The sequence below is a fragment of the Rhipicephalus sanguineus genome, chromosome 11 (genome assembly GCF_013339695.2).
Source record: "Rhipicephalus sanguineus isolate Rsan-2018 chromosome 11, BIME_Rsan_1.4, whole genome shotgun sequence".
In the NCBI taxonomy this organism is placed as follows: Eukaryota; Metazoa; Arthropoda; class Arachnida; order Ixodida; family Ixodidae; genus Rhipicephalus; species Rhipicephalus sanguineus.
Window position 1 is genome coordinate 116,149,832 of NC_051186.1, and position 144,179 is coordinate 116,294,010.

Below are 144,179 nucleotides of genomic sequence, written 5' to 3' on the forward strand. Positions count from 1 at the left end.
TGCAAATACTATAGGTAGCGGAAAAACTGCCTCTGTGGAATTAGTTCGGTGGTTGTCCTACGGTGGTATTAGTACGGTGGTTGTCACCAAGCTACTATCACTCGACCTTGGTAGCGTGTTTTGCGTACTTTTGCAGTTCTTAATGCATCTGATGGCATCAGCTTTATGTGGCGTTCATTCTTAACTCGATAAAACTATCAACATGCCTTTCCTAGTTTAAGGAATAAGGAATTACAGGAATGGAATTGAACTGCCCGGCCATTTCCGGAGTGGGAATGGGCCAAGTTTTTTTCATTCTGAGGAATTGAAAGTAATGGAACTGCGGCAAGTCCTAATTACCCAAATTGGAACTGGAGTGGTATGGAGGCTCCCATTCCGCAACACTGCTTCCCACCCACTGCAAAGTGCTCAGCCATAATTCCTCATCATCATCAGCCACAGCACAAAGTGCACTGCTTTACAGATGCGTAGCGGGTACCACGTTGCTCAAAAAAGTGACGAAAAATTGCACAGTGTGAACTTCGCTACTTGAGAAAAATTACGATGATTTATGGCGTAGTGGGTACCTTGCATGTGTACTTGTATTAGCAGCCCCAAGAGAATCTACAACGGGCTCTACAAAGTCCGCTCTTCCAGCTTTCGCTGTGAATGTGCTGCGTGTTCCACGCAGGTTTATCAGAACAGCGGTCTCGGACATCAGAGAGTACACTCATTGACGTGCTGCTTCTGAGATCGTGCTCACTCCATTGACACAAAGCATTGAGCCCACTAAAAAAATCGTGTTTGTCGTTTGAGAAAATAAATACTATGACTTTGAAATTAATACTGCTTTGTGCAAGTTGGAAGGAATTCGTGGTAGAGTGGCTTCCGCTCCTCTGAAGAACGTGTTTTACCCTTGTCCCACTTTCCAAAGAGGAGGGCAAGCAACTACAACACAAATCGAATGTTTTTTTTATGATTACCTTAACTTCAAGTTTTTGCGTAAAAAAACCGTTACGAACCGTTACAGAACATTTTTTTTCGTTCCGGAACAGAAACGGAACGGAACTTTTTACGGTGGAACGAAACTAAAACCGAAACGAAAAACATTTCGTTCCGACACTCTGAGTACCACATACAGAAAGGACAGCGGGAAAACTTGACAAAATCTGAGAAAACGAGTATGAATAACCTGGCATCTAGGACTGACATAACAATAAAACCCGCTGACAAAGGAGGGGCAATTGTAGTCTTGAATACAGCCGACTACTTACAAGAAGCATACCGCCAACTAAATGACTCAAACTTTTACGAACGCCTCCGAGGAGAACCGACAGACGAATATGCGCGTATCGTAGCAACAGAACTGAAGAAACTGTTGGAGGCAGGAAGAATAACACGCAGTGAGCACAAAATAATGCGACCAGCACACCCTCGTCCAGGTCGCTTCTACATACTCCCAAAAATTCATAAACCCGGCAACCCAGGTCGACCAATCATATCAGGCATAGGTACAGCAACCGAACCCATATCGGGGTACGTGGACAAATTAATAAGCCACATTCCTTGCACTCTCGCGTCGTATGTAAAGGACACCACACATTTTCTTCGAGATATTGCAGATCTGTGCGTACCGAAAGATTCGTTCTTAGTTACCCTTGATGTGTCCTCGTTGTATACAAATATCCCTCACGATGATAGTATAGCGGCAATAAATAGCTTGTACACACACCATAGACAACCTGACACCCCAGATTCCCCTGCTATCGCCATTTTGACGAGGATGGTCTTGGAATTGAACTCATTTGAACTCAACCAGGAGTACTTTCGACAAATTAGCGGAACCGCTATGGGTAATAAACTGGCACTAAATTATGCTAACATTTTAATGGGAGAGCTAGAATCTGGATTTCTGTCCCAGATCTCCTTGAAACCACTGCTATACAGAAGATACATAGACGACATTTTTCTCATTTGGACCCACGGCGAGGACGAACTGCTAAGCTTTATTGACACTTACAATGCTGTGCATCCAAACATACACTTCACACACACCTATCCGCAAATTTTCCTGACGTCGCCATAACGAAAGATGACAAACTTTCCACAACCCTCTACCGCAAACCAACGGATCGACAACAATACCTCCATTACCAAAGAGACCGCCCGCGCCACTGTAAAAATTACACATCGTCTCCCATTACGGGCAACCATGGTGTTACGCGAAAGCAATGCGGGGGGTACGCATCGAGTTTACGCTGCTCTTATATGACTTATGAGACGGTGGTTGTCGAGGCGTTTGAATTACCGGTTGCCGACGCCGACGTTTATGTTTTGCTGCCCGAGCCTTCCTCTGCTCAGCGGCGTTGGCGCTTCCGCTGCATCTAGCGCCGACGTTGATATTCTTGATGGCGTTTCGGACACCGTTGCACAAATAGAGAATGACGGAAGCACAGCGAACGCGCGCTTTCGCAGCCTCGCAGCTTCGAGACTGACTTGCTGGAGTTACCGTATATGTTCAGCTTCGCGAGCGCGCGCCGAGCGCACAGCTGTAGCGGAAAGAGAGAAACGGAGCTTAGAATAAGAGAGAGCTGAGCTAGTTGGTAAGTATGCATTCTAAACCAGGCCTGCGCTGAAACCGCAGCACAGTCACAGCGAAAGCTGGAAGAGCGGCGTTTCTATAGCCCGTTGTAAGCTCTCTTGGGGCTACCATACAAGTAGACTAGAAAGGTACCCACTACGCCATAAATCACAATTTTTGTGAAGTTGGGAAGCACCTACTCAGCCATTATTCGTCATTCTGCGGAGAAGCGAGGCACCAGCTACACATCTGTAAGGCATCATGTGCACTTTGTTGACGCGACGACTGATGACGATGGAGAATTATGCCTCAGCCTTTTGTAATGGGTTGGAAGCTTTAAACGGCCCACCAGTTATATAATTTGCATTGGGTGACGCCCGCTCGCTATTTCCCTCTCCCGTCATGAAGTATAACATACGTTGACGTGGGAGAGAGGCGGGGGGGGGGGGGGCGAAGAACTTTACGGAGACCCGGAGGAAATGGATCATGCGCTCATAAGCTTCCTTGGCAACCAATCCAAGTGCACTTGCGAGGAACCCACTACGCTATAAAGCATTGTAATTTTACGGGGACCCCGAGGAAACGGATCTGCGCTTATAGGCTTCCTTGGCAACCAATACAAGTGCACTTGCGAGGAACCCACTACGCTCTAAATCATTCTAATTTTTGAGAAGTAGCGCAGCAGCCATTGTGCCATTTTTCGTCATTCTACGGATATCCGTGGTACCTGCTAAACGCATGTAAGGCACTATGCGCACTTTGTTGATGCTGTGCCTGATGACGACGAAGAATTATGGCAGAGATCTTTGTAATGGGTTGGAAGCATTTCACAACCTAATCGTTGCGCAATTCGCATTGTGTGACGCCTGGTTACAGAATTCGCGTTGTGCGACCCTTGGTGCTTGTTTTACTCTTCTACCACGCTATATTGGATATGCTAATGTGGTTCCTTCCCGACATGAAGCCTGTATAGGACCTTTTTGCAAAGTAGTTTCAAGCACCGGCATGGCTCAGAGGTTGAATACTGGGCTCCCACGCAGAGGGCCCAGGTTCGAAACTCGTTCCATCCTGGATTTTTTTTCTTATTTCGTTTTTTTTTCTTATTTCGATCGATACTGGTATCGGACACCGGAGGCGGCGGCGGCGGCAGCGGCGGCGGTGGCGGCGGACAACTACGGCGCCAAAAATGGCCGGTGAAATGATCTCATAACAGCTTTCGCTGTAAAACAACATTCCATACAGCCAGGGCCACCGTTTTAAGCGAATTTGCTCAAGAGACGCCGATTTTTACACGAGCTCACAGAGGCTAAAACTTATGCGGGATAAACAGAAATACCATCCACATGTAATCAACGACGCTGTTGAAAAAGCTAGAAAACTGAAGCGTGATGACCTTCTTATGAAGCGGCCACCACAACACAATCTCCAACAGACAAGCCTGTGTTTAACTTACAGCACGAACTTCCCCAATGTACACAGAATCCTTAAACGACATTACAACATACTGGAACAAAGTGTACGTCTGTAACGCGCATTTCCATCCGCCCCTGGTGTCGTTTACCGACGATCGCGCAACCTCAAAGACGCACTTGTAAACTCCCAAATCAATACTTCAACTCCTAATAATTCGTGCCGACCATGTCTAAAGCCTCGGTGTCTTGTATGTAAGGCAATGCGAGAGACAAGCAAGGTAACCACCACCCAATCTAAGTTTTCCATTAACATACGAGGAAATCTCACATCCGATTTCTCTAATATGGTATATCTACTAGAATGCAACGTGTACAGCATGCAATACATCGGAAAAACAGAAACAGCATTTAGGAATCGCTTTATTAATCACAGAGCCCACGCAAAATCAGCCCCAAATCCACCTCTATCGAAACATCCTAACCTTCCCGGCCATTCATTCGACAAATTATCAGTTGCACTCTTAGAAACAGGATTTAAATCAAACCGAGAATGTGAACAACGCGAGTCATATCTCATACATCGGTTTAACACCCTCGAAAAAGGCATGAATTCGAACCCGGGTACACTTGCAACAATTAAAGCACTGTAAAGTAATAATAAACAGAGCAATTGAAGAGTTCGCGGCACTGTAACTAAGACGGTGACTGGACAGTTAGAAATATATTTAATATCTTTTATTGTCACTACTCTCTCTGAGGTACTAATGTCATCTATTTCCATCTCTATCTAACTAACCGACCAATGATTTTAAACTTGACATGTCTAACAGCCACCGCGTACCCAACCAAGAGCCCCCTAACGCAGAATTCCTGAACGAACAGGTAATTACACTAAACGCCGGTTTGCTTCTCCTTGCGGCAATGCGCAGTGTCCCCCTCTAAGCGAGACGTCGCTGTAGTAATGAGGTATATCTAAACTTAAAGAACCTTTTCTTCCCGCGCCACCCCGCCGGAGCTGCGGGGCTGTCCTGTTGAGGAACAATATGCGAAGGGAGGGAACTAAAAAAGAAACATTGACGACGATACTTGCACGGCGCATGTGGCCCCTGGAAATTCCTCCGGCTCATGCTTTCGTTTTTACTGCCCCTCCCCTTATTTTCTCTATGTATGTCTTTCTTGCATCCTTTCTCGTTTTTTGTACAAGACTGTATAAATATGAGCGCAAGCAACATGTATATTCATTCCTGATGAAGGCCATGCTCTGGCCAAAACTGTCGCAATTACTCACGGAGGATCCACTTCACTATATGTGTATATATATATATATATATATATATATATATATATATATATATATATATATATATATATTATAAAGACGTTTATTAGCGGGCACTCGGCGACGATAAACGACTGCGACAGTCAAGGCGGGGTGCCGACTCTGAGCGCGAACGGCACAGAACTGTCCTTCTTCGCAACAAGAACGACAGGAGACGCCCAGGGGCTGTTAGAGGGTCGAATAACATCACGTCGAAGCATGTCGTCGACTTGCTCGGTGATTACACGGCGTTCGGCGGGAGATACGCGATATGGACGTTGCCGCAGTGGCAGGTGGTCGCCAGTGTCGATGCCATGCGTAACGGCCGACGTGCGGCCGAGAGAAGTTTGAGCGACATCGAAAGAAGGGCGAAATTCTTCCAACAGGTCCAAAAGCTGGGAACGCTGGACCTGCGTAAGGTTGTCAGCTATGGGGGAACCAAATACGTCAGCGTGTGATGAACCAGACATCGAAACAGCACTGAGCGTACTCGAACTTCGGCCGTGCGAATCATCGGGCTCGTCCATAACTTGTGCGTCTTCGAGGGGTTCTACGCTGCCCAGACATTCCCCTCGCACCAACGTAACACTGTACGGGGAGGGGTTGATTACAAAAATAGAGGTGCTGCCCTGGGTGACTTGAACGGTCGCGAAAGGCACCAGCAAGCCTTTCCTCGTGCAAACACGGTCATATGGCGAGATGAGTGCAACGGTGTCGGATAGGCTGGCGCAGTAGACTGACACCGCCGTTGACGAGTTTGCAGGCACTTTTATGTCGTCTTTGACGAGTACCTTGCTCGCAGCCGATGGACTGTCTGCCGGCGTCAAATTAGAGAATGGTGAGAGCTCTATTCCGGCGGGTGTGCAATGAATTACGGCGTCGTGGCGGGAGAGAAAATCCCATCCGAGGATGACGTCGTGAGAGCATGCAGGAATTACGATCAATTCGACGGCGCACATAGCGTCCTTAATCATGACGTGGGCTGTGCATACCGCTGTAGGGTGAATGCTTTGGGCGCTGGCTGTACGGAGGGAGAGCCCGGAAAATGGCGTCGTCACTTTTCGCAGTATTCGGCTAAGCTTTGCGTCCATAACGGATACGGCGTCTCCAGTGTCGATAAGGGCAGATGCACGAACACCGTCCACAAACACGTCTATCACGTTCGATGGGCTTCGCTGAGGGCTTTCGCAGTTCGACAGCATCGCAGCCCTTGCCTCGTGGACTGCGACGACTAGTTTTCCTGGTCTCGTGGGACCAGACGTGGCCACATGGGTGACAGCGAGCGGCGTCGTGGTGACGGTGAACGGCGGGTAGATGGAGCGGGGCGAGACGTCGGCGACAGAGGCGTAGGTGTGTCGTAATATGGGCGGTTCGCCGGGCTGGTGGCAGGCGACGCAACTCTAGGCGGCTGCACGCTATTGCAATAGCGCGCCACGTGGCCGGCGTAACCGCATGCGAAGCATATGGGGCGGTTGTCAGGTGTGCGCCATCGGTTCGCCGGGGCAGGGCCCGCCCATGGTGCAGGGCGGGATTGACGGGGCGGCAAATGATAGGACTGGACGGTGGGCTGCAGTCGTGGCCTGTGCGTGACGTCGGCGCAGGTTACCGGTACATCCGCTTCGAAAGAATGAGGTCGAGCGGAGGCTTCGGCGTAAATGTGTGGGGCAGCCGTTGGGATTGCTGGGGGCGTTCTTGCGACCACTTGGGCGTAACTCAAGGGTGCAGGAGCCGTATCGTACTGGTGGTACTCGGGCATGACCTCTGCGATTTCTTGCTCAATTGCTCGACTGAGCGGAGGCACAAGTGTGGTCGACGGCTGTTGAACGTACTGCGGGCGAGCAAAGTCCAGCAGAGAGAATTGGCGCGCGATTTCCTCGCGCACGAATGTCTTCATCTCTGCGAGCAACGCGGAGTGGTCGGATATGGTCGACAAGCCAGCGAGCTCGGCGTCGCGCGATGGAGAGCGACGCGTCATCGATCGCTGCCGGCGCAGCTCCTCATAGCTTTGGCAGAGCGTTATGAGCTCAGCCACTGTGCTGGGGTTCTTGGCGAGCAGCGTGGTGAAGGCGTCGTCGTCGATGCCTTTCATGATGTGCCGGATGCCACCATTTCCGACGCCACCATGTCCGAATCATGAGATTCGGACATGGTGGCGTCGGCTTTCTTACAGAAATCGAGGACGTCTTCAATGTAACTGGTGAATGATTCACCGGCCTGCTGAGCGCGTTCACGTAAGCGCTGTTCGGCTTGCAGCTTACGCACGGCAGGGCGGCCAAACACATTGATAATGGCGGTCTTGAAGTCGCACCACGTTGTAAAATCTGATGCGTGGTTGTTGTACCACAAGCCCGCCACACCCGCGACGTAGAAAACGAGGTTAGTCAGTTTTCCTGCCTCGTCCCATTTATTGGGGACACTCACGCGCTCGTAAATCGCGAGCCAGTCCTCCACGTCGGTGCCATCTGCGCCAGTGAAGACCGGACGGTCACGGATACGAGGCACACCTGGGCATGAGGTCGGTGTAGGCGGGGCCGTTTGCTGGGAGGCGTCTTGAGGCATCGTAGGCGGCAGGATACGGGGTCGAAGAGCCAGGGGCATCGAATGAGGGCCGAAGTTGTTGTGAAAGCCCAGCACCCTTCACCAAATTATAAAGACGTTTATTAGCGGGCACTCGGCGACGATAAACGACTGCGACAGTCAAGGCGGGGTGCCGACTCTGAGCGCGAGGAGCGTGCTGTCCGAGAAGAGCGGAAGAGGACGACCCACTAGTAAGCGCTCGAGAGGGCGACCCATTACAGGCTTCCAACGCTTCGCTACAATATATATATATATATATATATATATATATATATATATATATATATATATATATATATATATATATATATATATATACCAAAACAACAAAGGGTTTCTAGGTCCGGTGAAATACTAACAGAAACAGCAAACAGACGCGCGTGCGAAGCAATTTTTTATTTACGTTTCGCTCCGTGTCCGAGCTTCATCAGAATGAAATGTGTAGCAACAGTGCATGGTAATATACATTCCCATATCAAGCGGGGTGAAGTTATGTTGACACAAAATGATGTACAAACGTGTAGTGATAGAAAAAATGCTGCATCAGCAGCTCTAGACAATCGCTGATACATAGGCTGGCGACAATGAAAATTATACACATATGGAAATGTACAAGTAAGTAAGGAAAAAAAAAAACGCAAAGCCGATAGGGAGATAAGGTAAAAGCAATAAGAAAAAAAAAGAAAAAAAAGAAAGAAAAAGAGAAAAACGAAATATTCACAGCTCAATCTGTTGTGCAAGCTGTGAATATTTCGTTTTTTTCTTTTATTGCGACAGCAATTATATGGGCAGTCTCGGCTGGATTTTGCCGTCGCCGTCGCCGTCGCCGCCGTCATGCACCGTATATGTATAAGTATGTATATATATAAAAAAGCCCCAAAGAAAAATAATTCAGAAAAATGCTTCCGAAGCGCGGAATCGAACCATGGACCTCTTGCTCCGCAGCGAGTGGCGCTAGCCACTACGCCACGAAACGCAGATGCTTCAGGTACCTAACGGCGAGCGTTATATCACACCCTTTGCCGCTGGACGGACTCAGAGACGCTAGGCGCTTATAAGCGTTTCTTCATTACCAGCGAGGTGGCGCTACGAGCGCGACGGACGGATCTAAAAGGCGTCGGCGAGCTCGCTCGCTTCTTCTTATACTTGCGCAAGGAGAACCTTGCCCTCCCGCTGTCTGCTCGCGCGGTTTTCTTGTGCTGAGGGGAAGAGGGATGTTTCACGCTTTCACCGTGATGTCCGCGCTCATGTTACGGAGCGTACGAAAGCCACTCGAGCTCAAGGGACGCCGCTAAACGAACAAACAGAAGATGAGCGCGAACTATCAAGTGTCACAGCTCGACACTTGAAGCACGCTAGTTTCCTTCGCTGCTTCGGCCGCCTTTGCGACAGGAGCGCTGTTCAAACTGAGAGTATCCATTGGCGAGCGTCACTTCATATAGCATTAGTTTCTTGCTATCGCATTCATTGCTTCGGCCTTGCGGCGAAACTGTGACTTTTTTTTCTTTTTTTTTTCTTATTCCTTTTACCTTATCTCCCTATCGGCTTTGCGTTTCTTTTTTTCCTTACTTACTTGTACATTTCCATATGTGTATAATTTTCATTGTCGCCAGCCTATGTATCAGCGATTGTCTAGAGCTGCTGATGCAGCATTTTTTCTATCACTACACGTTTGTACATCATTTTGTGTCAACATATCTTCACCCCGCTTGATATGGGAATGTATATTACCATGCACTGTTGCTACACATTTCATTCTGATGAAGCTCGGACCCCGAGCGAAACGTAAATAAAAAAAAAATCACAGCATATCCACGGGGTGAATGATGATGAGTGGGGCGAAGCTACGGAGGGAATCATCTGTAAACCGTGAAACTCTTCCGTGAAATGCGCCCAGTACATAATATAAAGAGTGTGAAATATCGTGTATATATTAAACATCAAACTTTTATTGTACTGTTGGTTTACGTGGTCCCTTCATTATCACTTGTGATCGGTGAAATGCAAGGAAGAAGTCCGCTCCCGAGCGAAAGAGCGCCAAGAGCGACCGCATTCCCCGCTCGCCCTCTGCGAATTAAAGGCAAGGCTAGAGGAAGACAGGACGCGCGTTCCACGACGCGAGGTCGGTAGCATGCCCAACGAAAGCCAACGGAACGCGATCGTGCAAGTGCTCCGGCTTCGTATCGCCTCATGGTTCCATTTAGCGTCCCAAAACCAAACATATTGCTCAAGGTGTGCCTTGCGTTTTTCGTAGAAATAATTTCTTTATCATGTACATTAAGACGAAAAGTTGAAAGCTCACTAGAGTGTATCGCCCGCAAAGTATGTCTTTTAGTGTGATTTAACTCTCGTACGGCAGTTTCCTCGCGCCGTTGCCGGTCCACCTCGCCCGTTGACGATCGGGCGAGGTGGCTACATATAACTACTACTACTACACTTTAAGAAAAACTTCTGGCGTTCTTTCGTTCTGCTTTTACAAAACATCTGGCGTCTTTCGTTGGTTTATTTCATCAATCAACGGCGTTTTGAACAAAATTTTATTGTTTAATCACGCACAGGAGAAATCTCACCAGGCACTACCTTGGAGGTAAACAATGGCTGCTAATGGCAATGAGAGACAGAAGAAGTCGGCTTTTAGCTAACACTTACACTTCTACTTCTACTAACGTTTCCTACTGGAACATGCCAATGGCTGCTAATGGGGAATGAGAGACAGAAGAATTCGGCTTTTAGTTAACGCGCACGCTGCGAATTTTTTATTGTTCAACAACGCACAGGAGAAATCTCCCACCGGCACCACCTTGGGGGTCAAAGCGTAAGACTTGTTACTCACTACTACGACCACGACGACTACGAGGGACGAACGGGTGCCGCCTTAAGGAGCTTCGCCCCTAAAATTGCTTCGCACGCGCGTCTGTTTGCTGTTTCTGTGAGTATTTCACCGGACCTAGAAACCCTTTGTTGTTCTGGTATATATATATATATATATATATATATATATATATATATATATATATATATATATATATATATATATATATATATATATATACTGCATAACACGTTTCCTGAGAAGAAGAAAGTATTTGTTTTGGCGGCCGCCGTGGTGGTTTTTGGTGGTCACAGTGCCAAGCCTCTAGCCAGAAAGGCGCGAGTTCTAGGCCGATCGCAGCTAACGCATTTCGAAAAAGGCGATACGCTAGAGGCCTGTGTTTTGTGCGATGTCAGTTTGTACTAGGAAACGTGGCCCGAGTTACCCCGAGCCACCCTCTACGTTGTTGGACCCGAAGAACCAACCAACCATTTGTTTTGTACCGCCGGTTGAGCGCGTTCACCAGGTTTACATAACGAAATGTGCTATCAGAGTGTAGAGGAAGGGGACGAGAGCTAGGCTGAACTTTCTGGCGACTGGCTCGCCGAACGGATTTTTGCTCTGAGCTAAGCTCTGCATTCATTCCCTATTCTGTAAATAAACGCGTTCCATCGTCACAATAATGGTGGAGATGCAGGGTACCGCGAAGCGAGACCGGTGTCAACCGTCTGCTAACGCCGGAACCGAAGGTAGAGCGCGTTCACCAGGTTTACATAACGAAATGTGCTATCAGAGTGTAGAGGAAGGGGATGAGAGCTAGGCTGAACTTTCTGGCGACTGGCTCGTCGAACGGATTTTCGCTCTGAGCTAAGCTCTGCATTCATTCCCTATTCTGTAAATAAATGCGTTCCATCGTCACAATAATGGTGGAGATGCAGGGTACCGCGAAGCGAGACCGGTGTCAACCGTCTGCTAACGCCGGAACCGAAGGTAGAGCGCGTTCACCAGGTTTGCATAACGAATTGTGCTATCAGAGTGTAGAGGAATGGGACGAGAGCTAGGCTGAACTTTCTGGCGACTGGCTCGCCGAACGGATTTTCGCTCTGAGCTAAGCTCTGCATTCATTCCCTATTCTGTAAATAAATGCGTTCCATCGTCACAATAATGGTGGAGATGCAGGGTACCGCGAAGCGAGACCGGTGTCAACCGTCTGCTAACGCCGGAACCGAAGGTAGAGCGCGTTCACCAGGTGAACATAACGAAATGTGCTATCAGAGTGTAGAGGAAGGGGATGAGAGCTAGGCTGAACTTTCTGGCGACTGGCTCGCCGAACGGATTTTCGCTCTGAGCTAAGCTCTGCATTCATTCCCTATTCTGTAAATAAATGCGTTCCATCGTCACAATAATGGTGGAGATGCAGGGTACCGCGAAGCGAGACCGGTGTCAACCGTCTGCTAACGCCGGAACCGAAGGTAGAGCGCGTTCACCAGGTTTGCATAACGAAATGTGCTATCAGAGTGCAGAGGAATGGGACGAGAGCTAGGCTGAACTTTCTCGCGACTGGCTCGCCGAACGGATTTTCGCTCTGAGCTAAGCTCTGCATTCATTCCCTATTCTGTAAATAAATGCGTTCCATCGTCACAATAATGGTGGAGATGCAGGGTACCGCGAAGCGAGACCGGTGTCAACCGTCTGCTAACGCCTGAACCGAAGGTAGAGCGCGTTCACCAGGTTTGCATAACGAAATGTGCTATCAGAGTGTAGAGGAATGGGACGAGAGCTAGGCTGAACTTTCTGGCGACTGGCTCGCCGAACGGATTTTCGCTCTGAGCTAAGCTCTGCATTCATTCCCTATTCTGTAAATAAATGCGTTCCATCGTCACAATAATGGTGGAGATGCAGGGTACCGCGAAGCGAGACCGCTGTCAACCGTCTGCTAACGCCGGAACCGAAGGTAGAGCGCGTTCACCAGGTTTACATAACGAAATGTGCTATCAGAGTGTAGAGGAAGGGGATGAGAGCTAGGCTGAACTCTCTGGCGACTGGCTCGCCGAATGGATTTTCGCTCTTAGCTAAGCTCTGCATTCATTCCCTATTCTGTAAATAAATGCGTTCCATCGTCACAATAATGGTGGAGATGCAGGGTACCGCGAAGCGAGACCGGTGTCAACCGTCTGCTAACGCCGGAACCGAAGGTAGAGCGCGTTCACCAGGTTTGCATAACGAAATGTGCTATCAGAGTGTAGAGGAATGGGACGAGAGCTAGGCTGAACTTTCTGGCGACTGGCTCGCCCAACGGATTTTCGCTCTGAGCTAAGCTCTGCATTCATTCCCTATTCTGTAAATAAATGCGTTCCATCGTCACAATAATGGTGGAGATGCAGGGTACCGCGAAGCGAGACCGCTGTCAACCGTCTGCTAACGCCGGAACCGAAGGTAGAGCGCGTTCACCAGGTTTACATAACGAAATGTGCTATCAGAGTGTAGAGGAAGGGGATGAGAGCTAGGCTGAACTTTCTGGCGACTGGCTCGCCGAACGGATTTTCGCTCTTAGCTAAGCTCTGCATTCATTCCCTATTCTGTCAATAAATGCGTTCCATCGTCACAATAATGGTGGAGATGCAGGGTACCGCGAAGCGAGACCGGTGTCAACCGTCTGCTAACGCCGGAACCGAAGGTAGAGCGCGTTCACCAGGTTTGCATAACGAAATGTGCGATCAGAGTGTAGAGGAATGGGACGAGAGCTAGGCTGAACTTTCTGGCGACTGGCTCGCCGAACGGATTTTCGCTCTGAGCTAAGCTCTGCATTCATTCCCTATTCTGTAAATAAATGCGTTCCATCGTCACAATAATGGTGGAGATGCAGGGTACCGCGAAGCGAGACCGGTGTCAACCGTCTCCTAACGCCGGAACCGTAACAGTTCGAGCTTTGCCGCAGCCGTGGACTAGCAGGCTTCCACCACTACCTCAACAATTGAGCTTGGACGGATACATCCATCAGCCGTCCACGAGGGCGTCGCCTTACCACTAGAGGAAGCCGCGCACTTTCACGGGGATCACCTTAAGGTTTTGCATGCATGGGTGTTTAGACCAGTCTGTAAGACCGGTCTAAACACTGTAGTGGTCCCTTTTAGTGTGGGTCCCTTAGTCCGAGTCACAGCGCCAGCTAGAAAATTTATCGTGTTTGATACGTTTATTTATATATACAGTAAAGCACATCAGCCTCAGCTGCGATCATGCCAGGCTCGTATTTCAGTAGTATTCGGTGGACAGACAGAAACAAAGTGAGGGAAATGCGGCAACGTAGGTGCTTTGCTAAGCATAAGAAACTGTTTACCACAGCAGGACGAAGCTACTGAGACACAGGAACGTATATTCGCAAAACGCACATTCAGTGTAACACAAAAACTAAATTGCAGACGAACAATATGACCATATCTCGCTGATTACGCGCGAATGTGACGCATATGCCTGTACGCTAGAACAATCGATGCACAGATTTCAATTGCGTACGCATTGTTCAGGAGCAAAGAACACCTGCAGCTCATTCACTATACTCCTCATATATTTTAGGTATTGTCATTTCGTTGCCTGCGAAAATATTGTCACGTGGTCGTGAAGTCGACGAAGGCAGCAGTCAGCACGTCAGAGATGAAAGTCTTTATTTGGCCGAACTTGTGGCCGGGAAACTGAACGCCAAACTACAGCAATACACTGATAGCGGCGGACAGAGCGTCGACCGTCGATCAACTGACAAGCGGTCAAGTGCGTCGGCTTTTATACAGGCGCCATCGAACTGTCCAGCGATATCGCTGGTGGCGGCGTTATCTCTCGATAAAGCTGGAACATTCGCGTGCGGCGCGAAATCTTAACACAACGATCTACTACAATCGAGAAGATTCTCGAACACTGCTGCGCAGACAGCCTCGAGCGTTGATAACCGTCCTTGCTGGTCAAACCCAAAAAACATCAAAATAAAATCAGAAGTGGGCGTGGCAATATACGTGTAGGTACTTTTTATGTGAAGGATTTCTTAAAGAACCACAAGCACTTCTATCTATCTATCTATCTATCTATCTATCTATCTATCTATCTATCTATCTATCTATCTATCTATCTATCTATCTATCTATCTATCTATGGAGGTAGAAATGTTTGAGCCCGTGTACTTATATTTGTATGCACGTAAAGAACCCCAGGTGGCCGACATTTCCGGCGCCCTCCACTACGGCGCCTCTCATAATCATATCGTGGTTTTGGCACGTTAAATCACAGATTAAAAAAAAATCTGCCATCTATCTATCTTGCCTCCTACATCCTGGAGCTCTCGTGGACATCTTAAATTGGTAGATAGCGAAATTGGTGTTGGAGGACATGATTTTAGGATGAACACGATTCGCGCGTTCCGACATGAATAACATGGCTTTCCCGTCGCGTACGCCACCACAGGTGATGGCACCACAGGTGATTCGCAGTCAATATCGATCCACACTTTTGAAATATCAACGCGAAAGCGTGTAGTGGCTTGTGTCGGGGAGAATGCGGTGCAGGCATTGGCAGCGTTCTCTATGGTTGAAAAATCTAGATGGAAGCAAGGAATGAATATCACGCATCCAGCCGCGATCGAACACGTGTAGTGCATGACACTCAAGCATTCTACGACAGGGCCGCACCAGTTCTTCAGGCCCTAGAGTACACTTGGTTCTGATATTAGATGCGTAAGCATCATATGCTCGGGGCAGTGTCCGTTCTACGATGTCCGCACCCATACTACCCAGGCACCAACTCTCCCCCCCCTCTCCTAGCGTGAGCACGAGGAGGTTGGAGAAGGTGGTGTAAGCGCTGCCTCCACTTCGTTTCTCCTCTCCCGTTTCTCTCTCTGCGCCACGGCTGTGCACTCGTATATAATGCGGTGTGCTCACTCCCGTTCCACAGTCCTTCGCAACGGCGCTATGGACGCTCGCGAAGCTGAACGTAAACGGCAACGCCGGCAAGCGTTGCATTCTCCTGCGCAACGGCGCTGTGGACGCTCGCGAAGCTGAACGCAAAGGGCAGCACCGGCAAGCGACTCTCCAAGCTGCGAGACTGCGAAAGCACGCGTTTGCTGTGTTTCCGTCATTCTCTATCTGTGCAACGGTGTGCGAAACACCATGAACAACGTGAAAGTCAGCGCTACTTGCAGCGGCAGCGCCACCTTCGATGAGCAGAGGAAGGCTCGGAAACCCGAACGTCAACGTCAGCATCGGCAAGCGGTATTTCAAACGCGTCGACAATCACCGTGCCATAAGTCATATAAGAGAAACGGAATTTCCATGCGCACCTCCCGCGATGCTTTCGCATCCCACCATGGTTGCCCGTAGGGGGAGATGATGCGTAATTTTATTGTTGCACGGAAAGCTCCCGCGCTTACCGGCAGTGGTGGAGCATAGAGATCAGCCAACCACAATTAACCGAATTACTCAGCAGAATATCTCGGCAGCGGAGACTCTCCGCTCCTACAAAACAAATGATATAGGGAACAGGCATCAAATCTCATGTTACTGCAGACGGGCATGTATCGCAGCCCGGCACCATTACATCATCCAGACACTAATCTCACTATACCTTGCAGGCACTGCTCTGGCGTTGCTTCTCGTTACGAGGCACACACAAAATCAACCAGGACAAGTGGTTATATGCTATCACGAGGCGCGGTGCTGGAACTCCACTTTGGACTGTCCAGAGGGCACACGATATAGCGTTGAGGCTTGGCATGACTCTCCCAACGCGCGAGCGGGGCGCCACGCGCTGAGTCACATGTCTCAGTATTTTTCAATAAAGTTTTGCGTTCAGCCGTCCTTCCGCTCTAACTTGAGTGACAGATGTTACGTAGGACCTTGAGCTACCCTTTACAGGTCAGTGTCGTAGTGCTTGGCATGGTCACGATATGGGCACAGCTACCCTATTTGCACCAATTCCTCAATCCACTGCGCAACCCTCGCGGCTAAACAGAAAAAGAAAACGGCATAAGTCTCCTACTCGCGTTGACGGCTTCGCATGCGATTCCCACAACACCTGGTATCTGCCAGATGTTTACATTACACAGCGGTGTGTGTTCAGGGTAGTTATCATGATTTAGGTTCGGGCAATGTCACTCCCATTATATATTTTTCTTTGAGAAATCGCTCAAGTTTATACCGTTGTCTGCAGAAAGACTACATTCTTTTTCGTTCAGTTCACGCCGTACATGCTCCGAATGCAACTATATGAGGCAAAAATATTTAATTACAGTTTCCGCCACTTACCTTTCAAGAGCAAGGGCAGTGAAAATCACTTTCTATCAAACTTTACATTCCTGCTCTTCTGAAGGCCGTTCGGCGGTGGCCGTGTGGTAATAAGCGGAGAAACGTGCGCAAAGAGATACGGTTAACCATCCCATTTACCATATCGAGTACACGACATGTAAGGCCTGTTCTAAATTCGGCCGCCTTATTCTGGTACATACTCATGATTAAATAGTTTAAACAGTGTTTGAAAGAAATGGCTGCAGTTACTTCGGCTTACTCACACATTTCTTCGGGGATGCGGGGCTGAAGAGTCTACTTCTGAACAGCTCGACTAATTTTGATGGCACATTCTGAATTTCAGCGGCCTAGCGCGAATACAAAATAAACCTACAGCTGTTCTAACGGTCAATCATGCATGCAAACTTAGGAAATCAATTATTAAAAATAATGAAAATGTACCAAATAATTACTATTAAACGCCTTCTAGATGGTTTGTAGTGCAGAATAAAGCCAGTACTGTTTTTATGGCGTTTCTCTAAATGTGTCATCACTCCTAAACCGAATATCAGTTTTTCCTTGACACCGCATGTCAGACATCAGATTTTTTTGTGTTAGAGTATATTAGGGAATCTGAAAAGTACCTCGTATTGTTCATTTACCGGCAATGGTAGTCTAGTGCTCAGGGCGCTCGAGTGCTGACTCTCAGGTCACGGGATCGAGTCCCGATCGTGGCGGCCGCATTTTCGATGGAGGCGAAAATGCTAGAGGCCCGTTTCCGTAGATTTGGGTGCACGTTGAAGAAGACCAGGTGGTAACAATTTTCAGAGTCTCCACTACGGCGTCTGTCATAATCATATCGTGATTTTGGGACATTAAACCCTGTAAATTGTTATTATATTGCTCAATTCAAAATTTCAGTCTAGAAACAAACTTGTAAGCAGCTATTGGTGAAGTAATTTTGAATTGATAGTTTTCCTAACAGGCTCGTTCTCTCCGAAAGTGGAAACTCAGAGAGAGAAATGAACTTTATTTTTGACCAGGCTCTTGGTACTTGAGCCCTAAGGTGGGTGGCCTCCTCAGTCCAGGTAGCCATGGCTCGCTGCCGCCGCCCGAGCCCTGTTCACCAATCGTAGCTGGTTGTCAGGGTCTTGCGTCACCAGCAGAGCCTCCCACTGGTCTTCTAATTCTTTCTCTGTGTCTGCTCCTTCCTCTGCGTTTCCGCTTGGGGGTGATGACGGTGGTACGTCTGGATTGTTCGAGCAGTCCAGCACCATGTGGCGCAGGGTGTTGCGCGTGTCCGGTGGGCAAAACTTGCAGTCCCGCCTGTAAGTCCCTGGATACATTGCGTGCATCAATGTTCCGTGCGGGTAAGTTCCGGCCTGGAGTCTTCTCCAGGTTACCGCTTGCTCTCTACTCAGACTCTTGTGTGCCGGTGGGTACCGCTTCCTCTGCTTCCTGTAATGCGCCAAAATGTCTGAATACTTCTTCGGTATGCGTTCATCCTCGTTGTGACAGCCATCGGTACGTGTTCTCTGCGTGTCGGAGATGGCTCGGCGTGCATGATCTCGAGCCGCAGCGTGCGCCGCCTGGTTCCCCGCGAGAGACTCGTGTCCCGGTGTCCAGAGGATGGTGGTTTCTTCCACCTTCGTGCTCTTTAATACATGGAGTGCTGCCTTTCCGATCCTTCCGTTCATGTACCTTCTGCACGCTTCTTGCGAATCCGTGATCACGGTAGCCCGCGTCTTCTTGCATGTAGCGATGGCTAGGGCTATGCCCAACTCTTCCGCTGTGCTTGCATCCTTGGCACGTATGGATGTTGCTGTCAGTTCTTGACCGTTTTCGTCGACCACGCTGATTGCAAAACGGTCATTTGTAATGTAAGCCGCTGCGTCCGTGTACCTCACGTCTTCTTCATTGCTGTTGGTGCGTTTTAGTGTTTCCTTTAGCAGTTGTATTCTAGCGTGTCTTCTTCCCTTGTCGTACTCAGGGTGCATGTTTCTTGGTATATTGCTTATGTGTAGGTTGTTTCTGATCTCGTGCGGGATACGCTGAGGAACGTGCATGCCATCTTCGACTTGATAACCTAGATCTTGAAGTAGGGCTCTACCCGTATTCGTCAGCTTCAATCTCTCCAGCTGGTTGACATTGTGCGCTTCCACGAGCTCTTCCCATGTGTTGTGCACTCCCATTTTAAGCAGCTTTTCCGTGGATGTGGAGGGCGACAGGCCCATGGCAATCTTGTGGGCTTTTCTGATTAGAGTGTTTATTTTAATCCGTTGACTGTTCTTCATGTCTACGTATGGGGTCCCGTACGTGATAATGCTTGTGATCAGCGCTTGTATAATTTTCGTGCAATCTTCTTCTTTGAGTCCGTGACTTTTGCTAGTCACTCTTTTGATCAGATGGCTAACTTGTAGCACGGTTTTCTGAACCCTTTCCAACTCTGCTCCCCCGGCCCCATCCTTTTGAATCAGGAGTCCCAGGATACGAAGCGTTGAAACCTGAGGAATTATGACGCCTCCTACCTTCACTTCCGGGTCTCGTGTCTGCTGCGGTTGTCGGCCTCTTGAGCGCTTTCTTAGCAGAAAAGTCTGGAAACTCAGAAATGAGCTTAAATTTTTAACAGCATGCTATTTATTTCTACAGTGAGAAAAGTTGATCAGAGTGGTAGAAAGCGATAGGAAGAAACCGTAGGTATACCGTACATTCATTGCGTATCTCACAGGCTAAAGCAAGTAGGAAGTATATATGGCGTTAATGTTGTTTTCACGGTTGCCAATAAGCTAGGTAAGATTCGTGCCGCTGTGCAGAGGAAGAATGAGCGAGTAAAAGACAAGAAGCGGACCGATATTTGTTTCGTAAAACGAACCAACTAATTCACTGATTGCCGTACGAGTGTGGTGTATAAGGTCCCTTTCAGCTGCGGCCGCTTCTACGTACGACAGACGGGCCGATGCATTCACCAGAGATTGTTGGAACATAACAAATCGCAAACAGGCGGCTCACCTTCTAATCTATCTTTACATTGTCGAGATTGTAAGTGCACGCCAAAATTTGATGAATGCGCAGTGTTGTACCGGCATAGAAATGAAGAAACACGCCTGATGGTTGAAGCATGACATATCGAGAATAGTGGTAGCGCGTGCGTGAGCCAACCGTCGATTAACTTACATAAAGATGAAATCAAATGCCTCAAAAGTTATCTTCCACGTAGACCGCCACGCGTGCCGGATTGATAAGTTCGCCCGTTGCATGGGCATGCGCAGATAAGTTTTCGTACCTTCTTTCTTTTCCGCCGTTGTGCGTCTCTTCAGTTGATAATAGTCGGCGTTTGCGGTGTCCTGACTTCTTTCTTGTGTCCGTGTTTGCACGCCCTGTCTTTTTAGAATGAATACGTACCAACTAGCTGAGCTCTCTGTTATAATAAAATTAATATTACTCTTCGGCACGACGCTGTTTTGTGACAATTGCGTCCAATTGTCTTCAATTTTTTGCAGCTTTCGAGCAGTGAATGTAGCTGAAAAATGTATTGACCAGGAAAAGGACCACCCGCTGATCGCTGTGTACTCGCAGACCGAATGGCACAAGCCGAGTTTAATAGAAATACAGCAGGTGTCACTCAGAATTGGCACGAAACGAGCGGTGGATGGTCATGTGATATGATTGTGCCATTTCCAAATTCGCTTTCGGTTTGCTAGCAACACTGATGTCGCCACGGCTAAAGACGAACCTTTTTAAGTTATTCTTTTGTCCTCTGGTATACTCTCGACAAAAGGCCTTCCGTGACATAAAGGCGCGAAAAACAAACTTTCTCACATTGGCATTCATTTCACGTTGGTTTTTTTGCCCTCTTTGCAGCAGCGTCAGAAAAGGGCGTTTCAGAGACGGTTTGGACAGCAAATGCGCACCACCGTCTCGTGAAACGAATTTGTTCTATTCTTATTCTGCTCCACAGAAAACAACCAAACTTACTGAGCATGTTCTTTAATGAAGCAGCAATGCAAAACAACTCAAGCTTGAAGAAGCAACTTTTTTTGTTCGAAAATCCCGTTTTTAGCCCAGCATTCGTCTTAAGATTTTTAAAGGCAGTGTTGCTCACTATTGCTCAACAAAATGAATTATTGAGTCGCAAGATGTCCTATTGTTTGTTAAATATAAACGAGAATAACTAATGCACTGTTGTATGCAGCGGCAGAATGCGCAGACATTCTTTTCCTTGCAGGTCTGGCAATGAAGGCAGACCACAAGCTTCGCAAGCTGAAGCTTTTCTACAAGTGCTTCGTCCATGCAGAACGATTATTTGATATGAAAGGCAGATATGCTAGAACATTATTGTTCGCACATTTCTCCAAGGCAGCAATGAAACTGCATCGTCTTTCCTTTAAGGTTATGTGCACTGTATTACTGTTGGCAGGTATTTTATGTGTACCACCGATTCGTACAGCCCCCAAAAAGGCAAGTTGACGCAATCTCTATATAAGAAGCTAACTGTTGTCTCTAGATCATATTCTCTGCGGATTGTCATTCAACTGCGAAGACAGTGAAGAACTGCAGCCAACTTAGTTATTGTCGAGGTTCAATTCTCAGATATCACAGTATTTGGACAGTTTTTGCAGCAAGAAGAGAGCATCACTTGACGCGTTAGAATTGTGCCAATGAACCATGTGTAACTACTTGCGAACGATAAAGGATGCTCTGAGAAATTGATCTGGCTCTAATTTTTTCATACGGTCATCTCAAATATTCCGCAGCTTCCGCGGTCTGAGTAACAAAAAAATGTAATATTAATATAATAATATCTGGGGTTTAACGTCCCAAAACCACGATATAATTATGAGAGATACCGTAGTGGAGGGTTCCGGAAATTTCGGCCGCCTGGGGTTCTTTAACGTACACTTAAATCTAAGTACACGGGCCTCAAACATTTTCGCCTCCATCGAAAATGCAGCCGCCGCGAACAAGAAAAATGTACGGTTTTCCAACACAATCACTGTTGCAACCCAATACTGGCCTGAATTTCTTTGTCAGGCGATATTGGTACACGCACGCACAGGCAGCAGTACTAGTGATGTTGAATAACCAGTTATTTTAACACACTTAGTGAACTTGCATGAACCCTGGCCATATAGATACTCTCCGCGTGTTTTGCCATTGCCATCGCTGTCGTATCGTATGAAGCCCAAATCGTTCTATGTGCGATTGAAAATTCGTGTTGTATCAATGGTGAACATCTTCGTTATTGAGTGTATTAGCCTAATATAAATACGTCCTTAATATTCATGAAAAAGAAAGTTGTTATATAAATTTATTCTCAATGGTATTATGTCACGTTTCAAAGATTCATACTCATATCAAATGAGACAGATGCAATACAAAACGAGAAATGTATGGCATCCTATAGGGTCAGAAGAAATCGGAGGCGCTAACAACAATATCATTTCTCACTAAAATCGCCATAAGACAACTGCAACGATAAGTTGCACGTGGTTCTTAAGCACATAAAAAAGCGGGAATAAAATAAATTGCTTTCGTCACATTTTATCCCCTCGTAGTAAATTCTCCGACTTTCACTTGCTTTGTTTGTTTCCTTGTTGTTCTTTTTTTAATGGTTTTGTAAGTGTCTTGACGTTGAGATATATTTTCTTACGCTTCTTCTTTGGTGCACCCGTGTGGCAGGGCCCCAAGTACGCATGCCTATTTTACAGCGAAAGCTCTTATGAGATCACTTTAGCGGCCGTTTTTATCCGGCCGTAGTTATCCGCCGCCGCCGCCGCCGCCGCCGCCGCCGGTGTCCGTAACCACTATCGCTCGAAATAAAAAAAAAACGAAATAAGAAAAAAATTCCAGGATGGAACGAGGTTCGAGCCTGGGCCCTCTGCGTGGGAGCCCAGTATTCAACCTCTGAGTCATGCTCTGGACCCCAATAAAGTTTGCATCATCATCATCATCATCATCATGCCGGCGCTTTACACTGCTTTGCAAAAAGCACCCTATACAGGCTTCATGTCAGGAAAGGAACACATTAATATGCAATATAGCGTGGTAGAAGAGTAAAATAAGGACCAAGCAGCGCACAACGCGAATTCTGTAACCGGGCGTCACACAATGCGAATTGCGCAACGAGTAGGTTGTTGAATGCTTCCAACCCATTACAAAGCGCTCCACCATAAATCTTCATCGTCATCGGGCACATCATCAACAAAGTGCACATAATGCTTTACATGCGTTTAGCAGGTACCACGGCTGTCCGCAGAATGACGAAAAATGGCATAGTGCCCTGCTTCCCATACTTCTCAAAAATTAAAATGATTTATAGCGTAGTGGGTTCCTCGCAAGTGCACTTGTATTGGTTGCCAGGGAAGCCCATACGCGCATGATTCATTTCATCGGGGTCTCAATAAATTATTCGCCCCCCCCCTCCCTCCCACGTCAACGTATGTTATACAGCATGGCGGGAGAGGGAAATAGCGACCGGGCTTCACCCAGTGTAAATTACATAACTGGTGGCCGTTTAAAGCTTCCAACCCATTACAAAGGTTTGAGCCATACTTCTTCACCGTCATCAGTCGTCGCTTCCACAAAGTGCACATAATGCCTTACAGACGTGTAGCTGGTGCCTGGCTTCTCCGCAGAATGACGAATATTGGCTTAGTAGGTGCTTCCCAATTTCACAAAAATTGTAATTTATGGCGTAGTAGCTACCTTGTAATTGTACTTGTATTAGTAGCCCTAAGATAGCTTACAACAGGATCTAGAAACGCTGCTCTTCCAGGTTTCGCTGAGACTGTGCTGCGGTTTGAGCGCAGGGCTGGCATTTTTTTTTCTTTGCCAGCTCGAGCAGGCTTACTAGATATTATAGCGAAAACTTTTATGCGGTCATTTCAACGGCCGTTTTTGGCGCCGTAGTTGTCCGCCGCCCCCGCCGCCGCCGCCGGTGTCCGTGACCACTATCACGCGAAATAAGAAAAGAAAACGGAATAAGAAACAAATTTTCAGGATGGCACGGGGTTCGAACCTGAGCCCTCTGTGTGGGCGCCCAGTGTTCCACTTCAGAGCCATGCCAGTGCTTTTTTTTTCTTGCTTGAAACTGCCTTGAAAACAGACGCTATACAGGCTTCATGTCGGGAAGGAACCACATTAACATATGTAATTTATTGTGGTAGAAGAGCCAAATAACAACCACGCATCACACAACGCGAATTCTGTAACCAAGCGTCACACAATGCGCACTGCGCGACGAGTGGGCTGTCGGATGCTTCCAACACATTACAAAGGGATGTGCAATAATTTTTCATCGTCATCAGGCACATCAACAACGTGCACATAATGCCTTAGATGTTTTTAGCGGGTACCACGGCTCTCCGTTGAATGACGAAAAATGGCATAGTGGCTGCTTTCCTACTTCACAGACATTATGATGATTTATTGCGTAGTGGGTTCCTCGCAAGTGCACTTGTATTGGTTGCCAAGGAAGCCCATAAGCTCATAAACCATTTCCTCTGGGTCTCAATAAAGTTCTTCCCCCCCCTCTCTCTCTCTCTCTCTCCCTCTTTATCACGTCGACGTATGTTATGCTGCATGGTGGGAGAGAGAAATAGCGACCGGGCGTCACACAATGCGAACTACGTAACTGGTGAGCCGTTTAAAGTTTCCAACCCATTACAAAAGGCTGAGCCACTATTCTTCATCGTCATCAGTCGTCACGTCAGCGAATTGCACATAATGTCTTACAGATGTGTAGCTGGAACCTCGCTTCTGCGCAGAATGACGAATAATGACGTTGTGGGAGCGTCCAAACGTCACAAATATTGTGCTTTATGGAGTAGTGGGTACCTTGCCAGTGTACTTGTATTAGTAGCCACAGGAAAGTTTACAACGGGCTCTAGAAATGCCGCTCTTCCAGCTTTCGTTGTGACTGTGCTGCGCTTTCCGTGCACGCCTGGCATTTTTTTATCAACATATCTTCTTGGCAATAAAAATGCTGCAGAGCCTGAATACTACTCCCGTTTCGCCGTTCGGCGTGTGGTGCATGAATTCGAAACTTCTTAAATAGCATAGCCACGTGTATGCCAATGTATTGTTAGGGCACATATTAGAAGGTACTCAGCGATAATGCGTAATGACCACAGTCAGGGCCAGGCCGAACTCTCAGCGCGAGCGGCGTCCTTCCAAGAGAAACCAAAGAGGACAACCCACTAGAAGGCGCTGCGCAAACCATTGTTAAGTTCGAAGGCTTCGCTACAGTTACCCCGGGTACGAAAAGGGAGCGTCCCAGTGACCTAACAGCTTGTCACTATGAGCGGGTCATAGTATGCCTTGAGGCGCTTTACGTTCACAATGTCGCGCCCTCGACGGAGCATGTCTGCAGATGGTTCGATGGGTTCGATCAGGAAATTGAGCGGGTACGTGCGCTTGGTGACACGGTAGGGGCATTCGATATTTCGGCAGCAGTTTTGAAGAGAGGCCACTTGCAGTGGCAGGAACCAAGAGCCATACTCCAGGGAGGAACGTGGGCTCAGAAGTGGTGGTGCCATCACGAATGCTATCTGTAGCTCTTGGTCATGCGTCGTAAAGATCTCGGCAAGCTCGCGACACTCTTGAGCAAGCCTGGCTGTGTCAGACATAGGCACACATTCAGATGGATCCGGCATGCATGGAAGTATCGTGTCAATGGTGTGCGACGGGTGCTTTCCGTACAGTAAGAAGGGTGAAGAACCAATAGTGCTCTGAGGGGCGGTGTTATAAGCGTAGGTGACGAGGGGCAGAATGGCATCCTAATTGGTGTAATGGGCGGCGACGTACATTGAGAGCATGTCACCGAGAGTGCGGTTAAAGCGTTCGGTTAAGCCATTCGTCTGCGGGTGGTAAGCAGTAGTTTTGCGGTGAACTGAATGGCACTCTTTGAGAATGGCTTCCACGACCTCCGACAAGAAAACACGGCCTCGATCGCTGAGCAGCTCTTGGGGTGGACCATCATGCAGTATGAATCGGTGTAGTAGGAAGGAGGCAACATCGCGCGCTGTAGCCGCTGGGAGGGCGGTGGTTTTGGCTTATCGCGTTAGATGGTCAGCAGCGACGATGACCCAGCGGTTACCAGCCGAAGTCAGTCAGAGGAAGTGGTCCATACAAATCGATGCCCATGCGCCCAAACGGATGGTTAGGGCAAGGTGATGGTTGTAGACCTGCTGGCGACACGTGCGTTGCAGGTTTTCGGCGTTGGCAATCGAGACAGGAGCGAACAAACTTCTGCATGTAGCGGTACATCCCTCGCCAGAAGTATCGTTGTGGAATGCGGTAGTAAGTTTTTGGATACCCCAGAGTGCGCGAATTGCTGATCAGAGTGGACGGACTTGCATATTTCAGAACGCAGATTGCGTGGTACCACTAGTAGCCACTGGCGGCCGTCGGCGTTGTAATTGCGTCGGTGCAGTAGGTCGTCCGAATGGCGAAATGGTGAGCTTGACGACGCAACGCGCGAGTGGATGGTGTTGCCAATGGATCAGTGAGCAAGTCGATCAGCGAGGCGACCCATTTATCCTTGCACTAAAAGCTATGTGAAATACTGTGCAGCGGGCATTGTGCTCAGGCAAGGGAGAGCGCGAGAGGGCGTCGGCGTCAGCATGCTGGCGTCCGTTGCGGTACAGCACGCGGATGTCGAAGTCTTGCAGGCAGTGTCCAGCGGGCGAGACGGCCTGAGTGATCCTTTAATGACGACAGCCAGCAAAGTGCATGATGGTCGGTGACGACATCAAATGGGCGACCATACAATTAGGTCGAAACTTTGTAAGGACCCAGATGATCGCCAGGTACTCTTTTTCCGTGACGGTGTAATTGGCCTCGGCTCTGGTAAGCGTACGGCCTGGTATGCCACGACATATTGGGGAACCCTGGTTTGCAGGACAGCGCCGAGGCCTGCACCGCTGGCGTCCGTGTGTACCTCCGTTGGGGCCGTAGGATCGTAGTGGCGTAGTATGGGAGGAGTCGCCAACAAACGACGGAGCTTTGCGAACGCGTCGTTAGACTCGGACGACCATGAATTTAGGGGTCCGTTACTTCCAAGGAGCTTCGTCAGCGGCGATATGATGGTGGCAAAGTTTTTGTATGAAGCGTTGAATGTACTGTATGGAAGCGTTGGAAGCCTGTAATGGCTCGCCCTCTCGAGCGCTTGCTAGTGGGTCGTCCTCTTCCGCTCTTCTCGGACAGCACGCTCCTCGCGCTCAGAGTCGGCACCCCGCCTTGACTGTCGCAGTCGTGTATCGTCGGAGTACCCGCTAATAAACGTATATAGTTTGGTGGAGAGTGCTGGGCTTTCACAACTTCGGCCCTCATTCGATGCCCCTGGCTCTTCGATCACGTACCCTGCCGCCTACGATGCCTCAAGACGCCTCCCAGCAAACGCCCCGCCTACACCGACCTCATGCCCAGGTGTGCCTCATATCCGCGACCCTCCGGTCTTCACTGGCGCAGATGGCACCGACGTGGAGGAATGGCTCGCGATTTACGAGCGCGTGAGTGTCCCCAATAAATGAGACGAGGCAGGAAAACTGACTAACCTGGTTTTCTACGTCGAGGGTGTGGCGGGCTTGTGGTACAACAACCACGCATCAGATTTTACAACGTGGTCCGACTTCAAGACCGCCATTATCAATGTGTTTGGCCACCCTGCCGTTCGTAAGCTGCAAGCCGAACAGCGCTTACGTGAACGCGCTCAGCAGGCCGGTGAATCATTCACCAGTTACATTGAAGACGTGCTCGAATTCTGTAAGAAAGCCGACGCCACCATGTCCGAATCTGACAAGATCCGGCACATCATGAAAGGCATCGACGACGACGCCTTCACCATGCTGCTCGCCAAGAACCCCAGCACAGTGGCTGAGGTCATAACGCTCTGCCAAAGCTATGAGGAGCTGCGCCGGCAGCGATCGATGACCCGTCGCTCTCCATCACGCGACGCCGAGCTCGCTGGCTTGTCGACCATATCCGACCACTCCGCGTTGCTCACAGAGATGAAGACATTCGTGCGCGAGGAAATTGCGCGACAATTCTCTCTGCTGGACTTTGCTCGCCCACAGTACGTTCAACAGCCGTCGACCACACTTCTGCCTCCGCTCCGTCAAGCAATTGAGCAAGAAATCGCAGAGGTCGTGCCCGAGTACCACCAGCACCATACGGCTCCTGCACCCTTGAGTTACGCCCAAGTGGTCGCAAGAACGCCCCCATCAATCCCTACGGCTGTCCCACACATTTACACCGAAACCTCCGCTCGACCTCATTCTTTCGAAGCGGATGTACTGGTAACCTCCGCCGACGTCACGCACAGGCCACGACTGCAGCCCACCGTCCAGTCCTATCAGTTGGCGCCCCGTCAATCCCGTCCTGCACCATGGGCGGGCCCTGCCCCAGCGAACCGATGGCGCACACCTGACAACCGCCCCATATGCTTCGCATGCGGTAACGCCGGCCACGTGGCGCGCTATTGCAATCGCGTGCAGCTGCCTAGAGTCGCGTCGCCTGCCACCAGCCAGGCGAACCGCCCTTACTACGACCCACCTAGGCCTCTGTCGCCGACGTCTCGCCCCGCTCCATCTACCCGCCGTTCACCGTCACCACGACGCCGCTCGCTGTCACCGATGCGGCCACGTCTGTTCCCACGAGACCAGGAAAACTAGTCGTCGCAGTCCACGAGGCAAGGGCTGCGACGCTGTCGAACTCCGAAAGCCCTCAGCGAAGCCCATCGAACGTGATAGACGTGTTTGTGGACTGTGTTCGTGCATCTGCCCTTATCGACACTGGCGCCGCCGTATCTGTTATGGACGCAAAGCTTAGCCGAATACTGCTAAAAGTGACGATGCCACTTTCCGGGCTCTCCCTCCGTACAGCCAGCGCCCAAAGCATTCACCCTACAGCGGTATGCACAGCCCGCGTCATGATTAAGGACGCTATGTACGCCGTCGAATTGATCATAATTCCTGCATGCTCTCACGACGTCATCCTCGGATGGGATTTTCTCTCCCACCACGACGCCGTAATTCATTGCGCACCCGCCGAAATAGAGTTCTCACCTTCTCTAATTTGACGCCGGCAGACGGTCCATCTGCTGCGAGAAAGGCGCTCGTCAAAGACGACATAAAAGTGCCTGTAAACTCGTCAATGGCGGTGTCAGTCTACTGCGCCAGCCTATCCGACACCGTTGCACTCCTCTCGCCATATGACCGTGTTTGCACGAGGAAAAGCTTGCTGGTGCCTTTCGCGGCTGTTCAAGTCACCCAGGGCAGCACCTCTATTTTTGTAATCAACCCCTCCCCGTACAGTGTTACGTTGGTGCGAGGGGAATGTCTGGGCAGCGTAGAATCTCTTGAAGACGCGCAAGTTATGGACGAGCCCGATGATTCGCACGGCCGAAGTTCGAGTACGCTCAGTGCTGTTTCGACGTCTGGTTCATCACACGCTGACGTATTTGGTTCCTCCATAGCTGACAACCTTACGCAGGTCCAGCGTTCCCAGCTTCTGGACCTGTTGTAAGAATTTCGCGCTTCTTTCGATGTCGCTCAAACTTCTCTCGGCTGCACGTCGACCGTTACGCATGGCATCGACACTGGCGACCACCTGCCACGGCGGCAACGTCCATATCGCGTATCTCCCGCCGAACGCCGTGTAAGCACCGACCAAGTCGACGACATGCTTCGACGTGATGTCATTCGACCCTCTAACAGCCCTTGGGCGTCTCCTGTCGTTCTTGTTGCGAAGAAGGACGGTTCTGTGCGGTTCTGTGTGGACTACAGACGACTCAACAAGATCACTCGTAAGGACGTGTATCCACTGCCGCGAATAGACGACGCGATTGACAGCCTGCAAGGCGCCGAATTCTTTTCATCTCTCGATTTGCGCTCAGGGTACTGACAAGTAGCTATGGCTGATGACGCTCGACCGAAGACGGCCTTTGTCACGCCCTACGGCCTGTAAGAATTCAACGTCATGCGGTTTGGGCTGTGTAATGCGCCCGCCACGTTTGAGCGCATGATGGATACCGTTCTGCGCAACCTGAAATGGCACACGTGCTTCTGCTACCTCGACGACGTGGTCGTGTTTGCTCCGGACTTCTCCACGCATCTTCAACGCCTACGGCATCTTTTGGCGCGTTTGAGCGACGCCGGTCTGCAACTGAATCTAAAGAAGTGCCGATTTGCAGCACGGCAGCTGAAAATCATCGGCTACGTCGTGTCCAAGGACGGAATTCTTCCTGATCCAGCCAAGCATCGGGCCGTGACCGAGTTCCCCAAACCTACATCCGTCAAAGCACTGCGCAGTTGCGTAGGACTGTGTTCCTACTTTCGGCGCTTCATTCGAAATTTCGCGACTATCATATCGCCACTGACGAAGATCCTCGGAAGTAACGGGCCCCTCCATTCGTGGTCGTCAGAGTACGACGACGCTTTCGCAAAGCGCCGTCCTTTGTTGACGTCGCCTCCCATACTACGCCACTACGACCCTGCGGCCCCTACAGAAGTACACACAGACGCTCGCGGTGTTGGCCTTGGCGCTGTCCTTGCGCAGCGCAAACCAGGGTTCCCTGAATATGTCGTGGCATATGCAAGACAGAATCCCAATAAAGAAGGACGTACGGCAGGGAGACCCGATCTCTCCAATGTTATTCACCGCATGTTTACAGGAAGTATTCAGGGCCCTAGATTGGGAATAGTTAGGGATAAGAGTTAATGGAGAGTATCTCAGTAACCTACGATTCGCTGATGACATTGCATTGATGAGTAACGCGGGAGACGAATTACAGCTCATGATCACTGAACTGGATACGGAAAGTAGAAGAGTAGGTCTGAAAATTAATATGCATAAAACTAATGTGGAACAATCTTGGCAGAGAACAGCGCTTTGCGATAGGTGGCGAGACACTGGAAGTTGTAAAGGAATACGTCTACTTAGGACAGGTAGTAACCGCGGAGCCGAACCATGAGAGTGAAATAACTAGAAGAATAAGGATGGGCTGGGGCTCATTCGGCAAGCATTATCAAATCATGAATGGTAATCTACCACTATCCCTCAAGAGGAAGGTATATAACAGCTGCATCTTACCGGTACTTACCTACGGAGCAGAAACCTGGAGACTTACAAAGAGGGTTTAACTTAAATTGAGGACGACGCAGCCAGCAATGGAAAGGAAAATTATAGGTGTAACCTTAAGAGACAGGAAGATAGCAGAATGGGTCAGGGAACAAACGGGGGTTAAAGACATCATAGTTGAAATCAAGAAGAAGAAATGAATATGGGCCGGGCACGTAGCACGTCGGCAGGATAACCGGTGGTCATTAAGGGTAACTGACTGGATTCGAAGAGATGGCAAACGCGTGAGGGGGAGACAGAAAATTAGGTGGGTAGATGAGATTAAGATGTTTGCCGGTATAATGTGGCAGCAGAAAACACAGGACCGGGTTGATTGCATTTGCCCTGCCGTGGGCGTAGACAGGCTGATGCTGATGCAAGTCGTACGCTTACTAAAGCCGAGACCGATTACACCGTCACCGAAAAGGAATGCCTGGCGATCATCTGGGCCCTTACGAAATTCCGACCTTATTTGTATGGTCGCCCATTTGATCTCATCACCGACCATCATGCACTATGCTGGTTGTCGTCATTGAAGGATCCCTCAGGCCGCCTCGCCCGCTGGGCACTTCGCCTATAGAACTACGATATCCCTTTCAGCCCTGGATTTTTTATTCTCGCCAGAGACATTTCTTGTGCGTGTTTTCCTAATAGTTAGGACCTCAGAAGACCAAAAACGAAAAATTGAGCCAGTGGTGCAAGTATTTATGGATAAATTAGCATGGAATCAAATTAGGTCATCAGGACTCAGTGGTCGTGAAATTAGGGAAATGCCTTCTTTATTTCCGCTATTCACTAGATCACAGAAAATGTGAACCACGTCTCATTTTTCATTGTGATACTCCTGGAAATAGCTTCTGTACGATGTCCCGAAAACGGCGCTTAGCCGCCTCACCTGACCCGCCTCGGCGCCACCCATGACTTCGGTCAAGCGTTTTCTTCTTTGTGGCTCCCAGCTCCGCAAATATGTCGCAATTTTGGTGTCAATCACAGTGGGGATCATTGAAGAAGTATTTCCTCAAGAACGAGCAGTTTTGGTTTCATTCCCGAGGTGCTAGGGGAACGTTTGTGCGGTGTCGTCAATTGACGACGCCAGGGCCGAGAGGGATATCCGCGTGCTGTACCGCAACGGGGGCCAGCATGCTGACGCCGACGCACTCTCGCGCTCCCCCTTGCCTGACGACAATGTTTCCAGCTCAGTGTCTCACAATGCCGTTTCGTCTATCGACATTCACACCATCGCCACTGAACAGCGCAAGGATCACTGGATTGCCTCACTGATAGCCTTGCTGACTGATCCATCGGCGACACCATCCACTCGCGCGTTGCGTCGTCAAGCGCATCATTTCGCCGTTCGCGACGATCTCTTCCACCGACGCAATTACGGCGACGGCCGCCAGTGGCTACTCGTAATACCCCGCAGTCTGCGTTCTGACATATGCGAGTCGTTCCACTCTGATCCGCAGTTTGCACACTCTGGGGTATCGAAAACCTACCACCGCATTCGCCAACGGTACTTTTGGCGAGGGATGTACCGCTACGTGCAGAAGTTCGTTCGCTCCTGCATCGATTGTCAGCGCCGCAAAACTTCAACGCACCTGTCGCCGGCAGGTCTGCAACCTCTACCTTGCCCTGACCGGCCGTTTGGGCGCGTTGGCATCGATTTGTATGGACCACTTCCTCTGACGTCGGCTGGTAACCGCTGGGCCATCGTTGCTGTTGACCATCTTACGCGATACGCCGAAACTGCCGCCCTCCCAGCGGCTACAGCGCGCGATGTTGCCTCCTTCCTGCTGCACCGATTCATGCTGCGCCACGGTCCACCCCAGGAGCTGCTCAGCGATCGAGGTCGTGTCTTCTTGTCCGAAGTCGCCGAAGCCATTCTCAAAGAGTGCAACGTTGTTCACCGGAAAACTACTGCTTACCACCCGCAGACGAATGGCCTCACCGGACGCTCTAACCGCACGCTCGGCGACATGCTCTCGATGTACGTCGCCGCCGATCACACAAATTCGGACGCCATTCCGCCTTTCGTCACCTACGCCTATAATACCGCCCCGCAGAGCACTACTGGTTTCTCGCCCTTTTTCTTGTTGTACGGCAGGCACCCGTCGCGCACAATCGACACAATCCTTCCATACAAGCCGGACCCGTCTGAGTCTGCGCCTATTTCTGTCACAGCAAGACTTGCTGAGGAGTGTCGGGAGCTTGCCAAGACATTTACTACGCATGACCAAGAGCGGAAGAGGAGCATTCGCGGTGACACGACCACTTCTGCGCCCACGTTCCTCCCTGGAGCACTCGTATGGCTCTCGGTCCCTACCACTGCACCTGGCCTCTCTTCAAAATTACTGCCGAAATACGACGGCCCCTACCGTGTCGTCGAACGCACGTCCCCGGTCAACTACGTGATCGAACCCTTTGAACCATCTTCGGACATGCGCCGTCGAGGGCGCGACATCGTCAACGTGGAGCGCCTGAAACCCTACCATGACCCGCTCATAGTGACATAGGAAGCCTGTAATGGGTCGCCCTCTCGAGCGCTTACTAGTGGGTCGTCCTCTTCCGCTCTTCTCGGACAGCACGCTCCTCGCGCTCAGAGTCGGCACCCCGCCTTGACTGTCGCAGTCGTGTATCGTCGCCGAGTACCCTCTAATAAACGTCTTTATAGTACGAACACAGTCCCACAATACTCTGCAGTTCTTTGACGGGCGTAGTTTCGGGAAATTCGGCCACGACCCGAAGCTTGGCCGGATCGGGAAGGAGTCAGTCCTTACACAGGGCGTAACCGAGGATTGTCAGCTGCCGTGCTGCAAATCGGCACTTCTTCAGATTCAGTTGGAGGCCGGCGCTGCGCAAACGCGTCAGAACATGCCGCAGACGTTGGAGATGTGTGGAGAAGTCCGGAGCGAAAAGCACGACGTCGTCGAGTTAACACAAGCACGTGTGCCAGTTCAAGTTGCGCAGAATGGTGTCCATCATGCGCTCGAAGGTCGCGGGCACATTACACAGACCAAACGGCATGACGTTGAACTCGTACAAGCCATCTGGCGTGACAGAGGCTGTCTTCGGTCGAGCGTTGTCCGCCATGGGTACTTACCAGTACCCCGAGCGCAAATCAAGAGATGAAATTGAATTCTGCTACTTGCAGGCTGTCAAACACGTCGTCGATTCGCGGCAGCGGGTAAACATCCTTGCGAGTGATCTTGTTGAGCCGTCGGTAGTCCACACAGACTGCACGGAACTTGTCCTTCGCAGCGAGAGCAACAGGAGACGCCCATGGGCTGTCCGACGTCCGTATAACGTCTCGTTGAAGCATATCGTCGACTTGCTCAATAATGACCCGACGTTCTGTGGGAGACACGCGATATGGACGTTGCCGCAGTGGTGGTAGGGCTCCAGTCTCGATGCGATGCGTAACAGCGGAAGTGCAGCCGATAGCAGTGTTCCCGGCATCGAAAGAAGAACAAAATTCATCCAGCAGGCACATTAGTTGGGAAGCTAGACCGATGTCTCGTTGTCAGCAATGTAGGACCTAAACACATCAGCAGGTGACGGATCAGACCTGGAAACAGCACTCAGCGTACGGGAACTGGGACAGTGCGTGTCATCGGGTGCGTCAAAAACTTCTTCGTCTTTGACGGGTTCCATACTGCCGAGGTCCGTATAACGTCGTGTTGAAGCATATCGTCGACTTGCTCATGAAGGACCCGACGTTCTGCGGGAGACGCGATATGAACGTTGCCGCAGTGGTGGTAGGCCGCCAGTGTCGATGCGATGCGTAACAGCGGAAGTGCAGCCGAGAGAAGTTTGCCCGACATCGAAATAAGAACAAAATTCTTCCAGCAGGCACATAAGTAGGGAACGCTAGACCGATGTCACGTTGTCAGATGTCGAAACAGCACTGAGCGCACGTGAACTGGGCCAGTGCGTGCCATCGGGTGCGTCCATAACTTCTTCGCCTTCGAGGGATTCCACTCTGCCGAGACATTCCCCTCGCACCAACGTAACATTGTATAGAGATGGGCTGTTAACAAATATAGCGCTGGTGCCCTGAGTGACTTGCGCGGTCGCGAAAGGTACCAGCAAGCCTTTCTTTGTGCAAACGTGGTCAGACGGCGAAATGAGTGCGATGGTGTCGGAGAGACCGGCACAGTCGACTGACACAGCCGTCGTCGAGTTTGGAGGCACTTTGGTATCGTCTTTGGCGAGGATCTTGCTCGATACCGATGAAGTCTGCCAGCGCCAAATCTGAGAACGGGGAGAGTTCGATTTCGGATGGTGCGCAATGAGTTACGGCGTCGTGGCGGGTGAGAAAATCCCATCCCAGGATGACGGCAAGAGAGCATGCAGCAATTATAATGAACTCAACGTCGTACAGAGCGTCCTGAATGACGACGCGAGCTGCGCATATTGCTGTAGGATGATTACTCTGGGACCTGGCTATACGGAGAGACATCCCAGAAAGTAGCGTCCTCACTTTCAGTACTAATGGGCTCAATTTTTGGTTCATAACGCATACGGCGGCTCCAGTGTCGACAAGGGCAGATGCGGGAACACCGTCAACAAACACGTCTAGCACGTTCGATGGGCTTCGCTGAGGGCTTTCGCAGTTCGATAGCATCACAGCCCTTGCCTCGTGGACTGCGACGACTAGTTTTCCTGGTCGTGTGTGACCGGACGTGGGCGCATCCGCGGCAGTGAGCGACGACGTCGTGGAAGCGAAGAGCGCTGAGTAGACGGAGCTTGGCGTGACGTCGGTGACAAAGGCGTAGGTGGGCCGTAAAATGTGCGGTTCGACTAGCTGGTGGCGGGTGACCCGACTTGAGGCGGCCGGAGGCGATTGCAATAACGCGCCACGTGGCCGGCGTAACCGCATGCGAAGCATATGGGGCCGTTGTCAGGTGTGCGCCATCGGTTTGCTGGAGCAGGGACCGCCCGTGGCGCAGGACGTGATTGACGGGGTGGCGACTAATATGACTGCATCGTGGGCTACAGTCGTGGCCTCTGCATGACGTCGGCGTACGTAGCCTGAACAGCCGCTTCGCAGGACTGATGTCTAGCGGCGGCTTCGGCCTCACTGTATGGGCCTGCCGTAGGTATTACTGAGGACGTCCTTGTGACAACTTGGGCGTACCTCAGAGGTGCAGGAGCCGGATGGTGCCGGTGGTACTCAGGGATGACCTCCGCGATTTCCTGCTCAATCGCTCGATGGAGGGGAGGGAGAAGAGTGGTTGACGGCTGTTGAATGTACTGAGGTTGAGCAAAGTCTAGCAGTGTGAACTAGCGCGCGATTTCCTCGCGCACGCGGCACGAGTGACTTCACCTCTGCGACCAAGGCGGAGGGGTTGGATATGGTGGACAAGCCAGCGAGCTCGACGTCCCGGGATGGAGAGCGACGGGTCATCGACCGCTGCTGGAGCAGCCCCTCGTAGATCTGGCAGAGCGTTATGACCTCGGCCACTGTGCTCGGTTTTTTGGTTGCGAGCAGCGTCGTGAAGGCATCGTCGTCGATGCCTTTCATAAAGTTCCTCATCTTGACAGAATCCGGCATGGTGTCGTCGGCTTTCTTACAGAAATCGAGGATGTCTTCAATGTAGCTGGTAAAGGTTTCTCCGGCCTGCTGAGATCGCTCACGCAAACGCTGTTCGGCCTGCAGCTTACGAACGGCAGGGCGGCCAAACACGCTGATAATGGCGGTCTTGAAGTCGGACTACGTTGTAAATTCGGATACGTGGTTGTTGTACCACAGGCTGGCCACACCCGCGAGGTTGAAAACCAAGTTGGCCAATTTTCCTGCCTCGTCCCATTTATTGGGGACACTCACGCGTTCATAAATCGCGAGCCAGTCCTCCACGTCGGTCTCATCTGCGCCAGTGAAGACGGGGGGGGGGGTCGCAGATACGGGGGATAACGGACATGAGGTCGGTGCAGGCAGAAGCATCTGCTGGACGGCGTCTTGAGGCAGGTGGCTGGCAGGGTACGGAATCGAAGCTCCTGGGGCATCTAATGGGAGCACAGCACTCTCCATCAATTTGTAGGGTATTTATTAGACGGCACTCAGCGATAATACGTAATGGCGACAGTCACGGCCAGGCACGAACTCTCAGCGCGAGCGGCGTCCCTTCAGGGGAAACCAATGAGGACGACCCACTAGAAGGCGCTGGAGAGCGCAACCCATTGTTAAGTTCGAAGGCTTCGCTACAATATAATTATCCGTAATCTTATAGCCTATAGCCTTTCAGTTTTGACGACAGCCGTACTTTTCAAGCTCTCCAATTTTAGAACAATGCATTAGTTTTGTGTAAATAGGCGATGTTAGTGGCAAGTTGGCAACTGCATTGCAATTCGTTGACGTGCGACTGTGTTCGCCCCTGCCGTTGTGGTAGTACTAGTACTTCCGTTGGTTAAGCACAAGAGAGCGCACTATGTGGGTGAACCTATAAATAAAGCTATTTTCATTTATAATTTTATTCGGTTGCTCGCATAAAGTCCAAATTGATCTATGCGCGATTGAAAGCGCGCGCTCTGCCGGTGAACCCAGCTCAAACATTCATCAGTCCTTCTTTCGTAACGCGATATGGCCACGGATATAGGAGGCTGAGGAGGGTTGGCGGGGCCACGGCAAGAAATGACTGACCGACGGGGCTTGATCCGCCGCGGTCGCGCACGCAGTATTTTATTGGGATAACAATTATATGAGCACTCTCGGCTGGTTTTTGCCGTCGCCGTCATATCGCGTATATATATATATATATATATATATATATTGTTAAGCGGTTTATTGGACATGACTCGGCGACAATTCGCTATGGCGACAGTCCAGGCCAAAGCACGGGCTCCGAGAGCGAGCGGCGTTTACAAGAGGACGACCCACTAGGTGCCACTGGAGAACGCAGCTGTTTAACAGTACCAATTGCTTCGCCACAATTACCCCGGGTACGAAAAGGGAGCCGCCTGGCGACCTAACTGCTTGTCACGATGAGCGGGTCATGATAGGGCTTCAGGCGCTCCACGTTGACAATGTCGCGCCCTCGACGGCGCATGTCCGAAGATGGTTCAATGGGCTCGACCAGGTAGTTGACCGGGGATGTGCGTTCGACGACACGGTAGGGGCCGTCGTACTTGGTCAGCAGTTTTGAAGAGAGGCCACTTGCAGTGGTAGGGACCGAGAGCCATACGAGCGCTCCAGGGAGGAACGTGGGCTCAGAAGTGGTGGTGCCGTCGCGAATGCTCTTCTGCAGCTCTTGTTCCTGCGTCGTAAATGTCTTGGCAAGCTCGCGACACTCTTCAGCAAGCCTGGCTGTGTCAGAAATAGGCGCACACTCAGATGGATCCGGCTTGTATAGAAGTATCGTGTCGATGGTGTGCGACGGGTGCCTTCCGTACAGTAAGAAAAAGGGTGAAAAACCAGTAGTGCTCTGAGGGGCGGTATTATAGGCGTAGGTGACGAAGGGCAGAATGGCATCCCAATTGGTGTGATCAGCGGCGACGTACATTGACAGCATGTCGCCGAGCGTGCGGTTAAAGCGTTCAGTTAGGCCATTCGTCTGCGGGTGGTAAGCAGTAGTTTTGCGGTGAACAGCATGGCACTCTTTCAGAATGGCTTCCACGACTTCCGGTAAGAAGACACGGCCTCGATCGCTGAGAAGCTCTTGGGGTGGACCGTGACGCAGTATGAATCTGTGTAGTAGGAAGGAGGCAACATCGCGCGCTGTAGCCGCTGGGAGGGCGGCGGTTTCGGCGTATCGCGTTAGATGGTCAACAGCGACGATGGCCCAGCGGTTACCAGCTGAAGTCAGAGGAAGGGGTCCATACAAATCGATGCCCACGCGCCCCAACGGACGGTTAGGGCAAGGTAATGGTTGTAGACCTGCTGGCGACACGTGCGTTGCAGGTTTTCGGCGTTGGCAATCGAGGCAGGAGCGAACGAACTTCTGCACGTAGCGGTACATCCCACGCCAGAAGTATCGTTGTCGTATGCGGTGGTAAGTTTTGGATACCCCAGAGTGCGCGCATTGCGGGTCAGAATGGAAGGCTTCGCATATTTCAGAACGCAGACTGCGGGGTATTACTAGTAGCCACTGGCGGCCGTCGGCGTTGTAATTGCGTCGGTGCAGGAGGTCGTCACGAACGGCGAAATGGTGGGCTTGACGACGCAACGCGCGAGTGCATGGTGTTGCCGACGGATCAGTGAGCAAGTCGATCAGCGAGGTGATCCATTTATCCTTGCGCTGTTCGGTAGCGATGGTGTGAACGTTGATTGAAGCAACAACCATGTGAGATACTGAGCAGGGGGCATTGTCGTCAGGCAAGGGAGAGCGAGAGAGGGCGTCGGCGTCAGCATGCTGGTGTCCGTTGCGGTACAGCACGCGGATGTCGTAGTCCTGCAGGCGAAGTGCCCAGCGGGCGAGACGGCCTGAGGGATCCTTCAATGACGACAGCCAGCATAGTGCATGATGGTCGGTGACGACATCAAATGGGCGACCATACAAATAAGGTCGAAACTTTGTAAGGGCCCATATGATCGCCAGGCACTCGTTTTCCGTGACTGAGTAATTGGTCTCGGCTCTGGTAAGCGTACGGCTTGCGTATGCCACGACATATTCGGGGAACCATGGTTTGCGCTGCGCAAGGACAGCGCCGAGGCCTACACCGCTGGCGTCCGTGTGTACCTCCGTTGGGGCCGTAGGATCGTAGTGGCGGAGGATGGGAGGAGACGTCAACAAACGACGGAGCTTTGCGAACGCGTCGTCACACTCGGACGACCACGAATTTAGGGGTCCGTTACTTCCAAGGAGCTTCGTCAGCGGCGATATGATGGTGGCAAAGTTTCGTATGAAGCGTCGAAAGTACGAACACAGTCCTACGAAACTGCGCAGTTCTATTACGGTCGTAGGTTTGGGAAATTCGGCCACGGCCCGAAGCTTGGCCGGATCAGGAAGGATTCCGTCCTTGGATACGACGTAGCCGAGGATTGTCAGCTGCCGTGCTGCAAATCGGCACTTCTTCAGATTCAGTTGGAGGCCGGCGTTGCGCAAACGCGTCAAAACATGCCGCAGACGTTGGAGATGCGTGGAGAAGTCCGGAGCGAAAACCACGACGTCGTCGAGGTAACACAAGCAGGTGTGCCATTTCAAGTTGCGCAGAACGGTGTCCATCATGCGCTCGAAGGTCGCGGGCGCATTACACAGACCAAACGGCATGACGTTGAACTCGTACAAGCCGTCGGGCGTGACAAAGGCTGTCTTCGGTCGAGCGTCATCCGCCATGGGTACTTGCCAGTACCCCGAGCGCAAATCAAGAGACGAAAAGAATTCGGCTCCTTGCAGGCTGTCAATCGCGTCGTCGATTCGCGGCAGCGGATAAACATCCTTGCGAGTGATCTTGTTGAGCCGTCGGTAGTCCACACAGAACCGCACGGAACCGTCCTTCTTCGCAACGAGAACAACGGGAGAGGCCCATGGGCTGTCCGAGGGTCGAATAACGTCCCGTCGAAACATATCGTCCACTTGCTCGTTAATGACCCGGCGTTCTGCGGGAGACACGCGATATGGACGTTGCCGCAGTGGTGGTTGGGCGCCGGTGTCGATGCGATGCGTAACAGCGGAAGTGCGGCCGAGAGAAGTTTGCCCGACATCGAAAGAAGAACGAAATTCTTCCAGCAGGCACAGAAGTTGGGAACGCTGGACCGATGTGAGGTCGTCAGCAATGTAGGACCTAAACACATCAGCAGGTGACGAATCGGACGCGGAAACAGCACTGAGCGTACCGGAACTGGGACAGTGAGTGTCATCGGGTGCGTCCATAACTTGTGCGTCTTCGAGGGGTTCCACTCTGCCAAGACATTCCCCTCGCACGAACGTAACAATGTATGGAGATGGGTTGTTAACAAAAATAGCGGTGGTGCCCTGAGTGACTTGGACGGTCGCGAAAGGTACCAGCAAGCCTCTCCTTGTGCAAACGTGGTCAGATGGCGAAATGAGCGCAATGGTGTCGGAGAGACCGGCGCAGTCGACTGACACAGCCGTCGACGACTTTGGAGGCACTTTGGTATCGTCTTTGACGAGGATCTTGGTCGATACCGATGAAGTGTCTGCCGGCGTCAGATCTGAGAACGGGGAGAGTTCGATTTCGGCTTGTGCGCAACGAATTACGGCGTCGTGGCGGGAGAGAAAATCCCATCCCAGGATGACGTCGTGAGAGCATGCAGCAATTATAATGAACTCGACGTCGTACAAAACGTCCTGAATGACGACGCGAGCTGTGAATATTGCTGTAGGATGAATACTCTGGGAGCTCGCTGTACGGAGAGACATCCCAGAAAGTGGCGTCCTCACTTTTCGCAGTAATCGGCTCAATTTTTGGTCCATAACGGATACGGCGGCTCCAGTGTCGACAAGGGCAGATGCGGGAACACCGTCGACAAACACGTCTATCACGCTCGATGGGCTTCGCTGAGGGCTTTCGCAGTTCGATAGCGTCGCAGCCCTTGCCTCCTGGACTGCGACGAGTAGTTTTCCTGGTCGCGAGCGACCGGACGTGGGCGCATCGGCGACAGTGAGTGACGTCGTGGAGACGGAGAGCGCCGAGTAGATGGAGCTTGGCGTGACGTCGGCGACAGAGGCGTAGGTGGGGCGTAAAATGTGCGGTTTGACGGGCTGGTGGCGGGCGACACGACTTGAGGCGGTTGGACGCGATTGCAGTAACGCGCCACGTGGCCGGCGTAACCGCATGCGAAGCATATGGGGCGGTTGTCAGGTGTGCGCCATCGGTTTGCTGGAGCAGGGCCCGCCCATGGCGCAGAACGTGATTGACGGGGTGGCGACTGATATGACTGCATCGTTGGCTGCAGTCGTGGCCTCTGCATGACGTCGGCGTAGGTAGCCGGCACAGCCGCTTCGAAGGACTGATGTCTAGGGGCGGCTTCGGCGTAACTGTGTGGGGCTGCCGCGGGTATTACTGGGGACGTCCTGGCGACAACTTGGGCGTAACTGAGTGGTGCAGGAGCTGGATGGTGCTGGCGGTACTCAGGCATGACCTCCGCGATTTCCTGCTCAATCGCTCGACGGAGGGGAGGGAGAAGAGTGGTTGACGGCTGTTGAACGTACTGAGGTTGAGCAAAGTCCAGCAGCGAGAACTGGCGCGCAATTTCCTCGCGCACGAATGACTTCACCTCTGCGAGCAAGGCGGAGTGGTCGGATATGGTCGACAAGCCAGCGAGCTCGGCGTCGCGGGATGGAGAGCGACGGGTCATCGACCGCTGCCGGCGCAGCTCCTCGTAGCTCTGGCAGAGCGTGATGACCTCGGCCACTGTGCTGGGGTTTTTGGCGAGCAGCATCGTGAAGGCATCGTCGTCGATGCCTTTCATAATGTGCCTCATCTTGTCAGATTCCGACATGGTGGCGTCGGCTTTCTTACACAAATCGAGGATGTCTTCAATGTAGCTGGTAAAGGTTTCGCCGGCCTGCTGAGCTCGTTCTCGCAAACGCTGTTCGGCCTGCAGCTTACGAACGGCAGGGCGGCCAAACACGTTGATGATGGCGGTCTTGAATTCGGACCACGTCGTAAAATCGGATGCGTGGTTGTTGTACCACAGGCCGGCCACACCCGCGAGGTAGAAAACCAAGTTGGTCAATTTTCCGGCCTCGTCCCATTTATTGGGGACACTCACGCGTTCATAGATCGCGAGCCAGTCCTCCACGTCGGTCCCATCTGCGCCAGTGAAGACTGGGGGGTCGCGGATACGAGGGACACCGGGGCATGAGGTCGGTGTAGGCGGAGGCGCCTGCTGGGCGGCGTCTTGAGGCATGGTAGCTGGTAGGGTACGGGATCGAAGCTCCAGAGGCATGGAATGGGAGCACAGCACTCTCCACCAATTTGTTAAGCGGTTTATTGGACGGGACTCGGCGACAATTCGCTATGGCGACAGTCCAGGCCAAAGCACGGGCTCCGAGAGCGAGCGGCGTTTACAAGTGGACGACCCACTAGGTGCCGCTGGAGAACGCAGCTGTTTAACAGTACCAATTGCTTCGCCACAATATATATATATATATATATATATATATAAGCCACAAAGAAAGATATATCAAAAAAAAATTTCCCTGAACCACGGAACCGAATGGGCGACCTCTCGCCCCGCAGCGCGCAGCGTTAGACGGATAGGCCACGAGGTGTACGTCTTTCAGCATGCTAACGGAGAACTATTCATATACACCAATTACTTCAGCGTTCATTCTAGGGCACCAGCGAGAAGGGCGCTATTTCGGTCGTCGCCATCAGGTCGTCGTCCCTGCCGCTGCGCGACGCACTGGAAATTTCGAGCTCTTTTCGGTTCTTCGCATTTCATTGCAATTCGTTGCTATCGGATTCATTGCTTCGCCGTTGCGGCGAAACTAGGACTTTCTGGAGGTTATCAGCACACGATGCAAACTTCTGCATGTTCTCTGCTTTCACCGCAATGTCTACGTTGAAGCCATAGCTGAGGTCCCATCGCTCTCTCGGGCGGCCGCGTTTCCTTACGCCAGTATTTTTGTTTTGGTAATGCCGGCTCTCATGCTGCAGGAGTTAACTACTAGTCTTAGCTAATATAACACTCTAATAAGTTGCTATCATATTGATTGCTTTGCTCCTGCTGCGAACTGACTTTTTAACCCCCCACGCGATTAATGGTTATTGTTTTTGATTGTTTTAATTAGTGTTTTGTAATGTATTGTTTATTTGTTTGTTTATCTAGTTAGTTATTTATTCAAATGCCTTACCGGCCAATTGAAGGTCATAGAGTTGTGATAATATACGTGAATTATAAGTATTAGTGTGGCCATAATTTGTGCACTTGTGGAATTTCTGCTTCAGGCAAAATTTCACTTCGCAAGTACATTCATTCATTACTTATTCGTTAATAAACCACCTCAGGTGCAATACCTAAGGGGTGGCATTACAGTACTGAAAACATTAGCGAGGCGAAAAACACAGACATTTCTTCAGTGAATGTACATGAACAAATGACAATAGCATGTCGTTAGAAAACTTAAAGTTGCGCGCACCACGTGAACAGAAAAATGACAAAAAAAGGCGAAGACTGCCGATGGGACGTCCGTCTGAACTTAAATGAGTGCAAAATAAAATCCAGCAAATATAGGAATTAATCTGTATTCGCTACATAGGAAGTCACCGCATAGAAAGCCATCTCTCGCATTGACAGGTGAAAATTCTTTTCTAGGAATTGGCGCAATCTGAGGCACGCGCAAGATTTCGTTCTCGCAAACTTAATTTTAAATGAACTTTGATACCACCGTCGTGCATCGAAAGCTATTTCTGATAACCTGCGCCTGTCTATCTATTTTTGTGTTTTTTTTAATAATCGCTCTCCGTCAGTAAATATTTGAGTGGCCGGATTTCATGAGAGTGGAATGAACGACGAAAGCGTAAAAAACACCGGTACCTAACCGACATTTAACGGAAACATCCTTCCCAAAAAGAAAGAAAAACAAACTAAAATATTCAGTCCATCAAAGAACAAACAGAAACACATTTCACCAAAGCTAACAGCACCACATAGGTACTTTTCCGTTGAGACATGCTCGCTAATATGCGTTAACGGAATTCTGCATTATTTCCCAGATAATGATTTAGTTACCATGCGCCGTGCGTCAAAATCACAGAGGTTCGTGATGCCATACATAACTCGTTTTTATGACAATTGCAGGCTCTTTTTCTTGATAGAAGCTGCAATTCATATAAGCCGTGTAAATGGGGGCAGTGCTGCGTAAGAAAGGACAAAAAAACAACTTGTCGTCCTTCTGCGCGTTATGGAGGACGCTGCACGAACACTTCTTCCCGTGGAATTTATCAGAAGCACTGCGATTGTTTCTTAAACCAAGGTAAGCGTACACGTTTTATCTTTGGTGCTCAGAAAGCATGTGGAGGCTGCTCTGACAATGTGCACTCTATCGATAAAGCACGCATCAACGGCGTGCTTCCATGCCGTGTCCATGAAAAAACAGAAGTGACGCGCTGTGTAATCCGGTGATGAACGAATGCAGCCGTGCATCAACCCAAGAACGCATCGAAGCGTTTGAGCAGAGGCGCGCGTGTGTTTCACGCCATGGTTTCATGTTTGGCGTCCTTCGCGCGTTTTCCTATTTAGAACGCAGCTCTTAGGCGCCCGTTCCCGCGTTGAGCTGCGTTGCCGTTGTCGGCGTAAGGAGGAGTAAACATTTTATTCAAATGGCAAACTAAGGTTCCCGTGGTTGGAGCCCCTTTTCCAGGGCCCCACTGGCCCGAGCGGCTCGCTTGGCCTGGTCCAAGGTTGCCTGCTGGCTTCCCAAGTCCTGCCGGGTGAGTCGCACCTCCCACGACCTATCGAATTCGTTGCGTGTGATGAGTGGCGAGTTGCCCTCTGCTGGTCTTTGTCGGCAATTCCAAGTGATGTGAATGACTGTTGGTGTGTCGCCACACCAAGGGCAGCGGTCAGCGTATTGGGACGGCCGCATTTTACTGAGTGTGTGTATGTTCGGATATGTGTTTGTCTGTAGGCGTCTCCAGTCCCTGGATTGCCAGCTTGTCAGTTTAGGGTGGGGTGGCGCCATCGTCTGCCGCGCCCGTCTTTGGCTCTCGAGGATATCTCGCGGCAGCGTAGGTATGAAGTAATCCGCCCGGGTCGGCATGTCCGCGGCTCGGAAAGTTAATGCTCGAGCCAAGCGGTCCGCCCGTTCGTTTCCACCTACACCTTCGTGAGCGGGGCACCATGTGATGCCGTGGTCTTCTTGGAGGTTGGATCCTAGTATGCGTAGGACGCTCTGGGGAAGGACGCCTCTGAGAAACAGTCGACAAGCCTCTTGTGAATCTGTGATAACGTGCGCAGATTGTCCGTTGCCCTCTGCTGCCCGGATGGCTAGTGCTATGGCCGCCGCTTCTGCTACGGCGATGCATTCTTCGTGCGTATTGTCGCCGACGTGATCGCTTGGTTTCCATTGGTGACGATCGCTGCAAATGCTTTTTGCCTCGTTGGGTATGGGCTGGAATCTGTATAATAGATGTCTGGGTTATTTCGTAACCGTTCCAGCGCCACCGCTCTTGCTCGTCTGCGGCCGGCATTAACCGTCGGGTGCATGTTTTTCGAGATCGGAGCGACGTGTATGTGTTCCCTAACTTCTCTGGGTATTTTACGTGTCTCCTCACCGCAGAACTGTGGTGCCAAGGGGTAGTGAAGCCTCTTTAGCAATGCTCTGCCTTGCATCGTCGAGTTGAGTCTTTCTCTCTGCGCGATCAAAGGCTGCAGCGTGTTCGTCGTATGTATTATAATTTCCCAAGCTTTCCAAGCGCTCTGTGTCAGTGCAGTCGGGGAGGCCCAATGCGGCTTTGTAGGCAATGCGTATGAGTATGTTGACCTGCTCTGATTCCCATCTGCGTGTGAGTTGGTACGGGAGAGCATATGTAATGCGGCTAATGATGAAGGCATGTACCAGCCTCCTGGTGTCTCCTTCCGTCATGCTCTCATTACTGCAGGTTACTCTCCTTATGAGTCTCGCTACGCTCCTGGTTGTGCGTTTAAGTTTTTTTATCGTTGACGACACGCTGCCCGTCTCCTCTATCAGCATTCCCAGCACCCTGAGCTCCGACACTTGTTTTATCTGGTTTCTGTTCAGCTCCAGGTCGAAAGTTGGGGAGCGCGTGCGGCGGGTGTTTTTGGGCCTGATTTGTATGAATTCAGATTTTTCCGGAGTGCATGTCATGCCTGCCCTCTTGGCGTATTCGTCAATTGTGTCGACTGCTCTTTGTAGAGTTTCTTGTCGGTCTCCATAGGATCCTTTCGTCGCCCAAAGGGTGATGTCATCGGCGTAGATGGCTAATCCAAGTTCTGTGTCTTCCTCCAACATTAGAGCCAATTTCCGCATCCCTATGTTGAATAGTAGGGGGGACAGTATGGAGCCCTGTGGAGTGCCCTTATTCGCTATGCGAGCCCTGTCGCCTCTTAGATGGCCCAGGCCTATGGACGCCGTTCTGTTGTTTAGAAAGCTTTGCGCGTAGCTGTAGGTTCTCTCCCCACAGCCTATCTCTTGTAGGCCGGTCAATATAGTGTCATGAGATATATTGTCGAAGGCTTTCCGCAGGGCCAATGCAAGCAGGATTCTATTCATGCTTCCAGGTGGTGGGTTTAAAACTTCGTCCCGGAGGAGTAGGAAGACGTCCTGCGTAGAAATCCCCTGTCGGAAGCCAAACATGGAATTTGGTAGGAGATTGTTGTCCTCTAGGTACCTCCCAAGTCGTGCATAGATGACCTTCTCGAAAAGTTTACCCAGGCAAGAGGTTAACGATATTGGTCGGAGATTCTGGAGCGATTTTGGTTTTCCTGGCTTGGGTATTAGGATTATTTCTGCCTCCTTCCATTCAGGTGGTATAGATCCTCCTGTCTTCCAAATAGTGTCATTGAAGGACTTTGTTAGCTGCTCTAGGGTTTCGCTAGCTAAGTTTCTAATCATGGCGTTCGTGATACGATCCGGTCCGGGCGCAGTGCTCTTCTTAAACGATTGCGCTGCAGTGTACACTTCTGCGAGTGATATCGGCTCATCAAGGGCAGGGTTTGCCGGACCCATATTGGTTGTCATGGTTGTCCGTGTTGGCCTTTCTCCCAGGTACGTCTCTTGGAGCTGGCGAAGAAGGTCCGCGTCTGAGCCTGTGTAGTGATTAAGTATACGGCGGAGGGCGAGAGTGGTTTCTCTTCGTGTGTTAGCAGGAGTAAGCATATTACGAAGGAGTGCCCAAGTTTTCTTCGTGCTTAGATTTCCCCGAAGAGAGTCGCACAAGCTCCGCCAGTTAGCAGTGCACAGCTCTTGCGAATACGCATTGGCTGCCTCCGTGAGTTGCGCTATGCGCTCTCTGAGCTTTCGGTTGTGGCGCTGCTTCTTCCATCTTTTGGTGAGGCTGCGTCTTGCCTCCCATAAGTGAAGAAGATGGTTGTCGATGGCTGGGTTTTTTGGCGTTGTTTGAATTCGTTTAGTGGCTTGGTCCGCCGCCTCCCGTAAATACGTCGTCCAGTCTTTTATTGTGTTGAGGTCCTGAACATCAGTCTGGCATTCCCTGAATTTCCTCCAATCCGTGAGGCGTGCTGTACCGGTCGGCTGCCCTATTTTTGCCGTTTGTATAGAGACGCTGAGGATGTAATGGTCGCTCCCGAGTGTCTCGTCTAGGTTAGTCCAAGTGACGCCTCGTTCATCACTTACGAAACATAGGTCAGGAGCCGTGTCTCTAGCCACGCTGTTTCCCAGTCTTGTGGGAGAGTCTGGTTGCGTGACGAGAATGAGATCATGAGCCTGTGTTGCCTTCAGTAAGCTGGTTCCTTTTGCCGAATCCCTTTTGTAGCACCACTCTGTATGCCAGGCGTTGAAATCCCCTAGCAGTATTACTCTGTCACCTCGTGTCGCGCTGTTCATAGCGTGTGAGATAATGGGTGTAAAGTCCGCCTTGCGTTCTCGAGGAGAACTGTAGACATTCGCGACAATGTTCTTCGGGCGACCTCGCTTAACAGGCCATACTGTTGCTATTTGGTGTGCTATGTCAATTCCTGGTACAGTTTCTACGCTTACATCGAGATCCTTCCGAACCAAAATAGCCGTCCCCGTGTTGGTGTTTGTGTGAAGTGTGTATCCCAATACGGAGCGTTTTGGTGTGCCTGCTTCTTGCAAACATATGAGATCTGGCGCAATTGCGGCGGCTTGCACAAATTATGCTAGCGCAGACTCTTTGTTGCACAGGGAACGGCAGTTCCACTGCCATAACTCGAGATTCTCTTGGCGACGTGTGATGTGTCTAGCCATCATAGGGGCTCTCAAATGTATCCGTGTCAGTCGTTGCCAATACCTTAGGACTGCGGCCTCCAGGGCTTGAGCTTCCCCGTTTTCTTGATTTTTTGACCCCTTTGATGGAGTCGTCGACGTATCTCTTAAGATTTTCCAGCTCCGCAAACAAAAGTTGGAGCTGGGTTCCTATGCTGTGTAGCTGTCCCTCCACATTTTGCGCTTTGGGGGGAGCTGGTTCTGTTGCACCTGTTTGTATTTGTGTTTGTTGGCTTTGTTTGTTCTGGCTGATCGTCCTACTAGCCAAAAGTTGTTTGAGTGCTGCTACCTCTGCCTGTAGTGCGGCAAAACTGTATTTAAGTTGCTTGTTTTCTGCGATTATTCTTTGATATTCCTCGTGTTGTGTTATTGGGGTGGTCGTGTGAGATGCGACGTCAACCCATCTTACCGGCACAATTGCAGGTGGAGCTTGCTTCTGGTCCCACAGGTTCCGTGGTGGCTGTAATGGGAGTCTGCGATTCCTCTGCTTTTCGTCTCGGACTGTTTGTTGTTCTCTTCTTGGATTTTGACCTCGATCTTGGTTTGCGTGGTGGTGGAGACTTGGAGCAGGCTCGGGCTGCGTTTCGATCGTGGCGTGTAGGAGTACTGTGTCGGCTCGCCGATCGCGGCTCTCCGTCGTCGCTAAGCTCCGATTCCTCTTCATCTGATGAAAACCAGCGTAATTCCTTACGCTTAGGGCTAGGCGGGCGCTTTCGCGGTTGCCTGGCGGGCGCTCTCGGCTGCTTCAGTCGCTGTGTACAGCTGCGGTCACCTGTGACGTGTTCTCCGCCACACGAGGCACACTTTGGCACACACGCATGTCCGTCGGTCGGGTCTCTCGTTCCGCATATGCGGCAGACGCGAGCGTCCGGTTGAGGACACACATCTGTACGATGGCCCTTGCTGCAGCAGGTCTTGCACACTTGCACTGTGGCTCTATACGGGTGGCAGGCCAGTTCACCTCCGCAGTAATACACAAAGCGCGGGAGAGTCGGGCCACAGAAGGTGATCTTTGCACTCTTCGTTTCTCCCATCATGCGTGCTTGTATTATTTCCAAACCTTGCGTTCGCACTCGCAAGTTGGCCATTAGCGTTTCAGCTGGGGTGCGGGATGGTATGCCGTGTATCACTCCCATGAGGGCTTCTTCACCAGTCGCCGCGTACACGTTTACGGCATGTGTGCGACCGTTTATTGTGAGCGCGGTTATGCGACGAAGCCGCTCCGCCACTTCTTGCTTCGACGTGGAAATGATGGCTACGTTCGATCCCGGTTTTATGCGTAACAGAAAGTGCTCACCTGTTACGGTGCGTTGGCAAGCTGCGGTGACTGCCGCTGCCATATCCGGGGTAGTGATTGAGCGTAGTGGTAGGCCCAGGTGAGGCCTAATTACAATCTTAAAGTCGTCCTTTGAAAGCGGCGGGAGCTTGACCCCCTTTCTTCCTCGTGGTCTTGGTTGAGCTTCTTTTGTCTTCTCTTCTTCGGGTCTCTTCTGCCCCTGTTTCTTTGCTCTTGCTTGCTGTTTTTTCTGTCGTAAGGTGAGAACGGTGTGCCAGTCGTCCTCTGATGTCGTTCTCTCAAAGGCTTCGGGTCGACTTGCCGTTGGCATGTTGCCCTGGGCCTTGCTTGTCGAAGGTCCGGCGAGGTCCATGTCCTCAACCAAGGTGGTAGTCGAGGTGCCTGCTGCTGGTGGTCGTGTGGAAGCAATGGCTTGTGGCTCCATTTCTCGTTCAGGCAGCTGCGTAGTGGTCGATGTGGCTCCCTAGACGCCGGCGGCGTCGGAGCTGCCGCGCCGAGATGGCGTTTCGTGCAGCTCGTCCTTTTCGAAGGCCACTCTTTTCCGAAGTCTGCTGTCCGTGCGTTTGTCCGAGGTCCACTTGTTTGGTGTCCAAATGCTCCCCTGAACTTCACGGATCGTTTGGTGTCACTTTTCTGATGGTTAGAGCACGGCCGCTAAATAAAAAAGAGGTGCGGCCTGCCGAATGGGTGCGTTTTCAATGGGGGAACGCGTGACATACCGAGTTTTGAGACGCTACCGCGGGGGCGCTGCACATCGGTAAACCGCGGCCGCTAGTAAGCGAACGCTCGGGGCGTTGGCTTGGGCGAGCGCAAGCAAACACTCTTGCTGGAAATGAGCAGCCGTACGCTTGCTTACGAGGTAGAAAAGGTGCGGGTTTTTTGTTGCACAGGCTCTACCAGTGAGTGCTTAATGTGATTGGACATTTCACCATAACTTCGACGCCCAAGACCTGTCGCCGTGGTGGAGATCGGTAACTGCGAAGAAGTCGCACATTCACTTCGTTCACTTCAAGCAGTACGACTTCAAGGTAGAGCGCAAGGTGCTGCGACCGACAGCCGTGTCGACCATATTTTCATCTTTTCCAGCTTACAAGCTAGCCGCATCCTCATTGAAAGGTAGACCACTTGTTCGTGTTTTGCCTACTCCTTCGATCCATATAGAACAGCAAACAATATTAACTAGACGAGTGCCAGAGATCAAGAAAACAAGTTGTCATTCCCTTGCGTGCAGCAGTTGCTGAAACAGAAAGCGTGGTGAGTGGAATGACGTGGAACGCGGAAGGATTCTCTGGACTGGACGGCCGCCTACAGCCCTGCCGTGGAAGACCGTTAAAACGCGAGAGTTAAAACCCGATGAACCTCCAGTGCAGTGTGCAGCGCTGTGTGTCTTTCCGCCATTTCTTGTTTTCGTTTTTCATCTGCGCTGTTTCTTCAGGACGTGAGTACGCGCCAACTCGCCCAACTTGCCATTTTATTTATTTATTTATTTATTTATTTACAGATACTGTCAGCCCTTACAAAGGGCTATAACAGGAGTGGAAAACAATACATAATAACATAACAATCATTGTAGAATTTTGGTAGAATATGTAGGCAAGACGTTTGCATTTACTGTGTTTCACTCATGTAGTTCAATGGTAACAACTCATGTTGGAAACGGGTGTCATATAAAAACGGTACTTATTAGTGCAATGCGAAGCAGACATACACCAGATTTAGCAAGTATATACGCGGGAGATATTCCATGTACGCTAGTTTATTTTGAAGAGCAGAAAGTAATCACGCATCTCCAAAAAAGCCCCCGTAATGAGGAAGTCGTCCACGCAGATAACAAAAGCTAGAGCATTCAAACGACTGAGGACATCAACGAACAGCAGTGGACCACTTTTGTTCCCAGTCGAAGAAAAAAAAAGAACGATTGTTCAATAAAGTTTTACATTCATCCATCTATCTTGTGGCAGCGGCGCTGTACAGCACGCTTATAGGTGCGTCTTCATGGTAGCATGCCCTTCTCGCGTATAGCAGCAATAACCGCAAAGGAAACCATACTGATACGTTATCTGGTGTGTCTTGCGCATAAATAGAAGAAAGGCAATCACAGGTAAACGTGAGGCGACTGAAATGACCACTAAAACGAATGCATGCAGCCGGCTGGCCGCCTGTGCGAGCGGGTTTTCTTTACCGTTGTGCAGCGCTGCGGCGGCGGGAGCAAGAACTAGCGCTGTCACCGGCGCAAAAGAGCGTTCGGCAGGCCGCACCTCTTTTTCATTCAGCGGCCGTGGTTAGAGGCACTCTTCCAGCGAAAACACATGAAAAATGTGGAGCGCGACGTGAGCCACGCAGCGCTCGTATAGACGCTCGACGCGTTTTTCTGTCGGCGTAACTGATAGAGCGAACGAGCATGAAAGGGCCCCTAAGCCACCAACAGACGCTCACCTGCTCCTCTGCGTGCCTTTGCTCTATCGACAACAGCAGCAACAGCCGTCATGACGTCACCTGTACGATTAGGTGACGTCGAGAGCAAGAGACGCTGTCAGTGGGCGAACAAGAGCCTGTTTTCTGCTGGCAGATGCGCGCGCTTCTTGACTTTCCACCTCGGACGCTGAGGAAGGGCACTCGGAAAGGTGGATAGAGGAGCCGACGAACGCAGCCTATCGAAGGAAAGAGTGAACCGAGAAGCGCGTGCAACTCCGCCAGCGTTCGCAGTAGACTCGTGCAGAACTGCAACGCCACAACTAAATTTCGACATCTGGGTGGTTTAGGGGCCCTTGAAAGATCACATGACTGGGTTGCGCGAAAAAACACGGACGAAGAGGAGTTCACAGGACGGGCGCAAAACTTTAACTGTGAAACGGAAGGCCAAAGCATGAAAGACAGTGAACACTGTGTTAGCGTCCGGAATACCTCGTGAAAGCTTGAGCGTCTTGTGACATCGCAACGCATCCCTCTCGCGCACGGGCATGAGAAAGTGGGTTGGTTGGCTTGGGAAAAGAACACGACGAGCACGAGACTCTGAGCCACGCTCCGTGTGACGCACAGCGAAGGGCTGCAAATGAAAAAAAAATCACAGCATATCCACAGAGTGAATGATGATGAGTGGGCGAAGCTGCGGAGGTTCATAGGTAAACCGTGAATCTTCCGTGAATTCTGCCCAGTACATCATCATCGACGTGAGATCGCGCGCGTTTATACTAAAGGTTCGATGAGAGTTATGACGACTTGCAGCTGACTTTAATTTTACATGTACGCTGTGAATTTCCATTGTTTAGAAAACCATTGCTTTGGAAAACATCTGGCGTCTTTCGCTAAGCAGCTGGCGTCTTTTCGTTTTGCTTTAGAAACACCTGGCGTCTTTTCGTTTTGCTTTTAGAAAACATCTGGCGTCTTTCGTTGGTTTATTTCATCAATCAACGGCGTTTTGAACAAAATGTTTATTGTTTAATCACGCACAGGAGAAATCTCACCAGGCACTACCTTGGAGGTAAACAATGGCTGCTAATGGGAATGAGAGACAGAATAAGTCGGCTTTTAGCTAACACTTACACTTCTACTTCTACTAACGTTTCCTACTGGAACATGTCAATGGCTGCTAATAGGGAATGAGAGATAGAATAATTCGGCTTTTAGTTAACGCGCACGCTGCGAATTTTTTATTGTTCAACAACGCACAGGAAAAATCTCCCACCGGCACCACCTTGGAGGTCAAGATCTGGTACTAGCTTTACGACTGGTTACGCACTACGACAGGGACGAACGGGTGCCGCTTTAAAGGGCCCTTCACCAGGCCACATAGCAAATATTAGTTTGACGCTGGAAGTTGTGTGCCGAATGAAAAGCCGCAAGAATTTTTGAAACCTGTTCATTACGAGCTGAGAAAAACAATAATTTAATAATAATAATAAGACATTTGTACCAGGGGCGTAGCCAAGGGGGGGGGGGGGGGTTGGGGGGGTTCAAACCCCCCCCGAATTTTTTTAGTTTTGCTTGCGTATATATACACGCACACATACAAACGCACGCACGAACATACATAAAGTATGGTTGAACCCCCCCCCCCCGAAAAAAATTTCTGGCTACTCCCCTGATTTGTACGGGCATGAGAGTGGCGGTATCATGAGCCAGTGCCGCATTAACGTTTACTTGGACGCGGTAGAATAAATGAGCATAACGAGTGCTCGAACGCGCCAGAACATTACTTTCGTTTCCAGGGCTGGCGTCTACTAGATTCGCTAACCGCGGGGATAGGAACGCATGGGAAAGGGAGGCACATTAGCCCCGCATCTCGCTGCAATTCACGAAAAAGGAAAAAGACGCACACATTTCCTTTGTGTGTCTCATAATTTCTCTCAAGTTATATTAATCTATTCAAGCAACAAATTACACAAACTACACATGTCGTCTCAAATAATTATCGCAGTGTCGCGTGCTACTGTTGGCGACGTCAGAGCACAGTGGTCTACGTAGAGGAGCGACGTCACAGCAATACCATCTACGTAGGGCCATTTTAGGGGCGAAGCTCCTTAAGGCGGCACCCGTTCGTCCCTCGTAGTCGTAGTCGTAGTGAGTAACCAGTCTTATGCTTTGACCTCCAAGGTGGTGCCGGTGGGAGATTTTTCCTGTGCGTTGTTGAACAATAAAAAATTCGCAGCGTTAGCTAAAAGCCGACTTCTTCTGTCTCTCATTTCCATTAGCAGCCATTCTTTACCTCCAAGGTAGTGCCTGGTGCGATTTCTCCTGTGCGTGATTAAACAATAAAAATTTTGTTCAAAACGCCGTTGATTGATGAAATAAACCAACGAAAGACGCCAGATGTTCTGTAAAAGCAAAACGAAAGAACGCCAGATGTTTCTAAAGCAAAACGAAAAGGCGCCAGCTGCTTAACGAAAAACACCAGATGTTTTCTAAAGCAATGGTTTTCTAAACAATGAAAATTCACAGCCTACATGTAAAATTAAAGTGAGCTGCAAGTCGTCATAACTCATCGAACCTTTAGTATAAACGCGCCCGATCTCACGTCGGTGATGATGTACTGGGCAGAATTCACGGAAGATTCACGGTTTACCGATGAACCTCCGCAGCTTCGCCCACTCATCATCATTCACTCCGTGGATATGCTGTGATTTTTTCTCATGTACGTCATCCCCTCATTCTCTCAAGCGCACGCCCGCGAATGGAAGGGCAAGCAGCGTTCACCATGAAATATGACCCATTTCCGCGGCGCGTAGCGTTGCAAATTTTGGCAGAGGTGATCGTGAACGCCCAGTGTATGCATTGCGCTCGTTAGCTCAAAATTGTCAAACCTGGTGAGGGGCCGTTTAAGGAGCTTCGCCCCTAAAAAAAAAGAAACGAAAGCAAATACACGCTCAGCGATCCAGACGCACCATAACAGGCGTATAACGGCGTGTGTTTGTAAAACATAAAACATCTTCCATTACTCCTTGTTGTAAAAACAGGAAAATTGTGCTGTTTAGTGGTAAGGAGATTGAACTACTTCTTCATGCGAACTCATCTACTGCAAGAAGTCTACACTCGCAGATGTTGAGGGAGTACTGCAAGAGTAGAGCGACTGTATTACTCTCGCCAGAGTTCTTTAACGCCGTGGGGGAGTAGTGGAGAGTTAGCTGCGGAACCTACTGTTTCCCTGAAGGCCGAGTAAAAATGATCGCGAACTCAATGCTACTCAGGCAGTGTTCCAAATCCACGGAACTCCCACCCCGACGTTGCGTGAACAGGGTCGGGAACTCCCTCCTAAGCACATGCAGTACAAACTAGAGCAAGCTTCTGGCCGACGCCGCACAGCGATATATAACGGTCTCTTAACCATAATCCTCCGAGCGTAGATGCCGCAGATGTCACTTTAATTTGCAAGTTAATAGGATAGCTTTGAGTAATAACAAAACAAAGTGTTTGTGATCGTAAACATTTAGTTTCTGAAACGCCAGCAGAGGCAGCTTCGAAGCCTCGAACATCGGCAACGTCTAACGCGTCGCCCAACTTAGTTTACGACACAAAATAATTGCCACTGGAATAAGGTAGACACTAAAGCATTATTCCAATAAAAAAATAACCGTGAAAAAAAAACCGTCTGGCAGGAGGAATCGAACCTGCCACTCTCACATTCTCAGCCGAGGTCTCTACCACTATGCCATGCTCCAATTTTTTTTCTTTAATGCATGATAATAATGCCATCAAATCTCGCCATCTATTACAACATAATTCATCGCTTTAGAACTAAACTCACATGCACATATGCACAAAACACACATAATGCTCCGACACAACAGCCTCGCCATAAAAAGACTAGTCAAGACAGAGTTCACCGCTCGACTTCATCTTTACGCGATCTTCCTTTTGAAATGAAGTTCGTGTCTTCATAACACATGAACAGCTGACGACCACGAATGACATTCAATAATGTGTATTTTCTCGCGCTATCGACGATACACCCGCACAGCGCCTGTGTCAGTGTACTGATTTGCATCTCAATCGATAGGTCTGTGTCTACGAAGTGCCGACAAGTGCACCCGGCGGCTTTCGGTGGCTGCCGGGGTGGGTTTGCTGAAAGCGGCGTCGTAACGATGCCGATCGCTTCTTGTACGAACACCGTAGGCAAGGAAAAATGGTTCATTCAGGTTAACCGATACTAAAGCTCTACTGTACACTCATTTTTACACGTCGGAATTGCGTATCCTTAAACCCAGAAGCACCGACAACATGTCCACACGGACTCCGAGAGTGCGACACGCCTATTTTTGCTGGGAGTCGTACGGCGCATATTGAGTGCGACCGATCTCGGCGCAAGTGGCTGACGAAGGCCGAAAAATACGCATTTTATCGTCGAAAGCTTTTCACTGTTACGTTAAAGTGCAACCCAGGCTGAGCGAAAGTGCGAGAATCGCCAGAGATGCGTTTGCATTGTGGTTACGTTGACCGGCGTTGCTTTTCTGGCGTACATGCCGTGCCTGCTGCAGCACCGCATGTCCTATCGGAGGCCAGATCGTAACGTCATAAAGTATTCATCAGCCAGTCCTGGTAAAAGATCGTCGCAAGTGTATTTGTAAGCGCGTGGCTACAACTATTAGACATGGCCATGTGCGGCTGTACGGCATTGAGTCGATATCATAGAGTCCCAGCTGATATTTGGAATTTACGAATGAAAACAGTGTTGAATATTATGCTTTTTTATAGTAAAAGATGGATGTGCCAGTAGTATCCCAATAGCTCATTAGATATTTACACGTGTTCCGTGTATATTTGCAGTGTAAATATGCACAGCAGAGCTGTTGCCACCGGCACTGGAAGGGGTTATATATACCGGAAACATCATGGATATATATAAATGTACCGGTTACCGGGTGTATGGTTGTGTGCAGCGCCAGTAGTGCATATGTTCAGTGTTGCTGTGCTGTGTATGAATGAGTGTGCGGATGTGAGTTCTGTGTATGTGTGAGGTAAGCTTGAGGCATTTCAGCCAGGTTCACTGTTACATTGTAGAAAACGCACGAAGGTTTTCTTGTGTTTTTCCTTTTATTAGACGTTAATCCTAGCGGCAAGAGTGATTCTACTCTTGGAGGGAGTTCATGCACTCTAGCCCAACCAGTATTGTTAAACTATGCGAGGGAGTAGCGTAATTCTCGCCGAGAGTGTATGTACTCCATTTCAAAAGCGTGACTCTACTCTGGCGACGGAGCTTGTTCACTCAGGTTCAGCCAGAGTACCAGAACTCTGTCGAGGGAACGTGCCTACTCTGTGCAGCAGAGGTCCCAGCACTCCTGAAAAGGGAGTGAAATATGGGACAAGCGTTTACTCTCGCAAAGAGAGTTGCTAGCGCTCTCTTGCCGCTGTGAGTGTAGCTGGCTTACACAGCGCTCCACGTTATGCGGGAAGAGGAGCCTGTAATGCAGAGTGGTGTGCGTAAGACTGGAATGCTGGCAGTTTATGTGGAAATATATACCGAATGTTACATTGCTGCAGCTGCGGATGGTCGAAACTTCCAACACACTTGGTGTTGGCGGAACACGAAAATGCGCTCAGAATTTGTATTAGGTTGTATCGTAATTGTCGGTGAATTTTTTATCGAAACAAACAACCACGCATATTTCAGCACAAAACACTCATTCTGGGAAACGGTTGCATGCGAAGCAGTCAGTTAGTAGCTGCGTATGCTGCCTTTTTTGGCTTTGAGTAAAGCGTACCAGGTGGATCGACGAGATTTTGTAAATGCAATGCAACTGTGCTAATTATGAGCTTATCAGGCACGTCGACTACACTGGCGTTTGAGGGGTAAATTATGGTTTGACAACATGAGCACTCGTGTTAGAGCACAGACGTCAGTTTTATCGAAATTAAGTGCACGCTGCGGGTCGATGACGTGCATATCGTATGTGAAATTCACTGGCGCATTCTTCGAGGGTCGAACAACGCTTGAATATACCTTGATTAGCCGTAGGAGTATATATGTAATGTTTAGTAGACTGTTATTAAAGCAGAGCCAACAGTGGAACCACACTCGAGGTTAACCCGACAAGACGCCTCTATCATCGTAGAATTACATGCGTAATGTTTATTAAGTTTATTAAGGGAGTGGAAGAAATATCTTCCACTCCCTTCTACATTGACAGCGGTTTAGCCAGCAGGGAGAGTTTCCCTCCGAAGGAAAAGAAGAGCAAGCAAGGAGAAGGCGGCTTACTCATACGTTCTAGGCGGCCGCACACTGAAACGAGCTCCGGCTCCTCTGTGCTCACACAAATGGGTTGAAGCAGTGAATGTGGTTCGGAGCTACACGAGGACTACTATGGGAGACCAGCGCTGGATAGGTGGCGCGCCGAAAAAGGGCGCCTGGCGGGGAGTCGCGACATAATTCAGCCGCTCCCATGGCCTCCGCGCCGCCGGCTAATCTCGGAGGCCATGCCGCTCGCGCTCAGACGACCGGCCGCACTGTACCGCGGTGAGCGCACGCGCGTGCGCTGTTCCCGTGCTTCATTTTGGCGCGAACAGCTCGAGCAGCCATTGCGCCAGTAATACTGCTCTAAGGTTTAGAAAAAAAAACAAGTTTGTCTGAAGGCTACTTTATCAGGAAAGCACTGGAAAACGGAGAGAAGCCCGCAAAGCAGACTACGTCTGTGCACACGGCGTCGAAGAGACAGTGCTGTGCCGCGGTGGCGACTCCGTCGTCACCATTTTCTGGTTGTGTCCTGGGATTTGTGTCAAGCTAGTGCAGGCTCACAAGCCTCCATTGATAAGTACGTGCTGCGTCGATACCAGCTGCCCACTATTGCAGTAAAAAAAAAAGTAAGAGGCAAGGGGTAGCTACGTCAACGTTTTTCTGCCGTGGTATGTATGCCCAGCCCGCGGTATGTATGCACGCGGACGTTGATCAAGCAAACCCCCGTGCTAGCATAGAATGTATGGTGTCGCGCTGTTATGCTCGAGGTCGCGGGATAGATTCCGGACCACGGTGGCCGCATTTCAATGGGGTTGAAATACAAAGAACACCCGCGTACTGAGATTTATGTGCACATTAGAGAAACCCAAGCGGTCAAATCTAATCCTGATTCTCACACTACGGCGTGCCTCATAATACCTTGTTTGGCACGTAAAACGCCAGCAATTGTCGGTGTTGATCAAACACGTTCATTCTAAGCAGACACAGGCAAGCGAAAAAACTAACACAGTACGTTAGGCGAATTAAACGGCGAGTAAAAATCCAAGACATTTGACCCTCTTCTAGCGAGCATAAATTGCGATGTCACTTCGCCGCGGCAGCCAATGCACAAAGAAGCTTTACCGCATCGACTGACTCCAGAAAGCTACGATTAGAGTAGTCCACTGCGTTGTTCGTGACAACAACTCTGTCTGTAGCACAAGTGAAGTTCATCGGAGGCATCCATCGCGTGCGTATTTCTCATAACAGTTCAGTGGCTTCGGCGAACGTGCCCCCGTACGCATCTCGTAGACAGACAGCTTTCCTTCTGCTTAACTGTTTGCGAATAATGTAGACTACCTGCCTATCGTATCATATTCACTGCACGCGGTGGCATCAGAAGGAGCTTGGTTGTGGTCGGATGAAAAGATTATCTCATATGCCGCATGCTACATAATATGTACGTTTTATTTACGACAAAATACCGATAAAATTCTGCCCTTTGGCCCCGGTTTCCACTGGTGACCCTCACTGTCGAATAAATCTAGCAGACACGCGCAATTCCGTTTAGGAACCAGCCCAACGCCACTAAACAGGAGAGCAAGAGCAGAACATACTGTGCTCGCCTGACTGCTGGGATGCAACGCCACATCCGTTCCTATTCTTATGTTTTAGAAGGAAAATCATAGAAGGATACACCCTCCCTCATTTCTACGTATTGTGGCACTTGAATGCGCAACAGTACCGCCAGCATCCTTTAGTTTTGCTTCGGCGATACGCGCCCGCATCGCCTCAACCACTCGCCACTCTCGTCCGTGGGAGCAGCTGGAGTATGCCCGCTTTGACCACCAGGGCGGCGCTGCCCGCACCGCGGAAACTCTAGCGCTGGTTCCCTATAGTAAATTGTTTGGTATGTTTTGGCTAGTCGGTGCCACTTAAAGGACGATGGCAGAACCGCACTTGTGTGAGCGTCCCCTACGCTGGGCGTAATAACGTAGCAATGGAGCTACAGCACACGCTCCTATAGAGATACCAATAAGTTCGAAGTACCAAGAAGAAAGAAGTTCCAAGTAGCAAAAGTACCCAGAAACTTACGTAATGGCTAAGAGTTGTTAGCTGCCCGCCGACAGTTATACGTAGCCAAGCACTTTTCGCCAATGAACGCCAGTCTACTTATTCGCACTTAAGCAGCAGTGTGAACGCCAACTACATTGCATTTGTACGACTTTTCAATAGAATCGGCCTTGTCAGATCAAACCACTGTAGCGGAATACTGCATCGTGAGACCAGCGAAGGCCGGCATTTAGTGCTGAGTGAGTGCCTTTGCGTGGAAGATACTTCTTTTCTAGAATATCGGAATGACCATTCAAGCTTCTTTGTTACACTGTAGTGGCAACTGATTTTGGAAACGGGTTTGGCTTGCACGTTGTATAAATCAGTGACGTCTAGTGTCTGTCGCAGTTCAGCGTAATCTAACCGCACCAGTGCTTACACGTCACCTACTGCTTCGCCTTCAACGACGCCAACAGACAATGCTTCGGTGTTAAGCTCCGTAGCAAAAACAGGCACTTCGGCCAAAAAATGTCACGAATTTACTGCTCCTACATTGTGCTCACTATAAATCACGCATATCACTTTCGATATGCGGAGCCCATCGTAAATTGCAGATCTGCCATAGATATTTGAGAGACGGGCAAAATACTCGTGAATTCGCCAAACGCTTCTGCAAGCAGCATGCAGCGTGTCTTGCAAAGCCGCGAAACCACCACACCCATTCCGTTTGTGTGCATTTGCCGGCAGGGGACCGCTAGTTGGTGACTTGGATGATGGACGGACCTTTTTTGTTGGCCTAAACGCCTCGCGAAAGCGCGTCGTAGCGGTATTTAGTAAAGGCGGTGTTCAACTGCCACGCCACTCAATTCATCAACAATGTTCGTTAGCGCTGGTCTTAAGAATGGTGCAGTTGTCGCGAACATTGTTAACGTGCATGTATCCATGTCGAAGGCGTCAACCAAATCTCAGGGCATACTCTGAAAAGTGTACTTCTTAACTTCTAACAAAGTGGTAACTACTTCAGCGAGCACATGGAACATTCTGCTGTTATCTACGGCCCCCATTAGAGAGAGATTATTTTTTTTTCTCACCTGTATAATGTGTAATGAACTTGCTATTCAACGAGCATTGCTCATATTGCATACTTTTTTTCTCTTACAGGAACGTGTGTTAATAATAGATGCATGTAGCCAAGCGTCTTTCTACAATATTCGCCCATTAAATTTATCCAAAAGTCAGGTACACATCCTCAACAGTCACGCCAACATATATCCCTGCATTAAATATTCTATAATTGAATATTTCAGGCGCACAACTGTTTAATCGAGAAGTGGTGAGCATCGCCACTGACTATGTAACTCAAGGTATGTATCCAAAAAAATACAGCGTTGGGGTTACGTCCCCCAATGCTCTATTCGTTTAGGCACTTCAATGTTTCGGTTTACCAAACAATAAAACTCCGTGGTAATTTAAGAAAATGTAACTACAGACAGGGTGACATGAATGAAAAGAGTACGGCCGCAGCCACGTTTCTGTGGGGCGACACCTTGCGGCAGTTGCGGGCTCTGACGTGGGGTGCCTAGGAGCATGCGCGGATTTACAGACATGCAGACCTCCTTTGCACGAGTGGCAACGTTGAAAAGTGCGCTTCTTTAGCCGAGGATGCGCGGTCCCTCAGGGCACTGTCGGCACCTAGATCCCGAAAGATGACGCGTTGCGAATGGCAACACGCGCCTGACACAATCGCAACGTGTTGTTCAGGCGTGTGTTATCAGTCGCAACGCGTCATCACCTAAAATTGCACCTCACATAAATGCTCGGAGTTCCTACTGGTACAAGTGCGATTCACATGTTGCGGACATCAGTGAAATTCAGAAAAATACTCGGCCACAGCGGGTCCAGAACAATAGAATTCAGGAAAGGCATTCTTGTTAAACGCAGTTCATAGAAGTGAATAAGAAAACGACATATCTTTGTCACCAAGAAAAGCTGCGATAACGAATCTTTAGCCTTTTTTTTGGATCGCACGCGCTTCTGAAAAACGTTTTAGGAGAGACGATCGATCATCTCATGTTCCACCGCAGCCGCTTCAATACACAATGCGACAAAATTCATGGGTGTCCCGACTAGAAAAAGCGATATCACCTCTACAAAACCGAATGCAAACGGTATATCGGGCACTGCGCGAGAAAAAACGAATGTGCTCCGCCATTGTTGCGAGTTATACAGACATATGTAGCCACCTGGCTTGCTATTTTTTGCTGCCTCTCGCCCCCTCCCCTCCCCTATTCATAGCATTGATTACGAGTTTAGAGAAACTCGAGGTCAAACCCTGCCTTTTGTTCCTTTTAGGTGTGCTGGTGTTTGTACGTACCCTTGTATTTGCGCTAACTATATTGACGATGTTTTCAATCATGACACTAAAATTATAGCTGGGTTTATCCAGATAAGATGGAGCACGTGGTCCCGGTTACCATTCCCGATTTCGATAATATCTACTGTAGGCCTAGGCATTAGACCCAGAAGAAAGGTTGCGAAGTCAGTTTCGCGAAAAAATAATTTTGTTCGCCTGAAAAAATATACATAAATTTTGGCCGCAAAAAAAATATTTTTCCATCAATTTCGCGATTTCTGAATTTTGAGCGCACCTGGGCGAAAAACGGTGCACTTCTTGGTCACAATATTTATTCACCTCAAAGGACAAGTGAAATGAAATTTTATCAGTCTAATACTTCCCTTGCCTGTCGAAGCACTTTTGAACAAAAAATCAGAAATATGCCAAATCACACAAAATACCTGTATTTCAGAAATTTATTGCTGCAAAAAAGTAAAAGCGAGGATAATACTTGCGGTGTAATAATATTTCCGCTCTTTAATGTTTGCGCTCTTTTTATGCCAATTTCCGCGGTTTTATCGCACTTAGTTTTATTCGATAACTGGGCTGAAACATAAGTGATTTACCAAAAAAGCCGAAGTTTGAAAACAGTTTTCTCAAAAAGGTCATTTTCATTTTTTTTAAATCCCTCTGATTGAAGTCAAGGACGTCGTCTATCATTCTGCGTTAAAAACAATGCATTATTTTGATTGCTAACAAGTTATTATTCGTCAAATATGACCAAGTCAGCCTAGGGGCCACGCCGTTCGTTATGTGCTGAAAATCAGATAATAGTTGTTCAAATAAATCTACGCGACATATTCACAAATAAGCAGCTCCGCACCAACAAATGTGCAGCCAGGTTTCATGGGTCAGCAAGCTTTGTCTTGCGATCAGCCGCTTGACAAACTCGCAGCCGCGGACACTTGATGCTGCGGGTGCTCACAGTAGATGAGTGCCGCTTGGACTGTGGATGATCTTCGCTTGCGCGCGAAACTACGCTCAGAGGACGAACGACAGAAGGAATGCATCACAGGGAAAGTCAAATGCTGTTAATTGCCAACCAAATCCATATTTACAATGAAAGTTCTGCCGGCAATTGACCAACAAGTGACCAACAAGTGCACCGTTCTTTCCCGAGGTGCGCTCAAAATTCAAAAATCGCGAAATTTGTGGAAAAGTGTGTTTTCTTGCGGCCAAAGTATATGTATTTTTTTCAGGCGAACAATTGTTTTCTCGTAACTTTCTCGGAACCATTGTTCTGGGTCTAATGTGTAGGCCTAGAGTAACTTTAATCAACATCGGGAATATTGACCGGGAGCTCGTTTCTGATCTTATCTGGACACACCCCACTGCATAATTACAGAGACGTAACACTGTAGGTATAAAGACGAGTATGTCTCGTAGGCTAACATTTGCTCCTTACGATGGCAGCATGATGACGGCCGATTGGCGATGAAATGACGACCACAGCTGCATTAGTACAACACCGGATGCGTGCCAAATATCCTTTGCGCAGAATGTGAAACGTCTGTCTAGCACAGCTCGACTGTATATAGACATAGTATTTATTCGAGTCTCTGGTGAGAAATATTTCGCAGCTTTGTTAGGAATACTCTTTTATGCACTGAATTTTGTTCCTGGCTGCACTGGTGCGCCAACGAAAAAATATATACATATTTAGGCAACTGCCGGAAGCTATATTTCTACAGGAACGTTTTTGTTACTCCGCACGTACGTCCATGTTGTTACCCTGCTCGTATGATAGTCGCAATGCCCACGAACAATAGGTGGCGCGCGGTGCGATTGAAGATGGCGCCCGGAAGAGGGTCAACCCGTTTGTTAGCATAGGAACAGATAGGACATGTGGAAGTACGGCCCATGCAACTTTCACCGGATGAAGTCATGAGCTGCAATGAAGCGGATATGAGACCAAAGTACTTTCCCAAACCACGGAAAGTGCTAAGTGCTCACCACCTAATTATTTGCTGCGGTGTGGAAGGCTATATTTCAGCTCCGTTACCTGCATCATCAATGCTTTGCGAAATAGCGTATGGGCTACAGAAAACTGCATGAACTAGAGTTGAGGTGTGAACTGAACGGCACTCCGACGTAATAGGTACCGAGACAGCCTGACGGATTTTCCGCAGTAGTATGGCGCTAGCGAGTAGCGCCATCGCTACTGCACTGGACCGCATGTTTAACGGAGTGATGGCTGCAAACATATTACGCCGTCGTAATTAGTTGCGCAGTCAGGAATGCGGAGTTACTTCTTCAACGGAACTCAAGCATTTAACATCCCATTCAGCAGCGCATGTGCCACAGCCATGCTCAGACTCTAGCCGTGCGTAATTCACTTCACTCGGATGTTGCAGGTTCGATCAGCACGATCGAAACACGAATATCGAAAAGAATGCGCACGTATGCTTCTCGCAACGTCGAAAAATTCGTCGAACAACAATGCCGTTCGGAAGGAACCGGTGAAGTACAGGTGAAGTTAGACGAGAGTCGTGGATTGTGGCCGTGACTGCACGTTTCATCGCTCTAACCATTCCGCTTCGCTGGCCGAGCTAGAGAGCGTTGGAGGCGTGCGGCGCTCCATATTATCCACAACAATTGCGCTATACATGCAATGCACAAGAAAAAACGTGCTTTTAATTTGATCTCGCTCAAGGATATTGTACATTAAATACAAAGTGACTAACGAGCGTGAAAAAAAAGAACATATTAACGCTCGAGGGGACGTGAACAAAAACTCGCTCCTCGTGAGTTAGCAGCTGTTCGTTCATTGTTGCCGTCACTCTCGGTTTTTCACAGCCTTCTATATCCAGTGAAAAATCCTTGTCGTCAAGATTGTTTCTTTCAACATCACTACTGAAATCAATCTGAAGAACTTCTTCTGCCGAAGGATTTCGACCACTCCGCGTCCGCATGTTTTCCATTAGAGACACGTCTGGTCGCAGAGAACATTTTGCGCTCAAACTGGTCAACAAACAAATCTCCTGCAGTCTGCTGCCACCTATCAACAAACATACCAAACAAACGGCGCAGCGCCGGCTATGAACTGGTGAAGGATGGCGTTGAGAGCATTCGCTCCGCGAACGGCGCGGAGTGGACATGTCCTCGATTGACTGAAATGTCACTTGCACGATTCATAACAACGCTTGCCTGACAAAGGATAGAAGCCCTACTTTAATGTGTCGCCAACTTGAGATTGCTCAGTTATAGAAGAGCACATCGCAAGCCCGCGCTACTTCCCGCGTACAATGTTATGGGATTCATGCACTACAAAAGCACTGACAAATACTACATACAAGTAAAACAGGGTGAGTTATAACTGAAAATGTCGGGGGATAACATTTAACTAACCTAAGTGGCTACAGAAAACCTCGCGAAGCTGATATGTGTACGCTGTGGGCTATCATTGAAAGCGCGAGTTGCCACGTATCTTGAAGAAAATTTCGCGTCTCGCAAGAACGAATCAGATTACTCGTGTCATGGAGGACCCGGTGTGTTCACTGGCGCAGAAAACATGCAAAGTCGTAGTGTTCCTTTCTTGCCAACGCGGTAACACCGAGACTAGCACAGCCGAACAAGAAAGTGCTGCCATTTTGTCTTCTACTAACACTCCTCGAGAGCACGCTCCTGAATTCCGCTTGGCGGCGCGACAGTCTGTGGCTATTTCGAATAGCAATAAATCGCTTCAGGCAATTGTTATAATAGTAAGTAGTGTGCGTGCTACATCCTTCGTCGCTCTATACTAAACATCCCAAGCATTGTTCCTATTTTTGTTTTGAACATTCTTAAAGGGGTCATGAAGCACCCCTTGAGTTTGTTGAAAAAACACATCCTGCGGAAAGCTCACACGGCTAAGAACTGCTCTGCCAAATATTACAGTTGTGCGCGCCGCGTAAAGGCCACAAGCGGAGCACGAACTTGCCGTTTCCTCAGGCGCCCTCTTTTCAAACAGAGGCTGGTCCTCACTCTTGTCGGGGGGCGTGGCGTCTGCCCGTTGATGTCGCGGATCTGCCTGTTTACATCGCAAGAGATATATAGCATGCGTATTGGCCAATAACCGACATAAATCAAGAGCGGTGTTTGGATCAGATGCGCTTGTTCACGTTGACACTGTGTATAATAGTTGTTGCAGTTAAATAAACAGGCTAAAATATGGAAAACGTCGTTGCTAGTTTTCGAAAAGATGACTCACTTCCGGTAGAAGTCAATTGTCGTTGCTGAACTCAGCGCGCCCGCCCACCTTCAAGCGTAACCTAAATTTGGCCACACTGGCTTTTCGGTATCGCAGTTTCTTGTGCCTTGCTTGTTTCGATTAATCTTGTACGTCATAACTGGCCTCAAACCTTACAAAACTTGTGTGTGGCATTGAGTTCTAACGAACGCGGATCTCGGGATGACTTGATGAGTGCGTGCACAGATCGAGTTGCAAGCAGGTTCTTAATTGATAGATCGGAAAGTGGTCCCTCCTGAACCATGAGGGTTAGATTATGCTGAAGGTTTTAACACTATATTTTGCTTGATAGAGATGCACACGATCATTTGACCTTTCGATAATACACTTCACGTCGAAGATATCCCGAAGATGGATTCAGTAGTAAGGTCGAAATAATACAACCTGAATTCCCCTGTCAACTCACTGAGAGTACTTTTGCTTCCAGTCGTCTTCAAAGAACAACAATCGGCCTGTGTTTAAGCTGCGTTTATGGCTGAAGTGAACACCTTCGGCTCCGAATTCTTCGGTTCGTCGTGTCACGCCGTTATAAAAATGATAAACGTGTGCCCTCTTGAGTGCTTCTCCATATATCGACAATGCTTCACTCGCTCGAAATTCGTGGATACCAGCGTGACAAATGTATCTTCAGTTGGCCGAACGTATCTGCACTTCATGGGCGTATGCTGTGGGGCAATTTTACTAATTTCTGCCGCGAGCTGCACGCACCCAGCGTCAGGAGCGTGTTCTGAGCTGTTCTACGACCGCCTGTGTTTGCATTGTATGGGTCTGGGCCTAGCCGCCAACGCAGAACCCCTCAGAGACGAGGACGAGACGCTGAGCACGGCCAGCTCCGATCTCCCCGTGCACTGAGCAACACGTCTTTATTATTCCAAGACTCGGCCGCGACTCACTGTCAACGACCACTGTGCGCGAACCACGAGCGTGTCCGTGTCCATCGTTCTCTTCTACCGTCGGCGCACTCGTGGCTGCCGCTCTCATGGCATATAAATGTTACACACGCAGACGCCACAGTTACAAGGATATTGTAACGCACCTGCATTAGCCCTTTACTGCCGGTTGTCGCAAATTCACGGCATACCGAAAGACGCTTTCCAAGTAACACACAAAACGCGTGCTGCCTTAAACGCCGGCTGTCATGTATTTGCGGCGAACATAGCTCTTAGCTTAAGACATCTAGCGCCATTTACTGTAAGGTATTCCAAGCTGGAACCCAGTGTTGTGTATCAGTTGGCGGAGAGCGTGTAGCACATGCAACAGTTCTGACTTCTTCGTTGTTTTCTGCCTGGGAGACTTATGTTCCATCTCCTATAAAATGTTTTCGATGTGCACACATCCGAGACATTGCACACGACATTTACGTCGTTTTGAAGTACGTTTTTTCTTGCGCGATCCTTGCTTCTTCGGTATGTTGCGAATTCGCGACATCCGGCATTTGAGTGAGTCACTGATGACTGCCGGTATGACAAGTTCATGATGGACGTCGGCCCATTTACGGAAAAAAAGGGCATCGCACGCGCTTGCCACTTGAAGATAAAAATGACGACACCTTTTTCAGTGACAGCGAAGACGACGATATCGATCGCGATCCTCATGCACAAGCGTGAGTGTCTATCTATCGAGCAGTGAGGATGAAGATGAAGATGTGGTAGACCAACCACGTGCCTCTCTAAAACATGCAGTGCGGTGAAAAAAACACTGTGAAGGACAAAAGAAAATATTGCAACAGAGCAGTAAGTTGCGCTAGTTGGTTGATGTTCATTCTTCAAAGGTGTACTGCGCTATAAGAAACAAGGACACACAAAATGGGGAGACCATACATGCGCAGACTCATAACTGAAATTTTATTGAGTGAAGGGTGACATATATACAGTGAAAATAAAAAGAAAGATGAGCTCATTTGGCAAAAAACTGGTCATGTGCACGCGTCACGTGACCAGTTCGGATCAAACACGTTCATGGATCAAATCGTTGAGCAGGTATATCATAAAAAATAACTGGCTTTGTCTCGTCACGAGATAGATCAATTTCTCGGTGCAGTCGCATTCATGTCATGCTGTCGACTCCCAAGGAGTCGACTATACTGGCCGGCGGAGTCTAGGGCCCACACGGTGGCCGACACGATGTCACGTGATCATTGGGTGATCTCAAGTCAAGCTTGCATTTATCAACAATGATGACGCCAAGTTACGTCGCCCTGAACAGATGCGCTTTATCGATGTGGCGATGCCTTAGTTGCGTTACCTTGAACATATCAATGTATTGAGTTACATGATGGCTTAAGTGCCGGTTGTCGCAAATTCGCGACATACCCAAAAGTATGCAATAAAAGTTGCATTTTGGATAATAAAACTGCGGATATAATAAGGTTGCCTATTTAAAGCTGAAAAGTGAAAAAAACATTTTTTTTCTTTCTTGAACGCTTTGCATAATTGAGGCAATAAAGGGTTAGGTGCATTTAAAGCACGCCTACTGTCGCGAGCTGCACGCAGGGGCAACAGCGCCTTCTGAGCAGCTGAATGATAATCTATTTCCGCAATGAGCACTTATTTGCAATTCGCGCATTAGCGTGGCATACAGTGGTTCTCTATAACTGATATTTTGTATGTAGTTGCTTTCATACTCGTAGACTACCTACTGTCTTACTAATTAACCGTTATTGTTAAGCATCAGACCACAACGTTAAAGCGAATGCCAAAAGCGTGCCCCGATGTCAAGCTAATCTAGTAACGTTGGTCTAGCACAACGTCCACAAATTTACCAGTGACATGTCTTCCGCCAAATAAAAAGTTAATGCACTTGCACTTCACCCTTGTGAACGTGTGCACTTCTGTGCACTTCACCCTTGCCCGTGCACAGAAGACGCAGAAGAAATTAAAAAAGTGTGTATTACAGTCCTCCTCAATGAAACAGCTGTTCTCCTGAAAATAATGGTTCGCTTGAATTGCTAGTGTACTACATTCACAGCAGTGGACAAGTTGGCTTGTTCAAAATTCAGAATGTTGCATACATAACACAGAAACACGAGGACTATAGTAAATAGGTAGAAAACATGAAAAATTAGGTTATATGTGCACTCCCTCGTCCACATGCACATTACCTTCAATTATGCTACGATTAATGAAATATCACCCAAATTACGTTAGAACACAGTGAAGACTTGTTGCCTAACTGCCTGTCGCTTATTTCTCTTCCACAATGTGTTCTAATGTGTAAATCATCTGTTCTACTTCTTTGGTAATAAAACACAGACCATTGTTATGGGCAAGCAGTGTTTCACCAATTTTTATTGCATGCAGAAGTTCATTTCTTCCATTTGCATGCACAACGAATATTCATACCTGAACTGATACAAGAAACAGTGCTTGCACTATTTTATTGGAATCAAAACAGAAGCATTCCTCATGTCAGTGTGAGCATATGTATATTTCCATTTTTATGCATGCATATAGTATATAGGCATGTTCTAGTATTCTTATTGCATTAGTTTTCACTAAGGCATCAAAACATGTCGCACATGATCATATAGTTCAGTTTTCTGCAGAAAAGTCTAAAATTTATTGTAGATCCACTTACCACAGTTTATAAAAACATTCAGCAATGCCCACAAAATCACAACGCGGCCTTCATGTATTGATGCACATATTTTCTCACAGATAACTGAAAGCTAACATAAATTTGTAGAATTATGCTTGGGAATTTGTCGGCGTTATCACATGACTACAATGTACCAATACTTCTATTATGCATAACTCGTACATCTATGTTTACAATATATCCATGCCAGCTAGTGCCATCTGCAACTTAAAGTTCTTCATATTTATTTCCTCACTTTATGGCTTATGCATAATTACCACATTGAAAATTAGACCCAGCATTCCCTAGAAATATTGGCTGATGGCTTGGCACATTGGATCCTAGGGCTTGATATGACATGAGGTTGAATAAAATTTGACCTCACACCTATAGAGACTGTAAATCAATCAAGACTTAAGTTATAGTAAAATAAAGCGGGAAAACAAAAACACAACACATGTAGAAATGAAGGGGACAGGAAGAAGCAGTACTAGCAACTGAAGTTTAGCACGTGCTTGGCTTTTTAGACATGTTTTTACTCTTTCTGCGACTGCGTGATTCTTTAATTTTGTAGTTTTTTCACACTGTGTGCCTGTATCTTTCTGCGGTTTGCATTAAACTTCAGTTGCTAGTAGCACATCATCTTGTGACTTCCATTCTCATTTTTCTGTGCTCTGGGGTTTTTTTTTCCGCACTTTCTTTAACTATGAATACACATTAACTCGCCCAACTCTCCATTTTAGGATAAAGTTTGCTGAATAAAGCCAGTTCCATTAAGTGTCATTTTTAAACAGTGCGAAATTTTCAAATGCACATGCAACTGGAAAGGTTGCACGCAGTATCATGCATGACACTCTGCATCAATCCCAGTATTTGCCCAAATGCTGTAAGATGTAAGAAATGTTTGAGATAGTGTACAACGAGGCACAGTGGAGTGTTCCCACAATACACTGTCTCGTACACAAGCAGTGGGCAAGCACCTCTTGCTGCTTTGACAGAAATGTCTTCCCGAAAAGGATACAAAAAAGAAGTTCATTAAGCTTTCTGTGTCGATAAAAAAGAATTTCTCGCCAAGGACTCACACTTCACTATACTTATAGCAGACCTTTTAACAAAACATGAAACAAATGCAAAATTGTGAGGCTGCTAAGTAGTTCCTTGTCAACTTTTCAAGTACACAGGGCGAAAAATACACGAAGGTAAAGAAATGCGAAACAACGCCAGAGGTGTTACTCTTGTCCTGTGTACCACTATTTGGGTAAATTTCGATGTGTCAAGTTAGCATTATAGTTTAAAGGGGTGTGAATGTTAGTGAGGTTCACTTCGTATTTAAACACGTTGGACACTAGATTCTTGATCAACCACAGCTGCTCTGTTTAGAACTGAGTATTGGACATCTTGGTATTGATTCATGGCAAAAATTAACAGCATACTTGTAAAGAGAACAAAAGAAGACCTGGGCGCATTGCCAGCGTTTTCACCTTGTCAGAAATTGTGCCAACAGCGAGAATACTGTGTACAGATAATAAACACTATGGCAACATAATTCAAAAGAAAATAACGAGATGGAAGAAACAAGGTGATTCAACAAGGTGGTTCAACAGGTTCAACTGCCTTATATCAATGTGATTAAACTAGCATTGCGTAACTAATACATCTCCTAAAGGCTATAAATATGAATATGCAACCCTGCCAAGTTCCAGTGCTGATATATGACTAATGAAGTGACAGTACCATCAAATGCATGTTCTTCACAACACACGCTGTCACTTAGCGGATGTCTCTCACATGATATGGCCATAATTATGTTTCATCATATGGTCATAAAAATGTGATGGTTATGCCACATGTCAACGCGCACAAGTTGACATCGAGACGGAGGATCAAAACAAGCAAATCAAGCATGAAAACAGCTTAAACAGAAAATAAATTTGGCCTCAATGCAAATTTCCTCACATGACAGCGTGATAATAGTGGCTTATTATTTTTTTTTGCTTTGTTGTATGCTCCTTGAAAGCACTCTGCTTCATTTATGCCTTATCGCAAGGAAGGAAATTATATTATACAAATATCTTTTTTCACAGCGCACTCGTACATCGATTAGCTGGCTTTGCCAAGCATCTACTATATTCACAGAAGTTTCTAAACATGAATTACACATCGTCGCTATGAGAGCTTAATGACTTTTCTTTCTTTCTTTTTCGATTTTTCATTGCACTTTTCACTCGACGCAATGTCCAGGAGGATACCTTCAGCTGCCCGAGTGACGATAAGGACGCGCGAGCAGAGGAAATAGTATTACTTACCATTGTGTTCCGGGTGGTACCGCGAACGCAGCGTGCGCACTATCTACTTGGAATATACACAGCGGCAGGCTCGCTTGAGACGTCGGGACAGTGTCACTCCATATCCCACCCGAAGTAAGACCCGCAGTAAGGCATATTGCACAGTCGTCAAACCACGCATTTCACGTCCAGCGGCAAAGTGCAGGCACGAAACGCGCGCACACGGCCGACACAGCTGGGCAGTTTTGAAGCGGCGTTCACAAGGCCAAGGTAATCCCATGACGGCTTTGCTTGGGAATCCCGCATGCTGCTGGGGCCAGCCTAAAACGATTCTCTTCTCGCGTTTCTTTCTTTTTAACACGAAAGTGTTTTATGCAGGGGTCCACCAAGAATTCAATGACGTATTTCTGTCACGGAAATGACGTCGAAAAAAGGTACACGATCATATGGCAAAGAAAAAAGGTTCCGCCACCAGGCATCGAAACCACAAAGCTCGATCCGCAACGACAGATGCCGGGCACGCTATCCACTGCTCCACGGTCGCAGACTGCAGAGGCTTTACAAACGCGTTTTTTATATCTACCATTCTCCCGGTCGGTTGGGTGGTGTTGCCCTTTGGGAGCGGTAAAGCAAAGTAATTCGTCATTACTATGGCCTCCGCGATTAGCACCTGCAACGCGTTACACATCCGTCCCATTCGGCGCGTTTTCACTAGAAGTTCAATTTTGTGAATGCTTTAACACAGCGCGAGGTGGCGACATTGGCACAAGCGTGGTAAAAGCGTCGCTCATAGCATAACGCTAATTAAACCAAAAAAATCACAGCATATCCACGGAGTGAATGATGATGAGTGGGCGAAGCTGCGGAGGTTCATCGGTAAACCGTGAATCTTCCGTGAATTCTGCCCAGTACATCATCACCGACGTGAGATCGGGCGCGTTTATACTAAAGGTTCGATGAGTTATGACGACTTGCAGCTCACTTTAATTTTACATGTACGCTGTGAATTTTCATTGTTTAGAAAACCATTGCTTTAGAAAACATCTAGCGTCTTTCGTTAAGCAGCTGGCGTCTTTTCGTTTTGTTTTAGAAACATCTGGCGTTCTTTCGTTTTGCTTTTACAAAACATCTGGCGTCTTTCGTTGGTTTATTTCATCAATCAACGGCGTTTTGAACAGAATTTTTATTGTTTAATCACGCACAGGAGAAATCTCACCAGGCACTACCTTTGACGTAAACAATGGCTGCTAATGGAAATCAGAGACAGAAGAAGTCGGCTTTTAGCTAACACTTACATTTCTACTTCTATTAACGTTTCCTACTGGAACACGCCAATGGCTGCTAATGGGGAATGAGAGACCGAAGAATTCGGCTTTTAGTTAACGCGCACGGTGCGAATTTTTTATTGTTCAACAACGCACAGGAAAAATCTCCCACCGGCACCACCTAGGAGGTCAAAGCGTAAGACTGGTTACGCACTACGACTACTACGACTACGACTACGAGGGACGAACGGGTGCCGCCTTAAGGAGCTTCGCCCCTAAAATAGGTCTGCGACGCGCGCCTGCCACACCTGGCTGTAACACCGCGTTCCCCGCTCACGCGTTCGCCCCGAGAAAAGTCGCAGCCGGGCTACCGGGTCGGCACGACGCTCTTTGCGTTTCCCTCTAGTCCGGCCGTGGTGTTCAATCACATTTTAACATGCCGCGGGATGGCGACGAAGTTCTGCGTCCAATATGCGACGCTCTTCGGGCTATCACACCCCGTTCTTTGATTACGCTTTCACCGTTGTCTACTACAGCTACCACAATGGTTTCTTTAATCATTTAACATGGACGTTAGTCCTCGGGATGGAGATGTACCACCAACCATCAAAGTGGATGCATACACGTTAAACGGTGCCATTAGCTGCCAGACATCAATATACATTGTGCCAACTCTTCTATATCAATGTAGAGTAAACATTCAGTTACTTCTGTAAGGGCACGCTTTACTTTCGTAATATTCCGATTCCTATAACGGAGGGATCAACCATGTTTTTAGCTTTTTCCCCCCTTCGCGCGCATATACGTCGCGAGGCTTTTTCAAACATCGTTTGTATGCCGACGCGTCTGATTGTCTCATTTCTTCGCTCTCGCCCACGGGCAGGCGGGCTGCAGCCGTCCGTAGGTCGAAGGGCATTTTATCTCGTTTCCCCCCGTTCGCAGCGGCCGCTTAAAAAAGAATTGCGTGTTTTTTTTGCTCTCGCGTCGCGTTTTCCCCGCACGGGATTTTATTCCGTGCGTTGAGGCAGGCCGCCTTGGCCATTTCATTATCTAAAAGCGTATACCGAGTGTAGTACATGCCGTGCCAATCGGCTGCATCGAGGGCTTGCCGGCTTTTCCTTTCAGTTTAATTTTGTTTTGACGGAAAAAACACCAGGCCTGCGCTGAAACCGCAGCACAGTCACAGCGAAAGCTGGAAGAGCGGCGTTTCTAGAGCCCGTTGTAAGCTCTCTTGGGGCTACAATACAAGTACACTAGAAAGGTACCCACTACGCCATAAATCACAATTTTTGTGAAGTTGGGAAGCACCTACTAAGCCATTATTCGTCATTCTGCGGAGAAGTGAGGCACCAGCTACACGTCTGTAAAACATTATGTGCACTTTGTTGACGCGACAACTGATGAAGATGAAGAATTATGGCTCAGCCCTATGTAGTGGGTTGGAAGCTTTAAACGGCCCACCAGTTATGTAATTTGCATTGGGTGACGCCCGGTCGCTATTTCCCTCTCCCGTCATGCTGTATAACATACGTTGACGTGGAAGAGAGACGGGGAGGGGGCGAAGAACTTTACTAATACCCCGAGGAAATGGATCATGCGCTTATGGGCTTCTTTGGCAACCAATAGAAGTGCACTTGCGAGGAACCCACTACGCTATAAATCATTGTAATTTTTGAGAAGTAGGGCAGCAGGCACTGTGCCATTTTTTGTCATTCTACGGAGAGCGTTGGTACCTGGGGTGCTATTCTGGACATTCTCAAATTCCGCCATGTTGTCAAATTCCGCCATGTTGATGATTTGATTGGTCACGCGAGGTCGTTCGCATTGTGGCGCTGCAATGGCGTTACGACCCAGGAATCCGCGATGACGTAACGTGCCAAAAAATAGTTAATTTTTTTTTCGAAGTAACGCTTCGCCGTACTCTGTCATGTAGAAATAAAGGTTTGGGTGGAACAACGAAACCGAAATATGGTATTGAGCTGTGCCTACGGTCAACTTGCGGTTTATCGAAACTACTGCTCGCTTGTCGAAGAGCCGCCATGTCTGCAACACGATTGGACATTGCACTGATGGCGCCCATTGCGTCACAGGACCTCACTTTTTGTAGCGTCAATTTGACGTTGCGTGACGTTGCATCCTGCCAAATTCACAGCTTAAAATGTGAGAACGATGAAGTGCCCAAAATTGGCCGCCATATTGTTGTAAATTGAGTTGCTTGTTCGATATGCAGCCTCACATACGTATGTGTAGATGTGATTCCGTGAGTTACTTTACAAGCATGTTTTCGGTTAGTAATATTATAAAGTGTTGTACATGAAGCTTGCGTGTTAAAATAAAAGGTTATTGTTTAATTTGGCTTGTTCGAAGTTGCGGTTCTCGCCGCAAGAGAACGCTAGATAAGCGAAGAAAAATGGCGCTGTCCTTTGTTGTGTTGTGGCTGGAGCTGCGGGAAGAAAGAATTCCGCGAGTCGCGCGATGATTTTGTGATGACCGATCGATTGTTTCAACTGCGGTGCCGGCTGACGAAGGACACTGTGCGATGGCTGTGTGGGGAGCTTCGCCAGGACCTGGAGAGGCGGCGTACGGACACGAGAACAGCCCCGACCGTTGTTGTTGTTTTTGTTGAGCTACAAGTACATTGCGCCCTTCGCTTTTTCGCCACCGGCAGTTGCCACGACGCGATCGCGAACAACGAGGACGTGGCGACGAGCTAGTCCAGTGTGGGTCTCACGATTCATGCTGTCATGGAAGCGATCGTCGAGCGCCTCGGCAATGAGTGGATCGCCCTCCCTGCCAAAAGGAAGGCTTTGTTCACATAGATGCAAGATTTGAAGGCTGCGTTGAGGTGGTCGACGACACGTTCGTGTGCATAAGTGCGCCGTATGAAACGGACGATGGCAACGAGGCTGCTTACTTTTGCCGCAAGAACTTTTACGCCCTCAGCGTCATGGTGGTGAGAACAAATTTCATCTTATTCAATCTCGCGCATGCTGTTAGTAGAATGCAAAGGACGAACGTGAAAGACAGCTTTTCGCCACTCTCCAGTATTTTAACGACATTTGCCGTGGCTCCAACTGCAGTGCAAGAAAAGAACGCAGTAGTCGTGGTAAACGGAGTTTCCGTCACTATTTAGTTTTGGCAGGGGTGACTTGACACCATAAAAAGTTCATCGAGCTTCATATTTGATCGTGGCAGCTTTTAAGAAAAATAATGCATGAAAGGAAATCAAGCGTGCTGATTGCGCTTTAATTTCATAAACAGTGATATGCAGACATGCAGTAACTGCCACATATGAAATGAAAGATACAGCTGTCGAAGCTGCGCTCCGAAAGCAACTCGAGAGAAATAAGTGCGTTGGACCACACAGTTATAGTTGTTCTGCATGTAGCTGGTTGTATTGCTGTTGCCGACTTCCTTCCAACGCAAACAACACTCTGCAGGTATGTGACCAACCCTGCCGGTGACTGCCCTCGCACTCGGGGCCCGTGCACGACGCCTTTATGTGGAAGACATCCACCGTGAGCCAGGACTGGGCAGTGGACGCCGTGGCCAGGTTGGTGAATAGCTGCTTGGTATGCAAGCGTGAGAATGCTTGTGTGGTGTCTTAGTGTAGAAAACATTATTCATGGTAATTTTATTACACGCTGCATGGTTCTTAACTACTCAAGTCTCTTTGTCCAAATTTCTGCCTTGTATGTTATTTCTGGCAGCTACCTTGGTCGAACACTATCTACTTTAGTGGCACTCGTGTTCTCTTGAATGAAAATCATCTCATGCACACATTTGAGAAAACAAGTCATACTGAGACCCGAGGCGGCACACAATATTCCGACTTGCTCTCAGTGTATAATTGCAGCTTGTCTTTTTATGGTCATGGGAAAGACTACTAGTGCAATAGAAAGGTCAAGCATGAAATAAACTTTCATGAAGACATTGTATGATCCTTCAATATAAAGTGGTGAAATAATAAATAGTAAGCATACGACGATACAGAAAATGCTACACTCTGAGGCTATGTTAAAAAAAAGATTACATCAAATACAACTGCCATAGATGTTGTACATTCATAAATACAATTATGTGTAGAAAGGACAACTTGCATAAAAAATACAAATAAGCAAGCACTGCCATGTGCTATATAGCAATAAAATAAGTGAACTGACAACTCAAAGGTATTTCAGTCATGGTTCATAAAAAGCACTAAAAACAACTGAAACGGTTGCAAAAGAAACCTGCGTCACGTTTCATTGACGGCCTAAGCACAAAAAAATCTAAGGGAAACCAAGCCTTGAGTGCGCTGACCGTCTGCAGCCGCACATCAGTCCCAAAAGAAAGAACAACACCCTTACCACCAAAGAAGATGCGCCTTCTGTCACTCGCCCCTTCTTCTCTATGAAAGAAGTTAAGGGCTGCAGTTCAGTAGCTTCGTTGTCATTCCTCCTGATGAAGGAATCGTTGGAGCATTTCAAAAGCCGTAATTATGTAACCTAACCAGACAAGCAATTCTGTGAATATGTCTAGCTGTAAAAAAAAAGGAAAGCAGTGCATATCAGTGACACGATGCCTTCCAATAAGTTAAAAGAAGTGAGAAAGGAATAGTACATATTCATGTATACATTCATATTATGCTAATTGGAACACTGTCCTCCACAGGTGATAGTGCATACTCGCTTCAACCTTGGCTGCTTAACCCCATCCCTGGAGCACATCCTGTCGAATCCTCTGCTGCCCGATTCCACCGCACCCACTCTTCACTGCGGTGCGTCTTATAACTGTGCACTGGAGTCATCAAGGCCCACTTTCGGTGCTTGCAGAGGTACAGAACAATGTACTATGGCCCACTCTTCACGTCGAAGATCATCGCAGTTTGTGTCGTGCTTCCCAACCTCGGTGTTTGGCAGCAGCTGCCTGAGCCAGACGACATCCCTTGCACTGAAGAACTCGAATGAGAATATGCAGCCCTTTACAACAACAATAGCGACGATACGGCTGCAGTAGACATGAACCAGGCGGGTAGGCAAAGGCAGGATCACGCTCTGTAGTGGTTCACAGCTGGGCACGACTCGATGTAATGGGGTTTACATTCCTGCGAGATGTGCACAGCAACGTGAAACACAGAAGCTCTTGCTGTTTCTCGTGACAAAGTAGCCACTTGCATTGTATTCGATCATATACCTATCCCCTGTACTGTACTTGTGTTCTTGCAGGAATTGTATTCTGACAAAAGCTTCATTGTGTTCGTTCATTGAGAGCATGCTAATTGTACCAAGCAGTTAGGCAAAAGCATGCTCAGTTTCTGCCGCAAATCATAGCAGGACTAGTTTGTTGAGACCATAGTGACTCTGTAAACAGCCTGTGTTATTTTGCAGCAGTGCATGCAACATTGAATGCCATTCCAGAGCATTGTTTTCGGCACTTTATTCACAATGCGAAACCATGTGATGGCTGTACGAGTCTGGTAGGTGTGTACAAAAGCTCTATTCATGTAGTAGCCACTCGTACATGCAAGAGCACAAGCTTGCTGTGGTTGCTAATCTATGTAAACGCTTATAAGCACAAAACGAACCAGTACCGAAAGGGGCAACATGGGCACAGCACTGTGTAGCTACTTTCTGTCCTCGTTTCTCTGGTGGACTATAAAAGTTTACATGCAAGAGTAATACATGATATTTCATAATGTATTGTGAGTCAATTGATCTTCTGTTAATTCATCATTGTGTGTCAATTCATCATCCTTGCAATAATAAAAAGCAGTCAAGTTGTCTCATTGCTTACATAATTGTCTTATCATTCACTGCTGCCAACAACAACAAAGGACGCCTCTAATATTGTACCAGCCAGTTTTGAAACGAGCACATCTGCATAAAAGACATCTCTTTGAATGCAGTTTGTGCACTTCTTATCGTTGCCAGTCCAATGTAACATCAACTGCATGAAATACTACAATGCCTCTTCTTTATTGTGGCCATTATGCACTTCTTATCCGTATGTTGTAAGCAACGTGGAAGTACCTTCCACAGTTAACACCTTCGGAGGTGCATCACTTCTGTGGATTGAGATTCGCCTAGACTTTATCTTTCAGATTCAGCTGATCGCGCGTAACGTGAGGTCCTGAAACTTAACTCTTATTGCTTCTGCTTATGTATATTTACATGATTGTAACTTTTACAGTAGTCCTTACGCATCCTCAGCAAAACATATAGCACCATCTTAATGATCACGACAGTTCAGGAAGATACTTCGCGCATCGGAGACGTTATAAATAACTCAGCTGGCTGTTGGGCTAGTTGGCACATTACTTAAGATAAACTAGACGCGGAACAGCCACCGCAACAAAAAAGACAGAAGGAACAGAAGGGGCATTATTAATACTTGCAATGCTGTGCAGCTCCTTATAGCGCTTCTGAACGCCGCGGGCCCTGGGAACGAAGGGCCACCGTAGCCCAAGACGGGGTCGACGAGCATACTTGTAACGATGCGGACGTCGTCCACCGAAACGTGCGTCGCCAAGTCGAACGGTCATCCGCCTGTTCTCCTGCAATAAGCATGTGCATAGCTGAAACTTCAACACCACCCGAGTGAAACGCAAGCTTACCTGACTGCACCGTCATTCCGCACCTCGAGCTCAAGCTGCCGCCTCTCCGGCGGCGGCCTGCTGCTGGGGCCCAGGCGGTAAAGGCGCTCTGTCATCGTCTGTCACGGCTCCCATCGTACCTCCGGTAGTAAGTTGGAAACCACCCTCCCCATACAGGGACGATCGGTAAAAAAATGCAACATCGCGGCCCACTGATCGCGATCTGCCGACATAACCACAGAACACCTACACAAAACAACCAGCGAAATAACGATGTCGGCAATGGCGACGCTGGCTTGGCTGGCTCGCTTATTGGCTAAAAAGTTCATGGCTATAAAGTCATCTCCAAATATGGCGCTAAATTGCAGACGTTATCGTCTGCTTCACAACTTTAAAACTAAACGCTTCACTTTTCTTTTCTTTTTTTGTTGTTATATTAACAATTTCAGATAAAAAATACTATTTAATTGCACGTTTCCTTGCATCTTATGTCCCCTTCACGTCACGTTTCGCAAGCATTTCATGCGTTTGCGTCATCATTGTGTACACGTCACGGCTACGTCAAATTTGACAAAAAATGGCGGAAGTCCAGAATAGCACCCCTGCTAAACGCATGAAAGGCATTATGCGCATTTTGTTGATGCTGTGCCTGATGACGATGAAGAATTATGGCAGAACCCTTTGTAATGGGTTGGAAGCATTCAACAACCTACTCGTTGCGCAATTCGTATTGTGTGACGCCTGGTTACAGAATTCGCGTTGTGCGACGCTTGGTGCTTATTTTACTCTCCTACCACGCTATATTGCATATGCTAGTGTGGTTCGTTCCGGACATGAAGCCTTATAGGACCTTTCTGCAAAGCAGTTTCAAGCACTGGCATGGCTCAGAGGTTGAATACTGGGCTCCCACGCAGAGGGCCCAGGGTCGAACCTCGTTCCATCCTGGAATTTTTTTCCAGGATGGAACGAGGTTCGGCGGCGGCAGCGGCGGCGGCGGCGGCGGCGGACAACTACGGCGCCAAAAACGGCTGGTGAAATGATCTCATAACATCTTTCGCTGTAAAACGACTAAGCGAAGTCACGAAGCGACGTAATGACAGTACCAATGCGAAGTATCATTATCAGTGCGACATAAGCGAAGTAACGACAGTATCAATGCAAATAGATCGCGTCAGCGCTTACAAGACGCATAGACCGCGCCGCGAGAAGCAGCCGACCGGAACTATCAGTTTCCAGCAGCAGTCGTGAACACCGCCAAGTTACGCGGAAAGGAAACCACACAACATTGAAGCGAGGTGACGTAAGGCACTGGGTGGGGCTCCTCGAACGGCGCTCCCTCTCTCCTCCGGAATGAAGCGACTTGAGAGGGTAAATATTGTGATCGCTATAACTCCGGTCCTTCTTTAGCTTTTCGAAAAATTATTTCGACTACATATTTCTGGGAAGGGTCCGACTCATTCCAGGGTGTTTCTCACGCAAAGCCCGAGGAGTGGTTCATTACCCCTTTAATACATTTTAACAACGGAGCTCTTTGAGCTATAACTATACAATGCCCCACAGAAAGCGCGCATGCATCAAGAATCTCGTAACATAGAAACGATTTTGCATTCGAAAACCCCAAAAGAATGCAACACCCAGAGCTGCGATTAACAGAAAATATTCTGCAGCAGCGTAATGCTTTTACAGCGAAAGCTGTTATGAGATCATTTCACCAGCCGTTTTTGGCGCCGTAGTTGTCCGCCGCCGCCGGTGTCCGTAACCAGTATCGCTCGAAATAAGAAAAAAAACGAAATAAGAAAAAAAATTACAGGATGGAACGAGGTTCGAACCTGGGCCCGCTGCGTAGGAGCCCAGTATTCAACCTCTGAGCCATGCCGGTGCTCGAAATTGCTTTGCTAAGAGGTCCTATACAGGCTCTTTTTCGGGAAGGAACCACATTAACATATGCAATAAAGCGTGGTAGAAGAGTAAAATAAGCACCAAGCGTCGCACAACGCGAATTCTGTAACCAGGCGTCACACAATGCGAATTGCGCAACGAGTAGGTTCTTCAATGCTTCGAACCCATTACAAATGGCTCTGCCATATTTCTTCATCGTCATCAGGCACAGCATCAACAAAGTGCGCATAACGCCTTACATGCGTTTAGCAGGTACTAACGCTCTCCGTAGAATGACGAAAAATGGCACAGTGCCTGTTGCCCTACTTCTCAAAAATTACAATGATTTATAGCGTAGTGGGTTCCTCGCAATTGCACTTGTATTGGTTGCCAAAGAAGCCCATAAGCGCATGATTCATTTCCTCGGGGTCTCAATAAAGTACTTCGCCCCGCCCCCCTCCGTCTCTCTCCCACGTCAACGTATGTTATACAGAATGACGGGAGAGGGAAATAGCGACCGGGTGTCACCCAATTCAAATTACATAAATGGTAGGCCGTTTAAAGATTCCAACCCATTACAAAGGGCTGAGCCATAATTCTTCATCGTCATCAGTCGTCGCGTCAACAAAGGGTACATAATGGCTTACAGACGTGTAGCTGGTGTCTCGCTTCTCCGCAGAATGACGAATAATGGCTTAGTAGGTGGTTCCCAACTTATCAAAAATCGTGATTTATGGCGTAGTGGGTACCTTTCGAGTGTACTTGTAGTGTAGCCCCAAGAGAGCTTAACGGGCTCTAGAAACTCCGGCTCATCCCAGCTTTCGCTGTGACTGTGCCTGCAGTTTCAGCGCAGGCCTGGCGTTTTTTCGAGTACCGCAATATAACAGTTGTGTAGCCAGCAAAACGCTGGTCTGTGTTAAATGTTTTCATCACAAGAGCCTTATATGCCTCATAAGGTGAAAATTTCACCGTCGACGTCAGTGGCGTGGTTGTCGTCGGCAGCGTGATTGTCCCGCGACATCGGCGTCAAGCTTAGGTGGGCAAAAAATTGGAGCTCACTCAACTCCGTCAAGAAATATATTTCGCTCCGAGGGCTCACTCGGACTCAGACTCACCAAAATTTTTCTCAAATGAATCAGTCGGACTCAAACTTACCAGCACATTACTCAGCCGCAATCAGACTCAGGGTCACGGCTTGAGCTGAGTCTGAGTGAGCCTGTGTAAGTCGACTCATGAGCCCGTTAGCGTAAGTTAGCCTTCTAGATCATGGTGCTAATGCTCTTTAATGCCTATATTTCACATATAGCGGTCCTTACGATACAGCTTTTGATCTTGTGCCTGAAATACGAGGTATCAGTGATTTCAATCAAGTAAGGACATATTTGTGAAAGACGCGACTCATTATATTTTTATCAAGAAGTTCCCGTGAAATATTTTGCGGGAAGAGGTCATTGCACCCTCCCCTACTCACCCCTTTCATCAATAAATATTGAAGTGGCGAATGAACGACATACGTTGAGATATGTGTGGGTAGTCTTGAGTATAACAATACGCCGGTATCAGTCTGGTAGTAGCACTGAAGATGAGTATACAGCACCTTAGGTTGGCAATAAAAGGTGGAGCTCACTCAGAGTTAGTTAAGAAATATATTTTATGCTTATGGCTCGATCGGACTCAGACTCACCAAAATTATCCTCAGCCGTACTCACCCGGACTCAGACTCATCAATATTTTCCGCAACCGGTCTGACTCGAAGTCAAGCTGACCTAAATATTACTCACACGGACTCTCTCAGACTCAAACTCACGGCCCAATTTGAAGGTCAGTGATTCGACTCATGAGTGAGTTCTCCGACGGCTCGCGAGTCGGAGAACATCACCCAAGAGCCCGGTCTCTGATCTTTGATATACCAAGCGCCCTCCGTAGTGCAGCCAGCTCAGTGGCAGCGGCGGAAGTTCGGTGACTGAGACTGTCTGGGATGGTGACGTTCGTCGACAGTATCCACACACCTACTGCAGATGATCCATCTGTGACAGACCCATCTGTATAAACGTGACGGCGGGTTCTATAATTGGTGTTAATGTGTTCGAGAGCGAAGTCCGTCAACGCTGATCCTGGTTTATTTCTCTTGCTCTTGAACCCCAGCACTGTCGTGACTATCGTCACGGCAGGAAGCTGGCATGGGTGTCCCGATAATGTCGACAGCTTTTTATACGTCAGGGGGAGTATGAAACATCCGCACCTCAGAAGTGCTGATTGGAGACTATGTTAGCCCTTTGTATACGCATGCTTTCGTTCGTTGTTGTGCATATTCTCGCCGAACGCAATAGCTCTTTATTGGTTTTTACCTTCCGTTCGTACTTGAGCCACTTTTGTAGAGTAATTTAAGACAAGAATTTTTATTAATTCTGAAACTTCCTATTTTTTAGGCTTCTTCGCAAACGTCGAGGCACTTGTTCTCGGATTTTTTGGAATCATTACTTCCTTGTTACCTTGCCGGCATCCTGTAACTATGCCACAAAGTGAAAACGTCAGCGTTGTCAAGACACGCCATTGGTTGAGCGAAATACATTAAGAAAACATCAACATTGTGGAAAGCACGTTAACCGCTTTATAGAGCTTGCTTGGAAGCGGGTAGTTTTTAAGTATTTTCAAGTTCGTCTGATTTGAGGTGTGCCCCCGGCATAATAGCTTAGAAAAACGGGCCACCATTCAAGGGGAATTGTTCTAACACCTTTGAAGCGAAGCTTTCCTTTTTCGAATCTGTAAGAAAACTAGGTAGAACGTTAGCCTGAAAGGCGGTGTCAATACAGGGCCAAGAAATACCGAGGGTGAGCGAATACAAGTACCTCGGAGTATGGATAAATGAGGGTGACAGGTACATGGAGGTACAGGAAAAAGCCTCGGCAGCAAAAGGAAAGAGGAATGCTGCAATAATGAAGCATAGAGTGTTGTGGGGATACAATAGGTACGACGTGCTTCAAGGTCTGTGGAAAGGTGTAATGGTTCCGGGGCTTCCTTTTGGGAACTCAGTGGTGTGTGTGAGGGCAGAGGTGCAATCGGGAATGGATATAAATCAAAGGACTGTGGACGCCTCGCGTTGGATGCTCACGGGAAGACGACAAATGAGGCTGTAAAGGGTGATATGGGATGGGCAGGTTTTGAGGCGAGGGAGGCTCAGAGCAAATAAGGTTCGAAGAAAAGCTAAGGAATATGAAGGAGAGTAGAAAGGCAGATAAGGTGTTCCGTTATTTGTATAGACGAAAACACAGCGAAACCCATGCGCATCGTCATATTAGCATCGCGCGTCGCGCCATCTATCGCACACGCGACGAAACAACATGCGTGGGCTGCCACGCCAGCAGACGCTACACAGCGCAAACGTGAAACTCCCGAAACTCAGCTCGTTGGAGAGCGTGTTTCGCGTCTTTTCTAGCCCGGACATTTTCGCTGTTTTTATTGCAAGTCATGCTCATGCAAGTCCATGCTGACAGGCTGCGGAACCAACCTCGTCAGCTACGTACGCTGTTACATTTGTAAAAAAATTACACCATCTCCCGCTAAAGGGGACCGTGAGGCGATGCGAAGCCGCAACACTTCCACGATCGCGTTCCGTTGGCGTTCGTTGGGCATGCTACCGACCTCGCGTCGTGGAACGCGAAGAAGGACGCTACGCGCGTCGTATCTTCCATCTAGTCTGGCCGTTAATTCTCACAGGGCGAGCGGGAAACGCGGTCGATAGGCGGGCGAGAGGGGGGCAGCGTGGGAGAGGAGAGAGAAGCGGAGGGGACGCGCATGCGCTCAAGCTCATCGCGGCGTTGCGCAGGAGAGAATTTCGGCATGTCTAGCCCGCGTTTCAGAGGAAGAGAGGAAAGGGGGAGGGGGAGGGAGAGGGGAAGTGGAGAGGAAAAGTGGAGGAAGGGGGAGAGGGTGAGTGAATAGGAGGTGTGTGGAGAGGGTATGCGCATGCGCAGTAAGTGTGGTCACGCCGCACACCACCACCACCACCACCGGATTCAGCTCCGCCTTAAGATACTTCGCATCTAAAAAAATTCGCCGCGTATCTGCGTGCTTCGCTGCAAATGTCGTCTAAAGACGATAGAAGAGGCGCTGCGTGAGATATGGACGCCATCTGGCAATACGTCGGGAAACATGAGTGCTGTGTTGCGGGCTGGTAGTCCCGGCGCAGCGGCAGGCGAAGACCGACGGTGACCAACGCGACCGGTGGGGACGCCGGCCAGCCCGAACACGCTGTTTGGCGCGATGCGCCCAAGGAGAAGAAACGTCCGCACTCAACGAGTACTCTCCACAAACTCTCTTACTTACACGTCGCCTGGGTAAAACAGGAATGCCAGAGCGGCCCACCCTGTCATTCGTACAATGCAATGCTGAACCGTAACGAAAACACAACATGAGCTTGTGCAGAGGGCACGGAGGAAGACAAGTTTCAGCGCAGTCGAATTTTCAACGCACCTTAAGAAACTAGGGTTGTAACATTGTAGGGCGAGTAGGGCCAGAAGGACCGTCACGACGAAAACCTGCCTCCTCAGTCGTATTCGCCTGGAGCGTTGGTGTGGCTTCGCGTTCCCTCCTCCGCTCCTGGCCTTTCCACAAAGCTACTGCCTAAGTACGAAGGCCCCTACCGCGTCCTACGTCAAGCATCCCCAGTTAACAATATGATTGAGCCTGTTCAATCATCTACGGACCGCCGTCGTCGCGGCCGCGAGACTGTTCACGTCGATCGACTGAAGCCGCATTATGACCCACCAGTTGTACCTGTTCCTTACGTCGCCAGGATGGCTCCTTTTCCGCGGGGGAGTGATTTGTAACATGATAGGGCGCAGACAAGAACGCCTGCGAAAGAAGAAGACGAAGACGGTTGTTGTTGGCGCTCGCGCTTGCTCGGCTTGGACCGCTGATCGCTTCAGCTGTGGCAATATTTTAATAAACGCGTTACTCTCTCAACGTTACACGCATACCATCAAGGTCTCTAAAATTGCGTATCTATGTATTTTCTATTAAAGGAACACACCACCTAATACTTACCGAATGATGTTACGCCTCAGATATGCGTAATATTTACTTTTTGATCGACAACGTTCACAAGTATGAACAGCCGTACCAGTTCAAGATGGGTGGGCGGTAAGCAAGTAGTTCAACATTGGCCGGTTGGCAGAATCGGGTGACGTGCCGACAAACAGAAAGACAGACAGACAGGAAGACAGACCAAAATTTCTGCGTTTAAGTTCCCCAAGAAAGACTATCGTCTTTAAAAACGTCCTCGCTGCAGTGCTCGTGAACCGTAATTGCAGTGCAGCTCGCAAAAGAGTGAAACGATGTTTTGTAGCCCCATATTACAAGTTGTGCACAAATCTTTGTGAAAGCTCATCATTTCAAGATGCAACGCGCAATAATTAGAGCACGCTTTACAGGTAGTTTTGCGGAACGTAATTTTTGTTTCACGAGAGCGCGTCTTGCTCACAAAAGCGTGCTATCAGGGAGTATCGCCTGCAGTATCGTTCATCGATCCCTTTTGGAAGCTATATGCGCGATTTTAATCTTGTAAGCATGATGCTTTACAAGCGAAACTGTGCTATTAGTTAAGCCGAGTTAAGCTCGAGCTAGCGCTACGCCTGCGACGTAAAGGACACTGGCGCGAGTACTGTTTACTTACGTGCCAATATATGTATTATGTCCAGCTGGATGCCTCGTGTCCAAATAAATTTGGGGACATCAAACACCGAAATGAAAGCACAAAATTATGGCCAGCTGTTGAGGAACACCCTACCATTTATTACCTTTTGAAGACGAAACATTGAAGGCGTGGGTGCTATCAAAAAACACTAAAGATTAATACTACGTTGAAAGTCGCAAATCATGCTGATTGCTTGTGTTTGAAAGCACTGCCTTGCACTACATTTTCTTCAAAGGAAACGCTCAAAGGTATGAAGTGCAATCCCACACAAAGCTCGCGCATGCTTTCAACCCAGCTGGGTGTCACGAAAATTAGGTTCGTAACATAGAAACTGCAGAATACACGCAGTTAGTGTACTTACTCGCGCATTTTCACTCGGCTCCTAGTTTTTCTGCCTGCTCGAATCGCAGTTATCCACTCGGGGCGAAGCTGAAAACACCGCACCGGCACTATTCCCGTGGCACGTCGTGATCTTCGCCGACAGCACTAAGTAATATCCTCCTGTTGCACTGCTTGTTTTGGCATCCAAAGACGACGCAGTAGTGCCCAGACGAGCTCTTATACGCTGAAGCGGCGTGAACGCGTACTTTTTCGCACTTTAAAGCCTCAGAACTGCAGCTTGCCCTGTTTATTTGGTGCAACCCGCTCGCGCCTTAGCAGCCCGGCCAGCCCGGTGTCTTGGTGCGAGAGTATCCGCTCGGCGCGCCAGCTGCCTGGGTGCGAGACAGGCGTGCTCTGGTGTATAGGAAGAGCTTGGAGACGCAGTGGAGAAAAAGAACTAGGAGGCTCACTAGTAAATATACGGCTGGTAGTGTAAGCAATATGTCAACAAAGAGCGTTAAGCGAAACGTCAGAGAGGCGGAGAGGATTTACTAGACGGCAGCTATGGATAAAAAGCCGGCTCTGAATAACTACCGTAAGGGCGAAAATGATATGAGGGAGGCATTTTACGATAATTCAAGGGGAAGCGCTTTACTGTTTGAAGCGAGATCTGGTTGCCTTAGAATAGGTAGTTACAAAGCGAGATTCAGTAAAGAAGAACAGTGCACGTGCTGCGGGGAAGATAAGGAAACAGCGGAGCATGTTCTGATTGAATGTGGAGATTTCCACCCAGGTGTATGTTTGGGCACGAGCCTACATGATGTTTTGGGTTTTAGGGACAACAATGGAAAGCTGAACACACCCGCGATTTAAATAGGTAAGTGACGGTTAGAGTATTGGTGGCGGAAAATTAGTGAGAAAGGACAAAAATAAATATTAGAAAAAAATAAGGACATTCTGCCGCAATGGGAAGAGAACGGAGCTGAAAAATTAAGTCTTTTTTTTCCTCGAGTAAGATAGTATTAATTGAAGTAAAGACACTAGGACAACGCTAAGAAAAAGAATAGTAAACTGTTTATTTTGTCGAGTCTGGTGGCACACTTGTCACCGCCCCGTTACTGTGGGGACGCTCATAGCATCCATCCATCCATGAGTTGTGTTCAATAACTCCTACATGCTGCGGGATGGCGACTTTAGCCCAAGTTCTGCGTCCAATCATCGACGCTCTTCTGGATCTCATACGTCTATTTCTGATTACGCTTTCACCATTCACTACTAACTACTAAACGGTGCTATAGGTGTTTGGCACCTATAGCACCGTATAAAGGGGTGCATCCACGTTAAACGGTGCGATAGGTGCCTAACACCAATATACATTGTGCAAGCTATCTTTCATCAATGCACAGTGATCATTCAACTACATATGTAAGGGAACATTTCATTTTCGTGTGATCTGCACTCCGTGCACATGTTTGACCAATCTGCACAATCTGCACCCTGTACTTGAGGGGTGGTACTTTTCTATCTTGGAAGCAGCATGAAGCTGACCCGTGTGTCACTCTGCTTATCTGTGCGCTGTGCTACGTGGCTGTGAGTTCGAGGTGATCAAAATTCTTGAACACGAGGTGTCGCTAAAGCCAACGTCTGCACAAGTGGAATTCTCGTCGTCAAAACAACAAGTTCAATGCTGTTGCAGCCTTGAAGAAGACAAGAACACTTGTCAGGGCGTTCGGACCCCTGCGTTGAAGAATTTTTCGTCTCTTCAAGAGCTTCTAAAAGGAAAGGAGGCATGAAAAAGGACACTTCTCTTCCCCTCTTTCATGCCTTCCTCGTGGGTTATGTTCATTTTGTTGCGTGTATGCATAATTGACTTGCTGCATAAAGGCAGGAGTTCAATGTACTGATTCGTAAAACGGTTAGAAAGGCCTCTCGCCCTGCCACTCTGAAGTAGACATGTGCGCCGGGCCCAAAATGTGTTTCCACCTCCGGCGGCGGCCCGGCACAGTGGGGGGGGGGGGGGGGGGGGGGCGAAGCAGTGAATGCGATACGTAGACGCAGTAATGTTACATGAATGATCTCTAGCAGCTAACTCTTTTTGCTCCGATCTCACTTAACTCTACAAAACGCTGGCGTATGGCAACGCTGGCGCTCCCGAGAGGAGCGGTTTTTGGTCAATTTGTCGTATCAGTGGTCCGAGCGCGAAGCAGTGAGATCAAAGCGCTCACAGCGCTCACAGCGTGTAGAAGGTACACGAGCCGTTCGCTAGGGGATGTCTGCCGAAATAGAGGGCGTTCCAGCGCCCTCGACCGCGCTCTTATAGTCAAAGTTCACAGTTGCTGCTCGAGTTACGCAGTCCCTCTCCCCAGACATCCCTTAGTGCTGCTTTGCCCAGCAAATGACGAGCGGGCGTTTCTTCCTGCTTTAGGAGCAATCGACGGCAGGCCTCGCACGCTGGTTGATAATATTCTGTGTGACGGGGATGGCCAGCTTGTTTCATCTCTGCTTTAGCCATGTTCCTTGCCAACGCTCGCGAGCTTTTCTTCGCGGGTAGAAGATACAATGCGCGGAACGATGTTATTGATTGAGAGTTTATACCGTAATTGAAGGCGACGGTGAAAACCTGTCCTGAGTGTCCACACAATTTCGAACGCAAGAAAAAATACACATAAAAGCATCGAAGCGGGCTCGCCTTTTTCCTGGAAAGCCGTATCGTCTCCACCGTAAAGAGTGCGTCCGTTGGGAGAATCATATAATCCGGTGCCTTTTCCATTGGTTTCGTTCTCGCCTTCACTACCCTTCTTACAGGGGACGTCTCGTCGCCGCTTATTTCTTCATAGAGCACACGTACAATGTCTACACTAAGCGTTACACCTATCATGATTTCGCGCTTGTCGGCTACAGTCTGTTATCTCTGCATGCGCGGTCGCGAACGCACAAAATGGAGCGAAATCAAGCAAGAGCGGGTGGGCGGCTGCATAGCAAAGCACTATGGGAGATAATTCACAACTGTTATTTCTCGTATATGGACCAGTCGAGAGTATGTACCTTGATGATGACACCTGAATTACTGTTCTGGCATCACGAAGTGCATTAAAAGACAAGAGAGAATAACGCGCTCTTTGTTTTTGTTGTATTTTCAGAGGCTGTTAGGGTCCGCTTATAAAAACAGGGCGTGAAAACATGGACACAGGAGCGTAGTAAAGACACCAGAAACGCCGCTAACAATTGAAAAATCACACAACGGCGGAACCGAAGGTAGACACAAATATTTATCTGCGCATTACCACGTAAGAGGCCATCAAAAGTACAGTTCAAAAGAGGCCATTAAAAGTACCACGGTCGCCATCATAAAACAGATCGTGGCCGTCAGCTTCGGGCAATCCCGTGGCCCATGATGCCGTGGGCAGGTACTCTCTGCCAGTCCCAACTTGGGAGCGGCCCGCAGGAGGTCGGGGTAAAGCCCGACTCTACTCCATCGGTGTTCAATAATGTTATTTATATCTCTTCGAGCTCTTATCTTCCCTTGGACTGCTGCCTTATTTGATTGTCAGCTGGTACAGTAGTGGTAGTAGTCGTAGTATTAGAATTAGTATTTGCTATGGAACTGAATATATGAAATTATCTATATACAGACGCTATTGGCAGCACAGTTCCCACTTTTTTGCTGCAGAGCGTGCCAGTAAAAAACAGCTGCGTTGAAAGCGGAAGCTTCCTTTGTCCCCTGACAGTAAAGCATGAACAATGACATAAAAATACTCTATGACGCGATGCCTGCATGTAATATTGAATACACAATGGGCAACGCCACGTTTGCGCAGACATGACAGAACTTGGGATTGCAAGTGGTCTGTCTGAGCGGAAACGATGAGACATTGTAATACCGAAGACTCTGTGATGTATTTGATTTGCACTACTTTACGAAGCAGGAATGACGCATATGCATCGCTACTTTCACGTCGTTTGCATCATATTCCTTTTAACGAGCTGTCTCATAAGAACTGCTGGCTATTCTCGTCCTAAATTGGCAAGTAATCGCATTAAATATTGCCGTTAAGTAAGGCACACTAGACAAGAGGTTCACAGCTTGGCATTCTGTCTTGCTTTCAAGGGAATAAGCGTGGACAACGTTTCGAGCAGCATCCTAATTGCCTGTCTTCTGGTTCGCTGTGAAACATAGCTTATAAAACTAATACTTTATCTGAGATGCTCTGAAAGCATTCCTCGGGAGCGCACTTATTCATCAACACAGTGTTCCTGTTCAGCGCGTTTTCATGCTTATTCATTTACAGAGATAAAATAAGAGCAGAAAATGAATTATGGAGTGCCGCTTTCAATTTCTCGATAATAATATAAGAGATGATTTCTGAAGTTTTTTCACAAAATAAAATAACCTAGATGGTGTTTTGTCTAAATCCACGTCACCTAAAGGACAAAAAAATCGAAATGTATATATCGACCACGAGGAGCACCTGTCTCACGCAATTTTAATGTATCTTGTATTATTTGTCTAAATACTCGTGACATGAAAATTGTATCCCCAACCTAAGTTACTATGCTCTACTTGTTGGCTCTGCTTTGCTCTACTTGTGTTGCCTCACTAATAAAAGATAGCGTCAGAATGGCATACGGTAATTGGTCAACTATCTCACTATCAAGCATGAGTTAAGTGAATTACATGTAGTGAAGCCATGCGCTGCAGTGCACTAGAGGGTTTGGTGTTCTAAGGCTGACCCAAAGGTCGCGGGATCTCATCCCGGCCGCGACGGCCGCATTTTAGTGGAGGAGAAATGCTACAGGCCTGTGTGGTTTCATTTAGATGAATGTGAAAGAAAATCTTATGGTCAAAAGTTGGAGGACCCTTGAGCTTCGCCTTCCAGAGTAGAACACGATGGCGTAATCACACCCCGTTTGCATCTTCTCACTCGCTAGCCTGGCTTCCCTTCTCGGTAGACACATCAACCGTGCCGTAAGGAAATGAACGCCTGTGCGCGCAGCATTCGCCGTTTACAACTATCCTAGAATATGTGTTGCAATTATTATAGTGACAAATTATGGCGTAGTGGGCTATGCCACATTTGTCGGTACGGTGTGCGCTACGCTGTGCGCACACCGACACCAGAATTTCTGCAATATGAGCTCTAGCATTGATAACCCTTGTATAAGTGGCTTCAGCATAGAAGGGTGCGAAGTCCGTTTATTAGGTTATGATCATGATGTTGTTTTCTGCTCTCATAACGAGAGTGTTAGAAATGCTATGAGAATTGTCAGTTTCGCGACATGGCAGGTAGTAATATAAACGTGACTGGGTGTACTATTTTGTAGACAGACTGCAATAGACGCTCAGGCCTGAGATTTATCTCGGTGCACCTCTAGGCACACATCGAGATACGAAAGGTTTATGGAATGGAAAGGAAAGTTGAACTGGCACGCTGCAGGGGTCTTTTGTTAGAATTTCAGCAATACGCAAGCGACACGGAATTTAGCTTGAAAACTTACAGTGAATGTGATGTAATGTTGAAATTTATACACAGTTCTTTGCACAAACTACGCATCTAACGAAATCGTGGGCACTGAATGAAGTTGCAGATTTGCACGCAAGGCAGGACGAGAATGAGGAGAGGTGTTTTTTTTTGGAATACTGATTTATCTATTGAGGCTATGTGCGAATCCGAGCTCCCCTTATGAATCACAGTACCTAGTTCGTCATATCTAGTGGCTCTTCATTGCGCGTTACGCAAGCTACGTCGACCGATAAATTGCGCAATTTACGCCCCAAGCACACGTCATGAAGAAAGTAATGGAGGAGCCGAAGCACATTTCTGCCATTTATGCATCGTCATCTATGAAATCAAAATGTAAAATTCTCTTATTTGTGCGGCCGTCTTGCTTTAAAGTTTTAGGGAACGTGATGCATGTTGCAACCATGTAGAAGGTCAAAACATTTGCAGAACATCTTGTGTGTGCGCTTTGTATACGTCGAGAAATATGTCTACAGAGCATTCGCAGAAGTTATGTTTTGTGAGGAAGCACTGTCAAAAGTCACTGTTTCGCCGCAAGGGGGAAGCAATGAATGCGATAGCAAAAAACTAATGCTATACGAAGTGAGGCTCGCCAATAGATGAACAACGCTCTTGTTGCAAAGGCAGCCGAAACAGCGAAGGAAACTAGTGTGCTTCAAGTGTCGAGCTGTGACACTTGATAGTTCGCGCTCATCTTCTGTTTGTTTGTTTAGCGGCGTCTCTTGAGCTCGAGTGACTTTCGTACGCTCCGTAACAGAGCGCGGACATCACGGTGAAAGCTTGAAACATCCCTCTTCCCCTCATCACGAGAAAACCACGCGAGCAGACAGCGGAAGGGCAAGGTTCTCCCTGCGCAAACATAAGAAGCGAGCGAGCTCGCCGACGACTCTTAAATGCGCCCGTCGCGCTCCTAGCGCCATCTCGCTGGTAATGAAGAAACGCCATAAGCGCCGGCCATCTTTGAGTCTGTTCAGCGGTAAAGGGTGTGTATATAACGCTCACCGTTACTACCTGGAGGATCTGCGTTTTGTGGCGTAGTGGTTAGCGCCACTCGCTGCGGAGCGAGAGGTGCCTGGTTCGATTCCGCGCTTCGGAAGCATTTTTCTGAATTATTTTTCTTTGGGGCTTCTGTATATATATATATATATATATATATATATATATATATATACATACATATACGGTGCATGACGGCGACGGCAAAATCCAGCCGATACTATCCATATAATTGCTATCGCAATAAAAAGGAATGCAGTTGCACCGAACGTGAAAGCTGTAGGAAGTGCGGAGCAGTGTACTGCCTGCCCTTTGGCGATGCTGGCGTTCACGGGCAAGTACACGCTGGCGTAACCACGTAGCCTGCTCGGCGTCCTTGACTAGAAAGAAAACCTTGGTTGGTGATGTGGTGGCGCCCTCTCCTCTCTTTCTTTCGCTTTTGCTCACCCTCACATCGCTCCTTGGGTTGGAGGAGAGGGTCCGAAAGATGCACGTGCATGTGCTCATGTAGGCAGTGGCAGCCTTGAAGAAGTAGTCTCTTTGTAGAAACGGTGGCTCCTGTTTTGAACGATAAACATATGCAGAGCCGGCACGAAAATCATGAACTAAGTATCTTAAGAAGGAGGCAGGTAAGTTGTATATCGCTATTTTTATTGACGTTGCCAACTGTACAAACAGTATTTTGCTACTCCGAGTAAATGCAGTATAATTGTTTGATGGTCCTCTACCTTCCAGGCACTGCAAGAGCCTCACCATAAAGTCGTACGTATTCCACGCTGCACATCTATTATTTTGTGGCAAAATGCAGAAAAAAATACAAGTGATGTCACAAGTCCTACTAAAGTGTACATGAAGTGCGAATCCCTCGCAGTACCAGATCGAGATATTTTTGTATTGTTGCGTTGAACACATAAAAAACTAACTTCTAGAGTGATAGCGCCGCTGAACGCAAGATTCTTATATTGGTAACACGCACCCTATCATAAGCAGTATAACGCGCATTGGTGCATCCAACGACCGATTAAAATATTCTAGGATCCTGACACGGTGGACCAGCCCCTGCTCTGCGAGAATTATGCATAGTAATTATCTTAAGCTACGTTTTATGGTACTGCTGTCGTTCGCAAGCGCACTCGTATAGAGAACACGTGCTGTTTTTAGAGGGAGAGAGAGAGAACGTTTATTTGAATAATGACTGTGAACGTTGGAGGGCCCCTTCTCCAAGAACCTTCTGGTCATAGACGGTGAATTATTTTAGCATCGAGGGAGACCTTAGCTAATCTCGTAGTGAGTGTTGTTTGTGACTGACAAAACACTTCCGGTTTTTCAGGATATTTGCACGCGTGTTTATCAAATTTATTTTGATGCATAGACATCAGACTCCGCCCAGGCAGCGCTGTGAAAAACAGCGTCACTAGCGCCCTCATCGCAGCCCCGGCACTAACTGGGTAGTACAAAGAAGCTATCTGCAAGTGAATGTGCATAGACCACAATAGAACCCCGGGCCCCCTCTTTCGTTGTTGTCGATGGCGCGGTTTTCTGAAAATCAAGGACAAGGAAAGCTTCTTCCGGCAATCCACGCTTCAAAAAAGTAGGAAGCTCAATACAAACTGCGGGTAAAATGCAAAAGAAGTTTCACTCCTTCCGGCGCGCTGCAGCTCGCAAGTACAAGCGAACATCGCACGACGTCGAGTTCGAGTCAAAGCCCCCCGACGTCTGTTCTCTAGCGCTTAAATGTATTTAAACCGGGTATATACGTCATACCAACTATGAAATACATACCGATCAATTTACTTAGCTTTGTGCCTTACTATCGGTGGTACAAAGCTTGCCTTATCAGGGACCCGGTGATTTTCGCCTTTTCAGTTGCATTCTCTCTTCATCTCTTGCTTCTTGCGCATTGGACTGCTTTATTATGCATCCTCAAATGGTCTCTTGCGGGTTTTTTTTCCGTTTTTATATACTGCAAATGGAGACACGCGCGTGTCTACCATCTCGGGGTACAACCAAATGCAAAACCGTGGCCTTCGAGATAGCTACGGCAATCGCGGAGGCCACGGACAAGACAAACCTGAAGGTGGTCGCGACCAACATTTAGCAATTTACTTGTATGGCGCACGTGTTAGCTACTTAGAACCAGAACGCAGAGCCTTCAAAACGTACGTGCGCGATTCATTGTGGTGACGACCAACTCAGATTATGGGATATCGCGGCGCGCGTATTACGCGTCTTCAATCTGCCTCTACTTGCTCATTCCGTGTTACACAGCACGCATCGCGGTCTGAGCCACCGTCAGGGCTACGCAGAACAACAGCAAAGCCCCATTATCACACTTTCGCATGCGACCGGCTGCGGAGAACGCGGCTACTTCGCTTACACGTTCGCAACGGCCCCTATCCAGCTCTCCCACTTCTGTGCTTCGTACGACAACTATGGAAATCGGTAAAACTGAACGTTGTTATAGAGTCCTTTACGTCCGTGGCAATTTACAACGCAATATTAGCATCGATTGTGGCGTTTCTTCGCAGCGTGAGGAGCGGTTTCGTAGGCTGTTGTTTTCGCCGTCGTTCTGGCAAGTGATCCAACAAGCACTTCATGGTGGTTCAGTGGCGCGTCCCACTAGCGGAGAGAAATTCACAGGTCTCTTTCTGAGTTTTGAATGCGCAAACACACGCAATATTAAGCTGAATCGTTGTTTCGCACTCGCTCGTTGGACCTGGTCCCACAGCAAACTGTGCTAGGGAGTCGGTCTTTGTACTACCCAATACTGCTCCGACAGGTGGCGCCACGCGTTTTGCAAAACTCCAGAGTCTGGGTCTATTCAGGTTTCAGCCACAGAAACGGTTGGGAGCTGTCGGAGTAGATCGTGCCGCAATGCATGGGAAGCTTCGCGAATATTTGGGAGCATTGTGTTTAGATTACGCGCAGGACGCGCATAGTGAAGATTATACGAGAGCTTACACGAGCGCCAGTGACAACGGTGGAAAGTTCGACGACTGGTTTATAAAAGACGGCGCGCCACAGAGTAATATAAAAACGTTAAGAGAGGACACTCCCGTAGGCCCCTGTGTCTGATTTGGGTTCGCAGCGCACCAAACGGAAGTGGGTAATCCTAACAGCCGCCTCAGAGATCATCAGCCTATCTACGCCCACTGCAGGGCAAAGGCCTCTCCCATGTTCCGCCAGTCAACCCGGTCCTGTGCTTTCTCTTGCCACGTTATACCCACAAACTTCTTAATGTCATCTACCCACTAATTTTCCGTCTTCCCCTCACGCGTTTGCCCTCTCTTGGAATCCAGTCAGTTACCCTTAATGACCACCGGTTATCCTGCTGACGTGCTACGTGGCCGGCCCATATCCGTTTCTTCTTCTTAATTTCAACTATGATATCCTTAACCCCCGTTTGTTCCATGACCCACTCTGCTCTCTTTCTGTCTCTTAAGGTTACACCTGTCATTTTCCTTTCCATCGCTCGCTGCGTCGTCCTCAATTTAAGTTGAACCCTCTTTGTAAGTCTCCAGGTTTCTGATCCGTAGGTAAGTACCGGTAAGATGCAGCTGTTATATACCTTCCTCTTGAGGGATAGTGGTAGATTACCATTCATGGTTTGATAATGCTTGCCGAATGAGCCCCAACCCATCCTTATTCTTCTAGTTATTTCCCTCTCATGGTTCGGCTCCGCGGTTACTACCTGTCCTAAGTAAACTTACTCCTTTACAACTTCCAATGTCTCGCCACCTATCGCAAAGCGCTGTTCTCTGCCAAGATTGTTCCACATTACTTTAGTTTTATGTTTAAGTTGAACCCTCTTTGTAAGTTTCCAGGTTTCTGCTCCGTAGGTAAGTACCGGTAAGATGCAGCTGTTATATACCTTACTCTTGAGAGAGAAATCCTCAGAGATGAGAAAGCGCAAATACAAAATTAAATATGCCGATCTTGGAGGCCATTATTTAGCTATGGGTAAAATACACGGCCCCCGAGACCACTTCTGTTCCTGTGATATATATATATATATATATATATATATATATATATATATATATATATATATATATATATATATATATATATATGTTTTATAACGCGTTACTTGCATGCATAAGTAGCTTCGTATAAGCCACACCGCCAGAGCGGCGAGCACACAATGCCATTGTTTATGCAGACTTGACAATCGTTGGGAGAGACGAAACATTTTATTTCAAGTCACATTCTCAGTAAGTACATCTTGGAAAGGTGCAAAGGGCTACCTGACGTCTCGCGAAATCCTGAACCACTTAGCACCGCGCTCTCTCCCTGTCCTGCCGTTGTTGTTGCACCACGCAGCACAGCACTAGCTGCCGTAGTACTTGACTCCGGAGGGCATGACCTGGAAAAAGAGAAAAAAGTTGATCATATTTTCTCTGGCCTTCGCACAAATTGTCTCCGACGCACTTCTCAGCGCCCTTTCGCGGAAAACAGTCCCAAGCAGCTGCTGCAGTGAAAACAAAGCAACCTTCGTTGCATGAACTACTGAGACAGTATTTAACGAGAATATTACGTCGTAGCCAAGGCCAACGAACACTGTTCTCATTTCTCAAGTTCTCTCTAATTCGGCTCTTAACATAGGCGTCAAGCACACTGCGAATACTACAAATAACGATTCTAAGCATAACTGCGCTCTTTCACACATTTGCACACCCATGCAGTGAATTAGAATTGCGTGTAACGGCATTGTATGCACAAAGAAAACGTCACGACGCAAGCGGCGACTCATTTTTGGCGCCAAGAAACGATTTCTTCGCTAACGTGCTGCGCAGCATTTCAAGTTGCTATTTCTTAATACAAAGCAATTCACGAGCATCATACGCGATGCGTGAAGAACAAAGAACCTTTCGGCGCTAAAACACAAAGTGCGTCAAATGTCAAAGCTTTAGAGACAAATGCATTGCAAAATAATGATGGGAAAAAAAGAACCTAATGAAGGCGTTCTTACCAAGCAGCCGCCAAGCAGAGTGACTTCCCGGCAGACGATCCCAGCAGAGCCAATTTTATATGCGTCGCCGCTTTGTCTTGCCATGGTCTTGTCGGCAAACCTGACCATATATGGTCATGACAGCTACCAATCGATGATTTCAAACTGTCCAATTGCAGACGATAAAGACGGATTTAGAGCCACACTGCGAGCGAGCGGAAGCCACTGCCGCAGCCACATAGTCTGACAAAGACAAGTAGATGTATCGTGAGCCAGAAAAGGTACTGCAAAGTAGATAAACTAGTACGCGCGTTCTCTTGGAAACAGGGAGTGACGTGCTGCCGTCTAACGGCTGGCGGGAAGCTGCGTAGCTCCGCCGCTTATAGGCTCGTGTGTCCACTCTTGTCATTTTCTGTTACTCTATGGGCGCGCTCCGCCGAGGATCAGATTACTCGACGGCCGACGACTGTTCACGCTGCTATCAGTGTACAGCATGAATTGCTTGTACTTGGAACCTTTCAGTTTCCCGTCATCTGTTCGCCCGAATAAAAATTCATTCTTCAATACACCGACTGCTGTCTTTGTTCAAGTAACGGCCACGTGACAATATATGCGTTGAAGGTCTCCATTACTGATGACAGTTCAGCGACAGCATTTGGCGTTTTACAAGGGTAATTGCCATGGCGATGGACATTAAGTTATATTTTATGCTATAGAATTGCTTCAAAACATTTCAGCTGGACGCAGCCACATTAGCGGAATGGTCGTCGAAGGCGATGAGAAAGTTACCAAAGTGGTCGGCGTTATAATTTTGGCTAGTTTCAGGAGAAATCACTTGCATTATAGACAATAAAAATAAACATTATTAATTGTTACTAAACTTAATATAATGTACAGAAAGAGAGTGATCTACCATGTGTCTACTACCGTCATTGTTCACAACATATTGACTCCATGGGCGTTTCATATTATTTAGACTAAAGTAAAGTGCACAAACACGACGTTGTAGACAGTGTAGCTCTGAAAACTAACAGAGAAGTAAAAATATGTTCATAGAGAAGCTACGTCAACGATTTTCTTTCAGGAATTATTTTTTGAAACAAAAAATACTTGCCAGTCGGCTGCGTATTTTAATAAATGAAACTTTACATCATAAAGGAATCTAGTGTACCTATTTTAGAAGAACAATAAAATAAACGTGACTCGCATTCTAACCGCGATCGCAGGTTCGGAGTGTCGGTCAGCTTTGCAGCGCAAGATCACCGTGCATACTGTGGACTTGCTGCCGACAAAGGGGCCGAGAATCAAGGTGTTACCCCAGGACAAGGCGTGGCGGTCTCTGCTCAAACGCTCAATTCAACGGAACATACAGGGACTATTGTCCCTGTGCGTCTGGGCATGGTAGGGTCCTGCTTGATTGCTTTCTCGTGAAAATCGTGTATACTAGCTACTCCGTATGCCTCTTTAACGCAGCATCATAGCAACATCCGTGCTTAGGGTGGGGGATTTAATGAGATTAAAATATCCATATAGTATTCATTTAGAGGAATAAGGCAAGTGGTCTCCACCTTGCTGTATTTTACACTGCAACCGAATATATCTTCTACAAATTTTTCGCTCTAGCCGCTATGGCAAGTTTGTGCGCATATAGTAAACTGATCAGGTCTACGCTGGTTATTTTTACGATGATGTTTATACTGCGAAGACCTGATCAGTTTAATATATGCGCAGAAACTTGCCATAGCGGCTAGAGCGAAATATATATATATATATATATATATATATATATATATATATATATATATATATATATATATATATATATATATATATATATATATATATATATATAATATATATAATGTTTGTTCGGGGTTTTTAAATGTATGAATGGATTCATTATGTGTTCAATTGCACAGCACTTCTGACTGGCGAGAAAAAAATACCTGGTTAATGTATTGAATTCAGATATTCCAATGCTGTCAAGCTTGAATAGATGTCAGCTTTAACGTTTGAAGCAGAAGAATTAGCTTACTCCTGTGTCTACATTTGTGCCGTTTCATGTCAACCACTGGAGCTAACTTCGCAGTAAAGCGCTGCCTGCGCACAATTTCCTGGAACATTTTACAGATGCACAGCGTTAAATTAATTGAAATCACTATTGCTCATACGTTGAGATACACGTGCCATGCTGATATGGATAAAATCACTTTATTTTCTGCAACAAAAAAATTCTGCGATTTGAAACTCCCACTAAAATCTTCGTAATGCTAATCATTTGTGGCTATATTGGTTCGTGAGAGAGATGCGTAAATATTAAACCGTTGTTTAACTCGGTTACGTTAAAGTGCTGGAGTCCTCGCTGTATTTTGGGAGATGCAGCGGTTTTAGCACAATCTCGTGTCGCAGGAAGATGATAGCAGTATCTTGTGAAGCGTAGAGGAACCATTATTCTAGAAAGCTTTTTTTCGGCTATTTTGTTTTCTTAAATATATTTAAAATAACAAAACTTTCTTGATTGCGCCTGCGCCTGAATTTTGCACCACCAGTGGCGTACAATGCTTCTCTGCTAGAGAAATAGTGGTGTACTATAAGCGCTTCAGCCTGTTGAAAAAAAGTAGAGCTCGAAGAAAGTGGACGGAAAGAGCGAAAGAAGTAATATCTATTTGCCTTAGTAACCACCGCGGTGGTCTAGCGGCTAAGGTACTCAACTGCTGACCCGCAGGTCGCGGGATCGAATCCCGGCCGCGAAGCCCGCATTTTCGATGGAGGCGAAAATGCTAGAGGCCCGTGTACTTACATTTAGGTGCACGTTGAAGAACTCCGGGTGGTCTATATTTCCGGAGCCCTCCACTACGGCGTCTCCCATAACCATATGGTGGTGTTGGGACGTTAAACCTCCGCGGTTAATCATTTGCCTTAGTGTCATGTCCACTGCCAGGTGCCTCCACCAACCGAGCCCCTTGTGTTTCCACGGCCGTAGAGTGCGTTCAATTTGAAAATATTAAAATGTTTACTTTGGCATGTTGACTTATTCATGGCTACAGAGTCAAGAACACTGGAGGCCGAGCTTATTCGTCTATCTTGTATTCTTTGTGCTGTACCTCGGAACTAATAGCTTCGTGAACAAAACGAAGCCCTCTATTAATGCTGAAGGTTAACGAACTATATTAAATGTGATATCCGCAGAAAGCGAAACGTAAATGCCGACATTTTAGGAACCCTTGGCTGGTTGATATATTGTCGTGTAAATTAGTGGTATTGACATACATTGGCGTACAATTTATTGGCCTCCTTGACTGCATATATTTGTTTGGGTGGCGCGTCGTTCCTGAGCTTGTAACTTCGTGTGCTCACAACATTGACACGGTCCCTAACGCATTCGCCAAAGATGATTCGAAGATGAAAGCCAGCCTCTTCTTTTACGCTTTCTTCTCCTTTCGTTTGAATCTCTTATAATGGCCCTCCCACCTCCCGTCCCGAAGGTTTTTGCATCTCACGTGCCTGCAGGATCGGTCTATCTTTGACCAACCGACGATGTCATTTGCACATGATCAGATGTCTTCATCTCGACGCCGTGCAACACTGAGGCCGTGTCCCTTTTCCTGCGCCGACGGACACAGTCATTCACTTGAGCCGCAAGTGATTTATGACGAACTTTCATCAGAAAATCACTCGCTGTCGCTCTTGCTCGCATAGATCTAGGACCGATTGGGGCTGAAACAATTCAGGAATGTGGTCCTGAGAGGTCACCGTGGGTGAAGGCGACGAAGGCAGTGCTCCACTTCTTGAAGGCACCAGACTTCCACCGGTGGTTATAGACTAACGGCGTTAGCATCACTGTGAAGTGTGTGTGTGACATTGTGTGTGTGCTCTCCTTCTCTCTCTCTCATATTCCTTCCTTCCTCCACAACCTTTTTTTAGTCATTCATGTTGACGCCACTGCCGAGAAGTTCTCGCGAAGTGTATCACATCTCGCGAAATCGCGAAACTTCTCTTGACTCGTGACACGCATAAAGGTTTTTCCTTAATATGATGTGCTCGCGCTGTGGGCCAATCCTGGAGTTTTTGCAACTAGACGTAGAGCTTTGGGTCTGAACGCATTAATTTGTCCGGAGAGAAGCTAAACGAAAACGGCGCATGTGCCTGTAACGTTCTAATGCCTTGGCACGTTAGTAAGTGCTGTTCCCTCCTTCTTCTGTTGCGTTGTGTCTTCCCTCAAATGTTGGTCAACGCCAGCTCAAGCACGTGGGAGAACTGGGAGCATTATCAGGTGTGCCCAATAAAACGCTCTTCCTGTTTACAGGAAATCCTCTTTTCCTTACTGGAAAATGAATATCACTGCCTGTTCTGACACGATTGCTTATCTTGCCGATAAACAAGCGGAAGAGGAGATCGTTTAGTTGGGCTCCGTTCTTAGAACTAAAACGGGCTGTGACCGTTCCGCCTACTATTATCATTGGTTAGCTTCCCATCACTTGTTGGTCGCGGCAGCTTGCACCAGCGCATTAAGTGTGTATCTTGAGCAAACATCACTCCGTGGAATGATGAGGATTGGACGAAGACGCCACAATTGTGTTATAACAGCAAATACAATATCGTTTATGCGCCTGAAAATTGATAATTTCTAGGAACTAGAAGCAACCGCGGGCAAAAATATTACTGGTGTCTTTAGCTACGCTTAAACGAAGTAATGGCGCTAGCTTGGGTAAATCGCTGTGATGGCAACTTTGTGTGCAATTTAGAGCTACGGTAAACTTTAAGGACCCTTCCTGCAAACTGATGAGCTGTGCGAATGTACACAGTCTGCTAGGCCATTGTTCTTGAAAATCAGCCACCTCCACTGTACGCGAATGGAGGGAGCTTATGTCTTATTTTAGATGCGAAGTATCTTAAGGCGGAGCTCAATCCGGTGGTGGTGATGGTGGTGTGCGGCGTGACCACCCTTACTGCGCATGCGCATACCCTCTCCACACACCTCCTCTCCACTTTCCCTCTTCCCTCCCCTTTCCCATACCCCTCTCCCCTCCCCCTTTAAACTCTTCCTCTGGAACACGGGCTAGACATGCCGAAATTCTCTCCTGCGCAACGCCGCCATGAGCTGGAGCGCATGCGTGTCCCCTCCCCTTCTCTCTCCACTCCTACGCTGCCCCCCTCTCGCCCGCCTGTCGACCGCGTTCCCCGCTCGCCCTGTGAGAATTAACGGCCAGGCTAGATGGAAGATATAACGCGCGTAGCGTCCCTCTTCGCGTTCCACGACGCGAGGTCGGTAGCTTGCCCAACGAACGCCAACGGAACGCGATCGAGCAAGTGCTCCGGCTTCGCATCGCCTCATGATCCCCTTTAGCGGGAGATGGTGTAATTATTTTTACGGAATCTATCCAGGTCACTCCTGACGTGTCCAAAGATGTTGACGCTAGCGCGCGCTGAACGAGCGGATAACGGCAGGGGAAGGAGAGGAGGGCGCGATACGAGCGCCATCACAAGACCACAGCGAGTACCGCACGCTACGCACGTGCACAGCGAGTGACGTCGCCATATATATTGCTTACATGTGAGACGAAGGGTGTAGTACACTGCTGTAGTCTACTTTTGTAATTGTACCTGCACCCAAAACCCTTCTCTCTAGCTGTACTTGCTGTAAAGCTATAGGCAATGCATTGTCTAATGAAACCCATACTTAATCCTAATTAAGTATTAGGTGTGGTAAGTATATTTAATCTTAGCCCAACATATGGACACTATGGACACCTACCAAACGTAACTTCCCCGTTGGATCCCTTGCGTGCGACTTATAGGCACTTTTTCTGTGCTCTCAAGGTTTAAGTGATCTTTTTATTTAAAATTTTGTTAACTATTCATGGGGTAATTGAACCTTTTACTCACAAAATCTAATCTTTATCAATCTATATATCATATCCGACAACTAAGTAGAACCATTGCTACATTTTATAAGGGTTATTGATTAGCAGGATCTTGTTAAGTTTTATCGCGTTATTTTGGCGTCACGAGAGGTCAACCTCTCCGCTAAGGGATTTTGTCTCTAGAAGTGAACGCCATAATCATAGACAGTCGGCGGTATTTTACTCCATTTTGACGGGGGCACTCACTGGCTGTTCCGTGACAATGTAAGTTTCGCTTGCCATGGAGTGAGACATTTACTACGCACACGACAATGTGACGCCAGTTTTCATGGTTTTCTGACGTCACACGACAAGCACGAAATTTTGCCCTAACTAAAATTTCTTAACAATGGCGAAGATTTAACAACGGGAAAACTGCAGTAATATACTTTATTCGCTTATGCTCTACCTAATCGTGCATAGGCAGTCATGGGGCATTCTGGTCCATTTTTATTGCATCACATGACACAAAAGCCTTGTGGGTCAGGCCCGAATATTCCTACCAATCATGAAGAGCTAGTGTGGAAAATGCAGTATGGTGTTCTGCGTTAGTCAGGAGAAAGCCTTAATTGCCTCAATAAACGCGAAATGTGACCATCGGCGTCGGTGTCCAGCGGCGTCGGGGATGAGTGATGTAAAAAATCATCATGTGATGATGTCACCACATGACGTCATCATGACTTCAAATATAGGCTCAATTTGTGACGTCATTCTGACGTCACAAACCGCGGTTTCACGTTGTGTCTCATGACGTGATGTGAAACGATTTTGTCATCACATGACATCGTAGCTTGGTCAAACGTGGGCAGATCACGGAGGCAGTGCAACAGCAGGTGAGGTGCCTCCGATCCTGGAGGTAATGCTAGACCACGCTAGGCGCGCAAAGCTTTGTGAGATTCGCGGAGCAGGATCAATACATCGACTGAAAATAACTTGGCTTTTGCTTTCCAGTCATCTTAAGTGAATGCATAGGGGGCCCTGTAAGTCTTTTACGCCTTAGTCCTAAAAGCAAATATCTTATTCATACAGTGCAGCCAGAATTATTGTTACGCGACCCGACAAGTGGCCAAATAAGGCGTGAAATCTGAAGACGGCTTACTGGAAGTACTCCATTTTATAAATATCAGGTGTTCCCATATGTCAATATCCTGCACAAGGAGGCACTCTATTGAGAATGACACACGGTGCTTCTAAAAGTGGGCGACATATAGTGCACTTGTGTTTAGAATTGATGATTGATAATTATTTTTGTGCGGGGTAATCTAGGACAAAGTGTGACATGAAGCTTCTGTTCACTCCTACTTGTGGTTAAATGAATGGTAGGGATCATTCTATTTCTATCAACTGCAAATAACATGCTGAAAGAATTTTTTTAGTGTAAGTCTAAAAAGCCTAGGTGCCCATGGAAATGCTGGAAATACCCTTTACCTATTTGCTTAAAGGGCACTAATGAGAAAGTCGGACCATAATAAAATGAGGGAAAGTACTAAAGAGAGTGCTCCATGAATGAACGAATGAACGGGGCCGGCTCATGCACTCACGCTTGTTCTGGCTATTTTTACTATGCTGCCGGTGACCATATCCAGGTGCGGGTTAGTTTAAGCAGACCGATACCTCTACAATGAGGATAAGGCTCGAGCGTTGTTGCAGAAAAGATTCACTTGAAAAATGCATTTTTCTTTGTAACATTTTTCTCAGTAACCTCTTTCGAGCTGCTAGCTTGAAAAACTTCGCGTTCTACGTGACGCTAGCAGTAAAAAAAGTGTTCCACACACGCCGTCATGGCTACGAGCGACGCTGACTAGCACTCCAAGGTTTAAATGCGCAGCTATGCCCACTGAAGTGCACAGGAGGACGACAGCCGCCACAGCTGAAGTGGTAGAGCATCGAGGCTTTATTGGAATGTTGCAGGTTCGGCGTCCGCCGGCGACAAGTTTTCTTTTCGTCCACTTTAATTTCTTCACATTTATATCATAGCAAAAGTAATGTCCCCTATACTTTCCTTTACATTGTCTGTTGGTTCTCATTAAGGGAATAAAGAACACGAGTCCATAAATTCCCCTTCTTTTGTTAGTTTTGTATACATTAGGTAAATGATATAGAATATGGAAAAAGGCTGTGCTATGCCTGCAAGCTCCTGCAAAGTGTGCGCTGAATTTCTCAGACTTCCTTTATCTGGGCAATATGACATTTGAGGCGGAATAGTTCAGGCCCCTTCACACCTCATAAATCGATCGCTCTCCATATACTCAATACTGAGCACTATTACTGTAAATGTGTTATTGGCAGGAGACACAAGATCACCTCGTTGTGTATTTCATAAACGGCAAAAATGCTGTATTATGTCGTGGTCTCACCGTGTGTGTCTTGTTCTGAGCGTCTTCATACTAGACATTTTACTGAAACTTTCGAAGTCGTTAGCGCACATAGCCTTCAGTGTAGCTGTAAGGTACACATCTCATTCCGTATTTATTTACGAAAGATGTTTCTCCGCATTACCTTTCCCATTTCGTGGTATTCCATAATGTCCATGCATCCAATGTACTGTAAAGCTTGACGTTCATGAGGTGGACATTGATTAACTCGGGAAGTAAGAATGAGGTCATCCCGTGGCTTTGCTTATTGTGGTAATTTTGTTATTTTCTCGTTTAATACGACCAATCCAGATATTTGTTGTGTACCACTGTAGCTAAGTGTCGTGTTCCTTGAGTTCGTGCCTCTCCGTTCACATTAATAATCATTTCACTGGTGTTGTCTCCGTCTTGTGGGAAAAGCAGTGCACTGGCAATTCCTACCAGCTTTTAAACGCCTGGTTTTCATTCTTTGAGCGAACCAGGCCCATTTCCGAATAAAGAGCAACATATTTTTGCCTACTGGAAGGTGATCGCGCATCAATATTGAGTACAACGCCGGTTCTCCATAGATGTGTGCAGATCATTTGCTGCACTGCATAGAAGAAACCTGTTAGGCCTATGGTCTTATCACAATACTGACCGACACTAAAGCTGAGTTGTAGAGACTCTGAAGGTGTCTAAATTCCAGTAGTGAGTCTGGTAAACCAAACAGGATATTCCCAATGGACGTTCCGTCTGGATCTCTTTGTTAGGCTTGAATTAAGGTTCAATAAATGTGTAACGAGAGAATTGACACCACGTCAAGGCGGGCGAAGTGGCCGTGTCGTTGTCTCGCCAGTTTATTACAAGGCTAAGCAAAACGGTTGTGGCTGTAGGCGTCCAGACCGCCAGGAGCGTGAGTGCGTCTACTTTGGCTCGCGTCTCCAGCTCTAGACAGGAGCTGCGCGAAACGCACGGCGCAGCTTCTAGAAAATGATGATGATAAAGGCGATGGTGATAAAAGTGCCGAGTTTTAAAAAGGTCGGGTTGGTTGGATACTGTCAACGGTGATGCCTGCATCATTGGGCGGCTAATAGCGGGCGAGACGATGTCCGTGGCCGTCGAAGACTGCAGGGCGTGCGGCGAGGTAGCTGTTTTTGGAGCTTGACCTGTGAGACGTGTCCTGGGCCATGGAGGTTTAAGAAGACGTGCAGATGTCCGGCACACCTGAAGGACCATTGACCGCGGCTTCGAATAAACAGACCTATCAGTGGACTGGTCGATGGCAGCAGGAATTTCCTGTACCTCGCCGGGCGCGCGAATCGAATCAATGCGCCGGTGGCCGTACAAGACGTCGAAGGAGGCGAAACCGGAGTAGTGATGTCTTGGACAAGAGAGAGCCGCGGGCCGGGCGGTACCGCTCGCGGCGATGGAGGGGAAGCCTGGAACTCACGGCTCGCCGGAAGCAGGCGGTTGGTTTCCCCGTAGCAGGCGAGCACCACATCGCACAGGTTGTCGCACGGCTGCGGGCTGGAGTTCGACGCGCTAGCGAAGTGACCCAGCTCAATCGGGCGGACGTCGAGCCCGATGGCGTGCATCAGCGTTTGTAGGGTGACGCCATTCAGCGCGATAATGGCATCAAGCTGCATCAAGCTCTAGGGTAGACAGAGTGGAACGGCGGCACTGGCAGGCACATTCCCGGAAGCATGGCAGCGGGCCACTCATCGAAGGGCATGTTCGTCCGGGTCACCAATGTAGCGAGAGACGTGTACGACGTGAAGGCGGCTGACGTGACCCTGCCGTTTAGATGGCCAGGAGCGTCAGCGTGGATACTCTGGTTCGCGCCTCGAGCTCTGGGCATGAGCTGCGCAATAGGCGCGGCGTGTTGACTGGAAAATGATGATGATTGGCGATGATAATGACTCCACAAAAGAGTGTCTCCCACGAGTTCTACATGGATAAATTACGCAGCCAGTGCAGACGAGAATTGCGCCAGAATATTTGTAACGGCAAATATTGGTACTCTGAAACCACACCTCAGTTTTAAGGACACTGTTCGCTTGACTTGAACATTGTTCGCTTGACTGAACAATTTACGAGCCACACTCATGCTCAACAAAATTCATTCAGCTCCGCTCCAGGCTTTAACAAAAGCAGGCCTCCAAACATGCTAAGTTATGACCAGTTCTATACTGCTCAAGTTATGAATCGTCTGATTTGCGTGCGCTGGTAGACCTACTTGTGGGTGCTGGTAGAGTATTTGTGCACCTGCGGCGTATATTTGGAGCAAGAACATCTGAAAATATTAAAAAGCCCACAATTTCCTATACAAAATATATGTAAGCATAAATTTTGGTGTGTCTGCAACATGCGTCCAGACAAAATCTATGAAAGCAGCAATAGGTCCAAACGTGTACCCCTCGAATAGTCGAATTTGTTCTTGTGATATTGTTGGGGTTTTACGCCGCAAAACTGCCACATAATTATGAGAGATGCCTTATTGGAGGGCTCTGAAAATTTCGACCACCTCAGGTACTTTTACGTGCGCCTATCTAAGTACACAGGCCTCTACATCTCAGCTTGAATTTCTTCTCCTATTATATGCATTATTACTTAGCCATGCGAATGAGTAGCTAATGTTCCAATAAAGCTACACAATGCGAACTATTCATGTTACCGTCGTAAAAAATTCATGGCCACATGTATGCATTTACTGACGATTTGTTGGGCATGTTTTAATGCTTTGTTCTTTTTTCAGGCAGGTGTCTTTTTGGCTCATGCAAATTGGAAAACACAAATAGACACCCTTATCACCAAAGACTGTAGTTATTCACAGGCCTCCTCTAGGAAGAAGCAACCACCGTTCAACAAAAAATGAAATAAAATAAACGCCACTGCCTTAATTTATTGTAAGTATTTAAGAACCGTGTCGAATTTCTTAAATACTGTCAATTTTAACGTACTAAGTGAGTTGCCGCGCGAAGACGAATACAGCGCAAATGAAGACAGTCAAAAACAAAACAGAACGGTGCTTTTGTGTCTTATTTATGCTGTGTGTCGTGTTCACGCTGGAAGTGAGCTCTGTATTCTGCATAACGAGCAAGCTCCAATTGCTACACTTGCTGAACATATTGTATGAGTCTTTGTGCAGGCAGAAAAATATAACTCGTAATAACTAAATGATTGTGCTCGGGTAATTGTATTATCACGGTGTTGTTACGCCGAAGAATGAAGCAGTAAATTCGGTATAGAATACTTTATAGGGCGAACTTGTGACCGGCAAAAGAAACAATCGGACAACAAAAATACCTGCGAGCTCAAGTGCAGGTTGTTGCAGGTGTGATAGTAGATGAGCCATTGGGTTTACTACTTTCGTAATCAAAAGTGTCATTGCTTGTGAGCGTCGGCCGTTGCACCATGAAATCTCAGAGGACCATGCATCGGACTCACGAAGTTCTCTGCTCTGCACTTCTTTGCGCCGTTGGCTCGGTGCTTTTTATTGCTCAAGCCTATGACTCGCTAAATAATCAACCGTTAGTAACAACTGCGCCTTAGTAACAGCTCTAATGGCTCGTATGGTTTCGGAGGCGTTTATCGCATTTGGAGGTCGACTTTTTGCGCTACGGGTGTGGTGTTTTGTCTTGGCTATTTAACAGCTGTCTTCGCTAGAGCCAATTTTTCTCGCTACCCTGTGAAAGCTGCGAGTCACATTTGTGAAATGTTATGGCGATAACACCTGAACGGTTTATTAATCAATGAGCCCTACCTCCTGTCCTTTCTATTCTTTTTCGCAAAAGCAGAGCGTTCAGGCAACAGGGATTTCGGATGGTGGAAAGTGGTTTGCCGCGAAGAAGGGCGGCAGACCACTTTGCCCGTAGATTCTTTTGGGCGATAAGCTTGTTAAGAGCCACTACGGGTGACTTCCTACCATATCGCAGAGCTTTACAAGTCTTATCTATCAGGCAGCTTAAAGGAATAAACCAGCTCGAAGCGCTAAATTCACAATAGAGAAATGTTGAACCAGAAAGGGCTCGGACATGCAATCGCGGCAGCCTTACACGACCAACCGGCGGCTAGACACAGTCCCGTGTGATTTACCACTCAGTCTTGGCAGCGCGTTCTCTCGTTCTCGCGGGATTTTCAAAAAATCACTGTATTTATTCTTTATTTCAAGATTAATTGCGCTCTTGCCTTATCTCTGACTCTCGAATAAGTGTACAAGGCACACGCATACTTGTCAGATTATTTGGTGTTTCTAAAACGACCGCACAACCTCTTTTAGTCAGCTTATGATGTGGTGTCACGCGGCCGTGAGGGTGACGGTGTCATTACCGCGATGTCACGTCGTCGTGACAGTGAAGTACGCAGCACACAAGCTGATACACATTAAAACTCTTCGTCAGGCGTACTTGTGCACAGCAAATGAAAAGTCAAAGTACAAGCAATACGTGCTGTACTATCCACCTCAAATGAAACGCGAACAGCGGCAACCACTAGCAATCGTATAAAATGCGCCCTCCAGTAATAAACCACTCACAATCCGGCACATCTATTTCGGCAGCACCGCACATATACGAGGTTTTAGAATTCGATAAATTTTCGCCCTTAGCAAAGACCGGCATTATTGCCGACGATGTCGTAACTTTTCCGTGGTTGTTGCAGCAGGTACTTTAGAATGCGCAAAACAAAACTTTGTCTTGCTCCGGACACGCGAGCGCGCCGAAAGTGTGGGCGTGGAAACCTACGTCATCTTCGGTGTCTTCGGGAAAGCCGTGCTTCAAATCGACGGAAGGGTGCCGCCGCTCACCGGTTCCAACCGGAGAGTGCTGTTTATGTGAGGAAGGCTCAAGTAAGTGTATCGATGCTGAAAGTTCTGCAGCTGGATTACGGTATCTGGAATAACGACATACAGCCGAGCGAAACGCGAACAAGTGTCTCTTATATTCAACCGTGGCCTTCATGACTAACACGTCACGTGCCGTTGCCGGAGCTAATCGATGATGCCACTCTGCAGCAGTGCTGCTGTTGCAGATAACGCGGCATACCGAGGATGACATCACCGTGTTGAATCAGAATCTCTAGAAACCCTGCGGCCACAGGCTCAGTTTTCGCCTAGAAGTGCTATTTGCATTCACATTTGACAACTCACACCTCGCGTTTCCAATTCTGCATGGATAAAACTGTCCTTACACTCTCCACAGTCATTTTTTTTTAAATGTGCGTCAGCTTCCCTTTAATGATATGTTGAATAAACATCATAGCAGAGGACGCTCGTAGTTCAGAGTGCTTTTAGGGGCGACGCTCCTTAAGGCGGCACCCGTTGGTCCCTCGTAGTCGTAGTAGTCGTAGTGCGTAACCAGTCGTAACGCTAGTACCAGATCTTGACCTCCAAGGTGCTGCCGGTGGGAGATCTTTCCTGTGCGTTGTTGAACAATAAAAAATTCGCAGCGTGCGCGTTAAATAAAAGCCGAATTCTTCTGTCTCTCATTCCCCATTAACAGCCATTGGCATGTTTCAGTAGGAAACGTTAGTAGAAGTAGAAGTGTAAGTGTTAGCTAAAAGCCGATTTCTTCTGTCTCTCATTCCCATTAGCAGCCATTGTTTACCTCCAAGGTAGTGCCTGGTGAGATTTCTCCTGTGCGTGATTAAACAATAATTTTTTTTTCAAAACGCCGTTGATTGATGAAATAAACCAACGAAAGACGCCAGATGTTTTCTAAAGCAATGGTTGTCTAAACAATGAAAATTCACAGCGTACATGTAAAATTAAAGTGAGCTGCAAGTCGTTATAACTCATCGAACCTTTAGTATAAACGCGCCCGATTTCACGTCGGTGATGGTGTACTGGGCAGAATTCACGGAAGATTCACGGTTTACCCATGAACCTCCGCAGCTTCGCCCACTCATCATCATTCACTCCGTGGATATGCTGTGATTTTATTCGCTTCCGCCTCACCGGCAGATTACGTTACCTTTAGAGAATATTAGACGCTCATATCCCGCGCTCGGCGATACCATTAAAAAATTACACCATCTCCCGCTAAAGGGGACCATGAGGCGATGCGAAGCAGGAGCACTTGCACGATCGCGTTCCGTTGGCGTTCATTGGGCATGCTACCGACCTCGCGTCGTGGAACGCGAAGAGGGACACTACGCGCGTCGTATCTTCCATCTAGCCTGACCGTTAATTCTCGCAGGGCGAGCGGGGAACGCGGTCGACAGGCGGGCGAGAGGGGGGCAGCGTAGGAGAGGAGAGAGAAGTGGAGGGGACGCGCATGCGCTCGAGCTCATCGCGACGTTGCGCAGGAGAGAATTCCGGCATGTCTGGCCCGCGTTTCAGAGGAAGAGTGGAAAGGGGAGGGGATAGGGGAAGTGGAGATGGGTATGGGAGAGGGGGAGTGAGTATGTGGAGAGGGGGATATGAGAGGGTGAGTGGAGAGGGTATGTGCATGCGCAGTAAGGGCGGTCACGCCGCACACCACCACCACCACCACCGGATTGAGCTCCGCCTTAAGATACTTCGCATCTAAAACTGCGAGGTTGTACACTGATCGCAGCGATCATAGGCTCCGTGCAGACGTAACTCCACTGCCCGAGCGGTCGTGTCCCTAGCGGCAAGAAGCGCAGATTTGGCGGGATGCTCTCACGCGCTCGCAATGGGGTGAAATCGAGGAACAATGACCTTCACTATTACTACGCCCTTCGCGCTTGGCCAGTGACCAGAGCGACGGTCCGTCCGCGTTATCAACGCGATCAGTCAGCCGCAGGTGTTGGACGATAAGAATAATATAGCATAAAAGATCCCTCCGTGATTGCACCCCCGCTCGCTCCACGCTCCTGCTGTGACGACACCAAAGCACGGCGTCTGCTCCCTTATCCCGCCAAATCTGCTGCCGTGGCCGCTTTGGCGCTAGAGGTAGCGCGCAACTGTGGCGGCTCCTAACGTATGCACGGCGCCCATAGGCGCGGCCATCGGGAATGTGGCTGTAGCGCGTTAGTACGTGCCACAAGAAGCCGACCACGATAAGACGACGACGACGCGTAAAGCACGAGATGGCTGCGTCTGTTCTTCTTCGCGTCTGCCTAAATGGCTGCTTTCTGCCTAAATGGTATTTTGTTGAACGTTTACATAAACAGGGAGGCAGATATGTGCGTTAACGTACCCTCAATTGTCCCCACAGGAGAAGAGATCAGCTTCCTTAAAGGGTGCATGCGCGACGCGTTGCATGGCATGTGTAGCTTTATGAGACAGCAGAACGGCGATGATACAATCAGTTTTGATATTCTTCATTTCGCACTGTGTATGTGGCGTAAGCAGAGTAAAGTTTGTAGTTGAAGTCTAGCGGTCATCGTGTGTTGATCTTTGTGTGTCCTTATTTTGTTCGGCTGTATTGTGTATTCAAGTTCATAATGCCAACGTGGCTCAAAACTCCGTGGCCTAAACCGAAACGAGCTCAGAATCCATGTCTTATTAAGCACCAGGACGGTGGTTGTATATGGCGAGCACGTCTTATTGAAAGCCCTCGTTCGTTTGGGCTGTCCGACGCTGTTTTCGCTGCTTTGCGCCGCATATTTCGGTCACTTCGTGCTTGGCGCACTCTGAGGATCATCCGAATGAACCGGATTGGAACGAAATATGACCGAATTAACGAGAGTTTGATGCCACTGAACATTGTATATGTTGGCAGGAACCAGAACACGCCCGAGATATCCGATTTGCCGAATGAACAAGTGTCCAATTAAAGAGTGCCGAATTGACGAGCTTTCACTGTATACACGCTCCTCACCCCCATCCCAACACACACCGCAAGCACAGACGAGGGTTGAAAAATTGGTTCAACCGATTATGTTAGCGTAGGAACTCCCCCAAACTGCCGTGTTAAACTAGGAAACTTTCACGCCAGTTTAAAGAACCCACTACCATCTAGCAACAGTTTCAGGAGGGGTGAAGAAAACCCTTTCACCATTATCGGGCGTGGACGGTGACAGAGGCTAACGTTTCACAACACTTCTGAGCAAAACGATATGGATAGAGGTCCGAAATAACAGCACGAATTGGCTGAATGCGTGCACAGAACAAGGACAAAAGCCATGTGGCTCGCTTCTACAAGAAAATAGAACGACACGGATAAACATCGTGGAGTAACGCTAGAAAATGCAGCATAAGCCACCGTTGAAGAAGTAGCAGGGGATCGTTTTTATTATTTTTTTGCTGGTTCAACAGAGTCTTTCGAGGTACATTGTGCTTCGACGTAGCCGGTTCCAGGTACCAGCGATATCGACGTTTAGAAGGCACGACGTAGGCACACACCAAAAAAAAAAAAACACATCACACTGTAGCTGCGATCGTATTACGACGTACATGACGGCCACGAAAAAAAAAACGCCAGGCCTGCGCTGAAACCGCAGCACAGTCACAGAGAAAGCTGGAAGAGCGGCGTTTTTAAAGCACCGTTGTAAGCTCTCTTGGGGCTAAATACAAGTACACTAGAAAGGTACCCACTACGCCATAAATCACAATTTTTGTGAAGTTGGGAAGCATCTACTAAGCCAATATTCGTCATTCTGCGGAGAAGCGAGGCACCAGCTACATGTCTGTAAGGCATTATGTGCACTTCGATGACGCGACGACTGATGACGATGAAGAATTATGGCTCAGCCCTTTGGAATGGGTTGGAATCTTTAAACAGCCCACCAGTTATGTTTTTGCATTGGGTGACGCCCGGTCGCTATTTCCCTCTCCCGTCTTGCTGTATAGCATACGTTGACGTGGGAGAGAGACGGAGCGGGGGGGGGGGGGGAGACGAAGAACTTTACTGCGAACCCGAGGAAATAGATCATGCGCTTATGGGCTTCCTTGGCAACCAATACAAGTGCACTTGCGAGGAACCCACTACGCTATAAATCATTGTAATTTTGGAGAAGTAGGGCAGCAGGCACTGTGCCATTTTTGGCCATTCTACGGAGAGCGTTGGTACCTGCTAAACGCATGAAAGGGATTATGCGCACTTTGTTGATGCTGTGCCTGATGACGACGAAGAATTATGGCAGAGCCCTTTGTAATGTGTTGGAAGCATTCAACAACCTACTCGTTGTGCAATTCGCATTGTGTGACGCCTGGTTACAGAATTCGCGTTGTGCGACGCTTGGTGCTTATTTTACTCTTCTACCACGCTATATTGCATATGCTTGTGGGGTTCATTCCCGACATGAAGCCTGTATAGGAGCTTTTTGCAAAACAATTTCAAGCACCGGCATGGCTCAGAGGTTGAATACTGATCCTCCCACGCAGAGGGCCCAGGTTCGAACCTCGTTCCATCCTGGAATTTTTTTCTTATTTCGTTTATTTTTTCTTATTTCGAGCGATACTGGTTACGGACACCGGCGGCGGCGGCGGCGGCGGACAACTACGGCGCCAAAAACGGCCGGTCAAATGATCTCATAACAGCTTTCGCTGTAAAACCTAATGTATGTGTGGTTGTATCGGTTGTATGTTATGATCTTTCCCATTTCAACAAGGCAATGGCTTGCACCACGAAGTTTTTACTGACTACAATTACAATCGAAGTTGTGTACATGTAAGCGATTCTTATCATAACACGAGCCGCGAGGCTCTTGCTCCTCTCTCTCCTGTTCTAGTCGTTATTATGAGTTGCCGAACACGCCATACACCGCTTGTATCAAAATCTGTATTCACAGTAGGCCAAAATTTAGGGAACCATCTGATTTTTCTGTCATCTGTTAATTTAAAAAGTCAACTAATAAACGTTCGCAACAATGCCAACGTTGCGTTGAGCTGCTTGCGAGGAGCGCACGCAGGGTCAAAGCAGCAGCAATATTGTGTTCTATTACTGCTCCTAAATGACGCGATAGTCTGTAAGCATCCTCCCCCCCCCCTTCCCCGCAAAATTGGTTCGGGTTTCGGAACGCAGTTTCGCAACCAGTGTGACTGAAGAACTCTAATTTCAATTCTGCCTTGACAAATAGATGTGTGTAGGTTAGCATACCTGGAGAGGGTTGAACCCTTGTGTTCGGATGTCAGCTCGCACCACCTAACCGTGACACTTGCGTTTCTCTTCATTTTGTAGTTTGAACCAATGTATGGAACAATAAATTGTATACTATGAACTGATGGGCTAGTTGGTGAGCCGTTATGGTTGATGAAGCAGCGCGCGAACGCCACAGTCACGAAGACATATCCGCAAACACAATCCAGAGCTTGTGTCTAGGTCATTTTTATGTGTGCATGATTGTGTCGATATATTCAGCGCTGTTTCATCAAATATCAATAAATGGGTTATTCAAAATCAATTCACTCTCTCCTTCACTGGCTCTGTTCCTCTAATTTTCCGCCGCCAATTTTACAATCCTTTAATCATGGTGATTCCTTTATAAGGGCCATGGGATATTTAAAACCTTATGTTTCGGCAAGATTTCATCCGCCGTTTATTGATTTTATAAAGCTACCAGTCTAAGCTTTGTGTGCTTTGTTGATTATCTAGTTGAGTGCCAGGTATTTCAGAAAAAGGCTTAATTTGTCAGGTAGTTACCGCTTCTGCGTTCAGGTCACATGCTTTCTCTGTGTGGATGTAAATGCACACTAGGTTAATAATGAAATAAGATACTGTTCATGATAAAATTGATGCATCTCATTGAGTATCGATTATGTGATTGCCACGCATAGTTTGTAAGGTCATCCAGAAATTCCTGAGAAAACCAGTAACACGTCCACCACGTGCATAGACCATTAGCGCAGCCAGGCTTTCAAATGATACATTTGCCCTCCGCTTGAATTTTTTTTTACATTTCGAGTATGTCTAAGCACACGTACACATGCAAACATACGCACGAACATCCCCTGATGCGCGGTCTTATGACTTACGTACTACCGATCAAAGGAAGTCACTGCTAAAGTGCGTTGGCGGGCTAGTTGGTTGTTCATGCTCAGGAAACTGAGTCGCTGAGGAAACTTCAAAAGGAGGCAGTAAAGTTGTGCAAAAGATATAATCTCGAAAGCCTAGCTCGATCGTTAGGAAATAGCAAAAAGTTGCAGTCAGCGCTGTGTGGTGTTTGCGTGTTCCTTCTCCGTCGACGTCCAGTCGCGCTGTAGAAACTGAGCAAGTCACTGCTCCTAAATTGAAGGAACAGTAACACTGAAACATTCTCAAATACATAAACCTCCGCCAATGTAGATATAATAATATGCAAACTTACATCTGTATTTTGATGTTATCGAGTTTCAGCCACGAAATATTTTACCACTGCTCATCATAGGACGCACCGCTAACTCTAGGAAACTTTTATATTGTCTTCAGCTTTTTTTATACCATTGCGCGAACGACAAGAATAGTCCAGTTAATTCTGGAGCGAACGTGAGCGTCATAGATAACACATGAATTTTCGATCGTCCATGTCGAAAAGAGGAAGCGTTCCGCAGATGATTAGTTTATCGACAGAGGATTATGTTGACACTCTCGGCGGGTTCATGGCGCCGTCATCGGTGTTATGGTACGTCGTGTGCGTGTATGTGTATATATATATATATATATATATATATATACATATATATATATATATATATATATATATATATATGTGTGTGTGTGTGTGTGTGTGTGTGTGTGTGTGTGTGTGTGTGTGTGTGTGAGTGAGTGACTGTGTATTGCCACACGCGCAAATTTTTATGGAACTAGTCCGTTGCACGCGTTGGCGCTGCCTTGCGCATGCCGCGTTCTAATGTCGGCGAACCTTCCAGATTATCCTAGAATATTCTTATATATAGGCTTGAACGCGAAAACGGCAACAGCAGAGATTATTCTAGAGCTAACGCGGCCACGAGCAAGAAGGATCGAATGTTCTATGCAGTATATATAAATGCCACCGCGCCTGGCTGCAGTTCAGTTTCTCGACGGCCGACGCTCTGCTTGCCGCTATCAGTGTAGTAAAGTGTGTTTTGCTGCAGTTTTACTTGCCGTATTCCTGCCGCAAGTTCGGCCAAATAAAGAGTTGCATTTTTCGGCACGTCGACTGCTGCCTTCGTCGACCTCACGACCCTGTGACATCTGGTAGATGTGCTGGGTATCGATCCCAGTACCTTTCGCAAACGTCTTCAAAAATTTGACAGACCGCAGTTGCGAAACATCGCATCACAACAGAAGTAAGTGCCCGACCAATCCGTCAGAGCCGGTGAAGTTCGGTTGCCCCTTTCTCCGGTGTGGACCGAGAAAGCCGGCTGTCGTGTGTCGCTGATGAGAGGAGATCCAAAATGGGTAAATGCAGTTTCTTTATTCCGATGCACACACGGCGCGTTCGCAAATTCATCTAGCCTTAGATCCTCCCCTCGCGTCTGTTAAAAACACTGCTGCACGGGTGTTCGCAAGTTCATGCACGGCGCTCTCGAGCGAAGGTCTTGTTTACTCAGTTCTAGCACGGTGCAAGGATGGCTTCAGCCATCGATATCTGCAACACCATAGTAGTCGGGTAATCTAGCTCGGCAGAGTCGCAGTCCGTGGCGAGTACTTCAAGTCGTAAATCGGAGCCCTGAGCTCGTTGAGTAGCCGCTCGCTGCAGCCGCTGCCCGAGTCACCCGCAAAGGCTTGCGCCCACCGCATGGTCGTATGAGGTGCTGACGGAGATGTTCCGGCCAACACCGCCATGCGTTTCCGAAGGCGCGTTTCTAAGAAAACACCGCTGAAGCCAGCTGATATACGCGCCAACCACCGGCATTCGCCCGCAGCTCGGTTTTGTTTATACGAGTCGCACGCGCCGCATTTTTTCGCCCGATGGAGCCTGTACCGAGTTTCGACGTGAGAGCACGAGGCCATTAAAAACAGGTCGATGAAATGCTACGGGACGACATCATCCAGCCGTCCAAGAGTCCGTGGGCATCACCTGCGGTGTTAGTGAGGAAGAAGGATAGAATCCTACGTTTCTGTGGTGACTATCGTCGCCTGAAAGAAGTCACGAAGTGTACCCTTTCTCGCAAGTAGGCGACACCCTAGATCGATTCCACAACGCGAAGTACTTTTCGTCTGTGGACCTCAAGACCGGCTACTGGCAAATCGAAGTCGACGAGACCAAGCAGCGACTGACTTTATAAAACCAGACGGCCCGTTTCAGTTCAAGGTCATGCCCTTTGGTCTTTGATTGGCACCTGCGACTTTTCTACGCGTTACGGATACAGTACTGGCCAGCTTGAAGTGGCAGACGTGCCTCGTGTACTTGACGACGTCGTTGTGCTTGGCTCAAACTTCGACAAACACATCCGACGCCTTGAAGCTGCACTTTGTGGCGATGAATGACCTCGCAGACCGTCGAAGTCTCGGTCTTACGAGTTAGAGTGCGAGCCCGACACGACCTGTGGGATCAGAGGTTCTTTAATCACTGATTCGAAAGCCAATGCGCGCAGGCCCGTGCCAGCGGCACCCGCCTTGTGCAAGAGCGAGCATCTCGGTGGTTTTTGATGAGACGCCGATGCTGCTGCCGTTACAGAGAGCTCCGCCCAAGAGAAGAGAAGAGTCTGATGAACGATCGGAACTCCAGGATACAATCTAAAAAGAGACAGGGCGTGCAAACACGGACACAAGAAAGAGATCAGGACACCACAAACGCCGAAAAAGAGACAGGGCGTGCAAACACGGACACAAGAAAGAGATCAGGACACCACAAACGCCGACTAACAACTGAAGAGACGCACAACGGCTGAAAAGAAAGAAGGCACGAAAACTTATCTGCGCATGCCCATGCAACTGGCGAACCTATCAATCCGGCACGCGTGGCGGTCTACGTGGAAGATAACTGTTAAGGCATTTGATTTCATCTTTATGCAAGTTAATCGACGGTTGGCTCACGCATGCGCTACCACTATTCTCGATATGCCATGCTTCAATCATCAGGCGCGTTTCTTCATTTCTATGCCGGTACAACACTGCGCATTCATCGAATTTTGGCGTGCACTTACAATCTCGACAATGTAAAGATAGATTAGACGGTGAGCCTCCTGTTAGCGATCTCTTATGTTCCAACAATCTCTGGTTAATGCATCGGCCCGTCTGTCCTACGTAGAAGCGGCCGCAGCTGAAAGGGACCTTATACACCACACTCGTACGGCAATCAATGAATTTGTTGGTGTGTTTTACGAAACAATTATCGGTCCGCTTCTTGTCTTTTACTCGCTCATTCTTCCTCTGCACAGCGGCACAAATCTTACCTAGCTTATTGGCAGCCGTGAAAACAACATTAACGCCATATCTACTTCCTATTTTCTTTAGCCTGTGAGATATGCAATGAATGTACGGAATACCTACGACACGTTTCTTCCTATCGCTTTCTGCAACCATGCTCGGACTTAACACAATAGACTTCTTTAAACGCTCAGCGAGCGTGGCCACTGCATCACGAGGATACCCTACATCTAGAAGACGCGTAACCTGTGCGCTAAAGCTATCACTCATTTTGTGCTCACACGACTTTGTGAGGGCTGACTTAAGGCAAGACATGGCGATGCCGTTTTTTACAACCTTCGAGTGCTTCGACGAAAAATTTAACAGCGGTTTGGAACATCTAGGAGAATACTGCCAGCACACGTGGTTCTTCTGGAACGTTAAGGAAATGTCTAGAAATTGTATTCCATTATTCTGAGGCACCTCTTTAGTAAAGCTCAGCCCTCCTCCATTTAATTCAAATTTTTCGCTCACGGAAGTTACCACCTTTTCAATGTCCTCATCACTACAAAAAATCAAGTAGTCGTCCACATAACGAAAAACCTTAATAACCGAATTACCTAAGGCGCCTTCCAAAAGATTGTCAATCTTGCTAAGGTATAAATCACTAAGAACCGGAGCAACCTTAGAACCAATACATATCCCTGATTTCTCCACATAAACACCTTCCTTCCAACCTACCAGCGTCGACTTTAAATACATGGAAAGGATTTCTAGAAATGCCCCGGTAGAAACACCACATTTATCGGTGAAAACCGTCTGGTGGCCTTGTTCGTTAATACATTCATTGACACATTTCAACAAGTCCTTATGCGGCAAAGAATAATATAGGTCTTGAAAATCCATACTAAAAGCTTTACAACAGCCGGGGTTCTCCTCTGAGAGGAACTGAACTAGCACCTGAGAATTACGCATACGAAAAGGGTCTGAAAAACGCAAAGAGGTTAAGCAGTTCTGCAAATAACTAGATACAGCGACTTGCCAGGTGCCTTGCTCTGACGATTGCTCGAAACGGAATCTCGTTCTTATGTGTTTTGGCTGAAAAAAACAATTCTAAAGTAAGTGATTTAGCCTTCTTGACATTACAAGCTATTCTCTCAAGATTATGTCTTAACAAAAGGTCGACAGCACGTTGCCTAACTACCGATGGCTTAAGTTTTACCGTCTTAAAATTCTTTTCTATGGCTGTTAATGCTTTTTCTGAGAACAAACTGTCCGGCATAATTACAAAATACCCTTCCTTATCTGAAATTACTGGCCTGAGTTACTGGTCTAAAACTGAGTTACTGAGTTACTGGTCTAAATTACTGGCCTAAAACACACCAACAAATTCATTGATTGCCGTACGAGTGTGGTGTATAAGGTCCCTTTCAGCTGCGGCCGCTTCTACGTAGGACAGACGGGCCGATGCATTAACCAGAGATTGTTGGAACCTAAGAGATCGCTAACCGGAGGCTCACCGTCTAATCTATCTTTACATTGTCGAAATTGTAAGTGCACGCCAAAATTCGATGAATGCGCAGTGTTGTACCGGCATAGAAATGAAGAAACGCGCCTGATGATTGAAGCATGGCATATCGAGAATAGTGGTAGCGCATGCGTGAGCCAACCGTCGATTAACTTGCATAAAGATGAAATCAAATGCCTTAACAGTTATCTTCCACGTAGACCGCCACGCGTGCCGGATTGATAGGTTCGCCGGTTGCATGGGCATGCGCAGATAAGTTTTCGTGCCTTCTTTCTTTTCAGCCGTTGTGCGTCTCTTCAGTTGTTAGTCGGCGTTTGTGGTGTCCTGATCTCTTTCTTGTGTCCGTGTTTGCACGCCCTGTCTCTTTTTCAGCGTTTGTGGTGTCCTGATCTCTTTCTTGTGTCCGCGTTTGCACGCCCTGTCTCTTTTTAGAATGAATACGTACCAACTAGCTCAGCTCTCTGTTATTCCAGGATACAAGATGTGTTTTGGGTGTTGCGCTAAAAGGCTGCAATCCGGGATGCAGTAGCGTTGCGTCGCCCAATGGTGTGGCCGATGGCAACTCTGTTTCAGAGTAGGCAGGCTTGAGACGTTTTAGAGCAAGTGTCTCCGGCCGGCCGTTGACGTTGACTACGAATGTCGATGGACGACACTCGGGAAATTATACTTCCCAAGTAAGTACCGCTTGCGCACGAAAACGTGTGTAGCAGAGGTGGGCTGCGGAGACACATAAGGAAATCTCTATTCGTAATCACGTGCAGGTACGGAGTGTATCAGCTTAAAGATGATTTGCAGTTCGGAAACATAGTCTCCGGCTTGTGGCACAGGTGTTTTGGCGGGGGCAACGAATAATTCGCGCGGCAGGCGTAGCTAACTGCCGTAGACCAATTCGGCACAAGAGCAACCCAGGTCGCTTTTAATGGCAGCTCTAATGCCAAGCAAGGCGAGTGGAATTGGACGACCCCCTTTTCCGGTGATCTGTGTGCCATGAGTGAGGACTTGAGATGCCTGTGAAAACGCTCGACTAGTTCATTTGTTTGTGGGTGGTAAGAGGTCGGGCGGAGGCGTGTCGTTCCAAGCAGCTCGAGGAGTTCGTTGAAGAGCGCCGAATCAAACTGCTGACGGCGATAGATTACTATAGTGGAAGGGCAGCCGAACATCCCAACCCATGTAGAGACGAAGGCTTCTGCAACTGTGGGTGCTGATATGTCGGCGATGGGTGTAGCATCCGGTCACCGTGTATAGCGGTCGATGCGTGTCAGTACGTAGCTGTAGCACTTGGAAGGTGGGAGGACGGACGAGGTCCAAGTGCGTGGTGCCAAAACACGCGTCCGGTAAAAAGAAGGTCTTCGCAGGAGGGACGGGATGGCGCTGGATCTTGGAGCGTTGGCATGGCAAACAACAGCGTACTCAGTCGCGAACTTGTGCGCTTAGCTGAGGCCAAACATAACGACTGGAAGTAAGCTTCTGTCGCGCGAATTCCGGAGGGCGCTGCAAGCGCGCGATGATGTATGACGCGCTGCGCTTTGGCTCCGCTGATTTTCGGCTGGAACCACGTGCAATTTCACGGTACTCCGTCTAGACCAGCATCACTCGTTTCGGCGACTCACAGACAACACGTGGATACCAGTATCGTCCAGGTGGGCCGGGTTTTAACAACTTTACGGTCGATCATCACACGACCACGTAGGCGACGCCGTTAAAGGGCCCCTAAACTACACAGAGGTCGAACTTTAGTTGTGGCGTTGCAGTTGTGCACGAGTCTATAGCGAACGATGGCGGAGTTGCACGCGTTTTCTCGTTTCGCTCCTTTCTTCGCTAGGCTGCGTTACTCGGCTCGTCTGTCCACGTATCCGAATGCCCTTCCTCAGCGTCCGAGGTGGAAACGCAGGGAGCGCGCGCATCTACTAGCAGAAAACAGGCTCTTGTATGCCCACTGACAGCGCCTCTTGCGCAGGACGTCACCTCGTCATACAGGCGATGTCATGACAGCTGCTGTCGATATAGAAAAGGCACGGCGAGGAGCACGCGAGCGTCTGTTGGTGGTTTAGGGGCCCTTTAAGCCAAACGGCGACGCGGACTCCGGGCGGCGTGGGGCCGGCTTCCCGAGGCAATATGGACGCTACCTTCACCCAGCGTGGATACGACCCACATGCCGTGACGTGAAAGACGATTACGACTTCCGAAACGCCAAATTCTGCTTCTTCACCGAGGTTTCGGAGCCAAGCTCTCAACGACGCGGTTGAACGCCACTCGCAAGCCAACGCCAAAAAGGCGGCCTCCGCCGCTGCCCCGGTATCCGGCACGCCAGTTGACAAGACGCAGCCTCTCGCTACGCGCGCTGTGGCACGCAAGGGCAAGGTTCTCACTAAATGGAAGCCTCGCCCGTTTCCAAAACTGAATCCGGACGACTATGTAATTGTCGAAAACCACGAGAGTGCATCTCATTACATGATGCTTTCTCAGAGAACTGGTACGGGACCGCGTTTAAGGCATACCTCAGGCCCGAGCAAGCTGAGACGTTGATAATTATTCCATTGAGAGAGCAAAATCTGATCGTTATTCACACCGCGGACCCTGACACTGCGGACAAAATCATCGGGGACTTCGCGGTAAACATCGAGCACAGGCAGGTTCTGCTCAACGGGTACCTGCGACAAGATGGTAGCAATGTCTGCCGTGGAGTCATCGTAGTCCGCAACAGAGACACAACGGAGACGCTCCGAGAGAGCGTACGCTGGAGGTCTGGCCACGGCCGCTACAGAAAAAAACAGGTGTGACCTGCTGCGTCGCGTCGCCGTCGATCGGCGAGCGCGGGTCGGCTGAGCGGCAGCTGTTTTGGGTGAGGGCGCCACTAGCACGGTCCTCAAGGCAGAGGCCGGTTCATGTTGCTATGTGGTCGCCTCAGGATTTATGCGTGTCCATGTGCATTTTCGTGTGCTTTCTCGTGTCTTTCTTGTGTGTGAGCGCGCGTTTGAGCAGCTTGCCTGATGTTTCCTGCGCCTGAGTACGGTTTTTTGGTGCGCGCGTGTGTGGCAGACGGTTTTTTCTAGCGGTGTGATGACGCGAAGCTGTTGCCTGCCGCTGTGCAACTCGAACGTGCGAAAAGACGCTACTGTGAAGTACCACGTATTCCCATGAAATCTACAGTGTCGTGAAGCGTATTATTCATAACAGAGCACTTCTTTCTGTCGCGAACGAGCGCTAAAACAGGCGCGCGCCGCCGCATACTGACGACAGTATCAGCCACTGCGGCGACTGTTACTGCTGTTACCCCAATGGGTGCGCGCAACGAAAAAAAAAACACGAGCATCAAAAGGCGCCCAGCGCGAGCCACTACCTTCTCCACCGAAGATGCCGTAGCGGTCGCGACAGCCTAAGCCCCCCGCGCAGATCGGCAGAATTCAAGAAATCAAAGTGGAACCGACCGATTCCGCAGACGAACCGGCGAGACGAATCCCATTCCCTTAGCTCTCGCTGCGCTACGTGCTACGAGCCGAACAATCACTTGGAATGTTAGCGAAACCGGGAAGGATCCAAACGAGAGACGACGGAGGGTAGGACGGTACGGTGAAGTCGGCGAAGAAGTTATGTTGTTTGTGTAAGTCGTGTAGCGCGGTCAGTCGATCTTGGATGATCTAGTGATGACATCGTGGGAGCACTGCTTACAAGAGTGTCGCCGAATGACGGTGACCAGAGCTGGAGTTCGCTTGAATGTTTCCTGGAAGATAAATATTCCAGAAACCTTCGAAGAATTGTGGGCTGCACACGTTTGGTGAATATTCAAGGCCTTTAGGCGTTCTTGGGTAGCTTCTAATGGTTGAGAGTGCATTTGTAGCGCGGTAAGTTTGTTCCCGTCGTTTTAAACACCATCTAAGGGATGTTGTGAGCTGTAATTGATGCCTGCCGAGTGTGGATGTTTGCGTGATGCTTTTACTGCCTTAACTGAGAATATATTTCGTTTGTGTTGTCAACTCTTGGCACTAACTCTTGCTTTGGACCACAACCGGCATTTGTTGGCGCACTAACAAGACCTACAATTACATTTTGTGTGCTTTCGTGGTGCGTTTCGGTGGGCCGATAAGTCAGCCCTTGGAATCCGCCCGACGACTGCCTGCCCATTAGGGGATCAGTGACTGAGTGACACTTTTCATTTCAGGTGAGTCAAACGGGCAGCATTCGTGGAGAGTATTGAGGCCGAGTCTACAAAACACTGGTGCTTCTAGGGCAAACAGTTCACATATGTGGGGTAATCGGCAGTTCTAATAACTACTTCATTATTCAACGTGTAATGTGCAGCTATACAACGAGTTATCTACGGTCTAATTGGAGTACGTGTCGGGCGTACAAACGCGGCTGCCGAAGCGCTTCTCCGTGAACAGTTGTACCAGTGTGGTGGCGCCAGTGCTGGCGCAAGGAGAACGCAAGGACGCCGTTTAGGCGCCACGCAGCAGGCCGCACCTGTTTTTTAGGGGCGAAGCTCCTTAAAGCGGCACCCGTTCGTCCCTCGTAGTTGTCGTAGTCGTAGTGCGTAACCAGTCGTAACGCTAGTACCAGATCTTGACCTCCAAGGTGGTGCCGGTGGGAGATTTTTCCTGTGCGTTGTTGAACAATAAAAAATTCGCAGCGTGCGCGTTAACTAAAAGCCGAATTCTTCTGTCTCTCATTCCCCATTAGCAGCCATTGGCATGTTCTAGTAGGAAACGTTAGTAGAAGTAGAAGTGTAAGTGTTAGCTAAAAGCCGACTTCTTCTGTCTCTCATTCCCATTAGCAGCCATTGTTTACCTCCAAGGTAGTGCCTGGTGATATTTCTCCTGTGCGTGATTAAACAATAAAACTGTTGTTCAAAACGCCGTTGATTGATGAAATAAACCAACGAAAGACGCCAGATGTTTTCTAAAAGCAAAACGAAAGAACGCCAGATGTTTCTAAAGCAAAACGAAAAGACGCCAGCTGCTTAACGAAAGACGCCAGATGTTTTCTAAAGCAATGGTTTTCTAAACAATGAAAATTTACAGCGTACATGTAAAATTAAAGTGAGCTGCAAGTCGTCATAACTCATCGAACCTTTAGTATAAACGCGCCCGATCTCACGTCGGTGATGATGTACTGGGCAGAATTCACGGAAGGTTCACGGTTTACCGATGAACCGCCGCAGCTTCGCCCACTCATCATCATTCACTCCGTGGATATGCTGTGATTTTTTTATGTAGCGGCCGTGGCAGAGACGATGCGTTCAAGACGCTCACACAGAGCGTCGAGCGGCGATTGTGCTGTCGCAGAAGAGGGGAGAGTTCGCAACGTGGTTGTACTCTCACCAGTAGACGCTCCGTGGCACCGATGGTTGTGGTCGTTGTGGCTACTACCATCACCTTGTCGGCCAGCGCGGTAAGTCCGGTGAGGTCCATGGAAGTAGCAGTCGTCAGAACCATCCGCGCGGTCGCCGGTAGCTTCTGTAACAACAGCTCGCGTAAGAGCGCGTCGTCGATGGATCTCGCGTTGCCTCCAAGCAGCTGCTTCCTTGGGCGAAGAAGTTGGTTAGGGCGTCGGTCTCCGACTTCTTAGGCGGACAGAAGCTGGTGGATGCGAGAACGCTATGAAACTGCGGTGCGTTGTAGCAGGGTCGTCTAGAGGTTGTTATAGGCGTTCGCAGAGGGTGGGTCATTCAATAGATCCGTTACCTCGTCATTCGCGGCGGGCGAGAGTGCCGCAACCGCGCAGTGGAACTTCGTAGCTTGGGAGCGAATACCAGCAACTTGAAATTGCAATTCTTTCTCAAGAAACCACGCCGACGGATGTTGGTTCCAGTACTGAGGAATGTGGACAGTAATGGCTGAACAGTAGGGCTCACCGCGTTGATCGGAAATGTTCACTATAGTTCACTATAGTTCTGGCCTTGAGAGATCGTAGTTTCGATATGTTCCATGGTCGCTAATGCCATGGAAACGTATGGCCACAATCACGCATAGGTCACCAAACTCTGGCGTGACTTCGCAGACCGTGACTTCGCAGACCTGCGAAGTCACAGTCTTATGAGTGAGAGAGCGAGCCCGACACTACTATTGGGATCAGAGAATCTTTAATCACTGATTCGAAAACGTGCGCGCAGGCCCGTGCCAGCGGCACCTGTCTCGTGCAAGAGGGAACGTCTCGGTGGTTTTTGATGCGACGCCGATGCTGCTGCCGCTAACACTTCAAGTAATAAAGACCTCCGTACTCACGCTGAAGCCTGAAAAGTGCCACTTCGTCTACGAGGAGCTCTTATTTTAGGGTACCGTAATCACCAATGATGGCGTTCTCCCAGACCCGTGGAAAACAGCTGCCATCGCTGCCTTCAAGCCATCCACAGACAAGAAGGCCGTGCGCTGATTTCTCGGTTTGTGTGCCTACTACAGAGGCTTCGTCAAGTAATTTTCATAAATCACCGAGACGCTAACTCACCTCAAGAAGACCCACGCGCCATTCAAGCTGGAAACGACGCAAATCGAAGCACTTCGAGAACTTTAACGACACCTTAAGATGCCTCCGATACTAGCGCATTTCGACGAATACGCCGATACGGAAATCCATACGAACGCAAACAGCGTAGGACTCGGTACCGTCGTTGTGCAGAAGGCTGACGGGCGGGAAAGGGTCATCAGTTGTGTTAGCCGGTCGCTGTGAAAGGGAAGTACCAACTATTTTACAGCAAAAGAGGAGTAGCTGGCCATCATCTGGGTTAAATCCATGTTGCGCCCCTACCTCTACGGCAGGCCCTTCAAAGTTGTGAGCGACCGTGAGCGGCCTTCTATTGGCTAGCTTAGTTGAAGGACCTTTCATGCCGCCTCGCACGGTGGAGCCTGCGACTTCAAGAATTCGATATTACTGTCTTTTACAAGTCCGGAAGAGTACATTACGACGCTGACTACCTCGCCCGTGCCCCCGTCGTGCCACACCCGCAGGGCGACCAGGATAACGACTCTTTCTTGGGGACCATATCTGACGATGATTTCGCCGAGCGACAGCGCGCCAAACCGGAACTCACTTTTAGGGCAGGTCAGCCGTTGTTTCCGTGGTATTCAAGCGACGACTGGCGTCGTTTGTCTTGCGAGACAGCGTCCACCTCAGGAAGGACTTCTCGCCCGTTCGAGCCAGCCACCTTGTCGTAGTGCCTTCAGCACTGAGACCAGAAGTCCTCCAGGCCCTACACGACGAACCGACGTTGGGACATATCGATGCTTCCCGCACGCTCGCAAGAATACTGGAAAACTACTATCGGCCACGCCTTTCCACCTACGTGCAAGAGACCAAGACACCAAGCCATGCAAGACACCGCTGACAAGAACGGCAGGCTTTTTCTCAGTCAATCGAGCCACCTCGCCGACCATTCCAGCAAATCGGTGTGGACCTACTGGGGCCATTCCCTACGTCGACTAGCGGAAATAAACGGATCGTCGTAGCTACTGACTACATCAGCCGCTGCTAGAGGCAGTGCCGCCCAGATAGCGAAATTTTCGTTGAAGACATCGTCCTGCGTCAAGGGGCCCCAGAGGTCCTCATCACCGACAGAAGCATGGCCTCTACTGCGGAGCTAACTAAGGAGATTTTCAGATACAGACAGACCACAGCTTATGACCCACAGACCGAGCGTCTTACCGAGCGTCTAAACGCCTACATGCTGGCCATGTACGTCGTCGTCGTGCACAGGACGTGGGATGCCATCTTTCCATGCGTGACCTTGGCATACAACATGGCCGTGCAAGAAACTACGCAGATGACGCCATAGAATTTGTTATACGGAAGGAACCCGGCAGCGACGATTGACGCCATGCTACCCCACGTCACCGACGAAGAAATCCTCGAGCGACTGGCTACCTTCAGCGCGCCAAAGAAGCATCAACAATAAGCAGACAACCGGAAGTCGTCGTTACAATCTTCTGCGACGTTTAGTGGAATACCTTGCGGCAACCGTGTTAGGGTCTGAACGCCGATACACCGACGTGGACTTAACGAAAAACTTGCTCGGGGATATTTCGGGCCATACAAGGTGTTTCGACCTCTCAACGCTCTAGACTACCAGGTCATCTCGGTCGGCATGACGAACTCTCAGCGGCACCGCGCACGACCTCAAGTCGTCCATTTCGAGCGCCTTAAGCCGTTTTATACGCGTTAGCGAACCTTAACACTCTACCATGATAAAATAAAAAGCACTTTCTCTGTGTATGCACTGTTTCCCCCTCCCGTGCTCTGTTACTAACATCGGGACAATGCACTTTGATAGTGGGGAAATGCCACGCGCGCTTCTTTTGTAATGTTCATGTAACTAGTCCGTTGCATGCATTGCCGCTGCCTTCCGCAAGCCACGCCCTAATGTAGACTAAGTAGGTCAGTTACAATGCAGTCGTTTTTATGAGCTCACGTGTTGAACTATCGGTACAGCAGCTAGAACAATCGAAATAAAAATAAAAAAACAACTGGTAATCTGTCAAAAAGATTGTGGTATACAGAATTTGAAAATTGGGGACCCAAGACACTGGGCCCCCTAGACCCGTTGGGCAGCCTGCTCTTGCGTTCGGATGATCAGCAGAGTTCGAGAATTGGGCCAACGCATGCTGCGTTGGGTCAAGCGCACGGAGCGCCACGAGTGACGAAATTGAAAATCATGCGAGACGCGGGCCGTACTGCGCCGTGGCCCGCGCTGTATCTGTGTCTTCTCGCTGGTGACCCAAGACGCCTTAGGGCCCCACGCTAGTTTTCATTTTTTGCGTCTCGGGTCGACGCAAGCGCAAGAGCCCAAGAGTGGCTTGGGTTCTGCGCATGCGCCCTGGCGGCTCGCAAGCTTCTTGGGTCCCCAGGCTCCTTGGAGCCCCAATTCTCAAACTCTCTGTTATGACTGACATATGATGGGTACATGAATATGCAAGTTTCAAATTTCCTTGCGCCTTCGTCGATTAGTTCGTCAACCATAGGCCCTGGGACAACACTGAAGAAAAGGATGATTTGGAAATACCCTGTGAACACTCCTACCACAGCAGGAGGTTCATAAACAAAGTATATTGTGGGAGGTTCATAAACAAAGTATATACATCAATACTTCGACCCCCTCTACAATGGCGCACCAGCCTTCATCTCGCAATGCGGTGCTACAAGCCGTGATGTGCGTGACCTATTAGAATTTAGTGCCTCGCTCAGCGTCCTGTCTTATTCTTCATGTTGGGACGCCCGATGTGGCTTCTAGTTCAGGACATGAGGCGTTTGCAAAATACCGCGATCTACTGGAAAGCATTGCGACGGATCACCGAGAAATTCGGCGATTTATCGCCACGGTGATACTGCCGAGAAGTGGAAACCGTCGACAAAGGAACCGTAACCTGACATTCCTCCGACGCTGCAACAAGGAAGCATCAGTCTTCAACAACATGTTTCGAAAATTTTGCCGCTATTCCCGGCTAGTTCGCTACCTCGATCATGAAATCGAGTGGTTACCTCCCGCACGCGTCCTCACAGCAGACAGGCTTCATATGAGGTTGGAGGGTGTGTCGTTGCTTGCAAGTCACATCCACCATCTATGCTTTAGGAGACCAGCGGATGTGACATCAGCTGCCTGGTGCGATTCGTCAGTGAATAACGCTCCGCATCGAGTAGGTCGAACTAGGCAACCTTCAGCACCCAATCATCCTACAGCACAGCCTAACTCAAGAAACAACACCGCACCGACACCATCCCGCACCCTGACGAGCAAGCCTTCCGTAAGACAGAACGTCGTCTCGAAACCATCGCGCGCCCCCATGAAAAAGTCGCGATCTACACAGCCTACGTCTAGCCTATCGCCGCCTGCGGTCGTTGTGTCACTTTCGCCGTCTCAACCACGGTACGGACCCCGGCAAAGGGCACAACCATGACAAGAACAAACTGACTACCACAACGCCAGCTAAGTGAGAGTACTTTGTCTAATGGCTCAATGAACTTTTTAGGACCAGGAGGGTTATAGAAAAACGGATTCGTTGTGAATCGCACATTTCTACGCTTAGAATGTGTGTTGCAGCAACAAGTGGTCCTTCAGGTATGCAACTAAGGCTGCAGCGGGCCACATCAGAGATGTCAAAGAAAAACTTGTCAAGGTGGAATAATACCTTAAATCGGGCGTCTGTTGAACTAACCAGCATACTTATTAGTCACTATGAATCATAGTTGGATAAAGATCTTCACAATTTCGAACGTAGCAAGCGCATCCGTGAATACTTTCATAATCGGTGCTCGGCTCACAATACCAATAGCTCATCATTGCCATCTTATGAGCATTGGACATGGATCACTGCACGGGCCGGGCCCGGAACTCGTTCAAGTTTACCCGGCCGAGCCCGGGTAGCGTTTTGTAGCAGATATTGCAGTAAGGAAAGTAATATGTAGCATGAGTAGTTTCGATAGGAAGTGCAATAAAAACAGAGGAGACAGAGAACAGAACGCTCTGTTAAATTTTTATTGTGGTGGCAATCATATGGACAGGTTCGAAGGGTTTTTGCCGTCGCCGTCGTGTCCCATACGAAGTCCAAATTGATAAGACCCCCCCGCGCATTGTATGTTCTACCGGGGGTAAAATCGCGCGGGCGACGAACGAGGCCAAAGTAGATATCAAACGAGCGAGCCGATTTCCGTCACTCGCAGGGTGCACGCGATAATATCACCCCGCTCGGGAGGCCTGCCGTCGAAGCAGATGGGATGTACAGATGTACCCTATAAACGCCCCGCCCGTCTTTAACAATCATGATAAGATAGGAGGGATGGGGGGTCGCGCATGCAGCTACTTCTAACTTTGAATCAAAGGGTGCGGTCGCGATCGCTCGCGCGCGTTATCTCGACAACCATCACAGCGGGCCGCTCGTATAGTATACCCTTCTACGTGCTGCGCTCTCACCGCGTTGTGACTATGCGGACAGATCATCTCTCCCTGGAGCGGCCGTATTCTCTTACACCAGCGTTTTGAAGTTACACAAGATCACATACAAAACAGTTAGCTGCCAGCCTCACTTCGTATAACACTACCATTTGTTGTTATCGCTTTGATTGCTTCGCACTTGCGGTGAAACTGTGACTTTCTATTGCGCTCTTTACTAAAACTTCAAACATGCTCTAACAACAAAGGCAATCGTGCACCCGGCTATATATGCGACACCTGTCTTCAGCATTGTAGCACCTTGCCACAGCAAGATAGCGGAAGAAAGCAAAGTTTATCCCTGTTGTAATTACACTAACCTAGATAAATATTATAACGAACCGCGTGCAACACATGTACTTTTAGAAATGCGTATAGGCAGCCGGAAGGAAGAAAAAAGTATTTATGGTAGCATCCTTTTCATATATCACACCACTGCTACCACATACAGTCCATAAGTCTTTAGTGGCGCATTTTATAGTTTATTTCTTCACGCGTTATTGTACAAAACATGTACTAGAGGTTCCGGCTTTAAGCACGGCATCCACGGTTCCATCACATATCCTGCCACGCTGAAGTTTCTCGCAATGCATGCGCTAGCCGCGGGGGTGCACGTCTGCCTTGCGAATTATGAAGGCGTCGGCAGTCGTTCTTTTTAACTTCCGCCACTGGAGCAAATTTAGGATGTCTCTGTGGACCTTTGCAGAATTAACGTAGCTCTGCAGATTATTCCCTCATTTCTATCATTCCCGAACGTCGTGACACTATTCATTATTACCTATAAAACTCCTCTTCGAGGGTTTCTCTTTGCAGTTTTCAGCATTGTATGTTATGCAAGGCTTGCACCGCACTCTTTTTTTTCTATGCCATAATGCTCTATGCCTTCCTAACGATGTTGTAAAGGTAAAACGTGATCACCGCACTAAGCGGGTAGGATTGGCAGGAGGTGGACGAAGCGATTTTGATCTATTCTTGGTGTTCGTTACAGTTTGGTAATAAAAGCGCGAATAAGCTTCTGGACGCATACTCATTGGATGCATATGGTTCGAGCTAAAGGGATATCACCCGTCACCGAACTCGTAATTGTCTTTTTTCAAGCTTAATATTTCGTCAGGCGAATATATTTTGCCTCACGCTTTATGCTTTTTGAACGTATCCTATTCCTGCACATTTCAATTTCAATTCAATTTTCAATTCTTTATTTGCAGACGTGACACATACAGAAATATCAAAACATATCAGACGGTGTTGCGGCAGTGTCATGTATTTCTCACACTATACCTGTACAGCGCAGGGGACCCAAACACGCGCGGCCCATGAGCCTCTGTCATGCGGCCCACGGCCAGTACATGACTGTCTTCGTCCCATTTTTTTTTCATTTTCTTTATAAGTATGTTCTTATGCTACACAGACATGACAGGTCTAAAGTTTTGTTATTGTGACGTGAGGCATACCCTGCGGCCACCATATGTTGATGCCTAACCGTGAAACAAAACTCAATATTTCAAAACTGGCGTCCAGATTTTACTCATGTTGAAGATAGGTGTATATATGTTGTTAGAATCCTGCCGCCAAACACCCTTCAAAAACGACCGATATGTGATATATCGGAAAGCTATTCTTTTAAATGCTAACTTTAGCTGACATTTGATACGACCTGGCCCCTCCCCCACCCTTCCCCTCGCTTTTAGCTGCGTTACTGTCCTGGCCCTTCCGGGAGTACATTTTCGCGAATGCGACCTGATAGCTGAGGAGATATTGAGGTCTCTGATATAACGGAAACAATCGAAAGTTCAAACGATAACAAATTGAGCACACAAAGCAGGCTGTGCATGTACATCTCTTCTCACAAGACCATTGGGGGCCGTGATCGAGCCACGGATAAGAATGTTTCTGTATAGGAATTCTATGTAACGAGACTCCGTGCATTCTTTTCGTTTTTGTGGAGGGCTGGAAATTTTAAGAACGTTTCCCCCTTTGGAGCTCTGGGATCGCTCTTGCGATAAGTCACAGGTATATATTATATTGTTGCGCGTACCTGCGAGGACAACGAAGAAGAGTGAAAGTGCTGGCCGCCCCGAGCTGCAGCTAGAGAGAAGACGACGACGCTGAGGGAGACAATCTGTTGGCCGCTCCTGCGTTCACTTTCGAGACCTAATAAACGGCCCTTAAGGTGTAACGTCTCAGTCGCCTTCGCGCGTAACAGAGTGGTGGAGGTGCTGGGTACGCGTTTGCAACGACGGAACCACCATTGCTACACCTTCGTCGAAGCCGTCGACTTGCCGGCCTCCCGCCATCTGCCACAACCGTGTCCGACATGCCCCCAGGGCTGCGCCTTGCGGTCCACTCCAGTACTATCGAGTTCCACCGCCCTTCGGAGGAAAATCGGGAGAAGATGTTGACGCGTGGCTCGTCCAGTACGAGCGAATGAGCAATTCCAACGGCTGGGATGCCGCCGCTCAGCTCACCAGTGTGGTCTTCTGCCTTACCGACACTGCGCTCGTGCGGTACGAGAACCACGAGGACACGCTGACGACGTGAGACCGTTTTTTTCCAGAACTAAAGGCGTGTTTCGGCGACTCAGGCGTCAAAGGGAAGCGTGCGGAGCAGACACTGTCGCAACGCGCACAGCTACCAGGTGAGACAATCACCACGTATATTGAAGATGTGCTGAATCTGTGCAAGGTGGTCAATGCTCAAATGTCAGAGGAAGACAAAGTCGGCCATTTGCTGAAAGGCATTGCCGAGGAAGTCTATAATTTCCTCATCTGAAAAGAAAACCTGGGCTCTGTGACCGAGGTCATTCGGCATTGCCGTACTTTTCAACAGCTCAAAATGCGCAGGATTGCTCCAAAGTTTGGCCGGCTGACAAACGTTACGACGGTTGCAAGCGTCGCCACGAGCTCCTGCCAAGACCTGTCTTCGACGATCCGACAGACTGTCCGCGAAGAACTTTCCCGCTATGAAGAGCTGTCACGTTCAGCAGTGGACCACCATTCCGTCCATGTGCCACGGGAGGCTGTGACTGCTCCGGCCTTTCCGGCCCCTTGGCAACCGATGGTTAGCGTAGCGGCTGTAGAGTACAACGCAGCCCCGCAGTCAAAAAGAACCTTACGCTTTCCAGCTCGCAGCTATGACCGGCGCGCTCAGCGTCCGCCTTCCTCGCGACGCGACATCTATCGCTATGATGTACGACACGAACCGGCCCACTACACCAGAGAAGATGATGCTCGGTTCATCGAAGAACAATCTAGGTTTCGACCTCTCCCAGTCTGCTACTCCTGCGGTGTCCGAGGACACATCTCGCGGTTTTGTAACCGTCGCGTAGCCCCACAGTATGGCCCACAACCGCAATTTACACGACCTTCCGAACGACCTTACGACGTCCCGCGAGCAGCACACCTTCCGCCTAGCGACGATTATTGGGCACGCAGCTTCCGGAATCGCTCCCCGACATCTGACAGGAGTTTGACGCCACCACCACGTCCTCGCGCTCCCCGTTCACCCTCACCGCTGCGTCGCACCACGTCTCCTTTGCCATCGGAAAACTAGCAAGCGCGGCCGATGGAGGTGAGGTCGTTGGAGATGTGCTAATGCGAGAAATACCTCCTGTGTAAATGCTCGAGAACAAAGTGCATGTTTTTGTTGACGATGTGCCTGTGATGGCTTTGGTAGACACGGGGGCAACAATTTCGGTCATGAGTGCTTGTTTTAAAAATACGCTGGGACGAAATGTTGTATTTAAGTGGGATGAAGCGTCGAAGTTTTGCGGAGTGAGCGGTGAGCCGCTGCAGGCTGTTGGTGTGTGTAGTGCTGACGTGTTTTTTTGTGGGAGGCCACGTTATTACGACGGAGTTCGTGATTATTCCCCGGGCGACACATGATGTTATTTTGGGCATGGACTTTTTGCGGGAGTGTGGTGCCACTGTCGACTGCCGCACAGGGACGATATTCTTAAGTGGACACGTACCGTCAGCACTCCTGGAAAACCCTGCGGAGGGCGAGACGGCATTGTGTGTCTGTGGCGACACTATCATACCTCCATCATCAACCGTTCGTGTTCCTTTTGTTTGCTGCGGCAGCCATTCCACCAGCTTTGATGCCAACGTTGAACCAATGCACATCAACTGTATGTAGAAGAATGTCCTGGTTCCACATGTGTGGTGTCGATCAAAGGCGGACGCGCTGGCTTATGGACTGTAAATTGTTCCACGGAGCCGGTCATGCTTCCCGATGGTCTGAAGTTAGCCATCGTTAGCGGAAAACACGCGGCCTTATCGGTGACGGAGCTTACAGATGTGCCGGAAGGATATCGCAGTCACAGTTCGGAAACGGCTCTTTTGTCAATGGTGAATAAGTCGCTGAGTACGAGTGAATGCCGAACGTTGGTGGATGTGCTTTCGAAGCACGTCTCTGTAATCGACTTTGCGCAGAAGGACAAAGTACCCTCGATCCCTGCTTCTTGGACACGTCATACTATCAACACGGGTTCGGCAAATCCGATTAGACAGAAGCCATACCGCGTTTCACCAACGGAGCGTCAGATTATTAACGAGCAGGTGAAAAAATGATGAAAAAAGGAGTCATACAACAGTCGGCGAGTCCATGGGCAGCTCCAGTGATTCTTGTTAAAAAGAAAGATGGATCTTGGAGATTTTGCGTCGACTATCGCCGATGGAATGCTATAAAAAAGGACGTGTACCCACTTCCCCGTATTGATGATGCCATCGACTGCCTTCATTCGGCCTCTTACTTTCCCTCCGTAGACTTAAGATCCGGCTACTGTCAAACTCCGATGCATCCTGAGGATAAGGAAAAACTGCCTTTGTAAGCCCTAACGGCCTTTTTGAATTCAACGTGATGCCATTTGGGCTGTGCAATGCTCCGGCGACTTTCAAGAGATTTATGGACACTATCCATCGCGGCTTGAAGTGGAACATCTACATGTGCTATCTCGACGACGTCGTCATCTTTGGCCGCACCTTCAGCGAACACAATTCACGTCTGGATATTGTACTGAACTGTATCAGAAACGCTGGCCTTGTTCTAAACTCCAAGAAGTGCCACTTCGGAGACCGCCAAACCCTTGTGCTCGGACACCTCGTCGATCAGGATGGCATCCGCCCAGATCCCCAGAAGACAGCCGTTGAAGCGTTCAGTGCACCGCGCACTGTTAAGTAGCTGCGTAGTTTTCTTGGGCTTTGCTCCTACTTTCGTCACTTTATATTTAAGTTTAACGACATCGCGTATCCGCTGACATGCCTGCTACGAAAGAACATTCCCTTTGAGTGGACTCCAGAGTGCGACTCCTCTTTTCGTCAACTGAAGTTCCTCCTGACGTCACGGCCTGTTCTTCAATGCTTCAACCCTTCAGCTCCGACAGAACTTCATACAGATGCCAGTGGCGCCATCCTAGTTCAACGCTACGGTAACTGCGAACACGTGATCGCATACGCAAGTCGCTCCCTGAGTAGGCCAGAGCAGAATTACACTGTTACAGAACAAGAATGCCTCGCGGTAGTATTTGCGATTCAGCGGTTTCGGTCTTACCTGTATGGGCGCCCATTCACAGTTGTCACCGACCACCACTCATTGTGTTGGCTTGTGAACCTTTGTGACCCTTGTGGCCGTCTAGCATGCTGGTCGCTTCGGCTCCAAGAATATAGCTTCACCGTCTCGTATAAGAGTGTGTGACGACACGCCGATGCGGACTGCCGTTCACGTATGCCACTCAGCAATACCGAGTGTGACGCCGATGATTTCGACCACCTTGTAGCTTCCGTGTCGCCGAAATTTCAGACCTCAGCACTTTCAAGGACGAACAGAGAAAGCATTGCTCTTCACAGCTCCTACAGCACGCAGTTTTACAGCGAAAGCTGTTATGAGATCATTTCACCGGCCGTTTTTGGCGCCGTAGTTGTCCGCCGCCGCCGGTGTCCGTAACCAGTATCGCTCGAAATAAAAAAAAAAACGAAATAAGAAAAAAATTCCACGATGGAACGAGGTTCGAACCTGGGCCCGCTGCGTGGGAGCCCAGTACTCAACCTCTGAGCCATGCTTCGGGAAGGAACCACATTAGCATATGCAATATAGCGTGGTAAAAGATTAAAACAAGCACCAAGCGTCGCACAATGCGAATTCGGCAACCAGGCATCACACAATGCGAATTGCGCAACGAGTAGGTTGTTGAATGCTTCCAACCCATTACCAAGGGCTATGTCATAATTCTTCGTCGTCATCAGGCACAGTATCAACAAAGTGCGCATAATGCCTTACATGCGTTTAGCAGGTACCACGGCTCTCCGTAGAATGACGAAAAATGGCACAGTGCCTGCTGCCCTACTTCTCAAAAATTACAGTGATTTATAGCGCTAGTGGGTTCCTCGCAAGTGCACTTGTATTGGTTGCCAAGAAAGCCCATAAGCGCATGATCCATTTCTTCGGGGTCTCAGTAAACTTCTTCGCCGCCCCCCCCCGTCTCTCTCCCACGTCAACGTATGTTATACAGCATGACGGGAGAGGGATATAGCGACCGGGCGTCACCCAATGCAAATTACATAACTGGTGGACCGTTTAAAGCTTCCAACCCATTCCAAAGGGCTGAGCCATAATTCTTCATCGTCATCAGTCATCGCTTCAACGGAGTGCACATAATGGCCTTACAGACGTGTAGCTAGTGCCTCGCTTCTCCACAGAATGACGAGTAATGGCTTAGTAGGAGCTTCCCAACTTCACAAAAATTGTGATTTATGGTGTAGTGGGTACCTATCTTGTATACTTGTTTGTAGCCCAAATAGAGCTTACAACGGGCTCTAGAAACGCCGCTCTTCCAGCTTTCGCTGTGACTGTGCTGCGGTTTCAGCGCAGGCCTGGCGTTTTTGTGTACGCGATGGACTTTTTATATAAGAAGAACTTTTCCAGCACTGGCGCACGTTTCCTTCTGGTGGTGCCGGAAAGCCTTCGGCCAGCGATTCTAAGTGCTATGCACGACGATTATGACACGACGATATTATGAATGAATGAATGAATGTTTATTTGATCTTGAGTACAATTTCAAGAAAGGTACAGGGGCAAAAGGCGAGCAACGCCTGACAGGGGCCCCTGCACCCGCAACATATTAGAACATCATGTTACATGGTATAATGATAGTTCATTGGCAGTGTACAAAATACGTGCAAAATTGTTATACATTTACACACAGTACATGAAGCCCACAGGACTTAAACAGTATTACTTTGACGTACTTTTTTGTGCAACTATTGATTCTTAGTAAATAGATGGCAAATGATGAAAGGTAGCAAATACAGCAAAACAGAAATTATGTAAAACAAAAACATTTACAAGCATTAATATGCAACAATGAAAGTACAATGAAAAGCAGTTAAAATAAATAAATTAATATATATATATATATATATATATATATATATATATATATATATATATATACATATATACATTCACACACGTTTTACAGCAATCACTCTCTCAAACCTTGTGCTAGTACGGTTCCTTCACTTTATTTATGAACGCATTCCTAGTCGTATCGAATTCAATATTACCTTCTAGCTTATTTAAAATTGTTTGTGCTTGGTAGCTGGTGGTTTATTTGCCATAATTAGTCCTTGTTTTAGTGTCCGTCTTCTCTTCAGCCTCATATCGTAAGAAACTTCATTAATGTTGTCGTGTAGATATAATGCAGTAGTGTGTATATACTGCAGTAGTTTGAAATCTCAAGGTTCGTTTGCTTGAAGCATTTGGTATTTTAAAAACAACGGTTACATGCTTAGTTGATGGCATGGTCCCTGATTGGTTTAATAAATGCGCAATATATTTTTTGTTGAAGAATAAGCCTGTTGTAGTTAGTTTTTGTGGCGGTACCCCAAACCAATATTCCGTAGGATAGTCTGGAGTAGAACAATCAGTTATATAAGTTCTGTTTCAGCCAGATATGTATCAAGGGTGCAATTTTATACAAGCATCCCACAGCTCGGGACAGTTCGGTACCTAAGTGGTTTCTAGCATGGGCAAACACGCCAAGCATGGGCAAACTTACATTCCTGTTTAGTACGCATAGCCCTATGAAGCACGACGAAAGCGGTTTCTCCGGTTTGTGGGAAGCAATCCAGTACGCTTGGAGATTCATTCAGCCGCAACCTTTCTCATATGATTGGAGACAAACGCACGAGAACCACATGTACGCACGCGCCTCATTCAGTGTTGTAGCCACGGTGCAAGATATACCGAGGTTTTAGCTAGATAACATTTCACAGACTTTGTATGCGGCACTATTTTAATATCTATCTGTTGCTTCTCGTTGCGCGTATTTTCTAAGGTTGTCACACTGTCCATTTTCGATCGCCACCGAGCCACATCGGGATGAAAATTTTCGACGATTGATTCCGTTATCCAGCTTCCACAAAGGGGCGAATCGCGATCGAAAAATGCGGTTCCGATTGGGCTCGATTGCGATAGCAAATGCACCGTGTGCCAGCCGGCCGTATACTTGCGCACTTGAATGACCATGCTGTGTAACTTACCGTGGTCTAAATGGAAATATTATATACCCGGCCACGGTGGTCTAGTGGTTATGGCGCTCGACTGCTGACCCGAAAGTCGCGGGATCGAATCCCGGCCGCGGCGGCTGCATTTTCGATGGAGGCGAAAATGTCTGAGGCCCGTGTACTTAGATTTAGGTGCACGTTAAAGAACCCCAGGTGGTCAAAATTTCCGGAGCCCTCCACTATGGCGTCTCTCATAATCATATG

The 144,179-nt window shown here is 48.4% G+C and overlaps 1 protein-coding gene and 3 long non-coding RNA genes across 4 annotated transcripts; 3 read left to right on the forward strand and 1 right to left on the reverse strand.

The window, feature by feature from the left end:
* Nucleotides 1–17,960: 17,960 nt before the first annotated feature.
* Nucleotides 17,961–19,136, reverse strand: LOC125760354 (uncharacterized). The gene has a single exon (XM_049420317.1). It carries the CDS (start codon nucleotides 19,132–19,134, stop codon nucleotides 18,022–18,024), a length of 1,113 nt encoding a protein of 370 aa, XP_049276274.1. The 5' UTR covers nucleotides 19,135–19,136; the 3' UTR covers nucleotides 17,961–18,021.
* Nucleotides 19,137–44,772: 25,636 nt separating this feature from the next.
* On the forward strand, nucleotides 44,773–92,325 carry LOC125760356 (uncharacterized). The gene is made up of 4 exons (XR_007417918.1): nucleotides 44,773–44,943; nucleotides 62,052–62,129; nucleotides 62,198–62,254; nucleotides 92,248–92,325. It is a non-coding gene; the product is annotated as an uncharacterized LOC125760356 (long non-coding RNA).
* On the forward strand, nucleotides 77,455–79,363 carry LOC125760357 (uncharacterized). Its single transcript, XR_007417919.1, has 3 exons — nucleotides 77,455–77,498; nucleotides 78,080–78,192; nucleotides 79,293–79,363. It is a non-coding gene; the product is annotated as an uncharacterized LOC125760357 (long non-coding RNA).
* A 3,490-nt stretch (nucleotides 92,326–95,815) lies between the features above and the next one.
* On the forward strand, nucleotides 95,816–111,732 carry LOC119375554 (uncharacterized). The gene is made up of 4 exons (XR_005180384.2): nucleotides 95,816–96,251; nucleotides 96,358–96,384; nucleotides 101,800–101,974; nucleotides 111,568–111,732. It is a non-coding gene; the product is annotated as an uncharacterized LOC119375554 (long non-coding RNA).
* Nucleotides 111,733–144,179: the final 32,447 nt, after the last annotated feature.

What these genes read in the sequence shown, in the direction of transcription:
- LOC125760354 (XM_049420317.1), bottom strand. Translation starts at nt 19,134, where the DNA reads ATGGGAGTGCACAACACATGGGAAGAGCTCGTGGAAGCGCACAATGTC.